This window comes from Salarias fasciatus, chromosome 5 (genome assembly GCF_902148845.1).
Source record: "Salarias fasciatus chromosome 5, fSalaFa1.1, whole genome shotgun sequence".
Classification (NCBI taxonomy): domain Eukaryota; kingdom Metazoa; phylum Chordata; class Actinopteri; order Blenniiformes; family Blenniidae; genus Salarias; species Salarias fasciatus.
In genome coordinates, this window is record NC_043749.1 from 10827678 (window position 1) to 10971129 (window position 143452).

Consider the following 143452-nt stretch of genomic DNA (forward strand, 5'->3'; position numbering starts at 1 on the left):
ACGCTGGCCTTTGTATAGATTAATCAAACAACACATGATGTGTAAATTAGTGAGCTTTACTGGTGCCTCTTCAAAGCACTTCGCAAATGTGGGAGTAAAATCCAGATTTATAATCAATCTCTTAAATGTCCATTATAATTCAGTCCAGCAGAGCGATTATAATAGTGCAGAGATAGACGTTCAGTATGTATTTATATGATTACAGTATATATATCTTTCTATGTGTGTGTATCTGGCTGTGGACATTCATTGTGTGTATGTATAAATTTATATTTATCATATATCAAAACGTCGATCTCCACAAAACTTGAATGCCTTTTGGCACAATGACAAATAAAAAACAACTTATATTAATGATCACAACCTCGATGCATTTATGCAAACCAAACCATATTGTTTTTGCTTCAAAGCCGAGTTATCAAGTTATTGACATCTGCCACCAAATCAAAGGCTATTTAGTATTCAGATCATTAACCCAGAGCTCGGGTGTTGAAAGTCCCTGCGGCCACATGTGGACCCCAGCTTGTCCCAGACCGACCTGCAAAGGACTAATGAAACGTTATGAATCAAAGGAATTTGGTGTGGATACAAGGCGTTGGCTCTGTCTATCGATTTATTGATTCATTGATTCAAACTTTAACACACCTCCAATCCTGCTACTTTTGGGGAAAATAGAATAAAGCTAAATTAGGTTCACATGAGGTCTCTGCCCTCCTCAGCAGTCCTGGTTTTCTGTGTGGCGCCTGGGAAAGTTAATTGCCCACTCCAGAATTAGACCTTGAAGTTCAGAAGTGCATATACTCTTTCAGAATGGCATGCAAATATTTGAAGAAAAACTAAACACTCTCACTGATACAGCAAAGAGATATTATGAGTCACGCTGAACATTCTGAAGCGTCAACTTAACAAGGAAAATCAGGTGAACATTTATGTGAATACAGCGAAATGCATTGAGTTAGATGTGTGTGAAGTGTATACTCAAGAAAAGCACATTTTAAACAACCATGTTAAATTACAAATCAATTAATGATTTCACAGAAAGCTTAGTTTGTCATCTTTACTGTTTTTATTCTATGATTTCACAAAATGTTTATACATGTTTGATTTTACAATGCGATCATTTTCTATGTGAAGCCAAGTTTGAAAATTGAAGGAAGGATAACATGAGGAGAATTTATCAGATTTAGATATAGAATCTTTAAAATGTGTAGTCTGTTTTACTCTGAAGAACACGTTCACGCTACAACTTGTTCAGAGAACTGAATAGAGGTCAAACTAAATTCAGTTTCATAACCTCATATAAAAGAGAAAAAAACACAAAAGTAAATCAGATCCCCGTTTATTAGAAAATCATAATGTTCTAATATTATGAATCAGTTCTTTTCATCGGAGGCTTGAATAATTATAAACCATAAAATCTAATCTGACCTGTAAACAAACGCGCTATTTTAGTTCCTGGAAAAGTTTTTTGTGTTATTTCACCAGGCAGGTTCCCTCCTACTATCATGCCCCTGGTGCTGGTAACTGTGTTCAGTCGTCAGTGAAGCATAAACATTAACGCAGTGCGGAACGACAAACGATTGAATTATTGATGCCAAGCTGATGGACTACAGTGTTTTTTTTTTTCTTTTTTTTTTTTTCCGCCTGGTTCAGTTTGTGTGTACGAGTGGCTGATGCAGAGCGGGATCGTCACGTGTGCTCCTGCGGGAAATTCTCCTTGCCTCTCTTCAGTAGGTCAGCGTGCTTCCTGTCAGCAGCAGACGGAAACTGGCGCTCCACACTCTGCCATGGAAAAAAAAAAAAAAAAAAAAAAAAAAAAAACTCTTAGGACAACAATCCACCCAGCAGCTGCTGCAGAGGAGACGGGGATGGACGTGAGAAGGAGAGCACCGAGGCTAACAGCTCCCCCCCACCCCCCACCCCCGCCGCGCACACAAACACATAAACATGTTCATAAAAACCCTCTGTGCACACAACTGGTGCCGCCCTGTCCTGTAAATGAGGAGCTTAATACCTTGAGGGAACGTCTGAGTGCAACTTTTATCTCCTGCAACAAAGTGATGCAGTGTGTGACCTGCAGACCTGATTTACCCTAACCAGCGCTGAATTGACTTACAGAGGCGCTGCTGAGGGGCAATTACAGGCCCTCATAGGAACATTGGAAGAACAGGCCTGACTAAAGCATGCTGAGATGTTGTATTGTTGATCTACAGCGGAACAACGTGGCCCTTTCCTAGAATTCTTTAATCTCATTGACCAACACTGGAATGCATTGATTCTGACACTCGGGCAAGGAGTTGCAGCGGCGGCACAAACAAGCTGAAGCATGTGACGGAAACTGATGACCGTGTGTGTTTACAGTCGCAAACACAGACGCAGCACATGAGCTTGTGTCATATACATACACACACACACACACACACACACACACACACACACACACACACACGGAGGAGCGGTCGTCCAAGCATTCTTTCTGCTTTACTAGTGCAATCGTGCCGAATACAAAAACAATCAAACTAGGTCAGTGAACCTGAGAGTGAGCGCTGAAGCTTTCTAAAGGGATTTCAGGGAGTCTCCCCAAACTCCAAAGATTCCCAGCTAAAGGTTGTCCTGTCTTTTCCCGGGAAACCCGAAACCCACCGTAAATATCCCACTCACCCAGCAACAGAAAGGATGCGACGACACCTTCCAGACTGCCGGGCTCTCACCAGAAAATAGAGGTCTGCAGTTTTACCACAGGTTATTAATAGAAGACCACAGATTAGAAAGATTTAAAAGAATTAGAAGTGTTTTTTGTCTCTGTGTTGATGCCAATCTGATTACTAACCTGCCTGCTTTTGTCTTTTTTGAACTTCTCCTGAAGACTTGAATTTCCCTCAGGATGAATAAAGCACCTCCATCTATCTACAGACCCTCGACTGGAGTGAGATTCGGTCCTTGAAGTGATGATTCGCAGCACTAAATGGACACCTTTCAACCTCACTTTGCTCGTCTGAGCGCCATGCGGGTGTTTAAGTGTGTGAGGATAACTTGTAGAAGGAGAGAAAGCTTGAAGAGGCGACGGCTCAGTGTCATGTATGGAGTCTTTTGAGGACAACTTGGCAGCAGTGAGCGAAGCCACTGTTTACTGCCTCAAATGACAATGATGTGCATATAAGGTCACATCTTCTATGTCTGTTTCATCTTCATTATATAGTCTGAAAGGGTCCGCTTCGTGGGGATAACCCTATAATACAGACAGCGCCAGACACAGTCCCCTAATTATGGTTTATGTCTACATCCGAGCCTAAACCTTTTGGATATACTGTCACCCCTGTTATACAACATGTGGGTCTAGACAGTCTCATCAGCTTCTGCAGTGTATTTTTGAAGCAGCTTAAGTGTAATTAATTATAATCAGCTTGTATATATGTATATATATGATTTTTAGAAATCACTTTGTGTCATTAATTTCTGTGCTATGATAATAAATGATCTTCTTATTCTGATTCTTTCTTGTTTTTCATGAATCTCATGCGAATCCTTTGTTATTGAAACACACATTGCAAATGAACTGTGCCCTCTTCTGTAATCGTCACAAAAACAACAACTCCCCGGACCACCTGGTCATAATAAATATATTATACTGCATCATTTATACAGCTGAGCAGGGTCAGGCCGTGAAAATTAATCTCCGCAGAGCTTTTGAGTGGGTGGGTTTTAAGACATTGCAAAACGACTGCTACTGCTTTGATGTGGCCCTGGGGTGTTGCTATGCAGATCTGCTACCTTAAGGCTATACGAGAGAAAACATTCAAACTTACACACACACACACACACACAAACACACACACAGACACACACATATAGAGTGAGGGAGACTCAGACACACAGTCGGATTCATCTCTCTAGACAGCGGGATGACTCATCCTCTATTCCAGTGCTGAGAGTGACCCAGCCGGGTCGTGTAAACAAGACGAGGAAACTGAAAACCTAAATACGAGGGATGCATATGCAGGCAGCGAACACACCGCCCTGTGAGAGCAACGAAGGAAGCGGTTCAACCACTAACGAGTCGGGAGGGAAAAAAAAAAAAGGAGAGGAAAAGGGAAAAAGCACCCGGCTCCTCTGCCCTCCAGTCTGTGTGGAATGTAGATTGGTGGGTGACTGTTCCTGGATCGTTACCCCACCTCTCCAAACGATCTGCATCTGTTCAGCCTGTACAGACATGTGCTCAGCTGTGTGTGTGCGTGAGTGCGCGCGCGCGCGCGCGTGTGTGACTCGTGCGAGCTCAGCTGTGCGTTTGTCATTGTGCGCCTATGAGTAAAAAACAGAGGGCCGCAGCAGCCTGCCTTTGTGCGTGCGGGGGCATGTGTTGTGTTTGTGTTTGTGTGTGTGTGCGTGTGTGTGTACCGCTGCAACAGGAGGGGGGTTAATGTGGCATTCTGCTGCTGCTTCCAACGCCTGGTTCGTACCTCAGCTGTCCCGGTGGAGCCGGGCCAGACGACACTCCTGGCTCTGGTGTGTGTCTGCACTCTGTGACCTGGGACTCTGTGCGTGTGTGTGTGTGTGGGTGTGTGTGTGTATCCGTGACTGTATTGTCCATTTCAGCGTCAAACAAAAAAAGACTTGTGTAACTGGAGAGATTAAGTGCAGCGTATCCTGGATGAACTGGTGACTCATCATTCTTGATGAAACTTCAGACCAGATAACACAAGTTTGACACCTGTGGCATCAAGCAGGCCTCATGAGGAGTTTTTTTTTTACTGCTGGTACACCTGTTCATTAACGCCAGTCAACCTCTCAGTCAATCGCACTGCAGCAACCAGGTGTTGTTAAAGCTCTGCGTCTGTGGCCTGTTTTTCAAGCGACTCGCTCGTCTTGTCAAGCAAAAATTGACACTTCAGCTGCGATACAATCGATGTAAAGCATGTACTCGACCTGCAGCTAGAAAACACACCAACTCTCAGCAAAAATACAGAAGAAGCAAACAGACAAAAACACAGCAGGCAGGTGACGTATCCGGGCGGTGCTGGACACTCTGCTCGGCGGTCATGCTGGGATCAGTGCTGGGAGCAGCTCCGCCGCTGAAGCAGGATATAGGATGGGAGTTAAATGAGGCTGCCTCAGAGAATCTGTGAGGATAATGACTTTGTTTTTTGAAGTGCACGTTTTAGACCTCGCAACGGATCCAAGAGGATTAAGAGAGCCTAAAGTCTCAAAGCCTGTGCTTGATTGTGCTTCCAACAAAATAAAAAAAACTCCAAATTTAAAATGTTTATGTGCAGAGTGACTCTGCTGGACTGAATCCTGCTCTGGGCTCGTGATTTTATTTTAAGAATCCTGTCTGGACAAACGAGAAATATTCATGAATAGTTAAAACAACAACAACAACAACAACAAAATGAATAAAAAGGAGAGACACATTAGGACACACTGACGCATGTTTACACTCAGAACCAGACATGTAGCAACAGACAGGCCAAGATTTCTCAACCTGCGCGGTAACGAGAAACCTGTCACCGCTCCGTGTCCTCGTCCATTCTCAGGACTCCAAATCCTCGTGCAGCTCCATATGGCGCCGAGGCTTAGGATCAATGTGGGAGTTCCTCGTATTTATTAGAGAGGAGAGGAGAGGAGAGGAGGGTGGAGCCATGAGAAGTGTGTGTGGTCAGAAACATGTAAATCAGTGTGTCAGAGCAGAGATGAACGAGCTCCTGGCCATATGGTCAGAAGGTGACTGGGTTGGGGTGTAATGGGATTGGTCTAATCTGCTTTCACAATTATAGAAAGACAAGAAGAAGAAAAGATCAAATAATTTGGAGTGTGATACTGGCAATGAAATTAGAGACGCAGGTAATTTTATTGTGAAAGTAAACAAACCCCTCGGTTTATTTCGAATATGAACGTTCTGTCTGTGTTAAACAAACATCTCCATGGATTAGCTCCGCCACAGGTAACACGACATCTCCACCCCACTCCCACCGTTTGGTTCATCTTGACCTCACGTTCGAGGAAACTTGTTGGTGAAGGCCCGGCGACTTGCAGAACCACACCCCAGGACCGTGAAAAATAATGACACACACGTCATTTTAACCAAGAAGCTTCCTTCATACCGTCCCAGTCAGCTGGCAGCGAACACCTGGTTTCAATTCTTACGCACGCTCCATCAGCCACTCAACGCCGCGGCGCCCGGCAATGTTGCTCAACCGGTTTCTGCGCCGGCTCCTCTTACGTGGAGACTTTTCCTTCCCTTGGGGCATCAGCCTGCTATCATAAACAACAGTGACTCATGGGCGTCAATGATCGGTCTTTCATAATAATTACCAAAGAGCCAGCTTTGGATTTTGTTGAGTGTGTGTGTGTGAGTGTGTGCCACTCTACGTTCACAGGTAGTTTTGGATTTAAAAAAGAAAAAAACAAAAAAAACCACTGTTCTTCCAAATAGTTTATGACTGATGAGAAAATACGTTAAAGGCATCAGTCATTTTCAAAAAGGTCACGTGTGGGAGTCGCATGATGCCGCTGTCGCTTTCAGCTTTAGTCATAGATCTTTGAGTGTTTGTGAAAATTTTTGAAGAAAATTTCAAGGAAAAACAGAAGAACAAGCATTCCGCCTCAGGCCACGGCCTTCCAATCACATTCACGGTTCTAAAAAGACTCCACACCGATACGGATTAATAAGAGAAATTCTTTGAATGAGGATCAGCAGCGTGATTAACCCAGACACACTTTGCTTCTCTATTGTTTTCAAATGTATATTGTTTAAAGGAATTCAGCAACAATCATACAATTTGTCTCAGAAGGATTGGCAGAAAAAAAACAGATTTTCTAAAAACTTCGACCAACGTTTGTGACTTGTGTAACTTGCATGAACCTAAGATCTTAGTTGAGATAGTGCTACTAAATATAAGCCGGTCTGATATTCCAGCAGAGGAAAGACTCCATGAAAAATATTCTCTGAATGTGGACGATCAGCATAACAGCTCCGAGCCTCATAACTATTTCAAACAGCACAACAGATAACCCTCGCTGGTATGTGATCCCAGGCAGGGAGCTAACGACACTGACGCTTTTCTGGTTCAACATGAGATTGAAATATACAAAAGAAGAGCATAATTTACAGCAGGAGTCATCACAACAATTAGAAAGATGAAACTGCTGTTTTAAGTATCATTAACGACACCGTGCTAAGACTAAAACATCTGTAATGTAACTGTTTTATCAGAACATTTCACAGCTGAAATTGTGATTTTTGGGATGATCTTCGGTCACAAACAGGTCATGGGCTCTCTAAACCAACCTGCTCTCATCGTCTGCATCATGTTCTGCATTTGGATTCGACTGACACAAACTGACGTATTTACTCCAGCTACGTCCCCTCGCTGTAAAGAAGTGCTACGTCAGTGAAAAAAAAAAAAAAAAAAAAGCCTTGCTGAGGTCCGGGTATCTGAATCATCCTCAGACACATGTGAAGTTCTCTCTTCTATCCGGGCTTCAGTTTTTATGACTTTAATCGAAGGCTGTAATAAGCACTCGGCGTCAGTATCGCAGGGCCCTGACTCATCCGCTGAGCCAGACTGTAACCTAATAACTGCCTGAAATCCAATTCACTTCATAGTGATTCATTATCCTGACAGAACCCGAGGCCATTTTGTTTCTCGACACAGGCCCCAGGTGTCCGATAACAAAATCAACACTGGTAACCATCGGATACACCCATCCTTTAAAGCAGCACTTCATTTTGTCCTTTGTGTTTCTGAAAATCTCCCAGGAGACCAGAGGTTTTAAAAGCCGTCTGATCTTCCTGATGAAATCACCCCAGAGCAGCAGATTTCACTTAATAACAATTTTTATTTTTTTTTAGAAAAAGAAACTATCACAAGTTCATTTGGTTACTGTACAGTTTCTCTTCTCATTGTCACTCGGTCTTGATAACAGGTTTCATGCTGAACACCAAACACCCTCCTACAAACTCACACCACTAGTACAACATGACAGTATACAACTTTCTCTTTTTCCACATCTGCATTTAACATCCGCTGATATTCTGGAGTGAAAAGCAATAGAAACCACTTCTATAAAAAAAAAAAAAAAAAAAAAAAAAACGGAGACAGAGTAGAAATCCCTGACAGTTCCATTTAGAAAACGAGGGACAAGAGAAAGAACTCTTTGAGTGGTGTGGTCCATAACAACATGCACCTAGCGTGTTTCCGTGTCTGTGTCTGTGTGTGTATGCGTGTCTGTGTGTGTGTGTGCTCGCTTTGGACAGCACCGTAGTTCACAAGATATTATGCGAGTGTTGAAGAGGTTCCCTGTCCTACATGAGACGGTGGAGGAAGAGAGGCATGGTGGGAGGAAGGGGGAGGAAATGTAGGTCAGATGGTGGAGCGTGCAGAGACCACCCCCCCTTTTTTTTCGCAGACACACTCATAAACGCGATCTCCGGCTCACGGCGAACACAAGTGCATGCGTGTTCATTCATTCACGTGTTGGGACAACATGACTCTTAACATGGGCAGACGTGTGATTGAGGGATGTACAGAGTATGTCTCCCTGAGAGATACTTTTCTTCAGTACCGTAAAAGTCCTCCTGTCACTGGCCCTTCTTCTGCACCCATCCCAGAGGCATCAACAAAGAAAAGAAAAGAAAAGAAAAAAAAAAAAAACAACCTGATCTTGGCTCATATTAGACATTCTGAGCTTCCTATTAATTTTCCTGTGATCTTTCTCATATTCGCGACATTTGAATTACCGCTGGCAGCTTCAAACAGAAGCCAGAGAGGGACGCAGGCGGGGGAGCATTCACGCAAGACTTCAACTTTCCAACTGCGACTCTCCTGGCGATCGCTCCGCAGGTGCACCGGTGCAACGACTCGCAGCTCTCCTCTCTTTTTCTCTCCCTCTCACTACAGATATTTATATTCGTTTACGTGAGCTAGCCTCACATGGCGCTCTCCCGCAAACCGTCGGTGAAGTACTGAGAGCGACGGTGACACCTCTGTGACAGAGTTTGAGTGGCTCTACAGCCCCCCCCCCCCCCCCCCCCAACACCCCCCCCATTTTTCACTTACATGGTGAAACTCGGAGGGGGGAGGAGGAGGTCTGTAAATAGGCTGTCCTGTGCCCTCTTGATGTCTCCTGCAGTAGCACCGCACAGCTAAAGCGCGCACATATTAGCATCACATATTGAGCTGACAAGCAAGCACCGGGGATCAGGAAAGGCAGGGGGGAGCAAGATACAAAAAAATGAAGAAGAAGAAGAGAAAACTTATTGCTGAATTCCCTAAAGCCGAATCCTGCTGAACCTGTATCAAGGCATTTAGGCTGTTTGTATAGGACAACTGTGTCAGTGTTTGCAGGTCTCAAATACGACTAATAAACGATCCTGGGTGAGCGCACAGATGTTCTTTGCTACCTTTAACCTGATGAGTCAAAAATCTCTGTAGCCCTTTTCAAGTGTCAGCCGTAGAAACGTTTGCTCAGAATAGGGTGACGACCTTCGAGTGCTCCGAGTGCGAAGCGAGGCAAGTGACAGTGCAGGTGTGCTTGAGTGTGTCGTACTTAAAAACGCTTGCGTGAGATCAACACACAAACACACACACACTCAGGTTTAAAAACATCATCTCCAAGCTGTCCACTCACACCAGGAAAAAGTTCTGAAAAAAGCATCAACTAAAATCAAACCTCATCAACTGGCTGCGTACGCAAATTCCACAGCCGCTCAAGGAAATCCTCTGTAGAAAATTGTTTTTAAAATCAGGATCATCTCTCTCTCTCTCCCTCTCTCCATTCATCTAATATTAAAAACCAACAACTGGAGGTGTCGACACCTCGCAGTAGAAAACAAATATAAGAACAACCAAACGAGTTTTAAAAACACTTCCTGCTTTATCGGGACTCCTCCTGAGGAGTGCATAAAGGAGGAAGTGGAGAGAGAGAGAGGAGAGCAGCGATATCTCTTCCTCTCTCTCCCTATGAGACCAGTTTGGGGAGGACTGTGCGCAGAGGTATGGCTTCCCCTGAATCCCCCATCATGTTGCTCCTCAGTTTGTTGTTGGCAGCTGTGGTGCCTAGGCTCGGCCCCCCCTTGGCCAGGATGGAGGGGAAGGAGGTGCTGTGGTGCTCGGGGAGTCGTTTCACAGGGGGGCCCTGGCTCTTCTCGGCCCCGGGGAGGGGCTTGGGGAGCCTGCGGTACAACCAGGGGTGTCTGAGGGCCTGGCCCGGCGTGAGGCGGGAGGAGGGGTCCCAGTCCAAACACTTCTTTATGAAGTCAGTAAAGGTGGGGTCCTCGCAGCCCTTTAGCGCGGCGCTCCACTCCTTGCTTCCGGGGGGGCCTCTCATCTTGCCGCGGCGGGAGCGGGAGCCCGTCAGCACGGTGGCGCCGGTGGGCAGGGTGTTGGCGCCGCAGTAGCGGGGGTGGCCCTTGGAGTTGATGAAGTTCTTTGCCCTCTTGGCCTGCTCCAGGACCTTCTGCGGGGGCATGCCGAGCAGCTCCATGACGCAGGCCAGCTGGTCGCCCTCGTCCTCGCCGGGGAACAGAGGGTAGCCGGTCAGCAGCTCGGCCAGGATGCAGCCGAAGCTCCACATGTCGATGGGGAGGCCGTACCGGGAGCCCAGGATCACCTCGGGCGCTCGGTAGAAACGGGACTGGATGTAGGTGTACACCCGCTGGTGCTCGAAACAGCTGGAGCCGAAGTCGATGACCTGGAAGAGACGGGCGTTTCAAGACGTGAACATCAAGGCGTGCACGGAGGCGAGCCGCTTCCCAGACCGCGACTGGAGCGTTACCTTGATGCCGCTGCGGCCCTGCTGCTTCAGGAGGATGTTCTCCGGCTTCAGGTCGCAGTGGATGATCCGGTGCCGGCTCAGCGCCTCCAGGCACTGCAGGATGGAGTGTGCGAACTTCCTGACCAGCGGCAGGCTGAAGCCCTGGAACTTGTTGCGCTTGATGAGCTCGTACAGGTTCATGCTCAGCAGCTCGAAGGTCATGCAGATGTGGTTGCGGAAGGTGAAGTTCTCCAGCATGTGCACCACGTTCATGGTGCCGTTGCGGTCGTGCTTGCGCAGGTGCTCCAGGATGCGGATTTCCTCCTGGGCCTGTCGGTGGAACCGCTTCTCGTTCCGCACCATCTTCAGGGCCAGGTGCTGCTGGAGCTTGTGGTCGTACACCTTCGCCACCTGGCCGAAGCTCCCCTTACCGATGATCTGCAGAGAGCGAGAGAAGCGTGTCAGTGTGGGTTTATAGATACTCAACAAACACTACAAACATCACAGCTAACATGTCTGACCTTGAGGAACTCGTAGCGGTAAGCTAGGTGGTCGTGAGGGACGTGGATGTAGCCGCCCTGCTCGTCGTCGTAGCCGCAGTTGTTGTTGCCCCCGGCGACGGCAGGCCTCTTCTTGGCTTTGGGTCCAACAAAGTAGATGTCTGGATATGAGTGGATCTCCGTCTGCTCCAGGCCGGTGAGCTGAGGCCGGTACAGCCTCAGGGCCTGGTCGGGCGTGAGCGGGCCGCAGACCTTGGCGGAGTTGCCAACGTTCTCGGCTCCGAGCGTGCCCGACGAGTCGCTGGAGCCCTTCGTGGAGTCAGTGCTGTGTCAAAAGAGCGGGACGGAAAAAGCAGAGATCAGCGACTGTCGAATTTCATTCACGTGTTTGAGTCTTTAGCACACTGACTAATGTGCGGGGCTTCTCACCTGTCAACGCTGTGCTCCTTGGATCCGCTGGAGACTGAGGTGGGCTTACTGGGGGTCTGGCTGGTGGTCCCACTGTTCTGAGTGGTCGCTGTGGTTATGGCATTAATCTTGCGGTTGTTGGTCGAGTCTTCATAAAGATACTTGACCTTCAGCTGGCCGCCTCGCACAGTCACCTGATCCCTCATGACAGTCTTGTTACTGACAACCTAGTGGAGAAAATCAGATTGTGGAGATGAGAGGTTTGCAGTCGCACTACGCAATTGCATTTAAATGAAGACAGGTTTTGAGTGCCCAGTAGTCCACAGATAACACAGAAGAAAGAAAAATAACATGAAATGTCTCAAAGGTTTTTTTTTTTTAAAAGGGTAAGTCTTGATTAACCCCACATGGATGCAGCTGACTGAGCAGTCTAGGTCGAGCTCCGCTTGGCTCAAACTTTAATTCCAAAGACAAACTTCACAGCCACAGACAGATCAGAGTTATCAGAGATGTGGCTTGCAGTTGGTGAACCAGCACAACTGGCTCTACATCCAGTCAGGCAGTAAATGCTACGGAATGACAGACCCACCCCCAACTCAAATACATGCAAAACATCCCATGGCTCTTCCCGTGCTTCACCGCTAGCTGCTCGCAGTTAGCTGCGATGTTTAAGGACGCCTTCAAAAAAAAGCCGTTAACCTGTCGAGCAGCTACCTTCTTGAAATTATTCAAATACTTTGATCAGCTTTAGGCTGCTAACGGAGGCTGCCCACTGTCACACTGCTGTTGCAGATTACTACAAGGGCTAAAAAAAACAACAAGCTTAAACCGAGCAACAGTGAGGAGCTGTGTATGTTTACGATTCCTCCAGGAGATCTCTGATCTCAGACTCTTAAAAACAGGCAGATCCATCTTTGCTTGGAAGGACCTGTGAGGTTACGAGAGTTTAAGGAAAGGTCTTCAGTCTCGCCAGTAAACAGTTTCATTTCATCAACCCCAGGAATTCATTCCTCCTCACTCTGCTCCTCTCTCACCAGCAGAAACAGCCCTCCGCAAGATGATGGAGCACAAGGGAAATGACGGTCATGAAAGTTAGATTATACTCTTAAACTATAGAAGCGGCGTGGCTGCTAAGACACGCTGACATTAACTCGGCACGGCCTTCAAATACAGACTGGCGCTGAGGAGGCATTAATTCTCTCTCTGGCCGGCTTTCTTTTGAACCAACACTTCTTTTTTCCAGTGGTTCAAGAGTGCAGAGACCAGTCGGTTCTCATGTTGTCTTTTCACCGCACGCCAGCTACTTCAAGCCGTATTCTGGGATCGATGGCTGAAACCAAGTCGACTCATGAAGACAACACAACTGGGGAAACACACAATTTTAAAGTGGGTGCTGACATCTTCCACTGAGGGAGCACTCAGCTGGAAGCGTGTTTGTGTTGTAGGTTTGCGTCTTAAAATAGAGCAGGAATGCAGGATTGGTTTCCATGCATGTAACCATATAGTCTTCACTTATTACAACAGCGCTGCTGCTGACCCAGGGTCCCATGCAGCTGTTGTCCCGAAGCTGTGCTGCAACCACAGTGAATGTCATTGATCGAGTCCCCCCCGCCTCACCCACCCACCACAAACGCCGACACAAAAATCAAAGCTTTCTGCATGTGCCGAACAAACGGCGAAGTGCTGCAAACTGGCGGGGCGAAGGCGGTTGTGTTTTAATGAAATATTTAAAAAGACAAGAGGTAGGAAGCCGAGAGTGTGAATCTGCGCTCACAAAAGTGTAACAGCGGGTGGAGTGTCGTCTGAGTGCAAATCTGGACGGCGCAACAGATGGAGAAGAGCTAATCTCTCTGCTGTCAGAGAAACACCTAAGCATGCCTAGCTCCTTCTTCTCAGGCACAAATGGGGTTGCACAACTTAACACATGGAGCGGCCACGCAGACGGTGTCGTCACAGCCGAAACAGACACTGCGAAAAGCTGGGTCACCGTCAGAGCAAAACCAATATCTGCTCCGGCTTCAAACGCCCTTCCTCCCTTTGTCGCTCCGTTCTATACGCTGAAGCTGAACTACATTTTTCCGGTGCGATTTCTCTGAAAAGTTGCTCCTCTCTTCCTCCAGCGAGCGGGGATGACACTAGTTTATCGCTTTTAATGGAGCATGAGGCATCACAGGGTACTGAACATGCTGAACTGGGGCGAGCCGCTGTCAGTCACATTCAGCAGAGGACAGTACCTCTGTGAGCGTGACAGAAAATACAAAGGAAGAAGGACAGGACTAGAATAGAAAACTAGGCCTAACCTCGGTGCGAGCCCACTAGCGGAGGATTATACGTGATCCAAGAAAGGGAGGAGGGGGAGAATGTTGATTGGTGATTTTGTTTGTGGGTCACATTTTCAAGCCCAATAAATCTTTACAATGTATCAAACCAGCCTCTTTTCTTTTGACTCCTGTAGGAGGATGGTGTATCATTGTCTGTGTGTGTGTGCATTTTCTGCCGAAGGGCCTCTCAGAGAGGCAGGCAAGAAATGGAGATCTTTGACTTTAGATTATTTGATAACTAACACTCTTTTGTTGAAAGGGAATCTCATAGTGATGGTTTATAGATATCATAATAGGGTCTGATTACTGCAAATCATATTATTTAGTGATACATACAGAAATAAATTAAAGCTAGGAGTGTTTCCATAATGGCTGGGATGTATAATTGTGTCAGAAATTGGAAGAACACAACAAATGTCAATTCAATTTAAAAAAAAACAGGGACAGAGCTCAAACAAGGAGGGACAGAGCTCAAACAAGGAAATGGGACTTCAGGATTTGATGACCTTATTTTGAAACAAGCACGTGTCTGATTGCTAATGTACTTTGTTCACCACCTCAGCATTACAACTGTGTACTCTTGATAGCTGCGACTGTCAATAGCAGCTGAGGTTGTGCCAACAAGTCTAATCTGCTTTATTGTTTAGCAAACCAATACTTCAAAAAGTACCCGAGGCTGTAAAACTATAATTCAGACAAGTAGGTTAAACTTTGCCTATATTTTATTGATCACGTGCGAACTGAATTGTGGGGAAAGCAATTCAGCCCTTCCTTGAAAAACAAATCCATGATTGCATGCAATAAATCAGCCAGATTAGAAATTTAGTCATCCTTCATAAAAGATGAGAGAAGTTGTGTTCTAACACAGCAGTTTACTGTTCGCTGTTCTGCACATGAGAAAGGCGTGAGCACACTGTAAACACAAAATGGTCTCTTTCCTTCAGGAAAGCTCCTCCATGAAACAGGCTATCTTGTTCATCCCCGGTACATTGATCACTGCTGCTCACGCGAACACGCCATCTTCACTGAAGGGGCTAAAATGTGGCTGAACTTCCCACGTCAGAGACCTATAACCCACCCAGCGCAGGAAAGGCCGAGGAAAGAAGGAAGGCCAAAAACGTGATGAATAGGATGAGGAGTGAGCGGGGAATATCTCTCCTGAGGAACAGGATGTCTGGACACAGTGCATGCTTCAGCACAGGAAATGGAGCTTAATCTAGCTCTGTGCGCATGTGTGTGCGTGCGTGCTGGCTTGCGCGTTTGCTTACCGTGTGTTTGGGCATCGGGGGCAGCCCGGATGGACTGTTTGTGTCAGTGTCTTCTTTAAGAATGTGGTCTGTCCTCATGTACGAGTCGTAGAGACCATCGCCGTGGCGTGCTGAGGGGGCGAAATAGGAAAAAAAGGGACAATAAGTCAGTGGAAGAACACTGCTCCATTAATTCTACAGCACAGAAAAACTCGGGGAGAAAAGCTGCAGATGACATCTGAAGGCAACGTCCACAGGACAGAATTTAATCTACCCCACAGAGACACACAATCACTAGTTTGCTTAAAACAGGCAGAGTCTCATTGATTATCTCATCAATCAAACTACCAATTCCAATAACTACCCTGAGAACACAAATGGCACAGTCAGACCGATCCCTCAGGCCGACCTCAGCAGGCATGCCTCATTATCCTGATCTGTGTTGACCAGTGCAGATGATTATTGTCTGCCTCAACACACCTAGTGCACATTTACTTTGAAAAGGCCATTATTTGCAGTGATACAATTGCATCTATTGTTTTGAATACATTGTATCCAAGGCCAGGACTCCGACCTGACCAGCTTAGATAGGGCTTAGGGTCCCAGATCGCTAGCGCTGCAAGTGGTATTATTGGCCTAATGGGGGTAACAGATGCCTCTGTGACGACAGCATCTTTCCGTCTGTCCATCTGCCCATTCAGGCCAAGTCAAGTAGTGCGCACACCAGGTGTGCACAGAACTAGATCTCATATAGAGGGATGTGGGCGCCTGTCATTCAGTGGTGCCGTGTTTCACGCTCACCTCTGTGGCATCATGCCAAACACCTCCTGTGAGGAGATACGGACATGAGTAGAGGGATGAAAGGATCATTTGGAACAGTAGGCAAATGACTGTTACTAAAATGAGAACCCCCCCCGCCCCCCCACCACCACCATCAGCTGGCTGTTTACCCCACCTGTCCTCTACCCCGCAAGGAAAAAAAAAACAAAAGGAAAAAGGCTGAAGGAATAATCTACAGTGGTCTGAAACTCGAATGAGAAGCTTGTTAGTGTGCGTAATTTAAAAAGCTATTGTGTTGCTTAGCTCATTAACAAAACCATGTGGTGTGTCTGGCATTGTCTGGGACTAGTCCCTGAGAGTGTTGTAACCATGTGCAGGTGCGTCAGAGCCCGTGTCCCCAATGCTAGCTCCTAAACAGACCAGCTCCGGGACAGATTAGACCTGCTGCTTGGATACAGACGCATTAAACCTGCAGAGCACAGCAAACAGCGGCATTAGGGCTCCAAACACACAACATTAGGCACAAGAACAGACCCCATTAGGCCTCTGCAGACTCCTCATCAGTCAGTGGGGGCTCCGCACTTTCTGTACCGAGTTTGACTCTGTTGTCCAAGCAAACTTTCTCAGGGTAAAAACATTAAACAGAGCTCAAACCTCAGTGTAACCAAACATCCAGACTTCATGTCCAGCTGGCCCTCTCTCTGTGAAACCCCCACTCCTCTTCACACAGCAAAGAGCAGAGAACAAGGTTCAAACAAACAAGCGCACAGCAGATCACGTATCATAAAACGTGAGTGGGACCAGGTTGGAGCAAAGTCACTGTATTCTGTCCTCCTCTTCCTGGTGTCTCCTCGAGGATAGCACACCCAATGAAAACCACAGAGTGCGTATCTTCCTCTTTTTCTTCCTGGAATACATGCTCGTTAAAAAAAAAGGTGACAGTTCAATCGGACTGGAGCTGAAACTCGTGCACGTGCACAATGACAACCGTGATAATCAAATTCTACGACAGTAGTCAAACAACTCTGCTTACAAAGAGATCACGGCTGGTTAAAGTTTGACAAGACGGGCCGTAGAAAGCACCGGGACTCCAGCACATGATGTGGCCTCAAATCGAAAGAAAACACTCGTCTAACCTGCCTCCTGTGTGTCGGAAGCTACATGCGCACAGCTCACGTCCACACTCCAGGAAACAAACCAAAACCACACTGTGGAGCACTGTCTGTAACACGGCATAATACTTTTGGTTTTCAGTTCACGTCTTTGTTTTGATCACATTTGACAACAGAGATGAAAACACATGAGATTAAAAAAAAAAAAAGTTTCTTTGTTGTGGTTACCTGTTGCTATTGGGCCCTCTGGTTTCCTGCTTATTATCATCATGATTGCAATTTATAAGTGATGCCAGCATCCGAAGTGAAGAGGAATCCCAAAGTGACAAAAACTAAAAACGAAAGTTCAAACTAGCACACGAAGCTAAAAGCAACAAAGTTTTTTTTCCGCGGCAGTGTTTTGTTTATGAGCTCAGTCCAAGCGTTTCGTTCGGACTAAAACTCAAGCTGTTTCCGACTAGCTCACTGCTTTTTGGCTTTGACAGTATTTTCTTCTTCTTTTTTTGCTCTTTTCGTATTAAAATCACAGTGTTGTGAGGCTGCCTCGCTGCTCCGGCTGCAGTTTGAAAAACCTGAACAGGCGGTGGGGGTCGTCTCTCTCGGCTAGCTAGCCCGCTAGCTCGTCCTGCCACAGACCGCTGGTCCTCCGGAGAGCGGAGCCGCTCCCTCTCTTAAAAATAGTCCCGATATTACCGCTGGGTGGTCTGAGCCGGGTGCCCCTCGCCTCTCTCTGTCGGTACAGTGAGTCGGTCCAGAGCACCATTCCCGTGCTTATTCCTGGTTAGCTGGCTCCGCAGTTAGCGATGCTACCGCTCTCGTCGAGCCCCCGGGATTTGTCCTCCTTCGGGACGGCTGTTGGGGGGCTGCCTCGCTCGCCTTCGGGGCAGATGGCTAGCCGGATAAGGCTAGCTGTATTCAAGCCCCATGTTCCGGGTGCAGAACCAGCCGGGGGATCCCCTTCGAGCAGCAGCCTCGCTGGAAGTCCGCGCGGTAAAAGCTGCACGAGTGTTAAATCCTTCTCCGGAGCGCTGCGACTATCTTATTCGACGCGGCTGTGTGTTGTTGCTAAGGGCGTCTTCACCGAGCTCCGAGTCAGCAGCGGCCGGAGGGAGGGACGGAGGCAGCGGGGCGGGGCTTCCCCCGGCGTCCGGGAGACGCGCGCCCCCCAGCGGCCGCCCGCAGCTCTGCAGGGGAGCCCGGGCTAATGTGTTCAAGATGTGCTCAGCAGGCTGGCCGTCCTCTCACTGCTGCATCCAGTCTGCTCACCAGGCCAGTCTGGAGAAGCTCTACCCCCAATCTGGGATGATTTGTCCCACACAGAGTAGTATTTTACGTTTGAAGGCCGGATTTCAAAGTTTAGAAGAAGCAACAAGCCTCAACTTTACATTTGTCTTGTTTTTTTTTTTTTTTTCTGTTTGGACTGCAGGAGGAAACCAGAGAAAGTCCATGCATGCACAGGAAGAACATGCAATCTTGGTGCACAAAGTCAAACATAAGTCAAACCAGCAATATTCTGAATGTGCTGTGCGAGTAATCACCACTATACTACAGTATGGCTCTATCAGTAATAAGTATATTATCTTGCTACCTTTCCACATAGTAGAAGAGGCATTGAAGCATTCAAGTGATATAACATTATATACATGATACCTTATGTTTTAGAAGTAAGCTGCATTTTTTGGAGGGTTCACAGTCTTTTCAAAAGAAAAAAAAACTAATCAGAGGCAAAAGGAGGAACATTCTCATCACATCAGCTGAAAGATATGCTCTGTGTCATTCATAAGGACAAGAAATGCCACACACAGCCTCACCACCACAAGGTTTCTATTAGTAAAGCGTTGACAAATGGTGTGTTGTCACTATAAATCTCCTTCTCTGATTGCAATTTATGGCTTTTTAACCTGGTTACCTTTATAATAACACAGGATTTAACAAAACATGTCCAATAATCAAGGCTGCTACTTTGTTTTTTCTGACATAACTCATTTAAAACTTTTTAAAAATAAATTATGTTAATCATTTTCCTCCACTTTCTGACATGTTTTCCTCAAGGAGTCATCTGATTAATAGATCAAAACAATCATCAGTGGTGGCACTGATACACATGACCCCTCCTGGAGCCCACACAGTGCTATTGGTCATACCCTATGAGGAAAACTGTGGATTGAAACTGGAGAGGGTATGGATATGGATATCTATACAGGGCTGGTTATAGTTAGAGGCAGGGCAGAGGACAGACGGAGTGAGACCGGGCTGGCATGAGAGGGGGAGCAGGCTAAATTCAGACAGTGATACATGCTGGTCAGAGGGTGATGCTAATCTTAGCTCTTTCTCAGAGGTGAGAAGAGGGGTCTGTCTATATTTACCGCCATAAATACGCAGACTGACACAGTTTCAAGCAGCCCCCTGGTCAGCGGCCAGCCCTTAAGCCGGTTTGGCCATGCTGATTATTCTTAGATGGTGGTGTATAGACTGAGTAGGGTGCTTATTGCATTTCCCTTTCAGAAGGGTTCAAGGTGTAAGTGTGTGGAGCAAGCGACATTTTAATCACTGCCAAATGAATTTACAACTACAGCACTGGATGGGACCAGGTGCGAAGCTACCTATAGGTCCTGGCGTGGGAGACCTGGCTGTATTTGGTCCCTGAGCCTGTGACGGACACAGACACCTGTGGGGTTTTATTGGTACCAATACCGTGTTTTGTGTGACCTTTGACGACAAAAATCCAGCAAAACACAGAACAAGCATTGTGGAACGGCGACTGTCAGCACAAAAAAAACTAAATATGTGGATGTTTGAAGCATATGAGAAATGAAAACAAAACTGCAAAAAACATGCTTGTGCAGGAGCACATGCACAAGGTTTACCCTGCATGTGCAGAGAGGTCTTTCAATTTAAATGAGGTCTCGCCACCTGCTGGTGATTTGCAGGTAATACAAGGAGGATTATGATTCTGACTACTTTGAAATGCTGGAAAGTAAACACTAAAATCCCAATATTAGAGGTCTGCTCCCATTAATCAAAACAAGAAATGAAAACGTTTCAATCAGGTAATTGCCTTTTTTTTAATTTCATTTAGATATTCTGTACATTTCTACTCATATAGTTATACACACTTTTTTTTCAATAAAACAAAATAAATTGCAAAAAAAGAAAAATAAAGCATTAAGTCTCAACACCCTTGACATAATATCAGGTGGATGGCGTGAACCATAAAATAAATAACACACACACAAACTCGCGCAGACACACTCCCACAGAGCATGGTTTCTAAAGACATGAACGTTTAGGGGGTTTGGGACCCAGGAAAGAAACGTAACACATACAATACCACCCGAGAAGATTCGCACACATGCCAAAGCACCCATACATATACTCAGGCACCTGTGTGTTGAAAAACACACCTTACGCAGATACACAGGGGCACATGAAACAAAAGGCACTGCCAGCAGGAACAGCTTGGGCTTTGGGTGGTCGGGGGGGTAAAAACTGAACATGTGCTCATGGACCGGGCTCAGTTATCAGCGCTGCAGTGTAATATGGAGAAAAGATTGTGTGATTTACTTTCATTCTTCAGTTATATTCTTAAAACACCACCTTCATTTGATGTTCTTTATCTTTGCGATGGAGTTTCTTGGCTCTTCTTCCTATTACACTGACGTTAAATCTCCAGATAAGTGAGGCCCGATGAGGGAGCGCCGGTGACACGCACACACTCATTTAAAAACACTATTCACATTATCCTTACTGCCCTAAATGTTCACACAAATACACACGCGCGCACACACACACACACACACAGTCCAGTAGGAATGATACCAAAAAATATTCATATTCATAATAACAACAAAGTCAACCCTTGTTACTGTTTCTCCAGTGTCTACAGAGCACATCTGTATTGCAAACACATCATTGGTACATCATAGCCATTATCATGAATTTTATATATTTTTGTTTATTTTCTGGATGGAAGGTGAGGAGATGAAGGGGGGATAAAAAAAAATAATAAAAAGGAGAGAAAATTTAAATGCAGCCCTACTGTCGTGGGTTATTCAGTGACCTGCAGCTTAATGCGCAGCGGTTGTTCTAATTTTAATAACAAAGTCAGTATTCCCTTTAAAATCCTCTCAGCAGATCTGTCCCTGTAAGCTTTGGTGTTGGAGCGCCCCTGACATTCATGTTCAAGCCAGATACAGTCCCAGTGCGTGTGTCAGTGTGTGGACTGCTTCTTTTGGAAGCTTCATTTACAGGTGGAGTTCATCCAGGGTGGGCGAGATCAGGATTCAGGCAGAGGCTGAGGGAAAAGGACACCACAGTTATCGTGTGAGAAGACGTGTGGGTATTTCTGGAGGAGCGAGGGGGGGGGGGAGGTGATAACGGGGTGTGACTGATGACAAAGCATCGGACAGCATCTTCGTTTCTTCGAGTCTTTTCGCGTTTCAAATAAAGAACAGAAGCGCGTGCCAGAACAGGGTGGCGTGAGGTGAAAGTGGGGGGAAGGAATCTTTGCACCCTCAAGTTTTTGCTCGACACACGTGCTCCCTGAGAAAAAAATCAGATGGTTCAGAGTTTCTTTTGCCCCCCCCCCACCCCCACGTCTTCCTGCCTCAAGAGCCGAGGGGCAAACGCCGCCTCCTGCTTCGAACTCTCACTCGAGTGAAAAGCACCCAAACTCCAAGCCTGACCTTAAAAACACCCACCAAATTAATCCACCTCCGATGGCGCGCTGAGGCAGAAAGGAAATTCAACATTTCCTGTTTGAGAAAGCCCCACTTGAGAGTTGAGAGTGTTTGGATGAACTCAACAAGTTGAAACATGGCTGCCCAATAATCAACTGCAGATAAATTTAACAAAAATAAGTTGTTTTCAAACTAAGAGGAAAACACATGAGGGAATAAACTTTGGCAGGTCAAGTTCATCAATGCATTTCACCTCCACACATTGTGACTGGCTGCTGTTTTTAAAGCTGGTAAAGTCTGAGTATTTTCACCCTAACATTGACAAGGTGGGTTTTAACAGAGTGCATCAGAATGAGCTTCTATTTCATAATTTCACTGTCTTCATGCACATTTTTACCAAACAGAAGGCCAAACTTTCCCAGATACTCTTATATTCCAGCAGTGTAAAGATAATACATTTGGTGAAAGAAATCAACACTTCACTTTCCCCCCTTAAAAAAAAAACCCAAAACAAAACAAAAATCATAGGAGAAACACACAGTTGTGATTGTCCTTCCATCCTGATGAGATGCAGAAAAAAAACCAATCATGCCTTCTGTTTTCATCCTAGCTCTATGTGCAGGGAGATGAGCTGAGAGACTCATGCATAAGTAACACTTGCAGTAGAAGCAGCAGCAGTAGCAGAATAAGAGGGAATCTTTAAAAACACCACTGATTCAGATCAGTCCGGGGTGAGCAGTGCAGATCGTCCTGTGCATGTCCTTGGCACTGAAAACACAACTTGTCCAGAATCTGCACCCAGACCACACACACACACACACACACACACACACACACACACACACACACAAACACACCCTGCGGTCCTTCACTTTGCCTTCAGTTCCTGATCCTGTCTGCAGGGAGCAGATGTGTGGAGAGTGGTGGGTGGGCAGGAGGAGAGGGGGAGGAGGGGGGGGGGGGGATACTGAATGCGTCCTGAGAAACAATATGAATCTGTGTACATATGTTGAGCGCAGAGATGCGTTCGGCTTGAGGGGGGGAGTGGGGTTCCTTGGGTGGTCAGCGTTCAAAAGGCCAGTCCGTCCCTGGGTTAGAGTCATAAGGTAATAGGTGTGGGGTCGTGTTGTCGTAGGGCCTGCTGGAGTTTCTGTCGGTAAACAGCGTATTTCTGCTCCACCGCTCGAACGCGCTCCGCCTCCTCCTTCTCCAGGATTACCAGGAAGTTTTGAAGTTCCGGGACAGAGAAGGCATGCCACTGTGAGACGAGGAGAGGAAAGAACATGATCGTTATCACGTATTCGTGCAGATTCTTCCTGCTGATTACCTGATGTAGGTCAACGTCAGTCTAAACTGTATAAACTGAACCTTAATTAGTTCTAAAATACTTTGGAGAAAAAGTTTGCCTGCTAATTGAAATTACAGGCTTGAAATCATAGAAATGTGGTCGTGATTGTTTTAAAGCATCTTTTGCTGAAAAAATATGTAATCATCACAAATTTAGAGCGTCGCAAACAATACAAATGCAATTTATTATAAGTGAAGTGCAGGAAATTTTTGGGTAAGGGTACATGATGATGCACATTTCTCAGCTGCCCCTCTATGATTATCATCACTCCTGCTGCGCTTCAATCAACTCAACAGCCTCTACTTTACAAAAGGAGCTAATAAAGTATGCTAAATGTAAAAATGATTTATTTTTTTTTTTCTTTTAGAAATGAAATTGAGACTCCACTGTTTCTCACCTCGACCTCTCCCGTCTCATTTTCCTTCAGGACAAAACTGAGTTTCTCTGCGTCTGGACCTGCGATCAGCCTCAGCAGAAGAGGACGCTCACACAGAGGAAGCTTCTGGAACAAGTCTGCAAAAACGAAAGCACCTGTTTAGTTGTGTGTTTTAAAAAAGAAAAAGTGAGCCAGAGGACTGGTTGTGTCGGCCTCACCTTGTCCGTCACGGTGTGTCTGTCTGTACAGCGCGAATTTCCGGGGATTGTCCAGCACCATGAACTTCTTCAGCAAGCCCTGGATGACCTCCCTGGTGGTGGTCAGGGAGCTGATGTGGAGCTGCTTCACACAGTCACATGGTAGGTAAAAAGACGTTCTCTTCTCCGCCTGCCCGCAGTCCAGCTCCTCCTGCCCGCCCGCCTGCCGGGACACGGCGTCCGAGCCGGCCGCCTCCACGGTGGGGACGGTGACGGGTCTGCTGAGCCTGAGGTGGACTTTGATGAAACCTGTGTAAGCGCCATCTGAACCCTGGAACGAGAGAAGGCGGAGATAGTTTGGTGTCACAGTGGAACATTTACAGAAAAAAACAGAATGAATGACTGTTCCAAAAGTCAGAAAATCCAACTGCCAACATGTTTAATCAGTACAAAAAGTAACATCTAAAACATAAATAAAGTGAGTGCCGTACTCCTCATTACTTCCTGCTATCCTCGTGGGGTTGCCAGGCAACCGGGAGATTTCCCGGAGTCCATGCCAGGACAGATGTTTCTACAAATTATGCTGTTTCTGCTTTCTATTCAGTGAAGATTTGAGAAGTGTAATGACATGACACACTGCTAAATGTTCAATGAAAGAGAATAAAGCAGAAAAATAAAAGTCCCAAACATCAGTCGGGAGTTCTTCAAAACTTTTCCCTTTGTCAGTTGTTGCATAAATACAGTTTATTTATAAATGAAGTGAAACACAAAAGGATTTTATGACGTTACCCATTAATGATGTGCATCTTTAATAGTTACTTTAGATCACTTGGTGAAGGGAAATGTAGAAATATCAACTGTGGTGTGGCTATTCTTTTACAGCATAACAAATCAACTTTGCCTTTTTTTTTATTACTGCAGACATTTCTGTTAATTAAGGCTGGAAGCTCAGTTTCACATCAGTTTGACATCTGACATTCTAACGCAATGACTGGATTTAAAGACTCACCAGCTTCATGCCATTTTCAGACACTTGAGTGTTATACTCTTCTATCCTGGCCCGCACCTCTTCCTCCGACAGATCGGTCGTCCCTCCCTCCTCCTCCTCCTTTGTCTCATTCTGCTGCAAAGTGGGGAAAAAAAAAAGAAAGAAAGAAATTGGAAAGGATCAGCGTGGAGGTGTCAGTAGAGTGCTTCAATGTAACCAGCAGGTGGTGCCGATGCAACCCGTCCTGTGGGAATCTGAACTGCCAACTTGAAATGAGCTCAAGAGGAGGAATCCCACCAAAATCGGGAGAAACCCTCCAACTCAGCACCTTTGAAGTTGGCCAACTTTACGGTACAGTGGAGGTTGAAAACAGGCCAGCTCCAGCAGGTGGTCTCTCTTGATCTCATCTCCCCCCCTCTTCTACGCTAGTTCTCCCATTTTTTTGCCATGCTCACACACCCAAAAAAATCTGAGATGAAAGACTATCCCACTGCAGACGAGGACGACTGACACACAAACGCTAAACTGCTTCCTGCTCCTCTGTGGGGTTTTACAACACTGCAGCTCAACGTCGGGACGAGAAACGTTGTGAATGGAAGTAATAATAACACATCGGGCATCACGGCGCAAGAATATTGACAGCTCTGCCTCCTTCTCACTCTCTTACTCACTTCCCGTCTGCGAGTAGGACTGAACCTGAGAGGAAGAGGATGAGGAGGAAGAGGAGGAGGAGTTGGAGAGAGAGGGAGGGAGTGAGAGGAGCCAGTTAAGGGGTAAGGGAATGATGAGAGAGCGGCTGCTGAGCCAGCCTTAGCAACACAGAGTTTGACTGGGTTATTTATAGTACAGTGGGACGCATCCTCTCTATCTCACAATAGCTTTTTTTTTTTTTTTTTCCTCCTTCTACCGTTCGTTTGCATTTCTGGGGCAGGAGGAGAGACGTCGCATGTGAGAGAGAGAGAGAGAGAGGGAGAGAGAGAGAGAGAGAGAGAGAGAGAGAGAGAGAGAGAGAGAGAGAGAGAGAGAGAGAGAGAGAGAGAGAGAGAGAGAGAGAAGATGAGGCAGGAACTGTTTCTGGAGGGGAGTCCTGAGATTCTGTGAGAGGAAGTCACAACATCTTTCACTACAGATGAAGATTTGAATAGAGCATGCATTGTATATGTATGCATGTCTATATATGTACATGCTTAAAACACTACATGCACACGCACACGCACACGCACACACACAAACCATCTAGAATGAGCAAACTGAGGTAGTACTTGGATTACGTTAGTATTTCAGGCCTGTTTTCAGTGAGACTTGTCTGTGTGTGAATAGAAGTACTTGTGATTTTGTCTCATAGTTCATTCCCTCTGTTGCTACTTTTGTCTCAGACTCTCCTCAATGTCATGAAGTTGCTCCTGTTAAATTGAGGAAAAAAACATGTAGAAAATACAATCCTTTATAATTAAGACACACATCCTAAATCTATGTCAGTCAAGGAGTTTAATGGCCTCAAAACATCTATGAAATGGTCAACAAGATGGAAAACACTTAGCGAAACTCAGCTGGAGTCAAACGCGTTGTGCAATCTGGGGTTAGCACAAAGGCTTGAAAGGGCAGGGAGGAGGTGACCTGTATCCAGAAATCCTCCCAGTCCACTGCTACAAAAAAGTGAAAAGAACCTCGCAGGAATTCCTGTGTTTGTATGCAAGTTTCTAAATGTATCGGAGGCAGTGCCCTGCCCAGACTCCCTCCCTGCATACCAGCGAGAGTGATCAGAGGACAATAGAGCGGGACAATGGTGTGATTTTTGTCCCTGAGAACTGACCGAGTCGCAGAGGAGCGAACGACCGACTGGACACAGAAACAGAAACAGAAATGTGCAGTTTGCACGAAGGCCGTTCTGGGACTGCACATTAATAAACTATTTACAAAAACAAATAAAAACACTGATCATCTATTACCTTTTTGTATATCAAATAAAGCATGCAAGCTTGAAACATACTGACTATTTTGTTATCTATACTAGTGGACGGCCAGCAGAGGTCCAGGACTCACTGGGACTGGCGCCACAGATCAGGGAGTCTGAGACTTTGCTGTTTGAAGGTTTTTAAAAAATACCTCTGCACATTCATTTTGAAGGCTCCTGCTTTTTGCGACCATGGTCTAAACAGCTGAATTTTAAAAAGAGATTCTAATTTAACATGTTAGAAAGTGTTCCATAGCATCAAGTAAGAAAACACAAATGCACAAATAACTTCTCCTTCGATCAGAGGCAGCCTTCAATGAAGCCAAAAATGAGAATCTTCAGGCGATGTCGAGAACATGTTGGAGAGTGTCTTCATATTTTCTACTGTTCAGAAAGATGCAGCACAGCTTAAATGTGCAGCATCCTATAGTGTTATGTAACGGTGGCACGCGCATCTGTGCAGAAGCCACACACACACACACACACACACACACACACACACACACACACACACACACACACACACACACACACCCTCAAGCTGACACGAGTAAGTGTTGATGCTCTCAGTCTGATGAGGGAAGACAGGAGAGGTCGTATGGCTGCCTCAAATGTCACTTCAAAGTGGACTGGATCAAACCTTTTTAACTTTTAACCTTGCTAAATTTCATAAAGTGTGCATTTGTTCACATGCAACAAGCTTTGTTCAAGCTCTATCCGATAATACTCCCACTAGCAGCAGTAACGCACAATTACACACAGTATGCATTCACACAACACTGTGTGCTCGCACAGAGCCTTTACTGGGTCAAGTGACGAGGAGGAGACGCACGGCAGAGAACACACATGCTGATTCTATTTCACAGTCCACGGACTGCTGCGTGTGTGTGTGTGTGTTATCTCTGCCATCACTGTGGAAACTTGCACGGACACACCACTCACACACCTACACACACACCGAAGCACCATCATTGGCATAATCGTCCGCAGCACAAGTAAATGTCACCATTATGTTGACAAATGTGTATGTGTGTGTGTGTGTGGGGGGGGCATATTTCTGTTGTGTGTGTGATTTATGTGGCGATCGCAATTCGAGCAATGTATATCTATGCTTTGTGCATAAATGCTGGAGACGACTAATCAATCCACCTTCTGTGTTCCTTCTTAGAGCGAAGGGATGCTGGAGCCAATCGCAGCTGACCCTGTGTGAAGGCAAAAGTCCCAACTGTCCCTGAACGTCTCATGGAGGTAATGACAGGCAGAAACGTGAGGCGTGCCTGTGAAGCTGCATTTCATGAAGGATGAAAAAAACACACACACACACACACACACACACAAAGGGACACACATTCAAGCTGGCAGGCAAATCTGGAGCAAAAGGCTCAGCTGTGGAAATAATTCATAAAGAAAAGAGGATCTGAAGTCTTTTCTACTGCGATGACAAATGAGTTTTGTTATAATTTCTGTCTTCTGGGTTCGGGCACATCAGGAGTTGACACAGTGGCACACATCAAAATGCCTTATAACCAAAATATTGGATGACGGCTGCCACTTGGATCTTTGCATACCTCTTTTCCATATTCAAACACAGAGAACTTTGCTCTGCAAAGGACGAGCAAAACACCACTTTCCATACCAGAGAAGACAATTGCTGTCAAGTCTTATGGTAGACATACAGTTCTATACGCGCCAGCTAACAATGCTCCGGGATTATATTTCACACGTCGTCTTCTTTGGCCGCCAGTCGGCCTCTGTAAGCCAGCAGCTTCTGTGTGGGCCGGCCAGACATGCTAACCTTAATACCCTTCTGTGTCATGGCAGCAACCCTAACTCCACACACTGACAACACAGCTGGTCAATTATTCAGAGATTATACCCTCTCCAAGTCAGACACCAAAGGCAGTGCAGGACAAGCACGGCAAGAGGAGGACTGAGCACGTTTTACATGAATGCAACTGCGCTTGCAGGCTTCTTTGGCAATTTGCCTCATTTTTAATACTTATTTTTTTCTTGCTCTCATTTTGCTGTATAAAAATCAATCTACCGCCTGCTGTGCACTAAACCCAAAATGCAAGCAAACCCCACAGAGCGTAAAAAAACAGCGAGCAAGTGCCAGCGTACAGTGGAGCAAAGCATAATCTCAGGAAGCAAGAATTTTGCCAACAAAACCATGAGTTGCTATGGTAACTACAAAGTACCGTTAAGTAGTTTGCCCCCAGCCCACATGCACCAACACGTTGATTTGCTCTGGAGCAAAAGTATCAGCTCTGTTTCTAAGGAAACCTCTTCTACACGCAGTACAAAGATAGTCTGTTTGAAATGTGTAGGTTAGGATAATTAACACTGAATCTCTGGAAGAAAAAAAAAAAACAAAAAACAAAACATCAAACATATTATTTCTGTCAACTGGTCTTAGAAGTTGAAGATAAAAGTACCAAACAGCAGGTCTTCATCCCCAAACTGGGTTTTCAGGCTGTGCTGAATCTATACAAACCCTCCGTTTGATCAATGAGCTGCCCAGAGGCGCTGAGAGCGACGAGGAAGGCTGCAGATCAATGTTACACAATGGAGATGTATGACGGTAACCCCTTTCTACACTCTCACATATGTTCACACACACACACCCACACACACGCACACACACACACACATCTAGAGGCCTGGTTGAACAGGCACAAACACCACTTCCTCCCCCCGACTTCTGCATTTCAGCTGCACCTTTTTGCTAAGAACGTAATTTGTTCCCAGCCTCAACGAAGCACCAACCAGCACATCCACCCGAGACTCATCTGAAATCATAACTCCATACATGAAAGTGACCATTGCTGCGGTTTTATACCTTGGGTGCGTGCTTGGGTTTGCGGAAGAACGAGGTCTTGGCTGTGAAGAAGGTGAAGTCCTCGCTCTCATCGTCCAGGCTGCAGTACCCGCTGCTCATGCTGTTACTGCTGGTCATGGAGGGGGTCAGCACCGTACTGACGGTCATGGAGAGGTCTCGGGGCAGCCTCTGGCGCCGGGCCAGCACCAGAGCGACACGCCGACGACTTGAGGAAGTGCTGGATTGTCTTGAAAAACGCTGTGACGCTCAGCCACAGTCAGCGCTCACACACATCCAACTGTCCTTGAGTCATCCGGGAAAAGTCCTCCGCCGTCCTCCGCCGCCGCATCCAGAGAGTTCGGGTCCTCACTTCGCAGGGCGAGACAGGTGAACCCGGCTCAGGTTCGGCACTTCGGGCGCTACCGGAGAGGGGACCAGGAAACACGAGAGCGAGGACAGACGAGTCACTTCCTCCTGGTGCGTGCGCGAGAATGCTTTGACGCCGGTGTCACCAACACGCGCAGACCGCACCGCACACGCACCTGGCAGTTTTCAGCTCAATATCACGGGTTCATAAGTAGCTCACACACACATATATAGGCACACAGTGGTGTCAGGGAGTCGGCTTACAGGCTGGTTTCAAGTTAACCCGGCTCACCTGAGAGCACCTGTTATACCCGAAAACAAACACTCATCAGGGTAGAACCACATCCTGCTCTGGTCCTGCTCTGCGGCTTTGTTGAAAACCTGCTGCGAGCGAACGAAGACCGAATCCCGGTTGTAGAAGCTGCTCAATAAACGCCGGCGTTTATTCGTTCAAGCATCCATCCGTGCCTGGAGTCGAGGGTAAACAGCGACGAGGGATCTCCCGGCTGCAGCCAGAAGACATGGACGGATCCTGTTCGGGCTCCTCTTTCCGCTTCTCTCCGTGGCTCATAAATACTATGACCGATTCCTCCCACTCAGCCTCTTTTCCTTTACTCTCTCCCCTTTCCTCCCTTCCCTTCTCCTCCCCGCCTGCCTTCACTCCCTCACTCCCGTGCAACCTTGCTCAACCATCTGTGGTTGAGTGTGTTATCAGCCTGTGAGCACCCTCCCCCTTCTCCCTCCACTCTCTCTCTCTCTTCCTGCAAGCGGCTGCACCCTGCAGAGCACGGCCACTTCCTCTCTCAGAAGACGAGCGAGAGCGAGAGAGAGAGAGAGAGAGAGTAAACAGAAAAAAAAATGGAGATGAGCGAGATATGAAGCCTCACAGCTACTGTACTACACGCACAAAATCATCGGCGACAGGAAGCTGAAAAGAGGCTGGCAAGATGGCTGCTGCTGACATTCTGCAGCAGTTTTCAACGGTTGACTGGAAACCATCACACAGCTTTTATGGAAGGCCCAGTCAGTCATAACGAGGACCACAACGTCAGGCGCAAAAACCAAGCAAGATCTGTCAGTGACGTGAAGGTGCAGCTGCATACGTCGAGAAAAGGACATTGATGAATGACCGTCCTCAGCACGGAGATAACAGTGACCCCTAACCTCACACTGACCCCTCAATCTGCCCTCTGACTCCAGAAGCTGCCCCCTTCCTCATTAAAAGCAGCAAAAGCACCTGTCATCGGTGAAATTGATTGTGTTTTGTGCATCTGTTCACACATGCTGCTTCTGGCTGTGTGTTGTGGTTTCATAGAAACGCTCCGATGCCGTGTTGGTGAGCTGCAGCAGCAGCGGCGGCCGTCCGTCCAGCTTTCATCGGGTGCCTTCCTGTCAGGTTTGATCCGGCTGAAGACTGATCACCAGTGGCTCGGCTCCTCGCTTCCATCAGTGTAATCACTACGGGAGAATACAGCGAGCAGGGGGTAGGATGCTACACACACACACACACACGCACACCCTGCTGGCTTTAAGTCGATGGAAGTCGGTCAGTATGCGGAGCGTGTGTACGGCTGCAGTCCGTGCACTATGAGGCGAAAGGGGATCAATTTCTGCTGATGCACACACTCTGAGGATCGTAACAATACGGGGGAAAAAAATTCAACCACACAAACACACCATGCAGGCGCGCACACACACACAGAAATACAGCACAGAGAGCTGCAGCTATAAACCAGAGCGAGGGGACAAAAGGGACTGCAGGAAATAAACTGTCATGTCTTCTCAAGTCTGCGGCGGCGATGCCCTGCATGAACCAGACCCAGAGTGAGTACAGAGACAAGCTGAGTTCACAAACCTCCAACACAGATTTCATCATCTCCCACTTAATTCTAGCTTGGAGCTCATCATCTCCCACAACACAGCCTTTAACCTCAGAGAGTCCAGCGAGCAGCAGCGCAGTGATTAACACTCTCGCCTCATCGTGAGGAGGCAGCAGGGTGGAGAAGGTCGGGCGTCTCCATTTGGAGTTTGCATGTTCTCCCTCAGTGTGCATGGGCTTTCTAGGTTCTTCACACGATTCAAAAATAAGCATTTGAGGCTAATTGGTGAGTCTGTCTTGATGGAAATGGAAATTGAAGGGTGGAGCCAGAGATCAGCTGAGGCAAAGACAGAATGACTTCAACTCATAATCTCCCCTTCTCGTGTTTCTGTGGTTTTGGGATCTTGAAAGAATCAAACATGTCTTTGAAATGTGTGTCCGTACGTGTGTGTGTCCGTGCCCTCTAAAAGCGTAGTGCCTGGCACTCTACCAGGGTCTAATTTTGCATTATCTACCCCCGGGAGCAGACAGAAGCTGCCAACATTTAGTTGCAGGCTAGCGCGGTTGTCCAGTTCGAGGTGTGTATTTGTGTGCGGATGCACCACATTGCGTGGGCGACCGCGGCCGGGATGATGCCAAGAGCGGTACGCAGACTCACTCCCCGTACACAAGCCTGCGCTTACACAAAGAGTGAGTGAGGCAGACGACTATTTTCAGAATAAACTTTACATAATGGCTGTATCCTGTGGCGTGTACTGTACAAGATCATAGAACATGAATATAAGGTGAGAGAAATGAAACAAAATGTTTAATGAATTACCCATCAACTAAAACTGTGTATTTTTCAACTATTTAAACCAGAAAAAGCTTGATTTTTAGATTTGTCAGGGCCGCAGGCCATGTGGGACCCTCTGGTAACCGGTTGACCACGTCTGATAAAACAAATAGTTTTCCACAAAGATACAAAACGTGAGATCAGAGTTCCTAGGGATCTACTGATTGCAGATGTAGTTGTAAATTCAGCTATATCTTGTGGATTTTGTATGGTTTGACACTGAACAGAGGCTGCTGGCTGTGGAGCTGGAAGGCAGGAGGAGCCGTGGAGACGGAGGATGGGGGAGAGAGATGGGGGAAGACGACTCCTGGAGGAACCACCCAAGATGAAGAAGATTAACTCAGATTAGACTCATTTCCTTCAAGAAACATGGCTAAAAACTGTCCAGTACCAAACAAGTTGATCGCCGTCTCCCGGGAGGAGAGGTGCAGGGGAGCAGGACAAGCTTCGCTCATGGAGTAAATATGGACAGAGCTCTCTACTGGCTGCACTGGCCACTATCACTGAGGATTCTGCTGAGAGTTGCTTTTTTTCTTTTAGCTTTGTGCTTGTATTTCAGCTGCCTCAGCTCTTTCAGTTTATTCGGTTTTGTCATTAATTTATGTAGAGGTTTTAATAAGAGAATATGGAAATTTCAGATTAAACTACTGACTGTTAGAGGATTGCTGTAACATAACCATCGAGTAATTAGACTTCATATTTTGAATAATGTCTTTCCAGAAGAATGAATATCAAAATGTTAATAATCTAACATACATATAATATAATATACATCATTATATTATATTATATTATATTATATTATATTATATTATATTATATTATATTATATTATATTATATTATATTATATTGATTAATGTTGATGTATATCATGTTTAGATGGCTTATTATTGAGTGAGAGCATCCATTCATTCTCAATACAATCAACACCTGTGTTTGCATAAAGCATAACATTAAATTCCACTGCCTTATAAAATTAAAATATCTGTAACATAAATTCACAAAGTTCAGTTATTTTTGTGGTTTTCTGTGTAAAATTTCATCATATGCCTTTTGTGAGTTGGTAGTTTTTCATGTTAAACACATTTCATCAAAAGCTACAATAATAAAAATAAAGGCAATATGAATGAATACTTTTTGTATCTCTCGATGCCGGAGATACCAAAACAGGAGTGCGAGGGCAACCGGAGGAATCCAGGCAGCGGAGCAGGCAGATGCTGATGTGACGTAGCACTCTCTGTTCTGAGAACATTCTGTGAGCTAAAAAAGCAAATGAGCGCATAAATAAATTCATAAGTGGGCTGCCAAGGAGGGACGGCGTGCTGTGAAGGTGGAGGCCGGTTACGTAAAAGTGTAGGCAAAGAGCCGCTGCAGGATGGAGCCTGACATTACGGCGCCCTGACTCACGAACACCTCTGCGTCAAAAGTGTGCTTTTCCTCCGACCGCCTACATGTGGCTCAGATAGTACTCCGCTCACTCCTCTGGATGTGATGATATCCAACCTTAAGCTGTAATGTCAGCACCATGTGTTGATCATGCTGAATCTGCATTGTGTGACGCAGCATTAACAGGTGTGTGTGTGTTTGTTTGGTCGTGTGACGGACTGGCCACCCGTGATGAATGGTACCTTGTGTTGAGGAGCAGCAGGGAAGCAGTGACTTCTGGGAGACAGGGAGGGTTCTTTGGGCGCTCTGTCCCTCTGGTTGCAGTCGAGCTGGACCTCCCTCTCGCACTCCAGGTGACAGGTGTAGCTGCAGTCTGGAAGGAAACGAAAGCAGGCCAGTCAGATGCGAGAGCGAGCGGGCGGATCGATCCGGTCATGAATGAAGTCACACAGTGATCCCACTCAGCTGAGCGGCTTCCTGTAGTGAAGATTAGTCACCCAGAAGTGTGTCAGCAAGACAGAGAGAAGGAAACCCAGCTCTGATTTCATCCAAGTAAGGATGTGCAGAAGCATGTAGAGTTAGCTCCACCTAGTGGGCAAAGTCATACTTACAGCTGAGGATTCATTAACAAATAGAAAAAAAAGGAAAAGAACAAAAACAAAAACGAAATGTTTCTATGTAGTGAAGTATCTGCTGCACACACTCACGATCAAACAACATTTAGGATCTACTTATGCCATCAGATCTGTCATATTCAGACTTTTTCCATTTCATCGTACACACAAAGCTATTCTACTGCAGTTCATGAATGACACGCACAAGACAGCACAGAACAAATACATTGTGAAATGGACGTCTGCTGTATCTCATAGGAACAACACATGAAATGAAAAGATTTTTCGTTTTCAGGTCAAACCACCAGCACAGCGGCCTGACGTTCGGCTCTCATCCACCGCTCTGCTGGAACTGAATAAATTTGACCACTTCGCCTGAAACTTCCCCAAAATAGTCATCCATATCCCTTGTTCTTTAATTTGTAGTTGGTTTCACATATGTCAGCGTCTGTGATTTTATGCCTCGCAGACTTTGTTGTGGTCGGAGGCTTTCTTAGGGAGACACGAGGCCTCAGATCTTCATTTCTCCCTCCGCCGGCAACACAATCCACAGTAAAGAGAAGGGACCTCTTTAAAACTGGAGGAAAGTCTGAGTCAAAGGGAACTTCGTAAAATAAAACACACTGGGCTGCAAGCCATCGTCAAGACACTTTAAAAGCTGAAATTATTCCAGCAATGCTCATTTTAGAAACACCTGAGAAACAATAACAAGGTTTTCTGTCTTTGCTGTAACCAGCGGAGCAGATACGATGTGATCAGCCTCGATCTCTCTGTCTGCTGGTATTAACGTCTGCTAAGAGGGACCAACCTCTGCATCCCTCACACTCAGCATCAGCACTGTCACCATGGCAACAGGATCACTGATGACCATCGGCGAGAGAGAGAAACTCTGCTTGCATAAGATTCACTGGGTCACTGAGACACATCGGTTAGTCAAGATACTTTTAAACGGTTGACTGTAAACTTTACAAAAATAAGGCTTAACTGCTTTTTCTTACTTTGGAGAATAAAACGTTCTGAAAGGAATGAAGCCTTCAGGCTCCAGCTGGGTCAGGTGGGGCAGGTTGTGTTTACGAAATGCAAACAGAAGAGAATATCTGGCTGGAAGCAGCTTTGAGGTCAAATCGGAGAGGAAGGCGGCGAGGAGAATTTGTGTGTGTGTGTGTGTGTGTGTGTGTGTGTGTGTGTGTGTGTGTGTGTGTGTGTGTCTGTGTCTGTGTCTGTGTGTGACCGGCTGGCAGAGATAGGCTGAGAGGGAAAGGCTCCTGTGGCTCGCTGACAGCAGGGATGTGTCGAGGAAAGACAGGAGTTCAGATAAGGGATGCTCTCCTCATGGCAGCTTAGAGGTCGGAGCAGCGAGGAGGAAAGAAAGGACACACCACGGAAAGGAAAAGAGGAACTCCTTTCCTGCCCTGTTTTCCTTCATTCGCTCCCTCCGCCATGCTTCCAGCGGTAACTCTGCCTCTCTGGATGTTATTCCTCCAGGCAAAAAGATTTTTGTTGGTTTTGGAAAACATTCCAGCGATGACTCGCAGCGGGGTCCTGCCCAGTTTTACAGATAATAAACAGACAGGCTGGAAAGAGCATCTCTCACAAGTGGAAAGATTTCCCCGTCTACATGATATCCATAGATTTCAAAAAGTCATGGTTCACACAGGATCCTGATTATTCCCACACTGATAAGGTACACTGTCGCCTCCTCACATATCAACACCCAACCCACACACACACACACACACATAAAGTGACACTTCAGCATATTTTAATGAACGCTCGCTGTTTTGATATCTTCCAAAATCCTGTTTTTAACTGTATTCTTAATATAAAACTTGATCGATTGCACCTCCTTTAAGCAGTCTAAAGCTGCTTGACTCACACGATTTCGTGCCTCTTCTTGTACATACGAGCGCTTACGGGCGCCTCCTCCAGATGCAGCAAACTGCATGCATGAGTGCTAATGAGCAGGTGGAGGAACTGCAGCGGTTGATCCACTGACCCTCGAGGATTTCTGAAGGTCGGGCGGCCGTGCTGACGCAGCACCGTCACGCAGGAGAAAAATGAAGGAGGAGAGTAAAAGAGAAACAGAGAGAGGAGGGGGAAGTCAGCAAAAAAAAAAAAAAAAATCAAAGTGAAACCAGCGTTTCTTTTTTTGATGCGAAATTGTGCGGCTGAATGCAAATAGAGACGAATCCCCCTCAGGACAGAGACGGGGCTTCCCCATTTCTGTGCAGTGGAAAGTCCAGAGTTACACAGTCTCTGGATGGAGAAGTTCCTCCACTTTAAAGCCATTCAAACCCAATCCTCTGCTGGTGCTCCAGGTGATTTTTGTCCTTGGACTAAAAAGTCCCTCTTTATTCCTCAAATATGTTTGTTTTGTTTATTGAAACTGAACTGATTCTAGGAAATGACATTTCCTCAAAATATAAAATACTTCAGTGACACATTAAAGCTGAGCAGTTGTTCTCATCTGACTCATTATTTATGAGGATTTATGATCTGAGAACAAGGTAATCCAGCTGTCAGCCATGTAATCTGATTTGCCTTTTACTGTGGTGAACAGCAGAGCCGTGGTCCTTCAGATCCTCTCAGTTTTAACTTATAAACCAGAGTTATTCACAGGTGAGGAATTTATACACCTGATGACCGAAAGCCTTCCCACAATGCAGGTAGAGAAGTTGTGCTGTAAACACTCATTAGTATTTGCTCCCGCTCAGAGCCGGAGTGTCTGGAGTGTGTGTGTTGTTTCAACATGAGGAGAGGCCGTGGTGTTATGTGTCACCCTGGCAAGACACTCTCCTCCTCGTACTCCGGCGTCGTCTCCCATCATTCCGGTCTGACGGCTTTTTCCTCCCGCGCCGCCTTGTTGGAGATCCAGGACGACGATTAGGAGAGGAGGGGGGGTTGAACGGACAGTATGTAAAGATCTATATGTGGCGGCTGTGTTAACTTCCACTGCTGCAGCTGGGTCGATAGCATCCCATCCGGCGCGAGGAGACGGCGGTGAAAGGAGGAGCTTCGATTGCGGCGTGTTTAATGGAGACAATTTTGTCCTCAAAAGAGGAGGTTCAGATTGTCTCATATCAGGCTGCTTCAGGAGCATTGATTCGCGCTCATGTTACCCCTTTTTATCTTCCAAAATCTTTATTCTTTTGTGCTTTTTTTTCCCCCTCTCCACCTCCCGTCATTGTTAGAAGCTGAAAGAGCCAGAAAATTGTCCCATTTGAGTTCTGGCTCATGAAACCTGAGAAGTTTCTGTATGTAATCAAAAACTGAACTAAGACAGGGGCCGGGCAATAGGGGATGTGGGCGCTTGTTTTTTTTCTTCTTGTTCATCTGAGACGGGTGGGTGTGGGACAGACAGATTAGCAGTGTCTCTCAGGTCAAAAAGGATGTCTGTACGGGACCAGATAGAGCCGCAGACTGGAGACAGAGGGAGGGATGTATTTACCGCTCGTCTGGGTGAGGATAGAGCACACAGGGGTCGGAGGCTATATAACAGGAGCAGGGATATTAACACAGTTGCTAATGAACCTAAAGGGGGTTCTGCAGGTCTTACAGGGGATTTGGGAGCAGCTTTGGGGTCTTTAGCTAGTCTGATCCCATCATAGCTGATTTGGAGCAGTTATCATGTTCTCCTATTGAGCGGCTCTTACACACAAATAACCAATCCAAAGCACGAGCAAAGAAAGGAGAAACAGATCTAGGAACAATGTTGCATTTTGGTATCCAAAGCCTCTTTTGTTTCTTAATTTGCATAAATGTATTTCAATGTAAAACCTGTCATATGCTGACCTGGCAGACATGACCAAGCAAATCTCTTCTAATCCGGAAGCGGAATAAGGTCTGACCTCCTTCACCTTGACATCTGTGTTCATTTGTGCAAACATTCATTTCATATTTGGTTCTGACATTCTTACCCATCAGCCCGCAGCCTATCTTCTTCTCTTCCCCTCTACATACAGAGCTCCCATCTGTGTTGCTGCAGATGCTCTCTGAATTAACCAAACAAACAAGAGCGGAAGCAGGCTGTAATTTGTTTTTAAAAGCTTATTGGGTTCAGGAGGGAAGCAAATAAATGCAGCTGAATGCTTTAAGGGGGATTTTCTTCTTGTTTTTGTGGATATGCTGCCAATCATTTCAGAGAACTGTCACTGTATTCTGCAGCTGATCTACATCAGTCAACCACTGGGAGGTGAACTGAATACGAATGGATGAATGTCTTTACCCCTGTTAAAAAAAAAAAGAAAAAAAAAAAAGCTTTCCCAGCCTACAGCAGCCGCTTGATCAAAAACAGTTTAAAGAACTTCAAGCGGCGAGCCAATGACGGGGCCACGGCCAGCCGAGGCATGTGACCGATAGACTTGAGGGATCCGCTGCCAACAGCTCCAGGAGTGATCATGGCGACGTCCAGAGAAGTACACTGACTTCCAGTCTGACACATCTTTTTAATGTGCATAACGAAACCTTTTATGATCCACTTATGCTTTTAATAGTTCTGTCTTCAATAACTGAGTGACTTAGCGCCGTTTCTGTTTTCCATTATGTTGTAAATCAGAGTGCCTGCTAATAACGGCATTACTTCCTATGTTTAGTAAATGTCTTTTAACCTCCACGGCCACAGGCTTTCTCTTTTAGTCTCTAAGCCCGACCAGAGGAAACCTTGATGCGATCACAGGGATTACTTTCCAACACTTGAGGGCCTGTGACTTTCTTTACATGCTGGGTGGTACTCCTCGCTCCTCGCTCCTTCTCATGAACAAACTTCACTGTTTGCACCGAAAAAAACCCCAGTGAATTCATTAATACTGATCCAGTCCGCAAACACAGCAGCAACAGCTGAGAAATGAGTCAAAAGCAACACATCATCATTGTCTTTCAACCTGTAGCCAGTTAACAACTCTCTCCTAATACCCATAATCCCCTCCGAAACAAACTGAAGCCTGAGCTCTCTACATTACTATATTCCTAGCAGTTTATACCATCAAAGAAGAAGTCTGAGACAGATGGCTTCATTCATGATGATAAAACACTTTGGACTGAAAATAAATACAGTTTGAAGATACAGAGGAAGAGGAACCCGGCGATCGGTCTGCTCCAGATCACTCTTCAAAGGATTAATTGGGCTTCCTTACAGGGAACACCATCTAAAAATAGCCGACGTCTGGCTGCAGTGGCTTGTGCTGTGGATGCTGTTTTCGAAGCGTCTTGAGGCTGCAGCATGACGTCACTCAGGTGGAGCGACGGGCCGTCAATGAAGTGATGTTCGGTCGGGGTCTTATCGGGATCAAGCAGGAGGACGGACACCCTGAAACAGGCTGCAGCGGCGCCGTTTTAACTCGGCTGTCAGTCATCTGCAGCGAGTGAATCAATGATCCGGCAGCACGCAGCCACGCTTTGTGCTAATATTACATTATGCATTCATCACTACCATCCAAAAATCAAGACATTAGCAGACCTTCTATTTAGAGAAAACGGGGGGAAATCAATGGCCTGCAGCCTCCAGCAGGCTCACTCATCTCAAATGTCTGCTACAAATATAAAAGTCAATATGATAACTCGGTTACGCAGGAGTTTCTAGGCGGTTTGTTGCAGATGTGTGGGCTTTCTGTGTCAAACAGCGGAACGCTTTGATCTGACCCGTTTACTGGACCGTTCTGCTGTTTACAACCGACGGGCAGGCTGTGTGTAACGGTTCACACACGGTCTCACACACACGGACGCCATGGGCTCCCATACAAAAGAGGTGGATCAGCCGATAGCAGATACAAACAAAGAGTAACAGAGCTTGAGGGCATTGCGGTTCAAAGATAGACCAGTCGGCACAATACAGAGATATTTTGGCCTCCGGCCGGCTTTTGGAGACCACCTGGTTCAGCATGTCCACTCATCCTCTTTCCATCACCCCAAATTGATTGATTGCTTTGTTTCATCGTGCTGCAACTGCAGATTCCTGGTCATCTCCATACCTGAGGTGGGAAGCAGAGATCCATTGGAGGAGGACCGCCGGAGGATCCGCAGGCTGTCGCTCCAGGAGCGAGACTTGGGCAGCCTCTTCAGCAGCCGGCCCAGCCGCCGCGACACCTGCCCGAAGCAGGCGCTGCCGGCGTCCCCGTCCGAGTCGCCCCTCACCTCGTCCAGACACAGCGACACCTGACCCAGGAAGGTCCGGCCCACTCCCACGCGTTCAACTACCCCCGACCGGACCCCAACCCCTGATTCCTTCTTCACCGCCGCCGCCACCTCCTCCTCCTCTCTCCGCCCCGGGACGAGCGGTGCTATCTGTGCCATGGACGGAGCATGGTGGCACCACCCGGCGGGCACCGTGCTGTGGCCGCAACTGTCGCTGGCCCTCCGGTCCTGCTGCTGGCCGCCCCTGTCCCTCTGAGGACTCCCCCAGCGCCAGCCCCCCCAGTGCCCCCCTCTGCCATCCCAGCGCAGCCACTCTGCCACCGGTGCCACGCTCCGAATCAACAGCCCCCTCTCCGCACGCTCTGCCACCCCCTCCACCTGTCCTCCTCACAAACCCCTGGATGCTCTCGCCTCTGGACTGGCCTCACTCTCCTCCCGCACCCTTAAGCGGCTCGCCTGGCGCGGCGGCGTGCGGACATGAGCGCCGGATCTCTGTCGTACAACTTGTTCCCCTCTGGTCCCGCCGTGTCTCTCTTATCACTGCTCCCTCATCCTCTCTTCCTCTCTCCCCTCTTTCTCTCTCTCTCTCTCTCCCTCTCTCTGTCTCCACTGCAGCACCCACACACTCTGCAGTAACAAACATCCAGCTTAAAGAGACAGAGACCCCCAAATACATTCACTGTCCTCTTTTCCTCTCTCTCTCTCTCTCTCTCTCTCCAGCAACAGGAGTGTTTCACTTTTCTCCCTCAGAATTTGACTTTGACATCTTCCGACGACGGACGTCATACACACACACACACACACACACACACACACACACACACACACACACACACACACACACACACACACACACACACACACACACACACACACACACACACCACTGCAGAGTTGTCTCCACAGCTCTCTCCCCTGCCGTCTCTTTGACGTGGACGTCCACAGTCTGGATGGAGGGAAGTGAGTCAGCCATGCAGTCTGACCCCACAACAGTACACAAATCCGGTCAGCGTGAGAGACGCGCATCACCTCAACTTTCTCTGTGTGTTTGTTTGTGTGTGTGTGTGTGTGTGTGTGTGTGTGTGTGTGTGTGTGTGTGTGTGTGTGTGTGGGTCGAAGTGATGCGCAGTCCGCCGGTTATTAAAATGCAGTGTGAAGATGACACAGAGAGAACCACCGGGAGGTTCCTTCCTGTCCTACTTTTAGAACTAAAGACTTTGGAGGAAGATGCTGTACGCACGAGTTTCACTCAGAAGATTTAATCAAAGGCAAGATGATTTCACCGTAACGTCACCTTCTGCCTCACTCTGCTGTTTCTCCTGCATATTTTTTATATTAGACAAACTCTCCAAATCATCCTAAACTAGCCAATCAGCTCCAGAAAGTACTTTGCCATGTTCTCTTTGCCCTAAACCACTTCTTCCTCTGCAGTTCTCCTATCAGGACCCACCAAGGGCAACCTAAATATAGCCTGCTTGAAAATCCCCACTGTTCTGCCATACATACGGCGGAGCAGTGATGCCCAGTGAAGGAGAGCTCCAAACACCATGCAGGTCCTTCTGCAGAAAAAAAAAAAAAGAAAAAAACCTAAAACCTAATTTACATGCCCTATATTTCTCGTTTTATCAGGACAAGATCATAATAAGCTGCCTGACTGCTGAACGCTCGCCTTAAACCCTCTGATAACTGTGATGAATGAGGAATTATACAACATAATAAAAGTTTTGTGGGATTGTTTTAGGAAAATTAGATGTTCTTTTTTTCCAGTTTCCATTTGATTTAAATTTAATTCATATGAGCTCTGAAGGAATGTTTTGGTTGGAGTCTGGCTGAAGCTATAGGCATGGCAGGTCTGGCAGGGCTGCAGCAGTGGTATGCTGGAGGAACAAGAAGGTTATGACCCGTTTAATATTTTCTTCCTTTACTATTTGAAGGAGCTTTGAGAGGGACCGAGCGAAGCAGCTGAGAGGGCTCCAGACACAAGGCCCGCTCTGTGTGGACCGGGACGAGGAAAAGACGGAGTTTAGGGAAATAATCCCGTCCCTGGAGAGGCATCAGTAATGCCACGGGTTTAAAGAAGGGAAGGGAACGGTGGAGGTCTGAAACACATGTGTGGCCGAAACCTTGCTCACATCCACGGCTCCTGAATGCTGTTTCTCATTGGGAAATCTGGAGGGGCGCTGACCTCCCGGCCGTTCACCCTGTCATACAGAGCGCTGACATGAGGGCCAGAGACTAACAGGCTCGGACTGATCACAAACAAAGAGGGAACGCTGGCGTCAGGGTTAACTGAATTAGAGTGGATTGTGGGCAAAATGAGCAATCTGTATTTCATCGCAGTACCTGAGATAAACAAACCTTAGTTTACCTTAATAATAATGCTTTGAGTTATTTGCAGTAACTAATGAGGCAACTCCACTCCAAAACTGAATACGATGGATACTGTGTGCAATCCTTTGCAACACATTTTTAGGATTTATCAGCAGTGTGTGAAAACCTACTGGAGGGTGTTTATGCCGCACAGTGAACTGGTTCAGCATATGGCCGATGAATATAAAGACATTTCCGCATTTATAATGACGGCTCTCTTATTGTTTGGACAATAAATAATGATATTCCATGAAACGTAACAAATCCTTAATGACTGCGATCAGGCAGCATTTGAAACACAAATCTGCTTATGGACCCATTAACTGTTCATCTGCTGCTGAGGGGTTAAGTGCCACTCCGATGAAGTCTGAGAGGCAGCCGTTGGAGTATTATCTGTGTTACTGCAGCCACCACATCATGCTTTATGGGGATTGAAGTGAGGAGAGGGCCAAATCCAGTATATATGGGGGCCCCGGTTCCACAAACAGCACGGCTCCCTGAGCGCTTTAATTAAATATTAATCTGACATCTGACTCTGTCTGTCTGTAATCCCAACAGCTCCACTACTGAGATATAATCCTGCGCTGGAGACACCCAGTGCTGGGATTAAAGAGGCCTCTGTTCCCTCCCTCCTTCCTTCATTCCTTCGCCGATGAAAAACACGGAAAAATAGGAAATCAAATCATGAGGGTTAAACAGGACAGGGTTCAGATACAGTGCTTACAGATTTATGAATCTCCTGCATATTTGACTTCTCCGCTATTGCACAGAGTATTTTTTATCTTTATTTGGGCTTATATTTTTCTCAATTAGCTTTATTTCTGCATGTTTGACATCATCGGTCAGTAAATACGGAGGACAAACTGTGTAAAAGCTTCTGCCTTCACGGCTCATATAGAACACGCACATTACATGTTCATGTATGTGGAGAGAGGTTTCTGCACCACAAATCACACACATCAAACTCCCCAGGCTGGTCATAATGAGGGGGGAAAAAACAACCATCAGAACAGATAAAAGGTAACAATAAAGCAACAGAAGACGAGCTGCAGACTGGGAGCTGTGGCTCGATTGACAGATTTCACTGTAGGGCAAGACCACGATGGTTCCCAGGGGAGCCGCTGCATAGCTGTGTCTACAGCCTCCATATGCAACAAGCCGAGAGAGCGAGAGAGAGGGCGATAAATTAAAGAAGGGCTGAGGGAGCAGAGCAACCAGACAAAGGCGCAGAATGATGGTTGTTTATGGTTGCGAGGCCTCTGTCGTTCCCTCCCTGTCATTTGTTGGGTGTAGTTGAAACAGTGTGCGTATGTTTGTGTGCTGGTTCTATTTTGGCAGAGACATCTTTAAATTCCTTTATTGGTGATTCTGGGTGATCCCTACGGCTGCTGGCCACACTCACCTCTGATGGTTCTGCTTTTAAAAAGAGGGAAGGAGCAGAAAAACTGCTGCTGGCAGTGAAGTGCAGGGAGTCAGCCCCATCCACAGAGAGAAACTTGGTGAAGTTGTTGGACTGTAAAGACGCTGCTTGCTGCATGTGTGTGTGTGCTCCTCTGGGTTTGTGTGTGTGTGTGTGTGTGTGTGTGTGTGAATGGTGCTTCGGTAATCTCTCTTCTCGCTCCACTGAGCGCTTGCTGATAGCACACTAAATCAGACAGCTCTGCAGTGCTGGACAAAGTTGTGCTCTTTTCCTCCATCCCTCCCTCGCGCTGGCTCTCCTTCCTCCCTCTGAGCTCTTTGTCTCGCCTCATTCCTGTCACCCTGCTTACGCTGCTCCCTGCACTCCCTCCGACATTCCCGTCACTCTTTGCTTTTCTTCTTCCCCCCTTGGTTTTGGACGCCGCTTTTGGGAACCCGGTGTTTCATCTGTCCCTCTTTTCTTCAGTCGCTGTGTGTCTCACGGCGCTCTGCAGCCGCAGCCTCCCCGTGACAGAGCACTGCTGACACCATGCCAAGTCAGCAGCCGCATCCACACACCAAACACACACTTTCCCACTGCATGCAACACACACTCCAGCTTCAGGTGGACTGTTATTCTCGATGAGAATGTGTCATTCAGCCAGACTCTCAGGTCAAATCAGACTCTCTGCGTCTGAGAACTGAGCCGGTGGGATAAGATCATGAGAGTGTAAACAGAGTGCCAAGTATGTGACCGAGACGTAAATCCAGTTATCCATCCTGCCTCTGTGTGAGCAGGGTCACGGAGTAAGGCGAAGACTCGGTCAAACCAGAAGGATAAATATTAAAAACCCATCAAGAAGTATTTTTTTTTCTCACTGAAAGCATTCTTACACCCTATAAATTTTAAAATGTGGACTTATTTACTCACTACACATCACAGTTTGTTCCTATTAACTGCAGCTCTGCAGACATTCCCTTTGAGATTCCGGATTTTGCTAATGCTCTGCTGTCATTTCTGCTATCTCTCCTCTCTTTGAACCCAGCTTGCAGTTCACAGAGTGGGAACACTGGGAGGCAAAGCTGGGAGGACGAGATAATGGGCTTTCCATGGAGGGATTTGGGCTGGCTATGAGCTGGGAAGTTGCTTTTAGACGTGTCATCATCACTATCACAAAAAAAGACTGGTGCTTCTAGCTCTGGCACAAGGAGACAGAAGATGCACATGATTTTGCACCAAGAGAGGTGTGTCCCTTACAAAACATATCAACCCGCCCGCTTGTACATCATGATGGAAAAAAGACGCACAAAGCAGTCAAACTGTATTAAAGTGAATGTTTCTGATAAATCTGAGAGGAATCATGTTGAAAAACTAAAAAACTCAATTCTCACAGATTTTTTTGAAGCACTTACTCTGACACTTGAGTGCCTGCGCGGTGACCTGCCGTCTGCATGCGTCGCACCAGTCCTGCGTAACGGGCTTCCTGAGGAAGCGGTGGCCCTCGCCGGTCTCGGTCCTCACCCGGGGGTCCATCCCCCGGGGGAAGATGGTCCAGGCCTCCCTGCGGTGCGGCTCTGCCCGGGCCAGCTTCACCACCCCGCTCCTGCCCTGCGTGAGTCGCTCCAGCGGCAGCCCGCCGCCCGCCTCCTGCGCCGACACGGACGCGGAGATGCCCCGCTGCGCGCCGTCGCCCCGCCGGGAGTCGCGTCTCCGGTGCGGCGCGTCCCGGTGCGCTCTGCGATGTCCGTTCACGGCAGACGTCCCGCTCGGCATGACATTGGCGGCGACCGGCCCAATGAGCGAGTTCCCCCTCCGGCCGGCCGCGTGACGGTCTGAGTCGCCGCCGCCGCCGTCGCAGTCATCGGCGGTGATCCGTGCCCGTGTGGCCGCGGTGCCCGCGTCGCCCTCCTCCGGGCTACGTGGCGCCCCGCATCCCTCACCGGGCATCCCTCCTCCTCCTCCTCCTCCTCCGGGAGCCACGGCGTGGCCCCCCGGCTCGGAGCTCCTCCTGAACGTCACCTTGTCCCAGGACGCCCTCCTGGGCAGCGGGATCTTCTTCCTGGCTCCGGACAGTTTGAGCAGCAGCAGCTGCGGCGGCTCCGCGTCCAGCCGGTGCGGACCCGGGTGCTGCCCCACCACGCTCACCGACGCCATGACTCCGTTCCTCTGTCGCGCTCGTGTGTGTGTGTGTGTGTGAAGTGTGTGTTGTTGGAGTGTGTTGTCGCTCCGTGCTCTGAATGTAAACTCAGGTCTCCCCCCGACAGGCGTGTAGTAGTGACGCGAGACGCCCGACAGATTAGAGAAAAAAAACACTCCACAGCGCGCGCTCCCTGCGCCGTGCCGGGAGCGCGCGTTAATCCCATCTTCTCACTGTTTGTTTAGATTCAGATTGCTTCACGAGTAATTCAATCAGTAAATCCATCAAGATAAACTTGAAAAAACAAACCGAAACATAAAACTTCCTGAACGAAGCAGAGCAGATTAATGAAAGCACTTGGATTTCTAAAAGTTGTCTGAAGAAACACAAATTTACAAAAAAAAAAAAAAAACAAAAAACAAAAAAAAAACACAAAATCTGATCAGAGGTCTGTGGGAGTTACCAGAAACTACTTTATCAATGATGAGTCTATGCAGAACAGAGATTATTACAATATGTATCTCCCACAAGCGAGATTTTCCTGTCAATGATGTAGTCTTGATTTAAACAAGCAGTGACCTTTCACCTTTTGTGTTTTTAAAAAGTGTGATAATACTGATGTGAAGCACTTTAAGGCAATTTCTGTGATTGTACTGCACAGATTATGGACCCATTATTGGTCAAAGATCTGTATATTCCCATGCACATTCTACCCATCAACCAAAAGTACCAGACATCACAGCTCTGATCTCCACCATTGGTTGTAGCTTCAGTCACTCTTCACCACTCACAGAATACACTCATGTATTAAGTATTAATCAATTATTGTATGCAGTGTATTTATTTATTTAAAAAAAATCATGATTAACTTAAAAAAATTAAAACTTCATTGCTGAGAAAAGGTATTCTAACCTTCAGGCTTCAGCCCACACCTTAAAAAACACCTAGCTTCAATGTTATTGACTGTTTTTCTGGAGATCTGAAACAGACCCACCACTGTTCACATAACCAAATCAATAATATAGCATTAACTATATTTCAAAATAACTACCGTAAGCAAGTGTGGCATGATGGGCCTTCAGTTTGAATCTTGCTCTGATGCAGAACAGGAGTAAAGTCTCACTGATGTAACAATGTCACATGCGAGCAACCAACTTTCCACTTTGCCAAAAGCACGTCATATGAGCCGAAGAAGAGAAGACAACAACCCACAAAGACAGTTGAACTAATTCCCCCTTTTGAATGTGAGAATGTTGAAAAGATCAACACGCCTCCAGCTGGGGGAAGAAACTTTCCGTTTCGTTCTGTCTCGACGCTGTTTCTACATGTTTGGCACAACATACGTCAGTCAGGAAGGTAAGAATCGCTCTGTCAGAGACTGAAGAGTGACACCAAGGAACTTTCACTTTTACTTTCCAGCCTGAAAACGTAGTGGACACAGATTATGTCTTAATTCTGACTGTAATATCGGCTGAATATGAGGTGTGTGGCAGGGATACACGTGAAAACATTTCTCAAAACTTTTCTTTTGACCTTTCACTAAGACATAAACAAGCCTGGGAATCCCCCTGGGCGCTGACCACACTGGGTTATTTCACTTTAAGCTATAATTCATCAAACAGTCCCTGAATCATCATCACGCCGTAATTCCCTCAAATTCACTGTGGCGAGAGATGAGATGAAATACTTCTCTTTTACTGTGAACGTGATACAGTAATAACCTTTTTCTCTTCCACTTAAACACAAACAGGAACATGAACAAACTGGTACTACATGGGTGTTTTCCCATCGATGGTGCTGCCGTTTTTTTATTAAATCTACAAATAAAGTCAGGTTGAGCAGTCTGAGTGATCCACTAGTAGACAGAACAGGATGAATGGAGCTCTTCTTCCATCAAAAACAGACAGGAAGAGAAAGTTTGACATTCACACTATTATTCATCAAGATTGTGTTTTTTTGGAGCTTTAAATAAAAATCAGATGATCGGTGGGCGGAGCTGCTGAGTCCTTCTGTCACACGGGTGCAGGTTTTGTTTTGTTTTACAGCCAAGATATTCTCGGTTAATCTCAACGTTCTGGTGACACTGAACTGCTCTCAGAGAAAAGAAAACTGTACTTGTAAACTGTCCAGGGTGTACCCTTTATTTAGTCCTGTGTCAGTTGGGACTAAAAGTGAGTAGCAGATGGAAGGATGAAAACAGACACGTACACCAATGTGTTCTCTGTACAGGACGTATCCAAAACATCATCACAGGAAGGCTTTCTGACTTAATCGGGTTACATTCAGACCAATGCAGAGCTTTTTCCTCTGTGACACACGGCTTACCGCCGGCTCGGCTTTTTCCTGACGGCCTATCATAATGGCAGTCTATTAAAAATACAATAAGACTAAATGCATTAACGAGGTTTGTATTGAAGTGCTGTACTCAGTCTCCACACACACGCACGCACACACCCACACACACACACACACGCTCAGTCTCGTATTTCTATCCTTGTGGGGACCTTCCATTGACTCCCATTCATGTCTAGCCCCTAACCCTGACCCTTACCCTAACCCTAACCCACACCACAATAAAGCCTAACCCTAAAGAAATGTTTTTGCACTTTTACTTTTTTCAGTAACAACAACATGGTCAAGAAAACACTGTTTCTCCTACTTAGGACCGGAAAAAGGTCCCCACAAGGCACGTCGTTCCACGTTTTGCTATCCTTGTGGGGACATTTGGCCCCAACAAGGATAGAAATACGAGAACACACACACACACACACACACACACACACACACACACACACACACACACACACACACTGACGACAAATCCAGTTGGACCTCTCCTCTTCTGTCTCTGCATCTTATCTCTAAATTGACTTTCACATCCTATTGATTGTCTTGAACGGCTTCCTCTGCCTGCTGCTGCTCCTGGATTCACTCCTCTGCATTAGTGGCAGATAAAATGAGCAGACCGTCAGCGTGCACATGAATTTACATCTGAAGATCCGACGATGCTGCGCGTCTTTCACAGAGTGGAGGGTCTGGTGAGGCTGGGATCCAGAGCGCCTGCGGAGTTGACAGCTCCCAGCCTACAAGAGGCAAAACAAGACCGTAAACTTCAGGCTTCATACGAGGCTTCACAGCTGAGTCATGAATAATTTCTCACCTCTCAATGATGTTGTTGTTGTACTGTAGCTCCCGAACCAACATTTCCATTTCATCTCTTAAATGGTGCATCCTGCGAGCAAAGCAACATGGAGAATCAAACATCTTACACACTTTAATATGCGCTCATGGACACACACACACACACACACACCTGGAGACCATCTGGTCTTTGTCCCTGGGTGTGACTCCAGGCTGCTGCCCTGGTCTCTCCGACTGAAGACTGAAAAGGATTCTGTCGATAGCCTGAAGAGAACAGGAGAGACTTGACAAAAAACATCCAACCAATGCAAATAAATCCCAAAACAACTCGACACAAATACCAGTTCATCTGCATGTTAGTGAGCAGAGTGAGGAGGCAGAGGCCTGCTGTCCACCAGTTTGAAGTCAGGAATGAAAAGTGAGATACTGACCTTATTCTGGCACTGCTCGCTCATCTCCAGGTCTGCCAGTAAGCCTGTGGAGAAAGAACTGAAGTCCACCAGTCTGGTCTGCATCTCCTGCAGAACACTGCAAACACAAGAAGAGGAAGTCAGGTCAAATAAAGCTGCTATCAGAACATCGATTCATCTGAGTTCGAATAACACAGAACTAATGGGAACAAGCATTAAAAAAAAATACAAATTTTAAGTTTCTTATGGTATTGGCAATATATTATAAGCTGTGGTTTCAATTCAGTTGTTATTTTTCAAGTCAAAATCACACAAATGATTGTGTCAGTGTATTAATGTTGGAATAATGTTGCCCGTCTGAACGGTTCCATCCCTGTGCCCTGTGGTAATCTTCTTCATATCAGCTTCAACCATCTGAACGAGCTGTAATAATGCTGCAAAATTATTTTGCAACAACGCTGCAGGTGTGAAGTTTGCTCAGTTTCCTGTTTGAGACCACAGCTCGAGCGCTGACCTGCTCCACGTCCTTGCCGAGGCCAAAAGCTCTTTGTATCTCTGCACGCAGTCCTCTCTGAAGAGAGATTTCACTCGCTTAATGTGGGATGACAGGTGGATTCTGGGAAGTGAGAGTTACAAGCAGATTACAGAAGAGCTCAGATAGTTGACGGGCTGGGACACCGGCTGCGCGGACGCACAAATCCGCGATGGCAGACACACACACACACACACACTCACTCACTTCTCAAACTTGTGAATTTGCTCGTCATTATATGCCAGCTCTGTGACAAAAAGAGGGCATCCGTCATTTAAAACGTTGCACAAACAGGAAATACAAAACACACAGTTAAAGGAGGTGAGCTTACTGCCGGTCATCCTGTCTTTACGATAATGCTGGTGGATCGTCAGGATCTTCTGCAGCAGCATCTCCATCTTCTGGCAGCTGTGGAGGACATCCTTTAAACGCCATTTAAACGCCAGGAAGCTGCGTGCACGCCTCTGTGTACCTCTTGTCGTTGCTCAGAGTTTCCGCCAGCTTGGCCTGTTCGATCTGAAGCTGATCCAGGCGGTTCTGAAACTGATGGATCCCAGCGGTGTAGATGGGCAAGTTCTCATGGACCTGCAGACGGCAGCCACACAGCGGGGAGTTCAGAATCACACACAATCGGCTTTTCACGCTTAAAACATTGTTCCTGATCCAAACTCTGTGAAACACAGATTGATCTGATATGTTTACAGCAGAAGACCTGCAGAAAAACAAACTAGTCTAGTTGGATAAGCCATCAACATCACTTAAGAAAAAAAAAAAATCTCCTGTTGTTATGTAAGAAGTTTACTCTTTAAAGTGTAAAGTTCTGGCAGCGTGCACACAGGAATCAGGCAACAGGTGGAAGAACAGGTACGACAACATGTTGTGCGGTGGGTTTTCTACGGGTATTCTGGTTTCTTCACACGGCTCAGAGCTGTGAATTTGAGGCTCATTGGTGACTCTATAGTAGATAAGTGTGAATTCTTTTGCCTCCAAGCTGTTGAGCGTCACCAGAAGTCCCCCCAGGTGTTAAATCTTGTCTGTCTCTCTGCACATGTTTTTTTTTCTCTTGGTCACCATTCCTCTTGATTCAACTGTTCTTTTAATGCAAAATGCTACATGTGGGACACACGTCTTTAATTGCGACTCAACTCAACTGCAACAGCTTTCAAAAAACAATCCTCCAGTATTATTAAAGATCTTTAAGCCTGATGTTACTTCTTAACTCACCAGTTTGAGTTTTTGGCTGTTATCAGCTGGGCTATGGTTTTGTGAAGTGTGAGGCCCTCTGAGAAACACAACGAGTTGATACAAGAGGAGAAGAGGGTTAGTCCTGATCTGCATACCTTAATAAATCATAGCAAAGTGACACATTTCCTAAGATAAGAATGCAAGTGAGTCAATGCACAGCTTACTTCATCCAACTGTATAAAGCGTGTAATCCATCAGTGTGATTTTCTCCACTCACAGAGTATGAATCCTGTGCTCCACACTGAGGCAGGACTGCAGTCTGATGGTGATCAGCGCGATACTGTGCAGGGCCTCTCCACACTCACTGCGCAACTTCATCCTGAGAGCCAATCGGAGGGGGAAGGAAAGCATCAAGCAGAGAGTCTCTGATTCACTGCACACGTCTGGAAGAGCGTCAGTCAACAGCGCCGCGGCCGCCTCACATGTAGCTGTAGTATCCCTGCAGCAGCAGCTCGCGGTGTGAGTGCAGCAGCCGCACCGTCCTCAGATACTGGTGGACCACTCCCACGATTACCTGCACATAAACGGGGATCAGAGACGATAACGATGAGCTCCAGGTTTATGATGCATGAAACTCACATCGAGTAGAATAACGGCCTCGAGGCTCAGCGGATCCACCAACCAGACAGACTTTGACGGATCGCTTCAAACACAGACGCTGGGGCACAGAGGCTACAAATTATAAAATGTGGATGCTTCATAGAGAAGATTTATACAAACGCTCCAGTTTTATTGGGGATGTGATGCAAACCACGGCCTCCCTTTGCTCCGAATTTATGGAGCTGAATGACAGCTGGAGATATGTTTTCACAGTAAAGTCATGCTTCTGAATATAAAATGTCGTCGTTTGCCATTTGATATTTTTATATATTTGTGTTGCATTTTGCCGTTACTGGCAGCTGCGCCATTGAATTTGTGCTTTCTGAGGTCACAGCAGCCACAGCTTCTGACCACCAAAATGCTGCATGTTTCTTTCCTGAGCCGATATTCATGCCAGATGTGTTGGAAAAAATAGGGAAAAAAGAAAAAGAAACGAGCTGAAGTACCTTGGAGAAGCTGTAGTCTGCCAGGACGTCAAACCGTGACGGAATGATGGGAGTCTCTGCTACAAACACGAGAACATCAGGATTTAGATGAAGTTTAGATGCCAAAGGATCGTCTGTATCTGAAATTCTGCTCCCAGAAGGCTGCAGTCCTACATATTTTTAATGTCTTCTTGCTGCAACAAACCTGAATGTGTGGATTATTCAGGTTTCTACAGAGCCTAATATTGATGTATTTATTAAATTCATGTATTCTTACGTTCCCTGAAGGGCAAGCTGCTGTTGGGCTGAGATGAGCCGCTGAGGAGAATGAGGGGTCGGGAAGGCGAGGTGTGAGGAAGGTTGACCACTTTCATGCTGCCCTCCAGGGGGAGGTCATGTCCCAGGTACAGGAGGCGCTGCTGCTGTCCGTCTGTACCCGTCTGTGATGCCACCTCTTCGAAGAACATCGATACTCTGGTTGAAATGACGGACATGTTTTTGAAATTTAATTTGCACCTTGACAACATTGAAAAGTTAAGGTGAAGATTTGGGTCAGTGTTGTTGTTGTTTTTTTTAAAAGAAAGCAACTGCTACATGGCAGTCCAGGAAGGGAAAATATACTAGAATGTTGAATAAAATGAGGGATTAAAACAAAGCTAAAACCTACAGAATAGAATGAAAGGAAAACACATTCAAGCTGTAATAGAAGCAACACAATTATAGATGAAGATGGGATCATTTGACTGGACAGATATTAAGGAATAAATTATGGGCTTATCAACTGCAAAGCCCTCCATAAAAGCCAGACTAAGGAGGTGAAACTGACCTGTAATTAACATGATCAGCTTGTCTGTGATCCGCGGTTTGGATGATAGAGACTGAAAGCAGCACCATCAAATGTTTTTGTTCTGCTTTTAGGAGCAACTAAAACTGAGGAGTCAGACAATGTGAAATTTAAAAAGCACAACAAATACTCTGGTGGAAAACTAGGTCGTGCTTTGTAAACGGATAAAAGAATTTTGAAATCAAGATGAAAGCTAAACGTGAGCTAGCAGACAGTCTACACACTCTAAGTTCTGCTGCAAGGATTCAATTAACTGAGAGGGAAAGTCTTTACACAAGCACCTGGGATTAGAGATATAATCTAGATCTTAGCTGAGACTCGGGGGGTATTATCACACACGATTTGCATTTGCTGCACATTTCTGAACTGCATGCATTAGAGTGCCAGGTGGAAGATTCAGACATCTAATAAGTCAATTCCATTCAATTTGAACAGCTCTCCTCAGTATGAATAACGATAAATGAGGCACGAGAAAAAATAGAATAAATATTAGGTTGTGGCATCTAATTCACCTGACTCTTAAAATCTTCTGTCTCTCTTAGAGCTCATGCACTTCTGCACTGATCAGCCGTGCAGACTTACGTGTTGTAGTGATGTATGTAGACACAATGCGCTGCAGCCTGCTGCAGAGAGAAGAGGTGAACCGGCTGCCGCTGCAGTACGTCAGTTGTGGCTGTGAAGAACTGGTCGAAACCCCAACACCTTTCCTGGTCCGCCTCCAGTATGCCTGCCAGCACTGGAACCAGCTGCACCCTCAGACCCCTGCAGCCAGAGAAAACAGTGCAGACACGGACAGTTAATGAATTTCGTGCTCTCATCTAATGACATTTTTTTATTTTTATAGGGGGACGTACTGTGATAGCTGGCAGTTATGAGGGAGGTGGTAGCTCCACTCTATCGGTCCGCCCTCAGCTCGCTGGATTCCGGCTATGGCCCCCATCGGCTTCTCTGCAGTTATTTTGTACCTACACAACAAATACATACAAGTTAGACCGACAGATGTTTAAACAATAATGAAACATGTGCATATCCTCTGAGAAACACAACACTTTTATATTTTTTGCATGTATTTCCAATAGATCTGTGATGACTGAAACGCCACACGCGAGTGTATCACCACTTACATGGTGGGTTTGTTCCTACGAGGTCCTTCGTACGGTGCGAAGGGAAGATTCCCGGTGGCCGTGTGATATAAGGTCACGCCGATGCTCCACAGGTCAACGCTGACTCCATACGACTTCTGGTGGTGCTTACGCAGCACGGCGCGCTCATACATGTCGGGGTGCTGAATCATGAAGAGAGCAGAGCGAGAGAAGCGAGAGCAGGCATGACTTTACAGAGGTTAAGGTTGACTGTACTGTGTTTCTGTGACTCTGTTTATACATTTCCACCGTTTGGCCACTAGAGGGAAACCCAAGTCTCACTAAACACGCCTGGTACTTTTATATTAATTCACAACGACGTAACAATGGGATACAAAATCCACACACTGTGTTGACAGTGAGTACAAAAGATGTTGAAAGACATCTTAGTGATCACATATCTTCAGTATCAGTTATATCTCGGTAAGTGTTCTCAATCCCAAGTTTTGACAGATCAAAAGGGAGTGCTTAGAGCTCCACTGATGGGATGCGATGTATGCTGATTGATCTCTTTATCTAGCACATTCAAGATTTGTAACTAATTTTAGTTTCAAAGTATAAGGAGACATTATTTTGCTTCACAAATGGTACATTCAGACAGAAGTTTAAAGACTTTATTGAATTATTTGACATCTATTTCTGGCCAGTTCACCAAGAGGTCAATGAGAAGAGTTGATTCAGAGTAAATATTCTTTTGTGCAGTTTTGATTTCTGAATTTAAATCTTTTTTTGGTTTCTGCCAAAACAGCCTATTTCAGTTCTTCGGGCCATAATAAAAACACAGTATATTGAGTACATTTTCAGACAAGCAGACTAAATGTATTCATAAGTTGCTTATCTTACCAAATACTCTTCAGTCCCATAAATGGACATAAACTTCTCGTCATCCTCCAGCTCTCTTGCGGCGCCAAAGTCCGTCAGCTTGTACACAGACTTGCCGTCGTCTCCAACCTGACGCATGATGTTGCCTGGCTTAATGTCCCGGTGCACCACTCCGTTCTCCCGCAGGTGGTTCATGCCCTGCACTGGAGAGAGGAGACAGTGCCTGTTTAGGAAAAGACAAAGCGTGCAATAAGAGAATAATACACGTACACACCTACCGATGCACTGCAACACGGTGAGGAACTCTGTTTCTGACAGCCCGAAGGCGTTTTCAGGCTCTTCGAGCAGGTTGAGCAGACTTCCTCCTGAACAGTACTCCATCACGAGCACCTTCTGCTTCGAGGGCAGCTGGTAACACAAACAGCAGACCGTGGGCTGCACTGCTCCTCGACACAGTCAGCTGCTACAAATATTTTCACACCAAGTTATCAAAAAAAAAAAAAATATAACAAAGAAATGAAAGTTTTTTTGACAATCTGCAAATGAAACATTTCAATATTTGCTTTTTGGAGTGGGGATTACACCAGCTGCTAACAATTTAGTCACTACTATTATCACGGCATCTGAGGTCCTCAGGAAGAGAGAGGTCTACTCAGTGTTTCAGAGTCAGAGGCAAACAAGGTGAAGCAGCTTCTAGTTTCTATGCTGTGGAACAAACTTCCTGCTGACACACTTCTGTTAAATCAAGTCATGAAACATTACCTTTTCCTCAATCTTTTCATTAAACAACAGATTTTGACTTAATTTTATGGCCTCTATCTTTATAAATCTTTTGCTTCATTTATTCTCCTTTTAATGCCTTTCCTAATCACTTTGCTTTAATGTTTACATGCATAATTGCGAAAGATTGAGATTCTTCATGGCCTTGTTCAAATGAGTTTCCTTTATTTCCTTGTGAAGCACCATGAATTATGTCTGAATAGTGCTATACACATACATTTTGCCTTACAGTTGTTCACAAAATAGGAAAGAGGTTTTCAAAACATGTTGGAAAAAGGAACACTGATTTTCTGTGTACATATAAGCTTGATGAAACCATTGTTTCTTCCACTAACTCTGCAAATCCTGCACAATGCCCTGTCTAGACCTGGCAGATGCTTTTTTTTTTTAATTCATCCAGTGAACGAGATCTACATCCTTTCTTTGCCCCTGCTGCTGTATTTCCTTCGTTACCTCTTCCACAGTGAACAGGCGGACGATGTTGCTGTGGCTGAGCTTCCTCAGCATCTCGAACTCTCTCATCTGGACGTCCTGGGGCCGGTTGTAGCTGACCGCGTTGAACACCTTCACAGCCACCAGCTCACCTGTCCTCTACATGCGTGCACACGAACACACGCACAGGTTAATCAGCCTGACACATCACGGCAGCGCACCATGAGAGCGTCAGCAAAGACGCCCACATCACTGCGACCACAACCTTTCATTAACATCCTGTCGCAGCCGACGAGCCAAAAACGCTGAAAACATCTGAGACAGATAGCGCACGTTGATGTCAGCAAGTTTCCAATCGAGTCAGTCTTTCACGACGATCGCCAGTGTGTTATTACCTTATTGCGAGCCTTGTACACGCTGGCCGTCGCTCCTTGACCGAGGACATCTTGTAAAGACCACAGATAATTTGGTGTGCTTGCCGTCATCCCAGACATTCTGTGGGGAAGAGGCAGAGAGACGAAACAGACAGGATCAAAACATGACATGTTTTAAGTGAGCCGAGTGTGAAACCTGTGAAATTTCAAGTTTCATGCAGATCTGTCGCAACTCTTTACAGATTCTGCCAAAATCACCTGTAAATAAACAACTGTTCTTATGTTATTTTTGTTGCACAGCAGATGATATATTAATGTATCTATATTGCTGTTTAAGTTGAAGCCTGTAACCATTGGTCATATGATGACGCATAGACTGGTGGATGTGAGTGTCTGACTCAGTATTTCATCCTGTGAGGGAACCTAAGGTGGATAAAGATGGACGAATGCATGCAGCAGAAATTACACAACTGGTCATAGAGATGTCAGACTTCATTATTATGTAAAAAGGTAAAATATGGAAACATGAGCATGTTAAGGGTTGATCAATGATGCAAAAATGGAGAGTAAATGAAATTTTAAGCACAGATATGCAAATGTAAATGTCCGGCGCTTTAGGGTGATGGACAGTGAAGCCAAAAATAACAACGGGGAGATCAACGGATCTTTGGGCAAATATCAGATCCTTTATTTGTGCAGCGCAATAACTCACAATCGCTCTACATACAAATGTATTCAAAATACAGTGAACATTCAGGTAACCTGCCTCTCTCCTGTAGCCCCCCAACCCCCTGGAAAGCTTTTCCTTTCCAGAGTAGCTTGTGCTTACTTCTGTGGAACTGTTGGTTTTTTAATAGTGATGTCAATCGATTAAATTTTTTTAACCAATTAATCGCAACAATAACCAAAATTAGTTGCATCATTTGTTAACTTGACATCAACACACACACTCACACAAGACTGGCTTTACCTGAATGTTTTAACTTTTGGAGCAGATTCACATCAGAAAACATTCACAAATGTGGAATTTTAACCATGTAACATTTTAAAGTTGAGATGCTCAAGGAAAGGCCAATCTCTTTTGGTGTTGAACAGTCCAAAGCATAGATGGCCACGGTAGGATATTGGTAACATTTTCAAGCTTGAAATGGAGAATCTAACCATCATAATTCACCTGTACCTCACAGGGATGAAAAAACAATGCCTCAGTGACAGTAAAATATTTCTTTTCTTTGGGCCAATTGCTCACCCTAACCCTAATTCTGCAATTAATTGCAATTTTGAAAAAAATAATCGTTGATAGCCCTCTATTAATTAATCATGGTTAATGTGGTTGAAACTGACAGCACTAGTTTTAAACTGTATGAGGCTGAATTGAGTTGCATGGTGAGTTGTGCCATACAAACGACAATGTCATAATAATTCAAATGAAAGTGCATAATGTGAAATAATGTTATTTACATTAAATGCTTGATAATAAAATTACATATGATGCACTTTTGTGTCTAGTTAAAAACAATGTTGCTTTGAAAACGATACACCGTTGCCAACCCCTCAGTCAGGAATGTTCTACATGATGTGATCATCTAATGTACATAGCTGCTCATTTGCATATCCAAGTTCGATGATGATGTCATTAAAAAGATACATTGTTGCCAATTTCTTAGCCAGCAAAGTTCTAAATTACATCAGCATCTATTTAAACACCCTTTTAAAGTAACGCAATAGTTACTATATCTAATAATCAGTTGCTTTTAAAATATTGCAACTCAGTTACTTTTTTAAGCAGTAACTAGTAACTATAATTAATTACTTTTTAAAAGCAACTTGCCAAACACTGGGTACAGACATCTGAAACTATACTCAAGTACAGCAAAGGTGTTTGTACTTACTTTGTTGCTACGTCCGAGTTCGTTATTTCGCTGAAAACTAACTTTAGTTGGTGAGTTTGACCCAATTAAACATGTTAGCTGCGGTGTTAGCTTAAACCCCGCGATTAAACTGGAGTTAAGAAGATTTCTTCAGCATTATAACTCTGGTTTCTCAGCGAAATGAAGCGATGTCTGTTTTTACCCTGAGCAGCTCCAAGTAATCAGGAGTTTTGGAGGGTTAGTGTGTCCTGAGAACAGATATTACACTTAACAGACGGTGAGTAAATTGAAGCCTACCTGAAGAGCGGCGGCTCTGACAGAAGAACCCGTCAGTAAAATAACACAGAAAATAAATAAAAAATGACGTTTGTTTTCTTTATTAATCCCAAAACTTGGCAAATCGAGTGGAGGGCAGCGGCCGCCGGCTGCACAGTGTTTGCATTGCGGTAACTGATGTAGGAAGTTTGGGAGAAAACTGCAGTATGTGTCTGAAGGCGGAAATGGTGCGTTTAAGAAGATCCACCGGCACGTCCCGGTCTCAACTTCCCTCTGCGCGACAGAGAGACAACACCGAGCCGCACAGAGCCGGCGGAGACAGACGAGACATTTATATTATAAACATTGCGGAGCAGAGGACACGCCGAGTCCACTGACTGAGACCGAGTCCAGCAGATGCGGACTGAGAAGGTGGCAAGAGCCCCCTTCTTCCCTTCTCCCATCTGGACACGTGCTGCCTTCACGAGTCACTGGGAAGTTGGAAATTCCACCAGTTTTTTTTTTCACTGACACACACACACACACACTTCCTCATGACACAATGTGAGGGGCCGCTTCGGGCTTAACATACTGTGGTATTAAAGAAAAAAATATGAACGCTTTATGATTTTCTATTGTTGGAAATGGAATCTGGTCTTATTTGCATGCTGCATGTTTATTTGCACATTCAGTCCCTGGAACTACAGTGTATAACAGCAAAAAAACAAATCAAGACCCAATATAGCAAGCACTGTTTATTAAAAAACAGATCAACTACAAGAACTACACATAGAATTATATAAGGCCTATTTGATTAAACTACTATTGCTATTACTGTACAATATTGTACCAAAAAAAGAGTGTACCTCTGTAATGTACAACATTGTATATACAAAGTACATCTGAACACAGGATTCTCCAGTAATACAGAGACAACTATAAATAGATTTGACATTACAGTCATTTTTTTTTTTTAGTTCAGCTGTTTTCAAATGGACACAAAAATGCATATTTAACAATATTCAACTCAAACATATCATCCCCACACAGTTAGTCCACATGCAAGCCAAGTTGTTCAAGTGCACGATGATTGATTTGAAATCGAAGAGGGTCCCAGCTCCCCAAGACAGCACAACCGGGAAACAATGACCCAACCACCCACACGCCTGTCTGTGTGAGCGCTTGCTCTGCACCACAAACACACACAGGTACAGTCCCCCTCCAGTTGGAACGATGAGGTAAGAGCAACACGAATACACCAGGTATTACACCAACAGTATACAGAGAAATCTTTAATAAAACCCTTAATTACAATTCATTACCTGGATGAGAGCATACAGGAACGCAGTATGTGTTGCATTTTTAGGGAGATCAAGCAGAAGGCTAAAAGACACATGTATAAAGCCAGTTCATCACTTTTTTTTTTCCTTTAAAAACAGGTTAAAAAATAAAAAAAGCCTCTCGTTGAGTTGAACCTCAATCACACATCATTTTAGTTTGCGTTTATAAAATTGTCCACTTATTACATTTTTTGTTAAATTCACCACCAAATCTAACTTTGCAAAAACTAAATATTAAAGAATCTCAGACCAGGAAAAGTTGAAGTCATTTGATTTGGGTTTGCTCATCTTATTTCTAGTCGATGCTGGTCTGCTGCAACACTCACTGAGGACAAGACATTTCAGGAATCCCTGCAGGCTTTTTCATATGGTCACATGTGTACAGTGCATATACTTCTCAGCACTAAGGCTGCTGGTACTCAGGAGCACGGGAAAAGTGTTTTTCCTTCCAGCCTCCAGATGGCTGCTGTCGGGTGGCTTCCGCTTAAAAGACGATGTCAGTTTGGGAGAGTTGCATTCATACTCCTTTATCCATGCATGCTCACACAGGCGCACACACATGCATACACACAGAGGGTTACAAAACTCCATATATACACACCATAACAGATTTTGAGCATTAACTGGGAAAAAGAACACAAAGTAAAAACATAGTTTGCTTGAGAACGCATCAGATGAGGTGGTTGGTTGTGCTTTTATCGAAACACAGGAGAATCCTCAGCTCCATGCTTCCAGTTATCATCATGGTTATTAAATATACATAACACAGTATTAGAAGAATCAAACCCCTTTATTTACTGTTAAGTCTGAAGTATATAGTGTATAGGAGCAATACATAACTTTTTACTTTGTTTTTTTAGGAAGCTGACCGATAGCTGGTACTGCAGATAGAGGAAGTGATGCAATCAGCCAGTTTGTCTATTGTAGCTGCTGTCAAAGGCCCCAGCATGCAAGGAAAACCTGAAAGACGTTTAGCTGCCACAAAACACCGCCGACACACACATTTAAAGAAAATGTGTGCGTGTGTGTGCACGCGCAGTCCAACATTACACGTGAGAATGCTGGGCTTCAGTGGTCTCCCATAGGAGGAGAGGAGAAAAGCCGAATAATGCCACAAACTGCCAGCTTTCCTTATTTGTATTGCTTTGAGATCAGTGGTTTTCTAAGTATGGGATGGTCCCCTGATCCCCCAATAGGAGAAGTGCCCCACGCTTTGAAAACCAAACGATTCAGATGAATTTCTGCCTTTTGTTGGCCGAGTCAGGCATGTGTTGTTTGCTGCTCCTATCGTGGTGCTAGTACTAAATGGCAATTTAAAAAAAAATAATCACAAAACATATCAAACACTGGAGGAAGAGATAAAGTAAAGCTCTTGATCACATGACTGACACTGATATTTGGCCCAGTTTTCTTTTATCATCACAAAAGTCCACCTTTGACTCCTCTGAAGCAGCAAGTCAGTGTGTTTTATTCCTACAGAGTGAGAGTTTAGCATTTCACAGTCTATTCTCAGAAACCAAACACTCCCACCTGGTCTGCTAGTCATGGGGTCATTTAAAAAAAAAAAGATAAAAAAAAAAACAACTGTCATGTCTACTATACAAAACCAAACAGTGCTTTTTGTTCCTCACAAAGCTTTGTGTATAAAGGCAAGTAACACTCTTGCACACCCACTGAAAATTCATACATCACAAGCTAGTATTATGTTCGCTCCAGGCGCTGCAGACCTGTCAGTGTCCGTCCTGAGTCCTGTTCCCTTCTCAAAAGATTGGAAAATCCAGCGATCTCTTGAATCTCTGTGACGGCAAGAAGAAAGAAGAGGTGTTTGCCCTTTGATAGTTGACCTATATTAAAGCAGAGCTGCCGGGAAAGGGCAGTAAAAAAAAAAAAAAAAAAAAAACACACACCGGACACTAAAAGGGAAAACGTCTTGTGTGAAGAAGTTGCCCGCACACCAGTGAGTGGATGCTACAGGTGAGTCGTGTGTTAGCAGGTTTCCCGTGTGAAACAAAGCAGGTGCTTGTGGCACCTGGTGAAAGAGCTGTGAGGATGTAGAGTCTGAAGGGATCTGTGCTGCAGGGCGGACTGAGGAGAACTAGGCTGGGCAGGACTTGTCGTTAGACTGGGGCGGTGGTGGAGGAGGAGGGGTGTGAGGGAGCGAGTGCGTGTAGCCTGCTGGCGGAGGCGGGGGCGTCGGGGGGACGGTGGAGGTCGGAGAGCCCATGGCCGGACTCCCGCTCCCTCCTCCGCTCTTTGGGAACACCACGGGCTTGGGCCTCGTCGCCGGAGGGCGCAGCTCTCTGAAAGACGGTACGGACGAGGAGAGGGAGGAGGAGGACAGGGAGGGGGAGGTGGCGGAGGGCAGCGGGCTCCGCGGCTGGCTCTTGGCGGGGCGGAAGGACGAGGGCACGTCGCTGGCGGAGGAGGCGCTGCGCTGCAGCGGATGGGCGTGCGAGGAGCCCCCCTCGCTGTCCCGCAACAGGCGGGAGTGAAGGGGACTGGAGGGCTCTGAGGCCCCGCCCCCTCCCCCTCCTCCTCCGCCGCCGCCGCCACACACACCTTTCAGCTGCTCCAGCGTGTCCAGGACCACGTCAGGCGTGTGCGTGTGTTTGGGCGTGCCCTGCAGCTCCAGCTTGCTGAGCTCGCTCCTGGACGTGTCGATGTCCTGCAACACGAGAGGCGGACATGATGAGAGACGAGCACGTCCCTGAAATGTGACCAGCAGCTCTGAGCGGCGCCTCACCTGGGCGATCACCTCGGGGTCCAGCGGTCGGTGGTTGCTGAAGCTCTTGGAGCGTCCTGCTGGAGTCGACTTTCGGAGCTGTGGACTTTCCACCTGAATGATAAAAGTAGCTTTAATTAGACACTGACCAAAAAAAAAAAAAAAAACAACAACTGGTGGATCCAGGATGAAATTGTTACCTTGGCCTTGAGCGAGGAGTGGCGAGTGACTGAGTTGAGGATGCTGTGTGCGCTGACTGGTCGTTTGTCTCCTGCCTCTTTGACCAGCGCCCCGCCGACAGGAAGTGACGCCGTCCTCACGCCTCCTCCGCTGGTTCCTGGACTCGTGCTGTCGCTCTCCGAACGGAAGGCTCTGCGGATGCTGCCGGACTCGGGCCGCTTCCTCAGCCTGAGGAAACAAATATTTCATTTATTTTAGGTAATGGGACCAGTTTGTCATAGGGCTTATGGTTTTGACTGATTTCACATTTCATCATGACAACTGCACTGTTTGATGGTCGCACACAATCGTATTAGTTAACTTATATGACTGGACTGACAAGATTTTATTTTATTTTTCATAAAAACTTGAAGAGATTTAGTTTTTACAGGTACACATGCCAAATCCTGTCAGCGGCCACAGGACAGGAGTGAAAGGGTTGATTAACAACTTCCTCGGCTTCCTGTCCTGATTTCTATCACACTGCTTTAAACACACCATTTAAGATTTCAGCTGAAAAAAAGGCAAATTCTCTGTAAAATAAATCACACGCTTCTATTTTCTTCCCATTTTCTACTACAATGTTGCAAAATCCTAAAACTGCGACAAAATCATTTCTGTGACATGTTGAAATTGAAGAACACACTTGTTCAGGTTGGCCAGATAGATGTCGGCCACGTGGGCCCCGGTGGGGGAGGCGGCGCTGCCTCTGGTGGACACCCGCTCCTCCAGCAGATCCCTGCTGTCCACGTCGGGCTTCGGACTTCCCCGTCCCACGTCAGGCCTGCGACAGTCCAACCGAAACGCGAGTCATTGTTTTGATGTGGTTGCTCTGTTCTAGCTGCACGCTGCAGATCTTGGGAGTGGAAAACTGCAAAAGCAAAAAACCTGAGAGGCTTCAGCAGCGCTGCAGTTTTATTTTTTCCAGCTGTGAAATTTGCGGAACCGAACTATCTTCTTTTATTCTCCGGTATAAAAATAATCCTCACGCCTAAGAGAAGCCACTCTATCATCTCGACTATAAAAGCTCAGTAAGGAAATTGATGTGTTATGATATGCTGATTGTATCAACTTCCTTAGCAACGGGGATTTCCACAAGATTGCCTTTTGTTTTTTACTTTTGCTCAGCGGCAAAATGCTTCAGATCTTTACAGCATGGACTGAAACACATCTTACGTGTCTGGGATGACAATATACTGGTGCGGCACCAGTCCGTCCGCTCCATTGTGCCGCCCCTCCCACCAGTCGTCGGACGCTCGCTGGTACAGAAGCAGCGACGCGCCCTTCTTGAACGACAGCTCCCTGCTGGTGCGGCCGGTGTAGTCGAACCGGGCGATGGCCTCTATGGGGTCGCACTCTGAAACAGCCAAGGAGCCTGGAATTCAGAGGACGGCGTGGGGAGAGAGGCGGGAAGCGACAGGACGGCAGGGGAGAGGTGGAGGAGGAGAGGGAGGGGGGGGCTCGATTAGTGCCTAGCAGATTAGTGCTGCTGCATTCAGTGTCAAAACGGCGTGATTAAAAGGTTGACAGGCGAAGGCGTGAGCCGGCGTGTGACGTTAAGGCTGGAACTCGTGGGAAAAGCGGCGTGACGTTTCAAAAAAACCAGCTACAGGTGGAGAGAATGAAGCACATACAAAGCTCAGAGCCGCACAATCTTCACGTACCGTCTTCACTGTTGTGGCTGACGGAGATGGTGTCAGGTGCCGGCTCCTCCACAAGGGGGGGCTCACAGTGCGGACTGTCGCTGCAGCAGAGGACGGAGAGGGCAGGAGAGGTTAGACTAGAGGATGTAAAAGCTTCAGCCTGAGATCACGAGCTAATGACTCACAGCCTGTATTCAGTCCTCCACACAGTTACATAAGCTCATAATGTACACAGAGCAGCGCTGAGCTCATACCTCTGCTGTGTACTTCAAGCAAGAAAGACGCTTCAGCACGGCCAATTATATGGTTTAATGTGTTTGCAAGGACTTTAAGAGCATCATACCTGGACAGAAAACTAATAGCAGGGCAGGGATCCATGTAGCATGCAGTGTCTGGTGTACACTGTGTCACATTACAGTTTCTAACAATGCAGACACATTAAATTGGATTCCAGGAGAGTGTCGTCACCCTTAACCACCGCATGTTTTCAGGTTTTTTCACAAAACAGCAAAAGATATAACAGAGTATAGAGTATTTTCAACAAAATAATGTCCTGTCGTTTATGCTAAATGAGACATAAAGACTGTTACTCTACTGGAGCAAGAACATTATCTGTTCAACTAAGGATGGAAGCTATTCTACAGAAGGAGGATGAGGAAAAAATGCTTTTTGGACGTGTTGATAATGATATGCTTTCTCAAATTCTGACTTGTGAAAAAAATGGATTTAAATAATAAAAAAAGGGTCCTAAAAAGATGAGCTGTGCCAGTGTGATGATGTTTTTGTTAACACTTCTACAGCAAGTAATGAAAGCCGCTGACCTACAGTCTGTACAGCGGCACTGACCGGCAGTAATCACCACGACTGGGGTCGAGGTTTGTCATTCTAGTAAAACTGAAAGTTAGCCATTGTGTGTGTGTGTGTGCTGCGCTCTGCTGGGCCCACGTCGTCAGGCGGTACAGAGGGTAAGCTGATCCTCACGGCCCCCCGGTCCAGAGTGGGAGAGACGAGACAAGCCGGGCCTCCCCTCCTCGCCGCCGCCGCCGCCATCACTCTTCATCAACCTAAATCAACCATCTGTCCCACCTCCCCATTTCTGGCCTCCTAATCGTCCCAAAATTCACACACGCTCTCACCAGAACTCCTCTCCCGCTCCGGGGACGGTGTAGACGGGGCCCGGCAGGTCCTGCGGCCCCGGAAAGATGGCGTCGTGGTGGATGATGATGGTCTTGATCAGCTCGTTGACGTGGGCCTGGCAGGAGACCTGGTCGTGGCCCTCGGGCACAGACATCAGGGTGGGGCCGAAGCAGATGGCCAGGTTGTAGGGGTCCATCATGTTCTCCTCGCTGTACTGAGACAGGCTGGGTGGAAGATGAAGATGAAGAAGAGAAAAGGCGATAAATCACACGTCTGTTTAAAGCCAGCGATACACACAACCGAGGCATTTCATTCAGAACTGTGAAGGTGTGTGTTGCTCAGAGAGAAGAGGCAGGAGCTTCGGGGTGACTGTAAATCATTCAAGAAGGAGAAGACGCTCCCTCATGTCTGGGACCACTTGCTTTACCCAGGAGTCTCAAATGTCAGGTCTCCCACATCCAATCGCCTCTCCTCCTTCACTCCCTTTTGTTGCCTCCCTTCACTGAAGGCTTTTTTGTCACGGACCAAACGGGCTGGAATGTGTTTTTCCGACTGTGTGCATCCATGTGCGACTGTTTTGAGTTTAACATTTCTGCCGACTGCTCTGAGGCGAGTCCACCTTCAGCAACCTTTCGCAAAGTTTGTGTGTTTTTTTTTTCAGAGGGAGAAGGTCGATGGTGGTACGGAGGTGCAGTGGTTGGCCTTTCAGGGAGTTTTCAAGTTCTCACTGTGCCGGTTTTGCTTCTGTTTCCTCCATTTTCTTTTCCTTTTTTCACTGCTTCAGTAGAATCAAAGCGCTCTACATGATCAATCACATTCACCCATTTACTCACACAGTCTCACACACACACACACACACACACACATTGTTACGGCTGCCACGGAATGCACACACACATACGCCGTCAGGAGAAATTCAGGGCTCAGTATCTTTCTCAAAGATATTTTAACATCAACACTGCAAGATGGAAAAAGAACTTTCAATTGAGATTGGAGGATGGGTTACTCTGCCAACCGAGCCGCGGCCAGGGACTCCCAATTGTCTACAGGTGTGTGTGTGTGTGTGTGTGTGTGTGTGTGTGTGTGTGAGAGACTGTGATTGAGTGTGTGTGTGTTCCCTAGCATGGATGAAGCTGATTTTCTGATGTGCTATGGAGGCTGCTGGGACTTCATATGAAAATACTGGGAAAACAAAAATAAACATGACTTTAAGGAGGAAATTAAACTATTTCCCAAAGAGCTAAGCGTCCAATTCAGAGTGATGAAGGTCAAATTATATTGTTTGAACTCTGACCCTTTCATTACGTCCTGTACTTGACTCCTTGCAAAGCTCAGAGGATGTTTGGACTCGGACTGAGAGGCCAGAAATATGTACTGTTTACTGGAACCGCTGAGTGTGTCTGGACAGAGTGGCCATTTTTTTTTTATTAACATTACTTGGTTAAGTTTTCTATTTTCTTTACCATCAACCTAGAATTAGTGTCATCTTTTGCAATTTTGGCTTGCTTGCCACATAGATTGGTTAAATTGATCTTCCCTCGCTTGTGGTTTTCTTGTAGCAGAAAACGATTTTCTCCATCTGTGTCGCACCGATTGCTGCTGAAGGTCTGGGAGTGGTATCTTGTTGTGACGCATAATAACATGCTTTATAAAGGAGCAACAAACAGGCTGTCATCGCTAACAATATACTGTTTTGACATGAGGTCGTGATTTTGCTACTTCTCAGTAGGGCAGTACCTGGATTTCACTTCAGAACTTGCTTTTATGAACAAGTTTCCATATGCTTTGTAAATTATAATACAAGTTAATTCACTTTTTACTCTTTTTGCCTTTAAAAAAAAAACACTAAAAATAAATGTTCAGTTTGCATTTGGAGGCCCTGGTACTCACTGGTTGAGGAAGGCAAACAGGTATCTCATGATGATGAGAGTTTTACTTTGCAGGGACTGCAGGATTTTCTTGATGTGGACCGCCCGTTCCTGCAGGCTCTCCATGGCTGGGAAAAAAAAAAAATAGAACACAGCCACGACACCCGGGGGATTACTCACACAGGCCCGAGCCATAAACACACAAACAAAACGAAAGGAAGCCACGCTTACAGACGCAGGATATGAGGTCATGGAAGACTTCCTTTGGGAAGAGCGCGTGGTCCAGCCCTCTGAAATACAGCTTCAGCACGCCGGCGATGGAGTCCATGTCGTGGTCGTTCTGGTCCCCTGCCAGAGGGTCCTCACCTACATCCGGAGGACAGAGAGGATGAGGGAGGCAAGCGATAATAAACCACCAGAAAAAAAAACACATTTTATGAAACTTCCTCGTGTTTCCTGCTGGACTGTAGCTTCACCTCTCTCAAAGGCGTTCTTAATGTCGTTGACTTCCACTTTAGAGCCCGACACTCTGAAGATCCCTTCGTGCTGCAGACCTACACACACAAACACACCCCAGGATTAAAACCAATACTTTTTCTTAATGCTTACTGCTATCTTTGCTTTTTTAAAAGGCAACACTTTCTGTTTTTGCTTTAGATCGCAGTTTAAAATGATCTAGAAACAGCAAAAAAAATGAATTAAGACACCAAAGGAATGAGTCTGACGCCTAAACTCAGGGGAACTGGATCTCGGGAGGATTTCCTCACCGTGGCGGCTGATGAAGCGGATGCAGCTCTCCACCATGAGGGGAATGGCTTCACCCGAGTCCTGAAAAAACAGACGGGGGGAATTACTCCGTTTAGAAGGAGACATGATAGGGTGTTGGTGTAGTGAGAGGGGGAAAAAAACATACACGCTCCGTTCATCACACGCGTCTGCACACGCACTGGCACACACAATTAGGATGAATGGGCATCAGGCGTCGGAGGGGGGGGGGGAAGAGAGTCGGTGGGTGCAGCACCCAGCTGTTGCTAGGATACAGCACCTTTTCTTTTTCCCTTTGTTTGTTTGGGGTTTTTAGAAATCTGAGAGGTGAAGCTGTGAAACGCGTGCTCGACTGAACACGCAGCCACCGTTTTGGTCATGCATGTCGGTCGTTAATGATAAAACTGCAATCCCGAAACAATTCTTGTTTATTTTTGGTTTTATTTGTCTGCTGAATGAGATTTAAAAATTAAAGAATACAAGCTACACCAGCAGGGGGAGCTACAAACATGAGCTTCCCCAGTGGACTGGTTACCTTTTGATCATGAGGCACTGATTCACTGCTAGAAACATGCAGATATGTGTTTTTATCCATCATTATGAGAAGTGTGATAATAACCAAAGTACTGTCATCATCTCTGTGCCACTTCACGCTGTGGACAGACGACAGTGTGAGAAAACATGTGGCTCGAGTTGTGAAAAAAAAAAACAAGCCCGCAGTGGCTCTGACTGAGAATCTCCAGCCTCACAGAAACAAATATACACACAGATAATTACCTGTTTCCGTACTGAAGAGTTTCTCCTTCCACTACAGAGAGAGAGAGAGAGAGAGAGAGAGACTGAGTCAGGGATGTCATTATTTCTCCAGAAAATCCTATTTATACACACAACTCTGGTAACGCTCTATTTGGACTATTTGTACACACACACACACACGCTCACATGGTAATTGTGAGAGAGTAAAATGACTGTATGGCCCTGAGCTCATGTACACACTTACTTTCAGGGGATTTGTTTGAAATACTGGGAGTAAATCTAATCCTGAGCACAACAGTCATTACAGTTAAAGGAAGAGCTGTTTTAATATCACACTACTGAGATTAATTTCAGGTTAGGCAATTAGTGGTTATTGCTAAAGAGTAAGTCTGCAGGAAAGTACAAAGCCCACTCTTGTTTAAAATACAGCCCCAGGTGTACAGATGTGTCCATGCAGAAGAGTGTGTGTATCAGAGATGAGGGGATTTAAATATTTACAGAAGCCATGTTCAAATTAAAGTCTTCATCTGGGAAATCAATAATTTTAGCTTTAAGACATGAAATAACGATAGAATAAGTATATATGTCCACATTGAGTCTCAGGAAGAGATGGAAACGCAGCTGTTTGCTCCATATGTGGATGCATTTTGTGTGTGTGTGTGTGTGTGTGTGTGTGTGTGTGTGTGTGTGTGTGTGTGTGTGTGTGTGTGTGTGTGTGTGTGTGTGTGTGTGTGTGTGTGTGTGTGTGTGTGTGTGTGTGTTTCCTTGATTCACCACACCTACCTGGCAAGGCAACAGTCGGTCTTCTGACCTAAAGGAGAAAGAAACAGGAAGTGGGGGTGGAGGGGGGAGGGGAAGGCAGAGAGGCAGGAGGAAGAGAGTTATGACAGAAGGCACGCACACACACAGACACACGGACAGGTTTTCCTGTAAAGTTGTGGAAACGGCAATGCATTCGGCCCAGAGGAACATCCCCCCTTCACACACACACACACAGCTGCATCCACATATGGCCACTGTCACTGTGACCTACTCCAACGCTCTCTCTCACACACACACACACACACACACACACGCACACACAGCCTGTGATTATTAGATATATTAAAGTCATTCTGCGTCCCTGCATGGCACTCGGTGCGTCCCACTGCATCACTCATCCCTCTTTAGCTGCTCCCTGCTTAGCCTGGAGGCAGCAGACCATCCCCGAGTCCATCTCTATCCCACTGTGAGGGGGCGGGGGGCTACCACTCCAGCGCGCGCGCACACACACACACACACACACACACACACACACACACACACACACACACTCACACACACTCACACAGATGGGAAACTAGGACAAAGTGTAAAAGGTGTGAAGGACGCCGGGGCACTCACTCTCTCCCAGGGTCTTGTCGATGAGGTCGTGCTTGGCTTCCAGCTTGGTGATCAGGTTCCTGCCTTCCAGAAACTCCTTGAGCTTCTACAACACACACACACACCAAAGACGTGTACAGTGAGAGGCTTGTTCTCACACTCTCCCCTGTTCGTCTGTGATCCGGGACTCACTGTGAAGTAAAACTGCTCCGTCTCCTGCTGATTGGCCCGCCGCTTGGCCAGGCTGGGCTTGCTGAGATAGGACTCACTGAAGGTGGACTTGACCGACTCCATGCTGTTGCTGTGATGGAAGCACTCGGAGACGTCGTAGTCCTCCACCGTCACCATGTCCTGGATGGTGGACAGAGTGGCCTCCATGGTTTTCTTCACCTGTCGGGCCGAGAGGAAGATAAAACTAGCTCTAAAACCGTCATTATAGACGAACAGACGCGAAACGAACGGAGGCAGACAGACGCCCGACCTCTTCGTTCTCGATCTTGAGCGTGGAGAGGCGGGACTGCAGCTGCTGGCACCTCTGGAGCAGCTCGCTTTCCAGCGGCTGCTGTGCACACACCACCCCCACCTGCGGAAACAGACGCAGCGTCATGAGTTTTAGCTTCAATCGAAGTCCTGCACCGACCCACACAAGCACCGCGTTCGCACCGTGTCTCCCATGTGGGACTGGAAGTCGAAGCGAGCCGGCGGGCAGAAGACGTTGTTGTAGGTCTCCATCAGTTTCTGCTTGTCGCCGTTGGGCTCCAGACTCTCCGCCGCCCCCTCCAGCGTCTCCAGGCCAGTGTGTTTGGACGTCTCCACGTTCTGCTCCGCAGACAGGTAGGTCCTCAGGGCGCGGTGCAGGCTGGCGTGGTATCCCAGGTCGCAGCACTGGCAAGAAGACAACCACGCAAAGGGGGTAATATGGGGAATCAGATCAGTTGGTGCATTCTCACACTGCAGAACTCCAGGATGCATAAAAATGAAAGCCTCTAATCAAAATGAAAGACACACGCTGGAGCTTCTTCGGTGTCCATCTCAGCGGAGAACAATCACACGCCTCCTCGTCTGATGAATTATTATATCACTAACACTTTGTTAATTACATTCACAGTCAGTATAGCAGCACCGGGTCCAGCTGGTATCTGCTAAAGCCAAGTGTTGGAGCTTTCAATCTGAAAAACTACTGCGCAAGAAAACATCAAACATCAAAACCTGACTGAAAAACAACACGTCGTGTCCCTCTGTTAATCAACCACATTAACATCTACAGGGCGGCTGGAGCTGCAGGTTCACTAAATAAAGCCTACATTATTAAAAATATGAGAAATGAAGTGGCTCGGTGCACACCACTGAACATCCAGCTCAGCCTGGAAGTGACAGTGTCACGACAAATAAGCACCTGCTGCTGTCTGGGTTTATCTCTCCAGCTGGCACTCAACACGCAGAGTCAAGCGGAAAATAGGCCGTATCCAGGCTGGGTTCACACGTTTCAGGTCCGGCGCAAGAAAAACAACCTGCTGCAATCGGTGTGTTGGTGCGGTTTGTTTGTAAAAGTGTGAGGCCGGTGCCTGATGGGAAGGTTAGGCCTGCCAGCTGAAGTAGAATGAGTGCAGAACGTAACAAAGGGTGGAGGGTTATGACGGAATAAATACACAGATTCGTGGTTTTTGCTCCAATGATAAGATGCTAAAATTGTGAGTTTGAGTGCAATGAAATCACTTTATTTCAAGCTTACTATAAATCTTCATCAGTCTTTTGATCAGGACCAAATAAGTTTCACAAGACAGATTATGAGAGCATGTTCATTTCAAGTCCCCTCCTTACCGCTTCCTGTAAAATGGTATTCATGCCTGATGACTCATTCTGCTCTGAGAGTTATTTCAAACTCTCCATTCAATGGAAACACGTATGTCGCGTGTCTTCACCAGGGAACTTCGGCACCGGGTTTAGAAATCAACTCAAAACTAGCTTTTAGTTACTGGAAACATTGATCAAATCTGAGACACGCTCCATCTATTTTTATGTTTTTAAGAAGAAAATATAAATATTCCAAAGTGAAATATCGCAGACATATTTCACTGAAATGAAACTCATCGTGATCGGGGGAGCCACCACACACACACCTGACGATAACGATACACCTTAGTGTGTGTTTCTACTCACGTCGATGATGTCGGAAAGGTCGTGGATGTAATATTTGAAGACGCAGCTGTTGGTGGCCTCCAGCGCCAGCAGGTACTCGTTCCTGGCCTTTATGGCTTTCAGCTTGTTCTCCGTGTACTTTGCTTGTCTCTGATGAGGAGAGATTCAAAAAGGGCAGAATTGAAGAAGCGGAAAAAGAGTGATGAGAGACAGAAGGGAGGGAGGCGGAGAGGTGAGAGGCGTTGGAATCAGGCGCCTCGGTATTGATTAGGGATAATAAGAAGTGTTGAACCGTGTTGCTGTGACAAGTAGACAAGGTTAGCAATAAGCCAGACGCGCAGCTATAAATCATTCATGACACACACACACACACACACCTGAGGATGTGTGACAATAGGTAAGGCATTGAAAGTGCCCGTTTGTTGCCCTCCATTTCCATCCTCCACCCACCTTCTCCTTCATCTTCTCGATCTTTTTGACGCTGGAGCGCCGGACGGGTTTCTCGTCGGTCTTGATGCTGGCCAGCGTGTCGGGGGAGCGCGGCGTCTGACGGTCGTCCTGCCGACTGGAGCGCCCCATCTGCTTCTCCTCCTGCTTCTCCGCCTCCTTCAGCTTGGACTCGGCGTTGATGCTGTCGGTGTTGTACATGTGGTACGTCTTCATCACCTGGGAATGAGAGATGAGCTCATGAAATGTGTGTGTTGTTTTGTTTTTTTTTCCTCCCAGTTTAGCTGACAATTCCTCCGGTTTTGGCTCCGGATCAGAAGGAGGGATTTTGCCAGTCAGCATCGTGGCGAGACGTGAAGGTCAGCACACAGAAAGCACATCACACGGACGGTCTCTTTCTTGGCAAGAACATCCAGCAACGTCATTCCAAAACACTGCAGAGAATGACTCACATGAGCAGCCTCCAATAAAACCGCTCTGATCTGGAGCAGACGTTCTCCGTGAGGAGTTAAACACACTGTGTGCGCACGTGTGTGTGTGTGTGTGTGTGTGTGTCGGCTGTATTCCACCGACCACCACCAGAGCCATCATTATACCGTTCTGCTTCACTCCTCCCACAACGCCGCAGTCAGACTCGCTGGTCTGCCCATGAGCAAGCATGAGAGCGTCACTCCAGCCAGATCTATTTCTATCTCTTACTATAGACTTTAATTACAGTGTAGGCTTGCTTTCATGGGCCTTGGCTCAGCTGAGGCTCTGCGCTTATTTTCTGTAGTAGAAAACCCACACACACTCACACACACACACACACACACACACACACACACACACACACACACACACACAGTCTGACCGGGCCCAGACGTTACAGTTCGTCAAAACAGGGTAACACTAAACACTAAAACAACACACACATACACACTATGGTGTTATTAGTTTTGCAGGTTTGTTGCCATAAATTCTAAACTGATAAAGTTAATAAAAGCTCAACCAAACCATCTAATTTCATCTGTTCTCATGAAATAATTGTGTTTCTGACAGGATCTGATCAGGCTCACTAAAGTCAATGTAGCTAAATTGTCTTTGTCTTTTAAGAATTGTCTTTCTTAAAAGAACAAAAATCTCTTGATGGTTCAAAACATCCTATCTTTGTTGTTTGTGTCTCATAGCCACTCTTTGTGAAGTTTGCATGTTCTCTCTATGTGTGGACAGGTTTGATTTAGGCGCTCCAGTTTCCTCCAAGAGTCTAAAAACATGTATTTGAGGCTTTGTGTTGATTCTTAATTGATCCGAAGTGGGAATGAGAGTGTGTGTGACTGCCGGTCTCTTCCTTACCGTATAGAGCTCATTGAGAACTTTCATCAGGTCCTCTTGCAGCTGGACGCCAACCTCTTTGCTCTGAAGAGACACAAACAAGACAGACTGATGTCAATAATCAGCGACAATGGAACTTAGTTTTCAACCATCTTTTTTCTGACGTGACAGGAAATCTATACACACTCATTCATTTTCTCAAATGACTTTCTTCCCATAAATCAAGTATAGATTCTATGTTAAAAAAAAAAAAAAAAACTGGAGAAGAGAAGCTTCTAATCTGGATAAATGAGCACAGCAGTGAAGACCTTGATGGATGTGGAGGGAGGTTATAGATACTGATCTCTACATGATGGCCGTGGCAGAAGGATAAAAGAGCCAAAGACTGAGGGCGAGATGGAAAAGGCAGCAACAGATAAACAGAAAAAAGAAAGAAAGGAGACAAGAGAGGGAGACCAGAGCGTGATACAGGCACCACCGTCCTCCAGACATTAACCACCAGGAGCCACAAGAAGAACTTATTTGTGAATCAGTATGAACACATTTAAACTGCTCGTTCTGTTCCCTTTTCCTTGCCAACCATCTTCTGTTTTTACCCAACGGAGAGCTGCAGAAGGAAAGTGGAATGACAACAAAAGCAGATTTCACACGGCACATGTTCCACATCTGTCAGCTCCTGGAGGAGGGCACAGGAGAGGAGGAAGAGGACTGGACACGGATAAAAAGAAAAGTGAAATGTGGCAGGGTGAAGGTGCAGATCGGATAAAGACGATGTTAACATGATGAGAGGGAGCGATAGGCGGTCGGGTCAGAAACAGGATTAAATCAGAGAGAAAAGCTGGAGATTTACTGTGACGCAGCAGACGACAGCGGTAACAAGATAACCGAGGCTCATATTAGGTGACAACGCCCTGACCACGGACAGTCAAAAGGCAATCGGCCGCGGCTGCGCCCTCACATCCATCACCTCTGGACGCTGACCTTTGGACACTTCTTTCTCCATGCGGTTGTCTATCCGGGCACAATAGGAACAAAACAGACAAATGGGGACCAGCATGTTCTGTCAGGTCTCAGGTCCAGGTGTCGTCTGTGTGCTCAGAGCTCCAGCATCATCCTGCACCACTTCGCTTACTGGACAGAAGCCTCTGTCCTCTCATATGGACTGTGAAGTGTGTGTGTGTGTGTGTGTGTGTGTGTGTGTGTGTGTGTGTGTGTGTGTGTGTGTGTCTGTGAGTGATGAGTGTGTGAGTGCGGTGTGCGTCACGGCCCCCGGCATTACTGCTATTCATACCACTGACTGGAAATGCTACAAATGAAATAATGATTCTTGAAATTGTCCGTGTGAGCATTGGCTGTCTGCAGCATGTTAATAACCCCGACACGATGGAGCGAGTCTGCTGCCAAACAACAAACAGTATTAAGGCATTAAGAGACGGGGAGAAGCAGAGAAAGCGTCTTCTGTGAGGATCAGATGGGCAGGGAAACGAGGGCGGAGGTTTCCCATCGCTTGTATTCTCACTGTAAACGTAGTTCAAAGGCAGCCTATCGGGGGGGAAATCAGCAGCAGCCTCAGCCATGACATTCCACACACGCACACGCACACGCACACACACACACACACACACACACACACACACACACACACACACACACACACACACACACACACACACACACACACACACACACACACACACACACACACACACACACACACGCAGACACACACGGCTTCGTTCTGTTATCCACAAACACACGTTCATCCCTGGAAGGTGTCTTTTGGCTTCCCCCATCCCTGGTTTCTTACTTTACCCTCAACTCCCAATATCAGAACTTGGAAATTAATTTGAGCAGAAGATCAGGACCAAAGCTCGCTGCTTTCGTCCTTTGAAGTGCCAGTAAAAATTGCGCCGGCTTGCAGAAACGCTCACCGTCTCCAGCTTGTGCAAAGCGGTGGGGGCGCATGCGATTTGAAAGAGGTTGAATTAACAGAATTATCTTTGCATAATTGCCCCTCAAAGATTGCATATTTACTCTAATATCTCCTTCCTGATGATGAAGGACTCTCTCCCAGAGGAAAAGCCTCCTGCGGTATTTGTTCCAACATGTGAAGCCCGTGCTCTCTATCCCTGTTCCTTTGTGATTCTGCTCTTCCTGCACGTCTCTTTCGTCTTGCCTCTTTAATCTCACAGACTTGAGAGGAGCAGATCTGAGGAGACGAGAATAAGGCTTCTGTATGAAACACAGACAGCATCAACTCTCCCGGCTCGAAGCTCAGCTGACTCGCTGTCAGTCGATAAATCAGCCGCGACAGAAAACAGACGCGGGAGGAGGAGGACATGGATTTAGTCGCTGAGTTTACCTTCATTGTTCGAGAGAGCAGAGTTAGTATAGACCATTACTGTGTCGACACCCGGCACAAACGACGGGAACCTCAACAGCGCATGAAATTAAACCGCACTGCGAGAACAATCGCAATAAAGCTTCGCGGCGTCTGCGCGCGCGCGCCTCACTGCGCCCACCTTCTTGAAGAGGCGTCCCGAATCCTCGCTGATCTGTGCAAACCGGGGGATGATGTTGTTGAGGTAAAGGTCGGACAGCGTGGCGCGGTCCCGGCTCTCCCTCTTCACCTGCAGCAGGAGCAGGTTCCAGCAGTTCACCGGAGACAGGATGCTCTGCTCCTTCCTGCAAACACACACACACACACATAGAAACCCTTAAAACACGACAGCTGGTTTATTTATTCATTTATTTTAGACAAATAACCATCATTAAGTCTTTTTAAACTTATTCTGACAATTGCTTAAACAAAACCAGGGCAAAAACACATGAAATGAAGGATGCGCACATCAAGGGAAGTCAAGCGAATATCAGCCATCCTTTCTCACACCCAGATGGACTGATACACACTGACACACACCCAAAGTGTAAGCCAGCCCAAACATGGGATTCAGCCAGGGTACAAAAACCAGCAGGAAGTAGGTAGGGCTACCCCACAAGCGCAGCTGCTGTCGAACCAAAAGAGCACAAGCAGAAACTGACTGAAAAAGCAATCCGAAGGCTGCAATTATTTTACTAACGGCAGGATATTTCCAGAGCGTTGCGCTGTCTTTGTTTCAAGTGCCCGCAAAGCCATTAGGGGTGTTCGTTCCCTGCTTACACGACCACACAACCACTTTTACAGGGCGTTCGCTCAGTGTGTGTGTGTGTGTGTGTGTGTGTGTGTGTGTGTGTGGGGAGTGTAAGTTATGGATGATCCATGGATGATCTAGTGGGTAAAATGGATTATGAGTGAGTGTAAGTGGATGAAAGAAGGTCTTTGTGTCGTTAAGAGGAGCTTTAACTGGATAGAGGGAGCAAAGAGCTGCAGGGCAATTTACATCACACACACACACACACACACACACACACACACACAGGCACACACGCATGCACACGCACACGCACACAGGGGTCAGGGAAAGTGGAGCAGTGACCCGAGCATACACAATGTCAGACTGACAGAGAACGTCTTTGATTTGACTGAGGGTTAGAGAGTGTGTGTGTGTGTGTGTGTGTGTGTGTGTGTGTGACCTGAGATGAGTCAATGACAGTGATGTGATAAGCTGGTACAGGCCGCCACTGGTCAGATGGTCAAATGACTAAACCGGCAGAGTGAAACAGTAATGCTTTAAAAAAAAAAAAAAAAAGGGAAGCAGAAAATCCACCTGCACAGCAGCCGACTGACCAGCGACGGCCTGTTTACTGGCACATGTGTCTCCACAACACTTTCTCACCAGCTTTTCCCTGCTGTCTGTGTCTTTTCCGGTGTGTGTGTGTGTGTGTGTGTGTGTGTCTTCACTGGTTGCACAATGCAAAAAAGAAGCCTGCAGTTCCTCTGTTGGCTAACGAAGTCAGTCTCGTTGCGTTCATGTGACGTGTCACCCTCCAGCCAGCGGTCAGAACCACGGCGGCCGATCACCTCGCCCTCCCTGACCCCTCTGCTCGCAGACAAATGTCACTGGATGCTCGAAGGTCACACTGAGCTCTCGTCCACATTATCACACTGATTTTAAAATTGCCTGTTGGAGAGTGTGGAGTGTGTACCTTTTGAAAAAAGGTTTTTAAAAAGAACAGGAAAAGTTGAAATACTGAATCAACCTTTTTTACTTGATGTAAAAAGTCAATAAATTCGCCAAGCTGTGAAATGAACTGTGCCACAGAGTAAGAAGAATCAGTTTGAAGAACTTTGGCTAATACTGTGATTCAGCCAAGCGTCTCTTCAGCTGCTTCCTGTTTCAGGGTCTCCAGTCAGTCACTGCACCTTGCACTGCACACTTCAGGCTACTTTCTTTCACCTGATGACGATCTTTCTGCTGCAGAGGGATTCAAACACAGCTTCCTGGTAATCAAAGTCATGACTTGACGAGGTGCATCACCGAGACAAAAGAAAGAAACCCACTCTTGCACACAACTTGCAAATGCCACATAAAAAGGCCTGGTCAGTAATTGAACCCGTGACTTTCTTGCTATCAGGTGAAAATACTAATCCCTGCATCCCCATGTGGTCTTAGACATAAGTCACTGTATTTATAATGCAAAAAAGGTAAATATAGCTGATATATACATTTCATTTTCATTCAAAACCAATGAGTCCTAAACGGTTCAATGAAAAAGTACTTAGAAGTTTGAATTCTGAGATTTTTGACTCTGTCAGTTTTCTTTAAGTGCAATTCTTTAAATTCTGCAGCTTCAGAGAAAAAAAAAAGGAACGCTTTGAGTGATTGTCTGACTTGTGAGGGCTTCTCCGTGTGACCAATCAGCCTGTCAGCCTCAGGGCGCACACGCACGCACACGCACACGCACACGCACACACAAGCACACACACAGAAAATACAGTTAAACCATGCAAACCCCCTCCATAACTGCTGCATGCATTCTGCCAAATAGCGCGAATACCAGGGGTCTCTACGGGATCAACACACTCGCAAGCCTCACACCACACACTGCTTGGAGCGCCATCAACGCTTAGCTGTACAGAGAAACAGCCACAGGCACCACACACACACACACACACACACACACCTACATTCAGACACACACAAATATACACACACATAACCGGAAAATAGCTGAAATTCCAGCGTGGCACCCAGACAGAGCAGCAGCAGATGCAGGGCGACGGCTACACACAGATGTTGGAAGAAAAGGGAAGAAAGACAGAGAGGGGCAGAAAATTTGATTTTTAAAACACTGAGACTGATACAGTCGGTGGATTTTCTCTCTGTGAAGTTAACCGACTGTGTGCAGCAGCTGACGTGTATTTTCTGTATGTTGCCCACTTTTTCCCTCCAGTTTCTTTCCCTCCCCCCCACACACACACACACACTGTCTCAGTATTGATCTGAGCTGGAGGGTGTGTGTGTGTGTGTGTGTGTGTGTGTGTGTGTGTGTGTGTGCGCTCGGGGGGGAATGTCCTCACAGTTGGAATTGGGTTTCGTTTAGAGGACCTATTGATCCCTTTCAGTCTGTGTCTCGGTGTGAGCGTCCGTGAGCGTGAACGTGAGGTGGCACGGAGCGGATAAATTGTTGTTTCTAGAAGGGGGCATTATATGAAAAAAAACAGAGGGCGAGAAGAGAGCAGGGGGGAGGAAAAAAGAGGAAGGAGGCTGTAGACGAGGCCAAAGTTGACAGGAAGTGAAACAAGACCAGAGCAGGCGAGCGCTTCAGTCTCAACAGTTTATAAAGCCAACAAAATAGCCACAAAACATTTATGTAAATTACTTGAAAAACAATAAGAAAGCCTAGATTGTGCAGATCAATGCAAACAGAATTGGATGGCCTGCTTTAACATGTACTCAAGCATAAATAGTTGCTTTTGATAAGATTAGTCAAGAAAAAGTGAAGAAAAAGCATCAAAGAAATGACTTGAGGGAGACCATTGGTTTGTTGAAGACCGAGAGGCCTCTGAATATTGATTTTTTTTTTTTTTTTTGCACTTGGCTCTGTTCATTGGGTCTCTGCTCTTGTAGCATCTGCAGAAGCCTCGGTTTTCGCCACCGGCATAAATTTGATGGAATCAGCAATTACTGACGACACGCAGCTGTCCAGCAAACTATGCAGCTATTTATGTCCGGATGGATTGTTTAATGATGCATTAATGATACGGCCGTAATGACCCCGGAGTCCTACGGCTCACAGAAATCAGCAGCTGTGATCAGTGTTTTATTATACACGTCCGTATGGATGTCAAACACGTGGCCCGCGGGCCAAAACTGGCACGACCTGCAGGGGCGACCGAGACAAGCGTCACATTTACTTCATGACTTCCTGGTTTATTTAGTTGGAGGAACTGATTGAGGGCGAAGCATGGAGATAACTATCATTTAAAGGAGTGAAGGAGAATGTTTTAGACATGTTAAATCTCAGAAGATATTTTCTGGTACCTGTCCTTCATCGCTGTGAAGCAAAAAGGAAACCCGGCGTCCACAGCGAGGACGGATCTCGGTTTCAACGTCGCAGGATAAAAGATGCAGAACCGTGATGCAAAGAGGTGCAATTATCTTAATGGAAGGAGCCCTTTACCTCCATTTAGCTGCGGCGGCTCCGCTGAGTGTGTGCGTACGTGCGCGCGCACGTGCGTGCGTGTGTGCGCTTGTGCGTTATGATTAGTAAGCAGTTGGGTGAATCTCTCCCTGCGGGGGGAACCGAAACGCTCTCCCCTCCAAAACTGTGTCAGTTAAATTATACAGGAGCGCATTACGCCGCTGGAGCCGGCGAGCCGCAGATTGCAACTGGATCAATGATGGGGCAAGAGGGAAACGTGAGCGCATGAGACGGGGGAGAGGGGGTGACCTTAGAGGGGAGAGAATCCCCGTTCGGGCAGAGCTCCACAGAATAGTTAGAGCACAAAATCACCACCTGGCCGTTTCTGGATAAAGTTCTGCTTATACACACACACACATTTAAACACATACAGCGATATTTCAGATCAGAGGCATGAGCACCCTGACGAAATGCACATAAATCACTCGCTATTCCAACAAGATGAAAGTGAGAAGCAGCGAGCGACGCGCATGACCTTCCTCCTGTTTCATCCCGCTGCCTTCCTCCACTTCTCCTCTCTAATGAAGGAAGTTGCCAGTCTCTGTGGTTAAAAGCGTTATTTAAAGACATCAGGAGGGTTTTTTTTTTTTTTTTGTTGAAGAATTTGAAAAGGAGCTGCACAGTCTGGGTAAAAAAATTCCGATGTGAGATGTTTGCAATCCAGCTGTTGCTCTTCATCATTTCCATGACGATCCTCTCGCTGCTCAACAGTCACGGATAATAATAACCTGGCAGACGCAGCGACGTGACATCAATTAATCTGAGCTATTCTCTGTTTTTTTGAAAAACCTGTAGCGCAGTGTGGTAATGTTGAATGTGTGTGTGCGTGTGCGTACTTTAGCAGGTGGTCTTTGGTGCTGCGGGTCTTGGTGAGGAACCTCTCGGACAGCTTCTCCAGGTTGCGGCTGTAGTCCATCTCGATCTCGGCCTTCTTCCTGAAGAAGTCCTGCAGGTCCTGCAGCAGCTGCACCCTCAGCTCGCACTGCTGGTCCAGACACTTGAGCTGCTCCACCAGCTGGGCACGGATCTCTGCCAGAGGGGAAGGAAGAGACACAAAAGGAGTTCAGGATGAGCTTCATTTTGGTTGTTGTTGTTGTTGTTGCTTTGGCGTTCGCCTGAGAGGAGTCGACACGGCTTAAGCAATGCGCTGATTATACAAATTGGTTGCTTTTCTGCATTTCTGGACCTGCAGGTCTGTTTTCTGTAAAGACGTTTAAATGCATGCAATTATCCATACAGCCAGTAAACATCCTGCATGCATTACTGCTGGCAGAGCAGCACTATCATTAAGGTCTGTGTCACAGAAACGTGGAGGATGTTAAAAACTAAAGCCTTCTGCATGTTATGTATGACGATCCAGTCACACACCTGGCGGCGCCTTCAGTCTTGGACAAAATCCACAGCCATCCCACCGGCTCCTAAAGCACAGACTGCTGAGCTTGTGTGTGTGTTCAGCGTCATATTTATATACTCAATTGTGCACATGCGAGTGTGCGCTTTGTGCATGCAATCAGATATCATCTTCCACCGAGAGAGATCTCCAGAGGCAGTCATTTATCCAAGCTTATCACTTTTCATTTTCCTCCCGCCTCCTTCCCCTCGCCCTCCAGACCGGCCCTCAAATTAATAGAGAGCACTCGCTGCAGACACGCTCAGCAACCATATTCAATCACTGGCTACAAAAAAAAAAAAAAAAAAAAAAGTCCTCGGGAGAATCTGGCCAGCTGTAGCCACAAACAGACACAAGGACACACACAAACACACACACACACACACACACACACAAAAAGGTGATAAGCTGGATCAGCGCTGACAGCTGACAGATTAATGCTATGCTCTCATAGCTGCCTGCCAGTGCTGAGTAAGCCGCATATGTATCGAGAGTTAACAACACACACACGTCTTCAAATACGAGCTTCATCGCTGCCCGGCAGACGCAGCCGTCCTACCTTTACATCGCTGGCTGTAGAGAAAACGGACCGTTTTGGCCTCCATCCCGACTTCAGTCACTCAGTCACTCACTCAGACAGACAGAGCGGCAGGCGGGCAGAGACTCGGCCGCCCGTCCGGCCAGCAGCGGCTGTTGATGCTGCCTTTGTCTCCTAACAGCTGAGGGTGCAGTTTCTCATCACCACAAAGAGAAGTGGGATCTCTAAATGTGTCCACGAACGCTCCACTCCTCCCACTTCCATAAACACAGACCTAAACATTGTGCTCGACTCGGCGGCGGCCCGTTGCGTTCACACTCATTCCTCGCTGATTAAAAGGCCGGGACGGAGGAGGTTTTTTTTGGGAGGGAGGCATTACGGCAAATAAATGTACACACACACACACACACACACACACACACACACACACACACACACACACACACACACACACAGTCTGCGCTTGTGTTGATGACCTGATGTGAAAATCTGCTTTGACGACATGTGTTGTTGTCTCGTGGTCTGCATGTGTGCGTCTGTGTATAATTTCTTCTTTGCAGAGTGTCGTCCGGGACGGAGGAAAGTGAGTCACAGTTCCACCTCCGAGGACGGCAACACAAGACCTCAAGATGCGACTGACGCAACTGCGATTAGACGCTCCAAGTCAACGGCACCTCCAGCGACGAGTGGTGGATTATGCTGAGAGAAACCCGGTGAGAGCACTCCCACCAGCTGTTGGGTCTGAGGCCTTAAAGTCTTTTTTTGGTCTGTAATATTCATATTTGGATGAACAGTGAGTTCGACGCTCCGTTGCTGCATGAGACGGCTAACCTGGAGCTTTTCACACTAATACACTCTGTCGGTGCTGGATGTTACACACACCAGTCAGAGAGAACTCGAGAAGGGATGATGTCAAATCAGATGACTGCAGATCTTTCCCATCGCTCTCTGCAACGGTCATCATATCGAGTGAGTAAAGAGAAAGTGGGATGTGATCCGGAATGTCACGCCTCCACCCCCTCCAGACGGCGCGCTCATATTTTCCAGGCAGATGAGAACAGGTCTTGTAATCATTCTCTGGGATTCTACTTTACTGATGATCTCCTCGCTCTACCTCCTCCCCCCTCTCCTCCGGCGTTCTGGTCCGCCTCCACTGTCTGCAGTGCTGAGGGCCGTCTGGCTCCGTCTGCAGGAGACTGGTCCGTTTCCCTCCGCAGCACAACACAGGCCAGGAGAAATTCAGCAAAAGACGACGGCAGCGAGCTTTGAAGTGACTCTGAAGTTTCCCCAATGCTGCCATTTTCCTTTTCCTGTTTAGCTTAAATTTACACTGATCAGCCAAAACATTACGACCACCTGTCTGATATCTTTCGGCTGCCCGATGAACCGCAAACTGGAGTGCACGATGCATTCTGACACTGTGCTGCAGCACTTCTTTACAAAATCCCATCAATACACACTCACAAAACAGACAAACGCCATCTGTAGAAAGACAGACTGCTACTTGTTCTGCTTGGCCCGGTACAGCAGCGGTGACAAAATCCTGTCGTCCTGCCAGTGCGCTGGATGACTGTTGGCTGAGCGCCACCGATTCAGCCCTGAAAACAATCCAGTGGTGTAAAAAGTGATTGCATTTTGCAAGCAAGCAGTGAAGGGTTCAGTGATCTACCCTTCCTTCAACCAAATAAATACTGACCACAACTAGAAACTATCAAAGAGCTGCAGGTTTGGAGATATTCCGATCCATCCGATCTAAACCTGCCACTTTTAATCATTCATTTATCACATCCACCTTTTTTGCGACCCTTAGAAATGACAGCAAAAATAGCAGGATGATGGATGGAGATAGGATGACCACAGCGGACTGGCACCACCACCATGGTCAGTGGCTGCTGTTGACTTTGCAGCAGTCTGAGGCTGAAGGCAGCCGGTCTGGTTTGCCTCACGTCAAGTCGGATGTGTTGCTGCATACAAATACATGGACGGATGCTAAAGGGATTCTCAATGAGGAAAAAAAAAAAAAATATGCAGCAAAAGCCAATATAAGCAGCGACATGAAACTCATTCCACTCTGGAAAGAACAATATGAGAGCTAAATATAGTTTCCCTGCAGCATTACCTTTTAGAGCTAAAGTCGGAGAATTCGCCGGCTCCTCCAGGCTGCTGTGCTGGTAGCTGACAGAAGTGATGGCTGCCCTGGATGCTGCTGTGGCCTAGATACCACGCGCAGCGCTGCGAGGACTCATTATACCTGAAAACACCGTGGGCTACGGGTACAGTACACACGCCAATGTGACGCTGTAAGCCCAAGCTGTCACTTGAAGCTGTGGTGACAGCGACTATCCAACCCAGCGAGCTCATGGACGCCCCAGCCCGGATCTGTCCGTCTCTACAACACTAAAACTATACTGAACATTCACAAAGATACAAACCGACATCAACAACAGCAACAATCAATCTGGCTCCATCATTGAGGGGACAAGTCATTGTCAAAATCTGTAACACGAACATTTAGCTGAACGTTAACCATCAGAAATAAATCCGGAAGCCAAACTTGGGCGAATGATGTGGACACTTGTGCATAACGAACTCTGGCACTGGGTAGGAGTCAGTAGTCTGTCTGTGTTATTACAACATCCTCCTACAGCATCTTGTGGTCTAAACCAATATTGCAAGAGTAAACGGACTGCAGAACGTTGGAGAGCTCGATGCCTTTAGTTTATATAAAAACTGCACTTATGAGAAGCTGAATGAATCAGTATTACTGAAGGTAATTTTGATTCAGATGAAACCAAAGTTTTGTATATTGTACTTTCAAAAAATGGCCAAAGTCTGTAATAAAATAGGAAATGTCCTCCTCCATCACAGTTAAAGCAGGTTTTTTTTTCTTTAAGGTACAGAAACAGTGTGAGTTTCGCTGCTTCACACAGGAAGTGTATTCATGGCCAGTTCAGAACACAAGAATGAATCACCCTGGTTGCTGAAACTACATCTTCACTTTATTGTTTTACAGACCAACCACAGAAGTTGTTTGATTTGTTTAAAAGCTTTTTATTCTTTAATAATCATAAAAATCATCACTTGGGAAAAAAGGTGTTATGAGATATACAGTATGTCAGAATTACAGAAATTTAGCTGAACAAATCTTTCCCCATAATAAAGTGACGACGCATTAAAGTCATAAATCACAACACAAGGTGCTTTATTTTATAAACAACTGAAACTACAAGTGGTTTGGAAATAAGCTCATCCATGAATTCACATTGTACAGATAAAGTGATTCAGATAAAGTGATTCAGAGACTTTATAAACTCTTGTTTGTAGCCTTTACGTGTGTCTGACCACTTGTATTCTTGATCCTGTTCGGTGTTTCTTTATCACGTTCCACGGCTCCTAAACGTCAACACTTGTGGCAAATATATGTTATTACTATCTAAAGAAACCAAACTGTATAACACCAGCGTAATCCTCTAAACACCCGTCTGTCTGCCAGCTCTGGGTGTACCGACCTGTGTCAGGTAATCAGTAATCACAGCAGGAACACAGAGACACACACCAACACACAACAGCTAACTAGTTCTGCAGAAAACAACAAATCAAGAGGTGCAGCTTGCAGTGAGGTTTTGTTTGTGTTCATGTGTGTGTGAGCATGCAAATGCATTGTGTTTATGCAGTGAGGCCTGGTCTTTGTTGCTCCGGGGGCTGATACTGCAGTACAGTCTACAGTGTAGGAAGGGAGGGAGGGGGGGGCGGACAGGGGGCTGGTAATGGTTTAGAGTTGTACCACTGTGAGCTCATACTATTGTCCTCAAAAGAATGAAAGAAGCAGTAAGAACAGAGGAGAAAGAAACACAAAGTAGTGTAAAGGGTGAGTAAGAGGGCGGGCACTGCGTCAGTGTGAATAATATGTCCATTCATCCCTGAACACACAGGAAGAGCGGACGGAGAGACGGGAAGTCAGGCGGACTCGTTCGCTGCCAGTGGGGAGCACACGGGAGGGGGGGGGGGGGGGGGGGGGCACTAAAACAACTACAGGAAGCGTGTGTGCATGTGTGTGTATGATCGAGTGCTGCAGGATGGAGGCGGGGGGGCGGAATAAGGTGTATGACAGTGTGTGTGTGTGTGTGTGTGTGTGTGTGTGTCTACCAATGAAAGGGGCTGAAGAAAAACAGGCAGCTGTGGAGATCAGCAATATCACCCTGCGAACCTGAAACCAGGCAGGAAAAGAGGGGAGAGAGACTCATGGACAGAAACTGGGCCATAGGTTTGCAGAATTGAAGGGGGTGTGTGTATAAAGTGTGTGTCTGCGTGTGTGTGTGTGTGTGCATGTGAGGGGGCATGGTTCGTTTTTTTTTTTTTTTTTTTTCCCGTCAGCTGGACGAGTAGGTCGACCGAAGCCTCGGGTTGCAGGTAGTATTTTCTAATAAGATTCTTCAGCAGGGTGGACTCTATTAGTTCCAGACGTGTCTGCACGGTTCCGCCGAAACGCGCACAGACGCACATGCATGTGCACACGTACACATTCACGGGCGAGTCGGTAAAAAAAAAAAAAGGGGAGTAGAGGAAAAGATAGAGTTTCAGTACAGTAAGTGTTGGAGGGAAAACTATTGCAGGAATGGAAAGAGTCCAGCCAGTGTCTTTTTCTTGGGCCCTGACATTTCCTCCAAAAACAAACACACACACACACACACACGGACACACACTTTAGAACCCATGCATGCAATTTCCCCTCTCACCAAGAGCTTTAAACTTTTAGGAAAAGTAGTGTCGTCTTAATGAGGCAAGCTAACAAGCTTGTGACTTTCAGACATGGAAAACGCCGCCGAGGCCAAACCTCAGTAAATGTACTGTGAAGCGGCAGAGAGACGAAAGACAGACGAAAATAAAAGCGGCTCCGATTCATGGTAGGCCATAAATAAGTGAAAGACATTAGACTGGGGTAAATGTAGATGTGATTGTAGTTTTCAGCTGTTTTGCAGCTTCACTTCACAAAGCAGCGTCATAATGGAGAACAGTCGTGGTCGATGCTCTCAGAAGTAAGCCAGGAAGCCAGACCCTGACCTCTCAGTTTCACGTGCACAGACCACACATCCTGCAAATAATATTTACACTTCGAATACAAACATACAATCAAGCATACTCATATAGCTTAAGTTACTGACATACAAGGGAACAATCAGGCTTTAAAGGCGATTTCCTGTAATCATCAGTAAGCAGCTCACTGCCTGTGTGATGCACTCTTAAAGGCATAAGAAATACAGTATTTGAATAAGTAAGGATAAAGAAACATCTCTGTTATTGTACACAGATAAATGCTTGAAACTTGATGCAGTCCGAAATACCGCGTTTGCACTAAGACAATAATTTGGGTGGGTAAACAGACACGGGACTCATTTGATGCAGGAACAGTTCTGTTGTTCCTCACAGGCGAACGCCACAGGTGTCGAAGCTCGTCTACGAGACAAGGTCATGTTTTCGTGTCCACTTGGTGTTTTGATCACGTCCTCCCTCCCTGGCTGCGTCCACCTGGGCCTCGTTTCATTTCCCCTTCCCTCTTGTAAGTCGGTGGAATGCTCTGTGTTCATCTTCTTGTTTTGTCAAAATGTTTCGGGCTTCCTCTCAGACTTAATACTCTGGGCTCAGGCTTCTGACCTCTTCTGAACTGTATATCATCAAGCCCCTTTGTTACAGCCACACATTTGTGGAATAAACCGCATGCTGTTAGATTAGATATCCAGCAAGGATACCTTCAAGTTCGATTTCAGTGCATTAGTGTATTTTCTTTCAGTACTTGAGTTTCCTGCTACAGTCCAAGTTATCACTGAATTAACCAGAAGTAATGCACTTGTTTGACTTGTTGACACCAAAACGTGACAGCCCATTCTATATAAAGCCTCATTTGAGGCTGATGCAGTAAATGTTGAGCTTTATGATTGAAGATGCACCACACTCCCAGGATTGTGTTTGTGAGGGGGAAGGGAGAGAAGGAGGAGGCTGGGAGAGAGGAACGTGAAAAGGAGGTGACAAGGGGTGACAGGGGGAGTTATTGTGGGGGGTTAGGACTCAGCGGGGGCAAATTCCTCTGCACTCTGACACTAATCTACACCTCTGTGGACGGTGTGAGTCATCAACAGTTTCCAAACTCTGAGCGCTGTCGAATCCGGCGGAAGAACGGAGGGAAATGGCAGAAATCCCGAGGCGAGCGTTGTGTGTTCATGACGCTAAAGCTGTGCTGTTTCTGAATCTGTGAATCTCCGTTTCAGTTTCCGTCAGGGCTCCTTGCACCCTGTGAGCTGGGAGCAGAGGTCATAGGTCAAAAGGTTGCACAGCTACTGAAGGAGGGTGATCTGTCTCCCGTGTCAACCAAGAAGTCCAACACACCTACAATGACGCTGCTTTGAATTTCAGCACTGCTTGTTTCCCTGCAGTTTTCTGTGTAAATCTCTCAAATCGTTTTCTTCTTCGACATCAGCGGACGATGCTCCACCTCTGCGTCTCGACACGTTTCCCCCTTTCCTGACAACAGCAGCTCATCTCAGTCACGCCATGCTCTGATTTTCTCTCGCACGGCGGCAGCCAGCGCCGCAGACCGGTCCCCGCTGGGCTTTCTATGCATAATGAAAAACACTGCTTATCAAAAGTTAACTAGCTCCTCACCCACTTACCAAACCTCCCGCCTGCTCTACTAACCCAGACTTGATGAGACGTCGGGGGAGGGGAGCGTCGTGCCAAAGCAGGAACTGGAAATGCGAAACTTCAAAGATTTGAAATGGCATGACGAATTATTTTAGTTAATCCTGAGCTGCATTGTTCTATCTGACAACTGTTTAGTCTGTGAAATGTCAAATGTGTGGGGAAAACCATCTATTATAAAAGCAAACAACTTAGCATATCAAAGCACAAATAGATATTTTTCCTTTTTAGTTGAATGACTCAAAAATTAATGAATTCTCTCGGCTAATAACTGGCTGCATATCATTTTTACAATTAAATGAGATGACATGTGTCCACATCACTTCAGCCATCCTTAATTCTAGGCCTGTAGGCTGTGTGTGTGTGTGTGTGTGTGCTGTGTGTGTCATCCTCAAGGGTACCATCCACCTGGTGTCACTTCTATTTCCTGTCTCTGCTGGACACGGCCATCTGGGCCTCAGTCTGTTCCAACAGGCTTCATCTATGTCTCTTTCCCTCCATCTTACTTGGTCTCTGGCACTGAAACACACACACACACACACACACATACACACACACATACACACGCGGTTTGCCGTAGGGAGGCAAATCATGACTGTACAGCGATCTCTGCCATCTGTCTGCGGCGGTATGAAAAGGTATCAGACAAAACCAACACAAACCCGAGCACACAAGACACAAATCGTGCCATGCTGGGCTAATGTGAGAAGCAACGCTTAGCTGAGCTGTCCCACTGTCTGCATGTGTGCTTGTGTGTGTGTGTGTGTGTATGTGTGTATGTGTGTATGTGTGTGTCTTTTCCAGTCTTTCGAAATGGCCAGTGCATAACACCCCCTTTAATCAGCTTAGGAGCCAGTCAGGGGATTTGACTAATCCAAAACACAACTATAAGAAGAAGCCCACTGTGTCTGTGTGTGTGTCTGTGTGTGTGTGTGTGTGTGTGTGTGTGTGTGTGTGTGTGTGTGTGTGTGTGTGTGTGTGTGTGTGTGTGTGTGTTTGGTCTGTCTCAGAGTGTGAAGTACACTGAATCAACCTCGACAGTTGCGGATAGCGCATCCTCGAAGCACCAGTCATTACCAGAATCCTCCTCCCGGATCGGCCCTCTGGGTAGAGGTCTGCCTCCGTTTCATCTGCAGGTTAACACCTGTCATGATTCTGGAGGGTGACTGACGGCGTGGAACGACTCTCCAGTTCTAGATTAAACAGTTGTGAATCGTTCAGTCATCCCTTCTTTCTTCCGCTCTGGTCATCACCAGTGATTCACGGGAACCTCCAGGGCCGCGGAGGCATGCGCACGTGCGCGTAGAACCCCCTCCCTCGGGGAAGTATCAACGCTTTGAAGCCTAACGCAGTGTGTAATGGGCTCACTCTGTCATCCAACCGTTGTCCATCACCGCCTCCGTTACGCACCGAACGGTAAATACACACACACGCACACGCCCTCATGGGAACAAAGACGCGTGGTGCAAAACAAGTGTACGTGACGGGTATGGAAGTCCTTACGCAGCAAAGCCTTATCGCCAGCATTCCGCCAGATATCAGCCGCATTCCGAAAATGGCTGCATGAAAATTGCAGAGATGGAGATAGGGGATACAGTGGGAGCGGAGAGCGGAGGGTGGGTAGGAACACGCGAGCTGAGGACGGTATCTGCTGATGGCCGCCGATCCTTATCCGAGAGCGAGTGAAAAGCAGGAGGGCACGAGGAGGAGAGCAAAGAGGATATGTTCCATCACACAAGCACTGAGAACCAAAACAAAAGTCGATGAGTTGAGATGCTATCGGCGCATTCACCTTGAGGTCATTACATCGCTGCGAGTTCTCCGAGACGGGGAGGGAGGAGGCTTCACTGGGCACGTGCACGAGATGAGGTGATGCAGTGTAAAGAGTCCTGCGCACATGCAGAGGAAACACACCGCTGCACGGACAAGCATGCATGACTTAATGTTGTTATATATCACAAATGAATTATTCATTCGATGAGAATGAACTATCAACTATTTTTCGCCATCAATTCAAGTCATTCAGTTCATATGGATCGAGATCTGCCTCACACACCGAGACAGACTTTAAAACCCTGTCTGCGGACGTGAGGAAAGTGCAGCCCGCACTTTATAACAAGGCTGTAAAAGTAAAGGTTATTGTGGAGGTAAAATGCGGAGGTCATGATTGGACAACAGGGTGTGAGTCAGAGGGATACAGCCTGTGCAGCCTCTGCGACGACCCCTCCTCCCCCCTCTCTCCCTTTAACCCGCCGCTCCGGAGATATAACTCATTCTCACGCCGGCCGATGTGTGTAACCGTGCATGTACGTGTGTGTGTGTTTGCACACGACAGAAGTGGCCTTGCAGCGTAATGACTGCAGCAGAGGGACCGGCTCCCAGGACCCGAGGTTGGCCAGTGAAATATGGCCTCCATTTCAAACAGGCGACAGTATGTCACAACAGGCCCGGCAGACGCCGGCGCGCCAAACGCACAAGAAACAAGCCACCGCGCGCACGTGTGAACGTCGACGGAGCGCTGCCTCTTTTTCTCGTCAACCCTCAAACAAAGCAAAATGATTTACTGTGAAATGAAGAGCTTAGAAAAAGCATGACTTTTAGAGTCAGTCTATCCGTTTTGACGGGGTGACAATTACTTTCTGTAGCATCCATCGTGTTCGCACCTGCTCGCACCGGCGTGCGTCTGAACGCTGCAGGGACATTCGGAGGCAGAAAGAGAGAGAGAAGACAACGCCACACCTTCACCACCACAAACCCCCCCCCCCACCCCACCACCAGCAACGCTTTTATAAACAGCACAAGAAGGACATGAGGGAATCAACTCTTTTTCACTTGTTTCCTTCTGTTTCTCTGCAGCGTTATTCCCTCTCCGCTGGTTTTGCATCGAGTTGCTTTCATGGAGATGTGGAGTAACTCTGCTCTCGAGAGGGAGGCGGACCAGTGGATGCTTGGTAAAAAAAAAAAAAAAAAAAGAAAAAGGAATGAATGAAAATTCAGGTCATTGTTCACTTTAGAAATCTCCTGGGTTAAAACCCACTCTGTACTTCAACTTTCTCATTAGAGATGAGCGCCTTAATTAATATTTGGGAGCTTCTTCACAGGACTGCAGGAAAATGAGATTACTGAAAATACACAAGTTCTTCGTTTCAGCAGGCGAAACAGATTACACTAATCAGTGTCTACAGTCTGCCTGGACAAACACAGCTTATGATTTACTGTAATGCTTCTGAAGAACAGAAAATTATATTTCATTACAAAATGTACACCACAGCAAAGACTGTCAGAATTAAGAGGAGGGTTCATGTTGCATAACTTCAGCATTGAGATGGATGCAACCGTGGAAGCCGGATGAGCGAAGCAGGGTTTAGAATTATAGTACAGTAGAGTTTTCTAATGCCTCTAACGGGAAGAACTGAGAGCACGAGTACAGTAAAATAAGTCAAAAGCCCAAGGACAGGAACTTACAGCCCTGGCTAGCATGATAAAAACTCTTTTCACCTCTCTCTCTGGCCTGGTGCTCTCTGACTATCCAAAGCAAGTTAAGAAAAAATACGAACAAACGGTCTCAATTTCAATTTCTCCTCTAAATTATTCAGTTAGAGCTGCTTGAGCATTATCGTTTCTCATTGAAATAATGGGACTGATACAGACCGTTTCACACAGAGCGCTCCCCCAAAAGAGAGGGGTGAGATTTGGTGTGCGGTTAGAATATATCAGACTAAATGATCCTCCCAGCAGCAGAGCCGTCCTGGGTCAGTCTGCCGGAGAAACGTCGCTCAGTCCTCGTACGGCTCAGAGCTACAGGCGGCGTGTATTCACAGCAGACTCAAATACAGCCTTCAGCAAACTCTCACAACTAAACTAAAAAAGAGTGATATGGGGGAGGGGGTGAATCAAAATGACTCTCTTTTCTCTGAGATGATGAGAGAGAAGAGTGTGAGACTGTAAACCACTAGAGGGGAAGAAACGCTCACCTGAGGTCAGCCTGAGGACACCTCAATACACAGTGAAACCACTCTTTGTGCACGTCAAACACAGAAAAAAACACACACACACACTCTGCTGTTCCACTTTCTGGCACATTCTTAGCTATTAGCAAGCGTGATGTATCATCCACATGATTGTTCCCATGGCTCAAATGTCAGCGTGTCACTAATGGTCACCAGTCAGCTAGAAACTGATTCTCACCCATAAAAGGAACACCTTCTTAAACTTTTTTTTTTTTTTTTGTTTTTGTGGCAATATCAAGTTTGAGGTTGAAGAAGACGCTACCGGTAAATCCAGAAGAACTGTCCAAAAGCACGAGGTGAGATTCGATTTTCAGCAGCCGGCTAATCAGATGCACATGCTGTTTTACAGTATTTATTCTGCTTCGTGCGTCTCTGAGAGCCAGACAGAAAAGAAAACGATTGTACTGTGATACACCCCGAGAGCTGGAAAATTCCACATAAAAGAAACACAACATGCTCAGCAGCGTTTTTGGCACCAGATGAAGTGTCAAACCTCATGGATGTGTTACTGAAACTACACTTCCTGACTAATATATATATATATATATATATATATATATATATATATATCTCAGCGGTGCCTGCAACAACATGTTCACACACAATGCTGCACGCAGTTGGAACACAGCCTAATGAATAAGGATACACGTGTAGCTTTGAAAGTCTGAAGAAAGTAAGAAATGTATCTTCATTGAGAGGGAAGATGTTTATCAGAGAGTGGGTTTTCAGGTTTTGACCTTCATGACGATAAGACAAACTTCTAGAAGTATTACACTCTAAGTTGAAAACAGTTACTGCTCTCACGCCTTCCTTTCTCAGGCTTTCTGCCCTCTGACACCATGAGAGCCTGCTGCCCGGCGAGCTTTAAACGCGTGATAAAAAAAACAAAGCTATCTGCTCTCAGGAGTAGACAGCCCTGATACCGAACGGAAAAGCCCTTCCAAAGATCAGAGACAGGAACAAGAGGTCGGAGACTTCATGGTGCGCGTCGTACAGAAAGAGGACATCAAGACGAAATCGGCACAACACAATGGAGTGCTGCAGTGTGGGTGGCCACACCCTTTCCTCCAGGCTCCCCTCTACAGCATCCCCTCAAGCCCCTGCACAAAAAAAACACAACAAAAAAACACACCCTGACAACATTTAAAAGGAAAGGCACTGAGGTGGGAGAAGGCAGGGAATGGACACACTAGTGAAAGAGACCCACGTGGGAGGGGAAGGGGAAAAACAAAGTGAGAGGAGGTTTGACAGATTATCGGCTTCAGTGGAAACATGACAGCGGAGAGAGACGGAGCGAGCACAGCCGAGTCCGCCGGGAAGGGGAAGGAGGGCGTAAGAGAGGGGGCAGAGGAGCCGTACGAAGGCGGGCAGATAAATACAGAGGAATTTGAGGAGAGGAAGAAGGGAGAAGGCGCAGTGCTGTGTGTTGCATTGTGTACTGCAATGTGTGGCTGAATTATTGATGCTGCCTCTGAGTTAAAGGGTGAGAAGAGGGAGCACGTTCACACACTGTAATCCCTGCATCACAAACATGCCCGCTCACATGCGCAGGGCGGGCAGAGGACCGTGTACAATAGCAGGGCTCCCTCTCTTTCTCAGGGAGTCCGAGGCTGCCGGGAGCGGGGGGAAGCGGTGAGGTCAAGGGTCACGGCAGACCAGAGGGAGACATGTGGCTCACACCTGTTCCGAACTTGCCTGAGTGAACTCCGGCAGACGGATCATCAGGAGTCCCAACACAAAGTACATCAGACAAGCAAGACGGTCATTAGCGCTGTTTATTGTTTGCCAGTTCTCACCAATTTAAGAAGACTACAAAGAGCTCCGTTCTTGCCTTTTCTTTATCCCTTCCCTGCTCGTGTTTTTCTCTCTCCCTGCCTGGCTCTCGCTCTTATCCGCAGAGGAAGCCTGTTTGATCTAGCAGAGTCCTGCTGTTCCTATTCTCCAGCTCCCAGACATCAGGCGTACACTCCTCTCTCACTCGCTGAAGAGGAGAGCTCCCTCCTTTCTCTCTTTTTTTTTTCCACAAAAAAAAAAGAAAGGAATCACAGGCTCTCCCTCTCCCTTTCCTCTTCTTCAAAATCAGACACATTCTCCCTCTTGTACCAGAGACAACAAAATAATTCATGGATTCAAAATGGATGCAATAGAAGCGTTAGCGAGGCCAGCTGTGCAGTGTGCGTATGGTCCATGCAGAATGCGAGCTATGTCAGCGATGCGTTTGGTCCGGAGGACAGTGGCTGTCATTGTCATCACCGGCAAAGCAGGACACAATGGAGAGGGACACAGCCAGGGACCTGACTCACTCATACTGTAAGCTGTCCTGGCCGCTGTCGCTCACAAAGACCCCGAAAACAATGGGCAGAGAGTGTCAACATGTTGGGTGGTGACACAATAGGCGATTTACACAAAAACATCTCTCCCAGCTGGGCTTTTACGTGTTCTCACTGGATTCCTGTGTGTTTTCCCACTGTCTCAGGGTCTATCGCTATAGATCTGTTAGACGCCGAAACGTGAACAACAAATACATCCTCGACAAAGAGGGTGAGTTTGATTTGTTCTTCTTCCAGTGACGTTATCTCACACATCATCTTAATGCCGCGCCAACATTCAGTGTGACTGTGTTTGTTAATTGCATTTCTACACAGTAGTTTCCATGGTTACAACAGAAATCTGCCTCCTTCACGCGAGAGTCAAAAGGTGTCAGAAGGAATCAGGGAACACCGCAAACACACAAGTTAGAAAGCTTTCTATAAGTTCAGTCCATATTGAAAATATGTTGAATTTGTTTCAGGTAAAGATGTTTTCCATTAACATATCACGTTTCACTGTGGTGTCTTACTGACAAGCGCAAAAAATACAATCTGTACACATGGCGCACACGAGAAAGATACATTATATGGAAATGAAAAAATACTGCAACAAAGAGCTGTTCTGCATTGCCTCGGTGGTTTAGTGTTGGCAGTATTTGTCAGCTTACACACAAAAAAAAAGAAAATAGGTTAAAGAACTAAATGAACAGATATTACCTTCTTCCATTAAACAGCATTGGAGTGACTTGTATACTAAAGGCTGTGCCACTAGCGGAGACCAACACAGCTGTGATTATCTTAGAATAAAAATCAGATAGATTATTCTCCCCTCTTGTGTGATAATGCCCAAATATTGTGCAGTTTTATTTAAAAAAAAAAAAAAAGTGAGAAAACACAAATCTTGTCTGCAAACTGCTCAACTCAGCTGTTAAAGCAGTTCTCACTTCCAGAGGAACTCTTGAACCTAAAAAAAACTGCTTTCATTACCAACAGTAACGTACTTACATGTAGTGCTCAGAAACACTGGCAATTTCAAGACAGGACTTTATATTAAAAGCATAAAGCAAAGAGAATGACAATGCCTGGCGAGGGTTTCCATTCACGGCAGGAATTCACCCTGGCAGACTGGGAAAGTCTCTCCTTCACATTCCTCAGAGGGAATACCACCAGCACATGACAAGAGCCCCACTCACTCACACTCGGCCACTTAGCCCGCCGACTCCCACTGCAACCTCTGCACAGACAGAACGCCTGTGTGTGTGTGTGTGTATGTGTGTGTGTGTGCAGAAGTGTCATGGACGGCCACCTTTAACATGCATCGCTGCCCTCAGACAGAAAGAAATCAGTGAGAAGCGCACGATTCTGAGAAAAATGGATGAGAGAAAAACAGTGACGGGGTCAAAAGGAACATGCTTGTGTCAGACAGCTATGCCACCAATGAGATGAAGTGATTGATGGGGAAGCTCTTTGTGCTGAGGAACGCCCGTTTCTCCTTGTCTTTTTTTTTTTTTTTTTCCAAACTCTCCATCACCCCAATGCTCAGGGCTCGTCTTCGCCCGTTTCTGAGAAAAAAGCTTTTCGTCCCGGCGCAGTACAGGTCCGGGCAGAAACCTCCTTCCTACTTTTCTCGCCTTAAAGAAACAGTGTGTTATCTTTACAGACAACATCCAGCAGCCTCCCTGAAACCCCTTTGTCCCATATGGACCAGTGCACAGCAGGAATGAGCATGTGTGTGTGCATGTATGAGGGGTGGGATGTTCCCATTTCCACTCTGTTTGAAGCACATGGACTGAGTCGGAATGCGGGGGGGGGGCGGGAGGGAGGGAGAGTCAGGGGATGGACCAAGGTGGTAATCTGAGAGGGGTATCCCACAGCGCGGGCAAGCACATGGTCTCCACAGTCCCCCGTGGGCCCGTGGTGGAGAGGAGAGGGGACACTGACAGAAAAGACAGTTAAACCTTAAACACTTCAGTCCCCCCCCCCCCCCCCCCCCCCGTTCCCCCCCCCCCCCCCCCCCCCCCCCAAAATCAACCACAGGATGACCAGCCTGGGCGTTTTAAAGCCCGAATTCAACACGCAAATGAATTGTGCATGAAAACATTAATTTGCTCCTGGTGCTGCTGGGCTGTAATTAAAGCATTTCTCAACCCCTCTCCGCCGTCCTGTCTGTGTCGGTACATGCTCGGCAACAACACACTCCGGTATTCTCTCATTAAGCAAATAATGTGCAGATGCATCACCGCAGCTTGCAAACACATTGGACTGCATGTAGCTCACTGATGCATGTAGCTCCTCATGCAAACAAATAATGTAAACTGATTGGCATTTTTTTTTTTTTCAAAAACACATCAAGGACACTGTTGACACCAGCAGACTACTTAGATGATTTACTATCAGAGTTTTACGGTTCAACATGCTGTACAATCAATTATTCCATATGTATGACGACTGTCACTATCTGTAGTTCTGTTAATCGTGATTTAGCCCATGCTCAAGAGATCAGTAGGAGATTACACGGGATCATGTAAGATATATCTTCCATTTATTGTGTTTGCAGATGACATGTTTAGAAACCATGACTACACACATCCCACAGCCTGGGGACACACTTAAACATGCATGAGCGAGAGCACACAGAAGCGCGTTCCTCTTCCTTCCACTTGCCCTCAGCCACGCGCAGCGACAGACGCATCGGGGGCGATTTAGCCAACAGGTTCCTGTAATGGAGCAAATCTAAAGCCTCAGATATGTTTGTGCCCGCAGCATCTCAGCAGCAGGAGCATGCCACAGGCTGCAGGTAAAACCACATTTTCTGATTGGGTTCACTCACACCGAGCATGACACCGGCACCAACATGTTGCCCGATTCATTCAGGGCGCCGCCGAACAATCAGACACGCTCATACTCCTCAACCACGGCCTCGAATACACACAGCGCTTGTGTGCAGTCGCTGGTCAACCCTCTGACACACGCTTCCTCCAGTTGGTGGTTTGTCTCTCTATCCATGCACGTCTTCTTCAGATTCTTGAGTTTCACAAGCTCATCTCTTGAAAAACCAGCAAACGCAGACCTCCCTATATGACCTCCCTACTAAGGTCAAAGCGGCAGCAGTGCACACACACACACACACCCAAACACCAGCCGTGCATCCACCATGCTGGTAATGTAATGTGTGAGTGAAGCTGAGGCTGAGCGTGAAGCGATAAGAATTAAGAGATTAAAGGCGGCGAAGAAGGGTCGACACTTTGAGGAGCAAAGATCAGGAGATGCTCCACTTTATGGCAGAGACCCAGCCAAGAGAGCAAGTATTGTTTTTTTTTTTTTTTTTTTTTTAAAGGATGCTATGCAAAAAGAGGGCATGCGGGTTAACCGTGGGAAAGAAAACTGCGCTACTCTCATATTTAAAGTAGATTTAAAACAAAGCTAGGGACTCAGCACTTTAAACAAGCCTCTCTAAGCCGACGAGAAACGCTGGGAGAAGGCGGGAAAAAAAACGGTCTACCGGAGAGGCTCTGATGCTGGGAACAACGAAAATAGAACTGGTACACTCTCCCAGCAAACCGGGGGGGAAGAACACAGTGTTCTCACACTCATTGACATACGCTGCAAGAGGACGGAGAACGTGAAAGGATGCAGGCATGCATGTGTGTGTGTGTGTGTGTGTGTGTGTGTGTAAGTGAGGCAGATTCAGCTGAGAAGAGGTGATGAATGGCTTCATTAAAACAGCATTAGAGGTGTTTGAACCCGATTGGCGAGAGCCAGTGTGCCATGATTGAAACTTGTTACGATACCGAGATTCTCTGCTTGGTAGCCGCCCGAGCCGCAGTTACTCGTTTAAGGCATTTGATCTAAAGGAGGGATTGAAACGTCACTTTGGGTTTTTCATAAAAATCAGGCGAAAACCTTCAATTACAGACTAGATTTTTTTTTTCATGAAGCAACAGCAACAATTCCAGATTTCCAAGTTATCAAACAGTAATTCACTCAATCTCAGTCACTCTCTCTCACACACACATCATGAATGAGATGGACAAACAGTAACGACACCATGGAGAAAGAAAGTGATGAAAAGACGGAACAGAGAGGGCGGAAGAGAGCAAATATGAAGAACTGGAATGTAAAAGCAACACAACTAAAGACAAAACCAACGTGTGAAGGTTCAAAACGAGAGTGAAGAGTGTGTATGTGTGTGTGTGTGTGTGTGTTGTGGCAACCTGATTAGCCAGACCCTACAGGGGAGGCAAATCTACATTATTCTTTCTCATTTTCCCTCTTCTCCTCACAAACCCAGAAAAATGGGGGCAATTCAGTAACCCTAGCAACCAACTCTGCCTACGTGCCGGGAGAAGCTGCTGATGGAGGGGGAAGGAGAGAGGAAGAGAGACAGCGAGACGGAGATAGGGAGTGAAAAGGCTAATACAAGTACACCCTCCACGCAGACGCAGCCTGAGCCGAGCAGATGAATCGTACAGTCTGGTAGAAGTGGGGTTTCTTTACACCTTTCACACCTCCTCAAAACCCTCTCGTATTCAGACCTCCCCTTGCATGATTCCAGATCCCTCCTCCTCTTTCTACACCCCCCCCCCCCCCCCCCCCCCCCCCCCTCCCTGCTCATTTTCCCTCCTTGCTGAGACCCCTCGCTTTTCACCTCCAGCCCTTCAACCAGTGTGGAGGCTGTTCAAACACAACCTGTTTCCTCTGACCTCCCTCGGGAGCATTATCCAACCTTTCTGCTGTTATGCTTTCTCTCCTTTCTTTCTGTCTCACTTCCATTTATTTACAGCTGGACGTTTCTTCTATTGATTGTTTCACAGAGGATATGAGGGGGCTTTGTCTTTGGCCCCCTTAGCTTTTTATAGATCCCTCTGTTCTTAAAGATATTCTAACCAACACACACACACACACACACACACGCACACACAGATCATCTCTCTCAGCTGGTTGTGAGTCAGTGTCCGGTGGAGGAGATCCTGTGTGTGTGTGTGTGTGTGTGTGTGTCACATATGTTGTAATCATAAAGTGAAGATTATTGGTTTAAGTTGCCATGGGAGGTGAGTCGAAAATGAGTGTGTCGCATTTCATCAGAACTGACAAACATCATGAGAGACAGAGACGGGGGGGGGGGGGGGGGGGGGGGGGGGGGGGGGTAGATTAGTATAGAATTTGAGTTGAAGACCAGCAGTGTTCACAATAGTCTGATTGTTCGTTGAATGTAGGCTGGGAGGAAGAATAGGACCGGGGGGAGAGAAAGGGAAGGCCAGAGGCCAGATCATGGCAATACTTCGACATATTTTTCGTACTGGCACTGGTTGATGAGTTGAGGCCTTGTGTGTGTGTGTGTGTGTCGGATCAAGGTGGTGAAATATAAATAAGACACCCATACAGAAGTCATGGTCTCCGAACCATAATCAACCACACTTCAGCTGAATCAGTTTTCGAAACAAGAATCTTACAATTTGCAAAACTTCACAGGCCAGTTGTGGTAACATTGGGACAAACATTACAGCCATATAAAAAATGTGGGCAAACTGTGTATACACCCACATGGATTAGGGGATGATTTTACAGTTAAAGCATTTTGACCTCCATCCAACTCAATTCAACTGGTGTTGGATTCAGTTCTGTTGACCTACTGGAGAATACTTAATATCAAAATATACAATCACACCTTACCGTAATGCTTACACACACAAAAACAGGCCTTATCTAACACAAAGCTGTCAAACTTCATCGGATCACAAAACCCAATAATCTAAGAGGAATGTTACAGTTGACTTCCAGCAAAAGAAAAAAAAAAACATAACAAGTCACAACAAAGTCTATCAGACATTAGGCCCGAGTGTGTGTGTGTGTGTGTGTGTGTGTGTGTGTGTGTGTGTGTGTGTGTGTGGAAGCAGGTATCAGTATCAGAGACTACCCTCGGATACACTGGCACTCTAAAGACACACTTTTTCTAGATCAAAGCCAAAGAGTACCTGAAAAAGAGGGAGGTGCCGTTTCAACCAATCCCAACATGCCTCAGCGCTGTCGGCCCAGTGGAGGGGTGGCAGCCAAAGTGTCAAGGATTAGCCAACCAGGGCAGACAGAACATCTGTTGCCCAACAAAGCATCGAGAACATCTGGCTCCAATGACCAGGAGTCAACTAAGCAGATGAACTCTGACCTTACCTACTTGGCTCCACCGGCTGCTCCTTTCTTCTGCTCACGCTTATTTCATATTCCTTTCATTTTGCATCCTGACATTGAGCATTCCATTGAGTTTGAATGCTGAAAGCCATAAGTTGTTGTTGCCTCCAATAGTGGTTCATCTGCATAATCAAATGTGTCGCTTTGATTGATAAGACAAATCAGTGCGGGCTGCGAAAACACAAACGCCGGCCTGTCCGAACACTGAAGACAGCCAGCTCAGCACTTGCGAAGTCAGTAAATTCAGCGCTGTGTGTTTTCTCTCCGGTGCCACCGCAGTCCTGGAGTAAATCATCAAATCGAATAGTGAAGAATGAAGAGGCAGATAGGTAAAAACCCAGCAGAAAATCAATGAGTGTTTTCAGCCATGTCGTCTGTGCTGCTGACGCAGCAAGAAGCAACTGCTATGGCGCACGCACGCACACACACGCACGCAAATACCTGATTTGGAACACATTGTTCTCTTCTGAATGGAGGATTTTTTTTCTAAATAAAGAAAAAATGTTTTGATCTCTCTGTTCATTTGTATTTTGAGAGACAAGTGTGTTAATTGTAGAGCAAAAAAAGCCTCATGAAACAGATGTACTTGTGTGTATCCTGTGTTTGTGTGTGTGTGATGTGGATCACACACAGCTGATTTCTTTCCCTGACCATAAAGCTATGAGCCCAAACAGGATGCCTCACACACTCCTGGCCGATCCATCCACGCTTCAGCCTCCTGAGCCTCAGTTTCACACAAGCATCCTTCCTGAGTGATTATTTTAAGCTCAGTCAGCATTTCTATTCAGCTCACAATGCCACATTCAGGACCACCCTCCACATGCGCACACACACACACACACACACAGAAACACTCACATGCCACTGCAGCCACCACACACTGATAGACGTCAACACACTCACACAGGGTGCAGCCAGTAAACGTTACCATTCAGGGCGGTGTGATTGACTGGTGGTTGATAATTGCGTCACAAACTTAAAGCTGTTTAGCTCTAACTAACCAGAGGTTGTTAAAAAGATCACACACACACACACACACACAAAGCCCTAAAAGGGTCCCTAATTGATCCCTTACAACTTTATAGCCATTATATCTTAAATAAACATGATTCAGTGGTAAAAACACACACAAACTAAAGTACAGGAAAAGCAAAAGCTACACAAAAAGCAAACACACAAACCTGCAATCCTGCTGAGTCACCACTTTTCCTATTGTGTGCCAGTGAAAGCGCTCATTTACTCTCAATCACATGTTTCTCCAGCTGCTTTGTGAACCTGTACCTTAACGATTTACACATAGTATGAGTGTGTAGCCACAGCCAATCATTCCTCTTCAGGGAAAGAGCTCAACATGACATTGTTTTATGATCACACCCTGGATAATCAACGCTCCTTCTTCATCCCCATCTCATCGTCAGTGTTCAGCACAAAGATCAATACCAGTTTCTGAGTCCCTCATCAGACTGAAAGGCCCATTTGTTGACACTTTGTATTTCTCCAGCAGACTGTGAAAAAACATTAATCAATAGAGTTTATCGGTGGCAAGAAAGACATTCTGGCATTAAAGGTCCCAGATGTGTGAAGCTCTGGCAGATGCTGAGGTGCGGAGCCAAAATGTACATGAAGAATGAAACATCTGTCGAATTACTTTAAATACTCCTCAGTGCTCTTCAGTTTTCCGCTGAAATGTTTTTCCAATGCCTAAATTAAAGCTTTCCACTCTGAAGTCGAATGAGAAGAAGGCAGAAGTGAGGGATGCTGTAGTCAAGAGAGGAGTTTCATCTAGGTTTCTTCTGCATGCTTTCATTATCATTTCATCAACGCTGCTTGTTTTGACCGTCCTTCATTTAGCAAGCTTCTACGAATCTGGCTTTGATTTGGGGCTCTGAAAGAAATGTTAACGGTGTTTTACCGGGAAGATCAACAACTCCTTGAGCACATAAATAATAGGTGATAAGCTTATTGCTGAACTATGAAAAAGCAATGTATATAACCATGTTAAGTTTTGTGACAGCATTTCTGCACAAAGTTAAATATTCCTCATTTCTCCCCCTCTTTCAGTAACCTTTCTCTCCATGTTTTCATACACACCCTTTTTCCTATCAAGTAGGAACATTCCTCATATCAGCCAGGATCCCACATTACAGGAGAACTGTGTGAAAAAAAGAGACTGAGAGAAAGAGGCTGTGATGTTCATGCACTTCAGCAAGAAACTTTCTTCAACCCCAGAGTTGAAAGACAAAGTGATCGTCTGCCGACGCCGAGAGCATCACTTCATATATCCTTTGAAGTTTTGTTCGTTGCATGAAAAACATCAGGCAATATTAGGCTGAATCGATAACAGACGTGTTTTACAGATGTCAAGCAATCACCACTTAGTTTTTGAATTTTCAAAACTTTTTGAACAGGCAAATGGTCTCAGAGCCAGCGTTTCCCACAGGTACTCTGGGAACCTATGATGGTTTGGCCCTTTCTGGAGAGGTTTACGATTTACATCTATTTCCCTCAAACTACTGCACTACATAGCTGCAAAGCTCCTACTGCTTGATTGTAAAGGAGACAAGCAGGTAGGTATAAACCCAGACGGATACCGACAGAGGATGACATGTATCGCAGCTTCATGTATGGCTGCTTGAGACCCTATATTACAGAATCTTAAAGAGCAGTGCACCGGGTAATAACAGATTGTCTGTGCCTCCTGGAGAGGGCAGATTGCTGGGAATGGCGCACACACAGCATCTGGAGACGTCCCCACACAAACACACACACACACACCTCAAACAGCTATGTGGATGCACAGGTTTAGCCTTTCATCTCTTCATTCCATATAGGGAGGACGATAAGCGGAAAACCACGTGGGCCCAGCGAGGACAGAAGAGGGAACACAACACAGCTGTTGACTGGGGAGCAGTGAAGTAACTGACAGGAGAAATCAATGCAGAGGGTCGATGGACAAACATTAAGTCCATGGTCTGACAAACACAGCTGACAGTGCCCACAATGCGGCATGAGCGCAAGGTCTTTACATGGGATGCCAAGCATAAACAGCAGCCTCCCAACACTAATGTCTCTGTAGCGACAAACAAAGGGGTTCTCAAATAGACAGGTCGACAAAAGGAAGCTGTTAATGAAAGGTGGTTAATGGTGACGGCAGTCCTGTTACCCTGGATTACTTCGTCTGCCAGTTTGACTGACAGGCCTTCCTGTTAGAAACACAGAATCAATCCCTGCTTAGTGGAGGCGCAAAGGAACCCGAGTTTATGGGAGAGAAATAAGGGCATGGAGGTGTGACAGTGAGGTATGACAGTGTGTGACCAGGTGGCACAGTGATCCAGTAATTAACACCGTAATCTTACAAGAAAACAGTCTGAATCCCGCTAGCTGATCCATGATTGTGGAATAGGAATGTCTGCCTTGTGACTGGAACAGTTCTCCCCAGGTAGTCCAGTTTCCTCCCTTAATACAAAGACATCTCTCTGCATTATTCCTGCAGTACACTGGCGAGCTACCCAGGATGTATGCTGCATTTTCCCAGAGCCAAGTGGGATCAGCTCCAGCCCCCTGCGAACTTAAGTTGGATAAAGCAGTATGGAAGATTGATGGAAGAGCGGCTGTGTGGCATTTACATGCTCCCCCATGCCTGGTTTTGATTTCCTCTCAATTTTTCAACTTCCTCCCTTGATGCAGAGACATTATCCCATGCTATGGACTGTCATGCTGTCCCATACATTTCTCCTAGTGTTGGCTGGAAGAGGCTTCAGTACCCTGCGATCCAAATCCAGGATAAAGTGGATGGATGGTTTTCTAAAGTTATCAATGATCTTGGAAGAGTGGTTCTTAACCCTGCTACTTGTTGATCTCAATCAAAACACTACAGCTGAAATTTGGCCCTGTCACACATTATAAACTCAATAGCAGGTTTCTATTCTGTGCGTTGACACCAGAAATTCCAAACTGATCACTTTTGCCAGCTTAAGTGTAATAGGGTCAACAACAACTGATACAAGGCAAGAGATAAGAGTGGGGTCTCGCTCATGAATGAACATGAGGGATGATAAGGAAAGCAGTTGTCCATCTCATCGAGTAATCTGGCACTGCAGTAAGCTGCAAACATGCCGCTCAGGAGGAGGATCACATCCTAACTTCTTCAACCCTCCCTCTCCTGCTTTTCAGTGTGCATATCGTAATGTGAAAAGCACTCCCTGTCACCGGGACTGACGGCTATTAAGCCTCCACAGCAATCAGCCAGTAAACAGTTAACATCTCAACGCCCCTTTCCAGCAACTAACAATCTGTCCTGGCACCCCCCGCTGCTCCCATGTCCTTGATCATCATCATCATCATCATCATCAGCGGAGGCGGCGGCCCCGACGAGCTGATCAATGGACGAGGCTTCGCACGAATTGATCATTTAATTGCAATCCGCGTCTGATTCATACCGGAGCCGTCAGTGCGGAGCAGACAGGCGGGAGACGGAGAGGGGGGAGAAAACGCCCTGCCTCGCCTGGTTCAGTGTCGAAACATCCACCCCGTGGGCAGTCTGCACAAAGTACACAAATCACCTTCACATGCGTCTTTTAGAGGCTGTGCTCGGGGCACATCTGGACACCACCGCGGATTTCTGAGCGTTTTCTCTTTTTTTTTTTTCTTTTCCCACCAGCCTTTGTTGACCATGTGTGCAGCGCTGCCGCTGCTTCACGCGCCTGGAGACACGCTGATCATGATGTTCTATTCATGACTGCAATTATTTATATATTACTGATCTGCCACGTCCGCATAATGACCGATATCCTTCACAATTTACGAGAAAATGAAAAAGGTACGCCTTCCCTTTACGGGGAAAAGAGGTAAGGCTTCAGAGGAAGGAAAAAAAATCATGCAACTGGCCAAGTCTGGAAAAAAAACAGCATATTGCTAGGAATCATATATTGGATCCATTATTGATAATCCCGGTGTCCACCAACACGTAATACGCCTGGAAAAAAGTTTTACCTTTAACTTGAGTTTCATATTCGGCCACGATCTCCTTGTCCTTTCGGAATTTGGCTGGAGACGTCATGGCTGAGTTTGGGGATCAAACCACTTGTCCTCGTAGTGAAGTCAGTTTCTTTTCTCTCTCTCAGTCAAATGAATAGATGAGCCGTAAAGCGGAGAAAAGCCACTCCGGAGCGCGTTTGTTGGAGTTTCACAGAAAGCGGAGCCCAGATGAGAGGTCGCAGCTCCTCAGTGAGCCCGGGGATCTGTGTGTATTGTCTCCCTGCCTCTGCTCTGCTCACTCAGGGCGCATTGTGAGTTTGGCGCTGCTGCCGCCGCCGCTGCTGCTGCTGTGTGCTCCTCTCCACCGCCGCGCCTCACCGCCTCCTCAAAACCGGTTATGGTGCAAACAACTTCAAGTGAAATGTGATTCATTCCCTTTCTTATAAAAAAAAAAGTGAGGAAGTTGGGGTTTTTTTTTTTCCTTTTCCCTTTGCCCTGAGCGGGGCTCGAGCTTGCTGCTGCCAGTCCAAAACTAAACTGCCCTCTTCTTGTTCCTCCTCCTGAAGTGAGAGAGAGGAAGGAGAGCGGGGATGGAGGGGCTGGATGGCTGCTGGGCAGCCCTCAGTGCGCAGGACAGGCACGGTTCATCGGGATTCCCAAATGCAGAGAGCGTGCTTTCCACTCTCATCCACATGTTGTATCTGATCAGGTGAGTTTGGTTGAAATATTTGTCCGAAACTGCGTCACGAAAGGCCAAAGTTTAAATTTAAGGCAGACGCACTCGTCCTGATGCGAGTGAAGAGGGCTTAATTGGTTCATCAGACATTTTTTTCAATTGAACTCACTGTCTGTAGTCTTTATATTCAGTTAACATATCTGAAAAAATGCGTAGTTATCAATCAAAATCTCCCCATTTTAAATTATGTGGGAAATTAACTGGCCAATGTCAACGCAAACTCGTGACACAGCTTACCCGTGATGATGGGCATGCAGAATTATTTTAGTATTTTTCTTTGAAGAAAATTAACTCCACAAGAATAACTTTTTTGTGTCACACAATGCCCCGCCTAACTTTATTTGACCACTGAAATAAGACAATGATTAGATTTGAACGACATTTGATTCCACCAATCGCCTCGCGCAAAGCTTTGAATAGTGGGAGGGCTCAAGCCAAATTTTTATCCAATCAAATTCAGACTTTCTCATGAAGCTGACCAATGAGGATGCGCCGCTGTGGGGAACATCCAATCAGAGTAAGCTTTGGGGTCTTTTAAAGGTAGTTTCAGGAAGTGCGGTTAAATACCAGGAAGTTGTAAACAAAGCTGACAGCTAGTTAGTTAGCTGTAAACTAACATCCGAATGGATGCGCAGCCAGCTGTGTGATACAGGCCAGTCGTTTACCGACACCGTGTGTTTATTTATATTACATTGGCCGGTTTTCATACACATATACTGCGTCGCGGCGGTTTATACTTCGCTGTGTGTTTGTAGGACGTGCTAACATTAGCTTGCCTTCCGTTTCTTCGTTAGGAGGAGGCTAGGCGTCTGCACAAGGACGTTATAGCTAGCGCCGTCGTCAATAATCTACATCTACATCTAATTATTAAACCAGGCGGACTGGATAGCAACAGACGTCCTCCTCCCTCGGTTGTTATCTGTTGGGTTTGCTGCCCGGAGGCAGGAGAAGTGAGATCGTTCGTCCGTTTTCTCCTTTAATTTGTCAGCACAACAACGATGTCTACATCCAACGCCAATTTCAAAAACAAGTGTGTTGCTCAAGTGAACTGCATCTTCTGCGAGAGTATGCTCTGCACAAGAGGCATGAAGGCAGTACTTCTGGCAGACACCGAGGTCGAGCTTTTTTCCACGGATATACCTCCCAATAGGTAAGTGCTAATACTGTTAGCAGCGCTGCTAACCTTTGTTTACGTCTGATGGGGCTAAAGAGAGAGTGGTGCATAACACCGAGAAGACGCCTGCTCACATGGCTTTACATCTAAACGTTTTAAAGCAATGCTTTATTTCTTATTACTAGTAAATATTTAATTGGCAAATTGATGTAGAGGTCCAGTTTCTTCTATATTTTTCATTAGCCAAGTCTAAATCAAGTTTTCCTCTAATGCATGTGAAGCTGTTTGTATATCTCTCAATTTTATTTATAAAGTTGTGACTGTCTTTGTTTTCAGTTGCTATTGTGTTTAAATATCAGATCTGTGAGCCACTCAACTGCTTTGAATTTGTTATTTGAATCCATTAGCATCGAATTACCCCCTTGCCTTAGTGGGGATCAAAATAAACAAATATATAGCCAAACTGTGATTAACAGCTTGTACTGTATGCATAGGTGATGTTATTGATGTGACTTGTATCCTTTTTTATGGCTATGTCTGTTTCTCTTTGCATATACCCTCCCTCCCCCCAAAGAACTGTTGACTTTGTGGCCAGCTGCTACTCCACTGAAAGCTGTAAATGCAAACTGAGAGACATTGCATGTCTCAAATGGTACGTAACTCTCTCTCCTTTTACCTTGCAGTGTTTGCCTTTGAAAAACCATCTGCTCATGCAATATGCTAATAAAAAGAACTCCCACCAACAGTTAGCCCAGTAAACAGTTTTCCTTTAATGCCCAGCTATTATAGCACAAGTTACTGATCATTTGATTATGCAGATTTTGAAAGGCATGCAGCCACTTTGATCCATAGATGTCCAATATCATTTTATATTTATTTTTGCAGTCATGTAACTACTCCTGTTTTTTTGTTATCATCTAGAACAGAAGTATGTTTACGATCAACTTTTTCTAAAATCATGGTTTACAAATATATTTTTCACTTATTTCTTTGTCAGCCATTCACAATGATGCAATAATTGTTGGTATTTAAAATGATGTCATGATTTTACCTTAAAGCACAGATCAGTGCTGGAGAGGTGCTTTATGGAGCCTCTTTTGTTGTCCAGGCTTTTGTTGTTTTTATACAGGGCAAAAACAAACATCAGTGAGATAATAGACCCCCTCTGGTGGAGTTAGCACTTTTCAGAAGTGCCCCCCACTGAAATGCTGACTAATGTTTCTTCTTTATTCTCTCCCTCTCCCAGCGGTAATGTTGTGGGATATCATGTCGTGGCCCCCTGTAAACCCTGCCTGCTCTCCTGTAATAACGGACATTTCTGGATGTTCAACAGTGAGGCTGTGTCGACCCTCAACAGACTGGATGCGACAGGTCAGTTTTTAGAAGCCTTCTGATTCCCCGCAGTTTCTCTCTGAGATTGAGAGAGTCCTCACAAATCCCCCCCCCCCCCCCCCATATGTACCTGCAGGTCTGAATCTGCTCCTGTGGGGAGACCTTCCCGAACTCGACGACAGTGAGAATGAAGAGTCACTAAACGCCTCAGAGGAGGAGTGTATCAGGTAGATGCACCAGGTCGCAGTGAGAGACCCGAAGCGCCGACAGTTTAGAGGCGGACCTGAAAAAGTGTACAAACCACGCTGGGATTAGACTGAAAAGATGAGCCTTAAAGGGTAATCGAACACTGACTTTCTCCCTCTGTCGTCATCAAATATTAGACCAGAGTGTTTGTGGCTGTGGTGTCACAGCAGGTGGCCGCCGTTTGACCGCTGGTGCGACATCATTAATTGAGGTGCAGCCAATCCTGCTTCAGTGTCTCAACCTGCTAATCATCACAGAGGGAACATTTCAGTTGTCATAACGTAGTGTTGAATTACCCTTTGACCTGTGACCACTCTCCACTGTTAAAAAGCACAGACACACATTCACACAAACCCCTTTCACTTCTTTTGTACATTCGTGTGGGCTTGGACAACTAGAACATTTAATCTAGTGCTTTCTGCTTTCCTGTGGTCGTAGTTTGGACCACTCTCATGAGAAGTTGACTGGGTTGATAAGTCACTGGGACTTTGAGTAAATGCTGTGCTTTTTTTTTTTTTTTTTTTTTCAAGCTGGTTACGCGACACTTATTTCCAGATAACTTCAGTTTTGCCTTTTATCCTTTTTAACGGCAGTTGAGTTTAACTGCCCGTTGAGTATGCTGTAATAGGACAAACTCCCATTAACGGTCATGTCTTGAAGACATACGCTCGCTGTGTGGCTGGGTACAAATGAAAAGTTGATTGTAACTGAGTGCTTTTTGAACCCCGCATATTGGAGTAACAGCACAAAATACTGAATGATTCCGTTGCTTTTATAGGACACATTTATTTTGCCGTTTCTTTTGACCTGACATTCTATCCGAGAGAGTTTTTGATATGCTAGCACAGTGTTTGGTAAACGTCTAACAGCAGTATGTGTTTAATCCTCAGAAGAATCTGACTGTAGCATTATCCAAGACTAACATACTAACTATGAATGGATGTGCTTCCACAAACGCCTGGAGGATAACAACTACTTATATATGAATACTACAAGGAAGCCAGAAATCATGATAGACGGCGCCACTGATCCCTCTCAACTTTTAAACGTGGACCATAAAGCAGAATTATCGAAACATGAGCTCTAAATGGATGTCATTGTCTGCGGTCTGTTTTTCCCCCCCCACCGCTGTGGGGTTTTATGTAGCAGCGTACCTGTAGCACCGAGAGAGTGGCGAGGAGTCCGCTCCAAAGAACCACCAGACATATCAGTATTTCACCTGTCCAAAAATATTGATCTGTTATTCTGGCGCCAGTTTCTTAAATAGCATTTCAACTTTTCCAAGCAATCAGTTTTTTTTCTCTTAAGTCTGGCTTGAGACCGTGTAGCTAAATAACGAACCTCAATTCATTTAGCTTTACTCATCAATAGCTCGTGGACAATTAAACACATCTAACACTGTAGACTGTGAGTTAATGCTACTTTTTAGCTTTCAGCTGATGGTCATCAACTAACCAGAGACTCTTCAGCCCCTCTCGTCGTATTGGAGCAACCTAAAATGAGCGGTTTCTGGCAGCGCCATCCCTGAGCTCGTGTTGTTTCACTGCAGCGACCTGCTGACAAGACGATCCCGTCTTAAAGTAACAGTTTTAGTGGGATTTTCCTGCACCGCTGGCCAACGTTGAACGTTGAATGTCACTCATCTTTCTTGAAGGAACAGGATAAAGGAAGAAGCTTTCCCCTCCACGTTGATTGGCCTCTGTGTATCTATGCTACAACCTCCAGCTGTGGGTTAAAAACCAGAGTTTTTCCCCACACCATCCGCCAGTAATGTTACAACTGACAGTCTGTTACTCTTTCACACCAAAAAATGTCTGTGTGGATAGGATAAAGTGCATCTGCTCGGTATTTATTAAATCCACAAACCAAAAAATGTATAACCACATACTTTTCATTTTGTTTACAAGCCTTGTTTACAAACGCTTTGGTTTGTGTTGTGTGATAGTACTTCTGTTTTTTTTGTTCATGTATTTAATATTTAATTGTGTAGTGCTTTGTTTTGTACGTTAAAGATTAGGTGTGTACAGTTTTACCTCCAGAAGGTATCACTCGTGAGCTTCCTCTGGCTAGGACAATTGTCAAATATGATAATCAGAAGAACTATTTAAGTGGCCGTTTCTGACGTGATTAACTTTGATTAACATGCCCTGCTGAAAATGTATATTTTGAAATTGCACTGAAATCGCATCGGATGTTTAAAAAGATGATTTGTTGTTTTGTATGCTTGTTAAATTAATAATAAACTTTTTTTTTTCCAAAATATCTTGGCTGTCTCGAAGGTCTCCTGTCATATTTACCCTTTTTTTTTCCTCTCATCATCTGTATAGATGAGTTTTATAAATGTTTGCTGTATTCATGCAGCAGATTTTGTTTTGGGTAGATTTAAATAGGAAATTTGAATTAAATCATTCCATATTTGTCTTTTATAAACAAGACATTGGTTTGGTGTGTCAAGTGTTCACCGATCAGTGTGATTTCCAGCTCGCACTGTGTGGTCGTCACGCTCCACACGCACAACTCCAGTCCTTTCCCCAGCCTGACCTGACTGAAGTCTGGGAATTTGTTTTTGCACGCCTCTGTATGAAGCATTCTCTGTTGCTGTTGGGACATGTACAAAGTAATTTGGGTGGTGCGAGGAAATCAAATTGTTATCCTGAGCCTTGTTTTCACATGTTTTTTACGGCATCTGTGCAAATAGATTTTCATGCCTACACAACATCAGATTTTTTTTTTTTTTTTTTTTTTTTGTAAATCTTGCATTGTTCCTCAAAATATACTGGACTCCTGATTTAAGTTTACATTTTACCAGAGGTTACAGGGAAGGCAGCTTTTCAGTGCAGATGAGGAAAAAATAAAACCAAAATCTGAATTATTTTTAACAAGGTCATCCACAGACATTTGAGAAAATAAGTTTTCATTCTGGATTTAAAAACACATTTGGGGCTGATTTAAGTTCCGCTGGCAGTTTGTTTCCGTTTCTGTCTATTGTCAATGATACAATTCGAAAGAGGTAGAAACGGTTAAGTTGATGATCCCGTTCAGTTGGTTCTTGCAGCATAAACATACATGTGCTACTTGTTGGCAATGAAAAATGAAAATCTGCACGTTTGCCTTAAAACATTTTATTTGTTTTTTTTTTACTGTGGGAGAAACAAACACATGCATGCTCACCCCAAAGCAACAAGGTCGCAGGGTGAGCTTTGACATTTACATTGTCAAGAACCTAAATTAATGACAGTAATGTAGTGCACTTAAATGTTGAACTGGAACCAGAATGAATTGTTTTCATTGTAGGCCTGCCTGTGCTTTTTTCCTGCTATGACATGACTGTCAAAAAAATTCTTCCGCTCGGTTACTCAGCGCCTCAGGTAAAAGCACAACAAAGAAGGCATGTTACTCGAATGTAAAAACAAGCAGTGGTGTAATTAAATACCTAATTCAGGACTTCTTGACATAGAAATACAGTAAGTGGATAATAGGAGAAGAACTTTAAATGACCCATCAGGTGAAAGTAAAAACAGGCCTCAGAAGAAAATCAGGTTTAAACTGAAAACATATTCTAAAGTGCGCTGCGTGTCTGCCACAGGTGTTTCCAATACTGCCTGATTAGAGTCTCCTCTGGCTGAAGTTACATGGAGTTAGACTGAAATTCCATCACGTGGAGTGTTTAAAGAAAGCTGGAGGTTTGAGTTGTATTGAAGTGAAGGTGATCGAGCAGAGCGTGCACAATCGCTCACTTGTCTCATCTGGCAAAAAAAAATAAAAACGTAAAATGTGTATGGTTTCATCCTTTATATGCAGTCGCTTGTATCTGGAGTCAGATTGATGACACATTTTGGCCTGCAGCTCTGACTACTGTGTGAAATAAGTCGATGGCAGATATTACCCAGAGCGCTGTGGCGCCATCTGGTGGAGATCAAGTGCAACAACTTGCACAAAAATCTCAATGAAATGTTTAAATGTTGATTTCTCATTTCTGATACTGTACATAACATTACAAAGAAAGTGGTTTGTAGGTAAATAAAGATGCTTTCTCTTATATTCCAACTAATGAGGAATGGATGTTTCACCATGTGGATAATGGCCTCCGAAAAAACTCCATCTGTCTCTCTTGTGCAGTTTCGGCCCTGGACTGCTGGAGCATTTCATGGCTCAATATTGGAAAAGCCAGCAGTTCAGTCACCGATTAACCACATTACTCTGTGCCACAGAAGAAAATATTGTCTTCAGTGAACTCAGGCATTGAACATTCACAGTGCTGCAGCGAAAAAGGGAACATTTCGGCGAATGACGCCAAAAGGCTTTTGCGTCCAGAGTTGGCAAACCTGACTTTCTCATCAGTGGAACCAGATGTGAGCCAGGTGTGGGGCTGCCGCGGCCCGTAAAGCACACAAAACAGGCACTCAATGGAGCCTGTTAATGTGAATTACTTTCTACAAATACGACAAATATCTCTGTCCCAATCTTGTGAATTAGCTTGAGAGAGTGAGGGCTGACCAAGTCATCTTGGAGAGCGATGCATCGCTAAACTGCCCACAACTGGAGATGATTTAGCACTTTGGCTTCATTCTAATTGGGCGTCCAACCAAGCTGCCTACAAAGGCGTGTTGCCAAGTCCTTAGTGTGGTTGAAAAGAAAGCTAGAATCGCAGTCAATGACTTGAAAGAATCATGGGAACATGCTGGCCTCTGTGATCACGGAGAAGCGAAGAAATAATGAATGAAAAGGAAGAAGAAAGGAGCCGGAAATGAAAGAAAGATGTAAGAAAAGAGAAATAACAGAGGTAGAATAGACGAGTTAATGAAATCTGTGTAATATGTGTAAAGTGAGAATATGACATTCATCTATTTGACTTCGATGCACTTGGATACAGATGCATGAAGCTCACACCGGTTTTAGCAGCTTTCTGTTGTTTGGTCATGTTAAAATGTTTCTTTTGGTGATCTGAATTAAAAAAAACAGTTTTGAGTCACAATATAAAATTGATTCAACACCGAAGAGGAATTAAACAATGGAGGAGAGACTGTAGCTAAACCATCTCTTTAAAACAAAACAAAAAAAAAACTTTGGCAGAAAACCAATTTTCATTTTTTCTTTGGATTTATTGACAGTAAATCATCTTCATCCAACACCTTCCGTCTCCGCTCACACCGATCACCTGCATCATGAACCTCATCACTGTTTGTTTTCTCGTCTTTTCTCGCCCTCCATCCTCAGCATCCTCTCAAAATTCAAGAAATCCTCTATGTCCAAATAAGTGAGTGATGCACATTAAACACTAGATGGTGCAGTTGTATTAATAATGGAGACGGTCAGAAGAGGGTGAAGGAACAGTGAGCCACAACCCTCCAGTGTGCAGAGAACCTGGATTAAAGTCAGGTAATTATCCATATTAAATATATATATATTAAAAGCAATCTGCTGTATCATTATTAAATTATTTCTGAGCTGATGAAAAGTCCAAACAGCTTATTTTAGCTCCAGGTCTCCTGAACAACATCAACATCGCTGAATTGTGTTTGACAAGATTTTTCTATTTTATAGAAAAGACAAAATTCCAGTTTAGTTTCCAGAGCGATCATCTACACGACTGAACTCTTGCACTTTTTCCATACGAAAATAAATAACTTTACGTTTAAAAGGCTCGAGTAAATGTCATTATTGTACTTGGGAGGACAGTTGAAGACGACTGCCATCAAATTAGCGGTCACCTTCATCATCAGACAGAGCAGAATATTTGATAAGAAATATAAGGGGGTTCATAAAAGCTGTGCAGTCCGTCATGGTCATCTCCTGATAATAGACCTAAAAGGCTGGACTAATGTCCAGCTTTGCTTGATTATGCATATTAATGACACCTCAAGAATTCATCACAAAAATCTTCTTTTCTTTTTTTTTTTCCCCCAATGGGTGAGGAGGGCAAATGGTAATAAATGGTTGAATTTATTCACTTTAGGAATAATCCCTTTAATCAGGGGATGGAATTTCCAGGGGACCGGCAGGCCGGGCTGCTTGGATTTTTAAATAATTTAACATCATCGATTTTATATGTAATGTGATCACTTATCTGTAATAACTGAATTAGAGACAATTTTTTTTTAAAATAGTGAGGGATAACAAAAACAATTGCTTTTCTGTGCTCAGGCAGGGGAAAAGGAACTGCAGGTGGCATCTCGCAACAGTGCAGGTTTTCAACAACTGGGCTGCCGACTGGCCCAGCAGTATACTCTGAGGCGAGCTGCACTGGGCTTTTGTCGAAGTGCTCGAGATAACACAAAGAGAACTTCAAACGGGCTTCTTATTGTGTTCTATTCTTCTGGGCAAGCTGATTACAGTTAAGGATAAAAGTTGTTCCTATACAGTAAACTAATGCGGGGAATCAGAGAGCACTAATTAAGTCATGGGGGATCTGAGGCGGCTTGGCTTGGATGTGTTCCCCAACACCCAGACCGTGGGGGTTTAGTGGGAACTTTACAGCCCAACAGCAGTCAGCATCAAAGGTGTTTATTGTCAGCTGAATGTCCGGTAGAGGCATGAACCGCTGGATCTTCAAAGCCACCTGGGAAAAGGAAAAAAAAAAAAAAGAAAAAGCAGAAACTACAGCTTCTTAGCCTCGCTTGTCTATTCTGCTCTTGTCTTTTCTCCATTTCACTGCCTGGGCTCACAGCTTTACCAAGTTTCCGAAATAGCGTTTTCAGAAAGTCACTATATAAAATCTAAAATACACATTAGCATTATAAAACAAAAGCCTTTGATTTAGCTTTAATTTCGATGGCCACTGTGTAAAATAAATCTAATTTAATTGGTTTTCATTCGCCTCGCTGCAATGGAAATTATGCAGTTAGAAAGGAGCTTTAGATTTACATTCCTGTAAAATCACACAAATTGTGAATATTTGAACTCATCTTGCAGGTCAGTGTCAGCATGTTACATCTAATTTTCAAATTTAGTTTCAATAGAATGGATATTACTATGTTTAAGTGGAGATGCTGCATGCTTCATGATCACGGCTCTGAATAGCTGCAGCTGAAGCGTCACTGCTGTTTGTTCTATGACCTCGGCAGACACTGAATAGACTGAACCTGTGAAACTCGGCGTAGGGTTTTGTATTTGTCTGTGTACTCTGAGGTTTGAGCATTCTGTTGTGTGAGTGTGTGTGTGTGTGTGTGTGTGTGTGAATTTTTTGCATTCATTCCTCTCACTACACATTTGCACGTGGCATCAGTCGATGGGAAGTTAAGCCCCAGACAACAGTATTGACCATTTCAGATTCTGCGGCCCTAACCTCTTTTGGATTCTGCTTTTGTGTGGCCTGTTTTGTAACTTGTCCTTGTGTTAGAGGTGTGCCTCTGTGCATGTTTCAATTATTCGCATACATCCTTTTTTGACTATTTCTTACTGTTTTTTTTCAGTGTTTTTTCACATCTACTTATTTTCTTCTTTTAAATCCTCTGCGTGGTCTCACCTGTTGCCCAATCCAGGATCAGCCTCTGTGTGATCTGATATTTTTAAACACATTTGACCACTTGCAATTTCTCAGGAGCTTGTCCCACAGCTCTGCTCCTGAGTTTGGAATTTTTCAGCTACAGGTGGAGAGGTTTTTTTTTTTTTTACATGTATGTCACAATCTATGGTCGCCAGTCACCTGGAAACATTCAGAACGTTAACGTAAATTGTCTGTCTGTTGTTTTTTGTTTTATTGGCGTAGCAATGTCTTGACTGTCCAAACATGATGAGGGGACACACATTTCCTCACCCCCTTTCTTATTATTAAGGCTGTAGCCTTCTGCAAATTACAATTTAGTATTCTAAGAGTTAAGTGTGTGTGTTGTGTGTGTTGTGTGTGTGTTGTGTGTGTGTGTGTGTGTGTCGGGGGAGGGGTAGAGAGTGTCTGGTAGAAAACCTTTAATCCGGGTGCTGTCAGGCCCAAACCCGGCTTGACGTCCCATTGATGTGGAACAGAACAAAACACAGGGCCCCTTGCTAAGCTCCCACTGGCTCACACACACACACACACACACGCACACACGCACGCACGCACTGTGGGCCCCTCTCTCAACCCCCCAGCCTGGGCCCCCACTCTCTAACTGGGCAGGGCATTCCTCAGCCTGTACACATGCATGTGCAAACACAAACTCACTCAACATCATGCACACGCACGTGCACTTACATCAGCACACACACACACACACACAAACTGTGTTGGAAAAAAATACAGCTTTAACTCTTTGGGTACTGATTTGTGGTTTGCAGGTGGTAACAGCTTGAAGAACTCATATAGGATGTGTGTGTGTGTGTGTGTGTGTGGGGCTATGAGGTCCAAGAGTGTCACCTATCTACTTGATTTGTTGGCAACTAAGCGCACACACACACACACACACATACACACTCATACATGTTTGCGAGATGCTGGGATTCAGTTAACAGAAGCCAGATGCCGGAGTGTGTGCAGGCAGTAATGAAAGTGTGTATCCGTGGTGACAACAAACAGTTATTATTGTACTGCTGTTTGGACAGCTCCCAGCCCGCAGCATCTCTGTTTACTATTAGCTTAAAGAAAGAGAAACAGCGAGTGGGGAGACACAGAGCAGAGACAAAGAAAGTGAAAGGCAGACGCATGACCGAGCGGATGCAAAGATGACTTATGCTGGAATAAACACGTGTTTTAGGTAATGGTCTGGAACCGCTGACGCTCATCGGGCTGTGGTTCTCTGGCTGACCAGAAGGTGGGGGTGTGGGCAGCGAGCAGTGCCGGTTCTGGAGCGAGGTGCTCCAACTTTGACCCGTATGTTGGCCTGGAGACTGAAGTGCTTCAGTTCATCAGCTCTCTTTCAGTCCCGAGGCGGCGGTGGTCCCGGTTCATCCACGAGGACATCAGGAAGCCACACACCTTCTGTTTGGGAAAACTTTCCAGTTTTTTTTCCCCGTGATACACACCCACGTGTCTCTCTCCCCCCCAACATATCCCACCACCGCCTTCTCCAGGACTAATCTCACCTTTCATTTCCGCTGTTAAATTGCAAAAAAAAATCTTTATTCGCAGGTGCCAGATTTCTCCTGCTTCCGTTCTGGAATGTCAGAACTCCGAGCGAAGCCATTTGTTTGGGCCGGGCTGCGGTCCAAAGAGGCTCGAGCCGTCCCAACCCAAATGTTTTTATTGACGGGTGAAAGCAGTTAGACCGACAGCCCCGATTGGTCGTAATTGGTCGGCAAGTCAGTGGCGTGTTTGAAATACCCTATGTAAAGTGGCAGTCTTTAGGAGTACACGCACACACACACACACATACACACACACACGCTTGCCCCTGTTTCTCCCCTCCAGTCGCCTTAAGAGAAGCCAGATGGGCCACGGGGAAGCAATCGCCTCTCTATTTGTCTTGGTGCTGATCAGGTTAGTGAAGTGTTCTCAGGCCCGGCCAGCGGTGCACACACTGCTGTCTGTTGTCTCAGCTACTCGCTACAGCTAAACTCCTGCCAGCCGGCTGGGTCGTGCTGTCGGACTGTCTAAACAGCAGCGCGGAGGAAACGCTTTCACACCCGTACAGTCCGGAGGCAGCAGTGATGGTTTTTTTTTTTTTTTTGAGAAGAACCCGAATAGTTGACGGTCTGCGTACAAATGCGAGCCGGGAAGGTAGCTGGTAGCTAACGTCTTTCATCTGCTGATATGGACACCGCCGTTTAGCACCGGGTCAGTGGATGGGAGGTGTTCAGGCGGCAGCGTGTGTGTGTGGAGAAACATTCCACCCGTTGAATACACAGATGGTTTGGTTTAGAGCAATGAAATGAGCACCAGACACAGAGCAGTGACAGTGAACCCAAGCCTCAGTGATGCACACACACACACACACACACATATGCATGTAGCGCTGACTGCTCGGGTTAATGGAGTGACGGAATCCAAAAGGAATTCAGTCAAGGACTCGGGGAGTGAACTATTAGGTAGCCCTCAAACTGTCCGAGAGCCCCCCGTTTCTCCTCCATGGCATCCAGGAAGTGGTTGAAAGACGCCTTTTCAGGAAAATTAATAAAATAAAGATCCGTGTGATCGAACAAAAAAAAAACAAGTAGAGGAAGCTGCGAAGGGGCAGTCCAGAGTTTCCAGGGCCGCACCTTGGCAGTGAAACCCGATCCCTCCCAGACCGGCCCACCTCCTGATTGGCTGGCCCTCCCATGAACCCTGACCCTTGACTTTGTCTGGGGCTTGTGACCTTGAGTGAAGTACAGGCCGAGCGTTGCGTCTCCTCCCAGACTCTCATCTGCGCTCTTTCTCCCCTCTCTCTCCCCTCTCTCTCTCTCTCTCTGGCTTTTCCTCTCCGCTCATTTGTCTCTGGCGAGAGAGGGTTGGCGGGGAGGAGACGGAGAGCAGAAATGTCAGCGAGACATTAAACAGAGTACGTCTGTGTGTGCTCTCATAGTCCAACCTGTCTGATTTCCCCCTCCTCCGCCCCCCCCACCCCCCTTCTTCCTCCTCCTCCTTGCGTCTCGTCCGTGCGCGCCTCTCCACAGAGCAATAAATTCATCCTCTTCTCCTCAAATCTCTCAATTTCTTCTTGCTCCATCAACACCCTTATCACTTTTAGTGCCGTCCGTTTTACCTCCCTTTGCCCTTGAATGCTTTATTATAGCGAGGTGTCAGGGTCAGGGCCATCAGTCATGCAAATAAAACAGTTGTATTTTAGCATTATTTAGCAAAAAGCTTCATGACTTTAAAGAGGAAAAAAAAAAAAAAAACAACACAGACATTTATCGAAGTCCATATTCTTCGTCTGGGCTGGATCAACATGATTAAGTTCGCAGTTTTAATCATAACAGTACTTACATTTCAACCAATCTTTTTTACTTTTTTTCATCATTCTTATCTACCGTCCATATTTCTCCTGCTGGGATGAAGCTAAAGCGCGTTGCACTGGCACTGACATATTTATTGTCCAGATAAATTGTGAAATTCAAATAGAGCAAAATAGTTATTTTAATCTACCAACAATAAAGGTTTATTACTATTTCAAATCTACACTTCTTGTGTATGTGTTTCCCACATTTTACTTTTTCATCTTGGTCTCATTTCTTTATGTTTGAAGTGCTTTTTGATATACATTTTATTTTAGTCAGAAAGTCGGAAAAAAGATGGTATAAAAACTAAAACAGACTGTTTACAGTAGTCTAATCAAATCAACAAGTGCAGCTGATATATATTAACAATCATTTCTTTATATAAACTTGCTCAATGAATCAAAAAAAATTATATTTATTGTGTTGAAGCAAATTAACTGGCATTTTATACTGATATCATTTAAAAAATAGATATCAGGCAGAAGAGAAAGACGTGAACATATAAAACATTAAAATAAATAAATTCTGATCAAGCAGCCTCCTCACTTCTGCACATGGAAGAAACTTCACCTGTTAGATAAAAATAATATTTCTTGAATATATACATACATATCACTGGATCTTGTTCTTTAGCAGCTTTGAACACGTCGGGCTGGAAGGAAAAATCAAACTCAGTGAGCTTATTAAAAAAAAACAAAAAAACAAATGTGGGCCACTTTTCACAACATCAAACACATTTTTGAAATATTCCCGAGAATACATTGACAAAATAGTTTCCGTTTTACGGCAAATAATAAGTATAATGATGTAATACTGACTCATTTGAATAAACTGTGTTCATGTCCCTTCACTCACATCAGTAAATCATTCGTTCTACTAAACTGTCAATGGGGTCAGGAGGTCAATCAAGCTGAAGTCAGGTGACTTACCTGACATACTTTTATCAAAATACCTTCAAGTCGTTTTGACTTTGTTGTCTTATTACCTGATTTTCAATACAGATTTAACCATTTTATGATTTTTAATCATTCACTTTCTCTTGATTTGTTCTGTCTTAGGCTGAAACAACTGACCAGCTCACTGGGAGACGACGAGAGTAAAAACTACAGATCCTTCTGCCAGCAGTGGCGTTTTATTTCACTTACTAACATCAAACTTGAACGTGTCGTCCGGTTTGTTCTGTACTTTCTGAAATATTTCCTCTTTTCTCCTTTCACACCTGTGGACGCACACACAGGCGTCTCTGTCCACCGTCCCGGGATGGAGCGCGGCAGCAGAGTGCAGCAGAGCGCAGCGGAGCCCTGTTTATTTTACTGGATGTTTATTTCACTCTGTAAAACATGCCACTCAGGGACGTCGCGAAGCCGTGTACTCGAACCCCTTTGCTCGCTCTCGTCTCTCCCACTCCCAGTGTAAACAGTGTGTGCATCGGGAGTGTTTCCTCCACTAGTCTGTGTAGATGTGTAATCCATCCAGTCAGACGCTGTAAACAACATCTCCGCGTGTTTATAAATACTGCCCAGCCATTCTAATGAATTTATGGTAATGCCTTGTTCTACTGCTTCTGCTGTGCGCGCGGGCTTTTTGTGTGCATGCATTTCTCTTCTGTTTAGGAGCGCGGCACACTTTTTTTTTTTTTTTTTTTTTTTTTTTTACTGGTTTGTGATGTTTCTGGAAGGGGGGCTTTATTTTGTGGAGCGCGGAGCCTGGTTAAAAGCTTAAAACCTGTGACAGCATCAAACACTGAATGACTGTTATGAACCGATGTGCCACAGTACGAAGTCCATTAGCAAACCAAGTCTGTTTTATTCCATTTACTTGCCTTCAACTAACCACAGCAAGGTCTGATCTTTTAATAATGTGTTGTATTTCATTTTTTTTTTTTTTTTTTTTTTTTTTTTTTTAGAAGTTTGTACCATTGATTTTTGACTTTGACGACATGGCAGGGACAGCTCATGCCAGAGGGAACGCGTGTGCATTATTAAACCGTTATTCCGCCGCATTTCTGCGTTTGATTAAAACGTTGATAGATTATCAAAAAGTCCTGCGCGGATTGAAACGCAGACTCGAATTGTTCCACTTGGCCGCGCCGTCCACGACAAAGGCTGAAGAAAATATGCACAAAAAAAACCCCACCATAACTGTCCAAAACAAGGGCTCCTGATGCGAGACCGGGTTAGACTTCCATGACTGAGAAATTGTTTTAGAATGTGTGACATGTGAAAGTGAAGACCTCCTCGTGCGATTACTGTTTCTCCCTAAACCCCTGAAACAACCTGTCCCAATCAGACATGACACTGTGCAGCTCACTCCCGGCTCCGCACAGCGCTGCAGCCACCATTAGATTCCAGTTCTCGTTTGGCCTCTCTTGATTTCTTTTGTTCGAATAAAAAAACACCTGCAACGTGTTAAAAGCTTGAAAATTGACTCCGCAATAGAATTCATCGGACATGCATCGCATATTAATCGTCACGTACAGACACAAATTGAAAAGTCATGAATTTGAGAACCTGAAGACAAAATAATTTTTTCAAATCCTGGTTTGTACGCAGCTAAACGTCTGCACTGTTTCCAAATGTGCACCAACAGACTCATTTAAACGCTATTTGAAGTACGGAAGCACCCATGGGTCACACTGCGTTTGAGCCGTTAACATTTCTGATCACCACATGACCGTGTCAGTCACATATCTGTCTCTGAACATGAGGGGATCTGTGCACACACTCCACTTAAAATGCAGTTATTTGACTTTTTCTTTTAAGTACTTTCCTCTCGCGCTGTGTTTCCGGAGGAGCAATTAGCAGAGGCCATTAAAGAATGCGGTCTGTGATCGGTCTGTGACGAACACTCAGTGCCCACATTGTTTAAATAACAAAGGGAGTCACTCACACACAGGTGAGCCATAACATGAACACACACACACACACACACACCTGATATTGTGCTGGTCATCCATTTGCATCCATAATAAGGCGTGGACTCCTCCACTACCTCACATCTCTCAAACATTTCACAAAACTTTTTTTCATTTTTGCAGATCTTTCTCCTCTTGTTTGCTCTTATTTTCTGTTTCCAGTCAGTCATCTTCTTGTTTTGTGACGACGATGCACTGCTGTAAACTCATACTGCAGCTTTAATGAAGAGAACGTTGCTGTGGAGTGTCTGTTTTACAGCCGAGCAGAGAGTAATTGTGTTAAGAAGCATTATAATGATCTTTACAGCTTCTCGACGCCTTTTTGTTTTTGCAGTTGTCAGACTTCAAAAAGAACACACGACACAGAGGACTCACTGACACAGAGGATTTGCCTGATTCTAATCACCGCAGACTTGAGGATTTAACCACAAAAGAGAGCGACGGCGCTCGCTCGCCCTCGGTTAATCTAATGAGCGCCGGCCCCAGTGTGCAGGTAGTAAATACGCCTCAACACAAACGGCAGATTTGCTGTTCGCTGGTTCCCACAGTGTGCTACATGTGTTTTGTTGATTTGATTATTTTCCCGGCGTGTGTATTCACACGTGCGTCAGCAGGTGTATGGGTGTGTGTGTGTACGCGGCCAGACAGAGCCATCATGGGCTCCCTCTCATCAGGCCTGACAGGTGTTATTACATTGAAATGAGAGCAGTGATGTATGCATCTGTAATGTGGACCTGTCCTCTTCTGCTTGATGGAACCTGGCGCTTCTCATTATCGTGACACATCTGAGGGAAGAACAAAGTGCCGACACTTCGCCTGAAGTGCGGCTCATAAGGCAACGCGGAGCATCATAAGCGCATCTCATGAGGACACTGACATAAAGTGACACGTCACTTTTTAAAACGCTTTCAAAGTACTAACAAATCTGTTGTCAGTTCCATTTAGCGCAGATAAATGAGGTTTTCTGCTGTGCTTTTCGCTGTTGGGATTTTAAATGGATGTTAAAGCACTTAAAGTAGAAAAGAAGCGTTTGGCTGGATTTGACCTTGAAAACTGTTTTCGGCGAGCTAATAACATTCATAAACAACAGTCGCTTCATTAGCAAATTAGTATGTAATGACGGTTTTATTCAAGCAGGAATAAAATACACAAAATGCTTTCAGAAAACAATGGCAGCGCCTCTCCCCGCTGCTATTCTGCCTCTAAACCTCAGAGAAATGTGTCACAAACACATCCCGGCCAAGGTGATATTTGTCATATTGTTTACCAGACCCGCTCGGAAGCGTCTTTCCTTTGTACACACCCTTAAAGGCGATGTTTTATTCAGCTCACACGCTGATTGACTTGCGTGGTGAGAGGATACAACGCTCCCCTGTGTTATTTGTTGTTCATTAGTTAAACTTTCACACTGTTTCGTCTCAACCGGAGTTGACGGTCGTACCGCGGAGACTCCAGTTTGTGTTTTGTCTTCTGCTTTTAACGTGCTGCCGCTGTCAATGTGTTTGCTGCGCTGCCGCGATCGTAACGCGCAGCAACAAAAACGGACAAAGATAATGGCAAAAGTGATGAGCATGATAAAAAAAAAAAAAACAGTCTGCCAGCCTTCACTGTGCTCCTCTGAGCTTTTCCTGCTTTTTGAAATGAATGTACTGTTTCTATTTGGTGGTTATTTATTCTGTCTGTAAATGTTCATTGTTATGTTTTAACTTGTCTCTCGAGTTTCTTTTGTGCAAAAACAAATGCTGCCATGGTACCTAAGAGGATCTCGGGCGTCTTCTGAAACATGCCGAATGCCGCCCTGATCATTCACAAAGCCTGCAAAGTAATCAACAGATCATAATCGGAGCATATGATTTACTTCCGTTTGTATTCATGCATTTTCTTAGTAATTGCGGTATTTACCCCTCTAGTGTTATCCTGCCTGAAATGATCCACTGCTTCAAGCCAACAGGATTACCCAACGAAGAGAACGCATCATTTAAGACATGCTTACTAGGATTTGTGAATGTGTCTCGTGAAAAATGTGTAATTTCCGTGTTTTTCAGCGGATCTGAAAGAGACGTGTCGAGCGAGGCATTTGTATGGAGCCCCAGCTAATGTGACTGCTCAGGTGGGACCTGTCGTGATAAGCAGGCACACCACGGGGATGTGCTCCCTCTCTATCTTGCTCTCCCATTATACCTATTCATCCCGCCGCTGTCAGGTTTAGACTGAACGTCCCCGCAGAGAGAGACGCCGGTTTGCTCCACATCTTTCAGTCAAACATGAAGAGATGAACCTGCTGGCCATCGGAAGAGACGCTTCTCGCCTCTTTCTTCTTGAAGAAACGGTAAAAGTTGTGTTATTGTGCTTGTATCAGGCTCTGTGATGAGTTCCAGTGGTGGCTCATTGGGTCGGTCTTGAACGGGACTGTGGGGAATCGGGGTTCCAGTTGTTTTCCTTTAAATGCCCCGGCTGTCAGTAAAATCTTTGACATTGCATATTTGCTGATATGGATGTTTTAGGGAGAGAAAAACACGTACATTTTAATTTTGAATATATATTTACTCGGGTGTTCTCCTAAACCAAGCCGAGCTGTGAGTGTTAACAAAACACATTGTGATTTTCTTGACAAAGTGTGTATTTTCTCACCCTTGCAGGTCCGGCGCTGTGAGTGCCAGTGCCGAGAAATGTTTATTGTACAATATCATAAAATCAGAGAGAAAAAAGCTGCATGTTTTTGTAGAAATATCCAATGCCAACGCTTTTTTTTTTTTTTCCTCCGTTGTTTGAAAACCTCTGATTTATGAAGTGAGTCCAGCAGAGAAATCTACTTAAGGCTGTGCACACCTCCTTTACACTAAAAAACTATCTTGACCTTTATGGCGCTGTAGTTGCTCCAGAAGAGCAACCTCACACCGCTTTGCAATCTGCACGACAGCAGGCTCCGCCGCCCGAGCCTCATCACTATATATCCCATAATTCTCATAACAATTTACACTCATGCTCGTGCACACTCTCCTCCGAGCGCCCTGCTTATTTTCCACGGCTAAATCTGAATAGTGTTTTTTTACGCGCTCAGGACATTTTGGAACACGGAACATTTACGAGATAGTGACGATGTTCTTCAACTTGAGAAACCCGAGTGGCCTGTTTTGATGAAGCAGAAGATGTCTTTTATGGATAAATAATGGCAGCGCCGCGAATAAACAGTCTGAGGAAAGTTTGTTCATTGTATTTAGGCCTTCTGATTGATCATTCATTATGCGCTGGAGCATGTTGCTGGTTCCCTCAGACCTGGACGGCCCGAGGTGAATAGCTTGAAAGGACAGCCCGAGTGCTCTGAGCGAATAAAGTATACAGGTTTTATTACCCTTCATCCCTTTATCTGCGGACGTGAAAGGGTCTATTCACTTGGCCGGGCTGATGCGGCGCACGAACAGGCAGCCCGGTCCCACGTGTGTCGGCCGAGTTTGTCCACGTTCGCTCCGACAATTGAAAGGGACAAAGGTGAACCGACTGATTTGTTGCAGTCGCTAAAATAATAGAGCAATTTCTTTCCTTAATGCTCATGGTCTGCTGTTGACACACACACACACACACACACACATATACACACACACTCGCACGCACGCAGGCACGCAGGCAGCCAGGTCTGCAGAGAACAGGCTGTTCGCTCAAATCGTCCCCAAACAATGAAGTGCTGAACAGATCACATCAATCTCTCTCAAGAGAAATATTAGTTCTCCCCCCGCCCAGAGGAGGCCGGGGTTGCGTTTAAGTTTTTTCTTTTTTTTTTTTTTTTTTTCAACACTAACCATGGGTCTGTGTGGCAGGGAGCTCAGACAGTGGAAAAAAGATCCGTTTCAGTCTTGTCTGAAACGTTGAGGAATCCCACCCGAGAGGCTTACACAAGTGGAGGATCCAGCCGGCGAGGGTCTGCCGCCACGAGCGTCCTGCCCCGACATAAAACAACCTCTCACTGGCAACTCACTGCACATCAATTACACCTTTATTTGTTGGCTCGTGCGAGGCAGGGCGAACCGGGCCCTTTTTTTCACGGTGTCTTAAAAAAAAAAAGGATTTTTACAGCAACGGCGGAGCGATGATTTATACTTTAGCCCGGTTTAATAGCAGCGGCGTGATCCTAAAATAAACTCAGGTAAATCAAATGTTTCCACAGTTAAATACCTTTTTAACACTCAGCATGTTTCAAGGAAAATTAGTTTTTCAAAATTTGAATAAGAAGAGAAGGAATGTGAACTGATAAGACAGGTTTAGGATTTAGAAAGAAGTTTCCCTTTTTATGCAGTTTTAAGATTCTTTCTCTCTCTCTCTCTCTTTTTTTTTTTTTAAGAAAGTCATTCTCCCTCCATCTTTTTCTCCCACCCCCCACTAATCTCTGTATATTAGCTCTCAGGAAGGGAAAGCTCCCTCCATGTGTTCTGGCTGTTTTAATATCTGTCATCTTCATCCTGTACTCCATCCCTCTGCTTCCTCCTCTCTTATTTTGGCCCTCGGTTTCCTCCTGTCCTCATATTTCACTCCTTTGTTTGACTCCTCCGTCCTCATCTCCGTTCACTCCATCGGTCCTCGTCGGGGGGCCGGCGGTGGTCAGCAACATGTGTGTGTGTGTGTGTGTGTGTGAATAGTTTTGGAGGCCGTCGATGAGATCGCCTCCATTTAGCGCGTTGTCTTGTCGTTCTTCATTTTGCACGGTGCCTTTTTTGTCAGGGCTGCCCGGCTTTCTTGACACCCCGTGTAAACACGCTGATTAGAGCTGTGGGACGTATGTGTGTGTGTGTGTGTGTGTGTGTGTGCGAACGGTGCCAAACGCACACCTGTGTTTGAGCGTTGCCTCCGCAGCGGCGTCTTTCAGCAGATCATCTATTCCATTACATCTTGCTTGCAAACTGTTAATGCACAGAGACGCAGCTTTTTTTTTTTTTTTTCCTCCCAGTAATGTCTAATTAACTTTAAAACTGCATAAAATACACCTACCAGTCTCACACACTTTGATATTCATTATTGTCAAGATTGAATTGACAGCACGCCCTTGGGGAATGAAACTTTTTTTTTTCTTTCCCAGATGAATAAAGGCTGTTAAATCGAGTGTTTTCCCCCAGAAAACGAATGTTGAACCACGCTGAGGATTTAGTTTCAACATCGTATATTTGACATGAAGCTGTTTGGGCAGTTTATGCTGTAATCTGTGGAGACTGTGGTGGCAAAGCACACTGTCTTTTCTGTGGATCAGATTAATCAGATTAATCAGGCAAAGGTTCTCAGATTCGATCCTTGGCGTCGTCAGTGTAGCTTGGTAAATAGTTATTTCTTCATAAAGATGCTCCCCTGATCGAGGTTTTCTTCATGTTGAACTGTCCTTCTGGTCAATAACACATTTAATAAGTTCTTTAAATGCATTTCATTATTGCAGAACTAAGCTGTGTGTTGAAAAAAAAAAGCTCTCTAGAGGCTGAAAACCTGAAGGATTTGTCTTCGGATATAAAAGCACATTTAATCCTTGGAGTTTATTGAAAACATCAGCATCGCCATACTTGGAGAGATCTGAAACACGCTGCATGGTGATAATACCAGGAGTTTAATGAGGTAATTGCCATCTTTCCTAAACTGAGTCAAAGCCAGTGTAACGTCGCATCTGTTTGTCCTGGACGGGGTGTAATCTGACCCTCAATATGAATCCAGCCGCTTTTCCTTTTTCTAACTCATAGAGCAGAAAGCAAGAGGTTATTATCACTGCATCTCTTCTAGATTTCCTATTCAATTCAGCTATTTAGCTATTTACATATTTACACAAACATGGCTTTCATGATCACATCAACTCTGTTTTCTTCATTTAATGTGTGATTTCAAGTCAAGAATTAATTCCTGTTTCTTTTAGAGATTCATCTGAACCTTTTCATAAAATTTTAAAGACTTTAACCTTCAGCTTTTTGTTTTCTCATCTGTCTGATCTTTTGTCCCGCTTACCTGCGCTGATCGGTGACTTTTATCCAGATTGCTGAAGTTGATGTGAACAAACTGAGTAGAAAAACTCACACACGTCACGTGTAAACCTTTCCAGGGATCCAGTTCATGCACACACTAGCAGGTGTTAAAAAAAAAAAATTAAAGTTTGGGGAAATAACTTAGATTTTATGTATCTTTTAATGTTGAATCTGCACTTTAACACTTTCGCCCTAAAGAAAAAAAAGCTTTTTATTCTCTTAACTTTCATTTAAAGACCTTTTTCATGTAAACATGACACACGTGTCCATGTTTTCCATTCTAATCTCCTATCTTTCACTTGTTTCTTTCATCAGCTTTATTTAATTCCACTTCCTAATGATCTTTATTCTATTGATCTAATTAATCGAGTCTATTGATTATGTTCTTTTCTGCACACACTTTCTCAATAAACAATAATCTGAGCTCACTCCATATTCAGACGGGTACATTAGTAGTGGGTTTAGGTTTTAAAGCTGTGTGTTGAGTCACACTGGGAGAGTTTTACCTTCAGGCAGCCAGGAAAGCACACAGAACAACAGCAGGGCCGCTTAAATTTGTCGACCATCACCCATTTTGCATATCTGCGCTGGATGTTGTACCCATATTGAAATTCAGAAGGTATTTCATGTTCTGAATGTAAAACCTGAAAAGCCAAGGTAGAACTAATTCTCTCAGCCCTTAGTGAAGGCTGTCACACTTTGTTTGCTTGCTTCAGAAATATGTCTCTGCCTTCCAAAGCTTGCCCATTCTCATTTTTTTTCTATTTGCTTTTATGTCTCAAGTACATTATTTTGTTATTATTATTAACCAAAAAGCCGGGCTCTCTCGCCTGCTCTCCCTCACTTCCAGGAGTGCGAGAATTGAATATTGCATTTAAAAGTCAATTTCCACGATGGGATTACGCAAATCAGCCTCTCCCTGTTTCACCCTGTCGCTTCCATTCATCTCTCATTCATCCTCCTCCACCTTGATGCATCTCTTCATTTGCTGTGGTTTACTCTATTCATTTGAAGACATCTTTTTTTTTCTCCACGCTCAACAGCCAGACTCATGTTTTTCCACTTTGCATTGTTACGTTGCCCCTGGCCAGTCTGCGTGTGTGTGTGTGTGTGTCTGTGTGTGCATGCGTTTGTGTGCATATACAAATATCCTGTCCAGGCCATTTCTACTGTAAAGGAGAGGGAAAAAAAAGAAAGAAAAGAAAACAACCCTAAAAGCAATTACTCCTTTAAAATGTAATGCTTTTGGTCAATGCAATTCCGCGGATAGAAGTGGGAGTTATTTATTAATCTTTCTATCTATTCATTTGTATATATCACCTTGAAAGAGGGGGAATTGGTGAAATTGCACCAGTGAAATGAATTAGGGTAAGGAGACTTGGGCGAACAAAAGCACACATTATTATCCCACAATCCCACCGTACCCTGAGTCAACCTCTCTCCCTCTCCGCACAGGCGGAGACCAGACTCAGAGCGCCGATGCTACATTTCTCATCTCGGTTCTTTCTGCCATCGTACGCGAGACGTGAGAGACGTCCAAGCAGCACAAAGAGGAGACTGCAGCAATGTGACTTTTGATGGAGCATCTAAATGCGCTTGTCAAATGTAAATTGTAAATATATACGTGAGGCATTAAAGCATCGAGGTTCAAAACATTTTCATGGAAAACTGTGAGCTAGCTGTGCGATTGGCAAGAAACGGAAAGCAAATGTCTTTGTTGTAGTCATTTTTTTTTAAATATTTTGTCATGCGGGTGATGAAATGCTGCAGCGGTTATCAATGTTTGACAAAAGACTGTATTTAGAAAAGATATATATCTTACTTCTCCAATAGTGTACTCTTAAATTCTTTATTGCGATAACAAAAAGTCACATCGTGGCAAGAAAACACAGCAGAATCCCAAACAGACATAACTTCATGTGCAAATATTAAATATAATAACATATAATATCATAAACCGTCATTTTGTTCACTTTGCAGGTTTTGAATATTTTTTATTGACATCATGATAATGTGTGTGATCAAACTTTTCAAAATTCAGCAAATAAATAAAAAAATGAACAGTTGGTAAAAACATGATTGTCTATGATCACTGTGGTTTGGAAGACAGAATAAGGCAGTGTATTAAACACCGGCCTCCTCCTACCTCTGATCTCTCTACCTCTCCTCCTCCTTTCCCTGATTCCTCCTTCATTTTCTGCACCTCTCCAGAAGGCATCTCTCGCCCGCTCCGCTCTCCTCTCTGCTTGTTTACAGTAAGCAGGTCCGAGCGGGACGGTTTTACCTTTTATGGACATTCTTCATCCACGGTAAAAGTGCACTAATACAGCGGCATGTTACCCAACTCCCCCGCCTTATTCTGACCTTCCTGGTGGGTTACCAGGGATTGGCGGACGGACTATGTGTGTGTGTGTGTGTGTATGTGTGTGTGTGTGTGTGTGTGTGTGTGTGTTTGTGTGCACAGACTAGATCACCAAGTCTTTAAGGCATTCAGCTTGTGATGTGCCGTAAAAGCACCTTTTAAAAATGCCTCACTCATCTACATAGACAGATAGTGGCTGCGGCTGAGGTTTGTTTTGAATGTCTGGCTGTATAAAAAGCTCCTCTCAGAAGTGTTTAGGTTAGACTGGGGGTTCCTGTGTCCGACGCGTACGAATACACACACACACGGGCGCATTCACACAGGCACGGCTCACAAAGCCAGGCAGGTGCTATTGAGTAAAACCTGCTGTGAACACGTACAAATATTCAGCGGAGGAGCGAGCGCGAGAAAGGGATGGCATGCGGCATTGTGCAGACGGAGTGGGCATGCACGGGAAATGTCATGTTTCAAAGCGGCGTTAATTAATATGTGAAGACAGCATTAACTCCTTTCCTTACTTAAGCTCTGTAATTCCACCATACACAGCGCAGCATCAATTAAAACCCTTCAGACCTTCTCCACCGATGCTCTTTGCTGCATGTCAAGGGCAGGATCCGATTCTGTAATTTCCCTCTGTCACTGTGAGCTGCAGACGCCTGGAGTAACAGCAATTCAAGAAAAAAAAAAGGAAAAGAAAGGACTTATATGCATGTGTGTGCCTCTGAGAGTTTGTGTTTTATTGATATATTTGCATCCCTGTTTGTGCAGCAGTTTGGAGATTTAGTCGGGTAAAGAAGTGGAATCTGACCTCCACTGGCTATGAAATGCCGATGTGTGTGTGTGTGTGTGTGTGTGTGTGTGTGCGTGCATGCATGTGTGTATGTGCACACATGTGTGTGCGTCTGGAATGCCAGTGTCAAGGGCCTGAGAAACAGTCATCTACAAACAAACACGGGCTCGTCTTTCCCTGTTGCCCTCCTCTGGTCCCTATCACTCACATGAAGAAACAGACACACACACACACACTGTGTGGTTGCATGGGAGCGGTGTTTATTGTCTCAGTGTTAACTAACATTGATGCCATATCTGCCCTCTGTAATTAGATTTACCTTTCGCTGTTTTTCTTTCCTTTCAGTCGACCCTTTTCTGCCTGTTGCTTTCTCTTTCTCCCCCAAAGTTGTTTTTCTTTCATGCCTGCACAGAGGGAACGGTTAAAGGGAAGGAGAAGATTTGAGTTCCTGCACTTCCCCCCTTCTTGAGTCTTATTTTTTTCTTCTTTCCCTCTCTGCTACCTGTCCTGCGCCTCCTTGATTTCCATGGGAATAGCAGCACCCTGTGGTTCCTCCCAGAGCGTCGCCGGCGGGGTCCTTCCTCTCCCGGTGTCCCTCAGCACTTGCAACACCCTCACCCCACCCGAGGGGTGTGTCACCCTCACCTGCAGGGGTGGTAAACCTTGCTGTGGGGCATACATACACAAATCCCCTCCCTAAACAACACCGAATCCCCGCTGAGTGCAGCGTCTCTGCTGAAAAACGGCGTCGGTGTGTTTTCTCCACAGAGCTGCAGGTTGCAGCCGGCTGTCAGGGGATATGTTGTGATCTCCCCATTTTTGGTTTGCCTTTTATGTGTTTCTTCCTCGTCTCATCTCTCTTCTCCTATAACCAACTGGTCCTGTATGCTTTCTGTTTCTCAGACAAAAAAAAAACAAAAAAAACTGAGAAACATCAACACTTGTGTGAAGTATACTCACAGAAACACGCCACAAAGTTTATTTTAATTCTCATTATCTTATGACACAGGCTCAAAGGGATTACTTTCACAAGGTTTTGTTTAAAGTAAAGGGTAGTGTCTGCGTGGGTTTTCCTGTTTGTGTGTCGACAGCTGATTTTAGCAACACCGGTTTTTAGCGACACACTCTGTGATTCTGCTTTGGAAAGAAAAACTAAAAATGTCCCAGCGCTGCTTGGAGTGACCCAACATGCCAGCCGTAAACTCCTCTTATGGTAGTGTTATGGCCGTGTGTACAGTACAGTGTGTGTACATGTACAAGCGCTCCATGTCACTTTGTTTTCCCCTCTAGATTTAAAGCCTTACATGGAGACAAACAGACACCAGAAGCTGCATGGAAGTTCCCCAGACAGGTTTTTGTTGTGTGTGCATATATGTGTGTGTGTCACTCTGTGCCATAGTGTACACAAACCTCAGAGGCCCATGGGTGAGGGCTACCATATCAAAGGTTCAGTGAGCAGGATTAAGTATCACTCCTCTGCTAGAGGAGGTTTGCTCTTGTTTGGGAGTGACAACAATAGATTGCAGAACATTACTAGAGGGGCGAAACCCAGTCCGCATGCCCCCAAGTACAGGTGCGTTAATCTGTCTTGTTTAAATTTGATGAGCTCGGCGCTCCCTAAAAAAGAACATCTGACACATCTAACCACCCTCAGTACGCTTCTTTTTTTTTTTTTTTCCAGCGGCTGTCACCTGGACTGCTCTTGTTTTTAATCTGTCTTTGAGTCCTCAGACACATGTCTGGAAATGAAAGACTGGAGAGTTGAATGCAAGAGGGAATAGGAATGAGAGCTGACCCCCCCCTACCACCCCTCCATCTCTCTCTCTCTCTCTCTCTCTTGCTCACTCTCGCTCTCACCTCCTCCTCTCCAGGGAATGTTTTGGGGCCCAGCTCATATTTTGTTTGCACAATGCATTCCTGCAGGCTCTTTATTTATGTCAATCTTCCTTTTGATCAGAGTCCGGTTACCACCGGTTACCCACTCGCTGCTCCTGTGAGTGAAGGAACCCACCTGTGATGCAGACTGTGTCTGTTTGTGTGTGTGTGTGTGTGTGTGTGTGTGCGTGTGTGTGCTTGCATGTGTGTGTCTGCAGGAGTCTGGGGCCTTCATTCCAGGGCAAGTTTACCATCAATTAATATGGCTAAATGATTCCCTCACATGGTAAAGTATTTATGTAAGGTGATCTGGCTGGTGGCGGAGCCGCGGACATCTGGCAGTGATCTACATCACAGATGGCTCTACCTGCACGCACTCGAGTTCCACACACACACACACACACACACACACACACACACGCACGGACTCTGGAGGTGGAGAGGTGGGGTGGATGCTTTTGTGTGCGAGGTTACGCGATCTGTGTGTATGCGCTGTACATTTCAGGCATTAGTGCCGCTGCTTAAAAGGAAACGGTGAAGTCAGGTCTTTCAGTGGGCTGCATGGACAAACCGCTGGGGGCAGAGGTCAGGCAGGCTTGATTTCCAGGCCTGGTTAGGAGATTCGCTTAACAAGTGGGGGGAAAAAAAAGCATGTGACAAAATCACCCAGAATAAGAAGTAATATGCCTGTTTTGGTCCCAAGACCCTCTTGGTTCTCATGTTAGTATGTGGAGGATGATTTTTATGGTGTGGACATAACCTGGTTCAGCCCCCCCCAGCCGCATGCCATTACTGATGCATTAATCAGCATCATTTGCTCCTGGTGTTTGCTGGGAATCTTTAAGTCATCCCCTTTAGCTCACAACATACCATATCCAGCTTCTTTGTGAGCTATAATGTATAGATCCGTTTGCATTAATTCAAAATCACTATTTAAAGGAGTTTGATCATATTTGAAGGATCAACTGAAAAGCTTCAGATTCAGAAGGCTGCTTGTGTGACTCTCAGTGATGTTAGACACATAACTTAACAATTAGTATTGGTTTCGGATTCCGGTATTAAAAAAGTCACTGTTTAAAAATTCATTTTAATCTAAAACATTTGCCGATTGGTTTTCAAACAAACTTCTATAAACAAAATATTAAAAGGAATATTGATTCTATTAGAAAGCATATGTTTTACATGAGCAATTTAACTTCTGCACTTTGTTTTATTGTTTAGTTTAGTTTTTTCACAGGTTTATTCGAAGATGGTTCGAAATCTTAGTCATTTGTTGCTCCACATCCAGGTTACATGAAACAATGTTCTCCTGGATTCTCGGTCCCGGAAACACTTACCTGCACATTCATGTTCTGATAATGAGGCTTATCTCATGTGGCATTTACCGAACACTGAACAGTAACCTTTCAGTTTCTGCATAGATTGAAACAGTTTAATGTACCATCTCATCAGGAGAATAATTAAAGTTTGCAAATGATGTGTATGTACTCGTCTAACAATCTTGCGAGGTAAAATGAACGCTAAGTGTTTGAGTATAACGCAAAGGTTGAGCCCTTGTAGCTGCAGACTGCGGTTAATAACACTGATTCCTGAACAGTTTGAACTAAATGTAATGTCTGTAGCTTCAAATACACGTTTTATTCAGAGTTCATGGAATTTACTGGATATCGGTCATAAAAAAAAAAGAGAGAGATAAAAATAGAAATCAAAAAGCTATTCCCTCTAAAAAGCTCAAATGAATGTGTATTTTTGTTGAGTTTCCTTATTTGAATGATAAGCATAGAGATGAACTGACCTTGCACCGATTCTGAAAACTGCTATCATTAAAGTCCACTTAAGGAAAAATACATCACGGTTACTTTGCTAAACTTATTTCGGTTGCTCTTTGCCTCACGTTCACGTTCAGTCAGAATATTGAACCTGGTTGATGGATTTTCGTAGCGGTTTCAAGCAGTTTCCTGTCGGGTTAATGCGATGCGCTGGAGATCCTTCAGCTGAAAGTTTTCAGGGGTTCCGAATGTGTTCAGATGTGAGACGGGGTGGTGCTGGGATCGTACTCACACAGAGTTATTTAAGACGAAAACACCGAAGTAAACATGAGTTAATTTTGATTGGCCGCCCCGTTCCTCCCTCCTGGGTTGTGTTCGCGCTGGTGCAAAAGACCGTTTCTTGGCTTGAAGAGAGACGAATCCCAGGAAAGGTTTTCCTTGAAACCAGCCCTTTCTCTCCTCCCCTCTTCCTCCCCCTCCTCTCCTTCCCTCCATCCTGAAAGAGCCCTCAAGAGATGTGTGTACCCTCTCGCCGTCCGTATCCAAATAATTAATCCAAAGCAATTACTCTCCTCCTTCATCTGTCCGTCGGCCCGCTAACAAAACATTTCGACACGTGTCCTCATCACTCCCCTTTAATTAAGGCAGAACTATTTATCACTCCCCTTTAATTATCCTAGCCTGTTTATCAGTCTGCCTTTAATGGAATAGGCACCAGAGAGATACTCGTACAAAACACACCCGCTACGCTTTCCTCGCTTCTGCCAGTTTTGAACTCGGGAAGGGGGGGAAAAAAAAAACAACAGAAAACAATTAGTGAAGGGAAGACAGGAAGAAAACAGAGAATTAAAAAAAAAAGAAAGTGAGAGAAACTCTGAGAGCTCAAGGAGATACAAGTTGTTGTTTTGCTTTCTCTGCTGGCAATCAGGGTGATGGCCACACTCACACACTCTGCTGCGCTTTTGTTCCCCTCGCAGAAAGCTTCCGCAGACGCCATGCAGTTCACACCGAGTTCAAACACACACACACATGCGCGCGCGCGCACACACACACACACACGCACACACAAACGGAGATCAAACGCACCTCCACAATAGTTCTTTTGTGTTCAGTAACCATGGTTTCTGTCAGGTTTAATGCCTAGCAACATGTGTCACGGGGCAACCACTCACTGAGAAAGGGAGGGCCTCCGATACACTTCATAACAGCACAAGTGTTTGACCATGAAACACATTTTACTATCGTGGCACTAGCTTAGAGGAGCCGAGTTTAAGCCTGGCGGACGGAGTTTTGGAGCCGCTGCCTTCCTGCACGTGGCGGTTCGGTGTGTTCGCGCTGCGTCCATATGTGTGGAAACGTGCAGCCGATCTGTATCGCAGACTTGTTTTGCCTCTCCTCCCGAGCTGTACATTAACAGAGTTGTCCGTCAGTCTTTAAGCGGCTCAGACAAGTGGAGAAACCCACAAGAGAAAGGAGGCAGCTCCTGAATCGCACCCGGGGAGAGCGGGCCGCCCCTGGATCCCGGACTCGCAGCTAGGCCTCACTCTGCCTGCCAGCAATTTGGTGAATGTAAATTGGAACCACGCATGGGTTGGAAAACTAGCAGGGGTATCACACCACGTACACACGCGGACAAACACACACATGCACACACACAAACAAGCTGCGTAGGGTCAGAAGTCTGGGTGTCACACCCTGTCATTGCAGATTAAGTTATGCAAAGTGAGGTGGTCAGGCAGCCAACCCCTAGGGCTTAACAAGCAGGAAACACTAATTGGGTCGGCTTGCTGATTGCTATAATTGCTACTGTGTGTGTGTGTGTGTGGGGATGTGTGTGTGCGTGCACACATGATTGACTGTGAGTGGAGGACTGAACAACCTGCTGGGTAACATAGTAGCAGTCAGCCTGGACTCCCCTCATAGGAGGAGAGAGAGAAGAGGAGGAGAGAGGACAGGAGGAGAGGTGCCTGGGAAAGGACGGAACACAAACACACAGAAAATACCCTGAGATTGTTTTATCTGTGTTAAAATTCTAATTGGAGAGGCATCTTGCCTGTCTATCTTTAGCTCTAATGCTTTTAAATTTAAGGGATGATTTATAAATGCATCACTTTCATTTTTATTTTTTATGATGTTGTGAGCAGACTGTCCTCACAGATTTTGGACGATTGCTGCATGTTTGTATAGTCTGCATGAAAATAAACTTTTATCCTCATCACACTAACCACAAATTCAGTTTTTTCCATTTAAAAGATTCTTTTTTGCATGAACTCTCTCTCTCTATACATATAGATATATAAGTTCCTCAAGCCTTGTGGCACTCCCCAGGGAAGGATTGCCCCAAATCACTCTGTTTCCAATATATCGAAATTGCATCGCAGCTTTTTTCAGGCTTGACTCTTTATGCGTCCCTGGAAATTCGATTATTTCATCGCAACCATGCAGTCCTTGGAACCACGTGAAAAAAAGCTATTCATTTACTCATTGACAGGAGTTATTAACGTGTGTAAGGTAGCATTTCAAAAGATCTTCTTTTCAAACCATTAACACGTCCTTCTGTTGAAGGAATGTAACTCATAGCCGATGCAATTATCACAATCTGGACCGAGGAAACGGTCTGAAAGGGACACGCGGTTTCATTTGGACAGGAGGAGTTATGAGGATTCAAAGAAAAATGTAAACATAACAATAACATTGTCAGCCACACATTAACTTTATTAAAGCCCGAGGCAAACTCGCTTATCAATTTGAAATAGGCAGAGTCAACTTGCTGGCTACAGCAAAGTCATTTTTGTTGTTTGTATCACAGAGTTTTTCTCAACTGATGCAATTAAGTATTAATGAAAACAGCTTTTGTGTGCTGACAGGTTCAGCATCCCGCCGCCCCCGCCCCTCCTGCTTCGTGCTGGATGTAAAGTAGAAATGCCGGGCATTGCAGGAGCCTTGATAAGCTTGTGTGTGGTTCTAAATGTGTGGCCTACAAGCTCAGTGACCAGAAAACCCCTCCAATCGGATCAGGCAGGACGGAAAATGACCCTCAGATGATACAAAATGTCATTTTTTTGTATCTTTCACAGAGGAAGAGGCTTCCCTCCGCTGGTCTAATCACAATTCTTAAAGTTTTGTCGATGAACCCACGTTAACGGTCCCCAGCATCTCCATCCCATTCATCCCATCCTGCATCTTCTCTTTCTTTGCTTCATTTTACTACAGATATGCTTTTTTTCTTACTTTCTCCACTGTCCTCTTTTCCAGCAAACCAATACACACACTGACAAAGAAAAATCCTATCCTACACTAACTTCCTTATTTAATGTGCTTTGGATGGTTCCACTTGTGAAGCTGAATGAACCAGCACACACTCCTCTGGTCCTAATTGCCTGCTTTCGTCAGCCCCTCTCTGACACACACACACACACACATACACACACACACACACACACACACTGGGGCACTTGCGCGCTCCTTATGAGGTGCTAGCGCCCAGTGTGGCTAACGATGCACGGCTACAAAGGCAGCGTCGGGCCCCGCTCCTCAGTTAGCCAGTCTCTGGGCAAGTGCTCCCCAGCAAGCGCGCTGGATTTTAGGGTTTAGTGTCCCACTGAGACAGAATAATAAGTGTATGTTTCTAATCTGTGTGCACGACTGTGTGAGTGTGCGCATGAGTGTTTGTGTGCAACAGCAACGCTGGAGAATAATGAGTGTGTGTTGCTAATCTGGGCCCTAGGAGACTGCCTCTCTTTGCTCCTCGCTCGCGCACTGTCTCAAATCAGCGGCCTCTCTCTCACTCCGTCTCCTCTCCCTTTCCTCCTGCTCTCTGTATGTAGGCTAATTTAGCGCTGGCTTTGATGCGTTCTCCTGCGGGCCCGCGTTTCTCATATCCAAATGCAGGGATTAGCCGGCTTTTATTCTCCAAAGCCCATCTCATCCTGTTCTCCCTCTCTCTGTCTGCTTGCCATCTCCCCGACCCTCAGAAACAGTGGCAGGGACTTAACAACCTGACAACAACTGCTTTGTTGTTGTGTTTTTGTGTATCGGTTGTTAGCTCAGGCACTTAGCCCTTTGTGGGCCCGGTATTTACCAGAGCGTTCTGGGGATACGTGTCAGTGGGGAGCGGGATGGAGGGGAGATTTGCCGGGGATGACAGGAAATAAAGATGAGCAGAGGTGAAGAGAAACGAGTAATTTAACAGCCGCTATCTTGTTTTAAGATTCATTAGGAGGAATAATGGGAAATTATGTGGAACTAAGTTACGTCTCTGGGTGACATCATGAATTTCTTTGTAGTGAGCTTTGTGAGGGTACTTCTGCATGTTTGTGTGTGTGTGTGTGTGTGTGTGTGTGTGTGTGTGAGAAAGGGAAAGAGATGGCAGGTCTCTTGGTGATATTCTAAATCCCTTTGTAGAGACAGGGACTGTCACTTCTGAGCGTGTGCGTGATGAAAGTGAGTGTTAAGCAGCAGACGCAGCCAGCATGCTCCCACAGAGACAACACACGCACACACACACACACACACACACACACACACACACACACACACACACACACACACACACACACACACACACACACACACACACACGCACTTAGATTGAGAAAAAAAGTCTCTTGATGATCTTTCAGCGGATCTGCAGAAGTGGCTTAGGCAGTCAGGGCACCTCTGGGACTCTTCACAGACTGAGACACACACACTCATGTACACCACACACACATACACACACCTTAAAAACTTGCACTATACTCCAGCGGGCTTAATTTGGGTATGATGATACCAGAGATCAGGATGTAGAACTCAGTCCAAAGAATCATAATCAAAATGGGATGTAAAACTTGTGACCGTGAAGCGTAAGTAGAGTTCCTGGACTTCATGAGATTGAGTGATAACAAAGCAAATTAAAAGAAGAGTATCTAATCAAATGGATTAAGATTTCAGGACAAAAAGCATTGTTAATAATGTAGATTATTTAGTTCCGTTTATTACTGCAGGATTTTGAAGGGTTTTTCTTGCAGTCTAATCCACCTGCAGACTCTTTGTGGCAACTTAGATGAAAGATTGAATAAAGCTCTTTATCACACCCACTTACACACAACCCAACAAAATCCAGCCAAGTATTCTGGAAAGAAAAAAGTGACATAACGAGTTTTGTGGAAAACAAATTAAAATGTCAACTGTAATGTTGTGAGCTCTGAAAACTTGAACTTGTGTTTTACAACTTTGTTCAGAAAGCTTGTATTGATGAATTTATCCTTCGATATCAGTTTACTCATTGATTGTTGAAATTGAAAAAGACACTATTTACAATGCTTTTTCTTTCTTTTCTTTTTTTTTTTTTAAACTTTAGACACTTGTACTTCTAAAATAGTGGACCCAATATTGAAAAATTCTAAACAGCGATTCAGTTTCTTGACTCAAGTGATGTTAAAGTAAAAAGTTGAAGCTCTGAACTCCTCACAAAGTGTGACATGACTTCAAAATGACATTTCCACCACTTTTTGTTTGAGTCTGAATCTTTAAACTTTCTCCTCACATGAAGCCATCGAAAGAGCAAATCCAGCTGCTCTGAGTCTCAGCTGTTGCTGTTTATGAAGACACCTCTTTAGCATTGTTTTTATCTTTTTCATTTCTAATACGGGGAAGCTTACACATTGTTTTGTTTAATAATTGTAAAAGAAGAAGAAGAAGAAGAA

At 45.6% G+C, this 143452-nt stretch overlaps 5 protein-coding genes across 11 annotated transcripts; 1 reads left to right on the forward strand and 4 right to left on the reverse strand.

Annotated features, from left to right (window-relative positions):
- Window positions 1-9746: 9746 nt before the first annotated feature.
- Window positions 9747-18213, reverse strand: dyrk3 (dual specificity tyrosine phosphorylation regulated kinase 3). 2 transcript variants are annotated; one of them, XM_030092010.1, is made up of 7 exons: window positions 17349-18213; window positions 15250-15359; window positions 11682-11887; window positions 11274-11577; window positions 10774-11190; window positions 9966-10689; window positions 9747-9924 (listed from the first exon to the last, which is right to left on the reverse strand). In XM_030092010.1, the coding sequence occupies exons 1-7, from the start codon at window positions 17389-17391 to the stop codon at window positions 9776-9778; spliced, it is 1953 nt and encodes a 650-aa protein (XP_029947870.1). In that variant the 5' UTR covers window positions 17392-18213; the 3' UTR covers window positions 9747-9775. The 2 variants fall into 2 exon arrangements, with proteins under 2 accessions (XP_029947870.1, XP_029947871.1); XM_030092011.1 differs by having other exon boundaries at window positions 9823-10689.
- Window positions 18214-20166: 1953 nt separating this feature from the next.
- Window positions 20167-46638, reverse strand: rassf5 (Ras association domain family member 5). Of its 3 annotated transcripts, none has more exons than XM_030092509.1 (6): window positions 45813-46638; window positions 34131-34261; window positions 24730-24843; window positions 23742-24051; window positions 23545-23660; window positions 20167-23057 (listed from the first exon to the last, which is right to left on the reverse strand). In XM_030092509.1, the coding sequence occupies exons 1-6, from the start codon at window positions 46552-46554 to the stop codon at window positions 22899-22901; spliced, it is 1572 nt and encodes a 523-aa protein (XP_029948369.1). In that variant the 5' UTR covers window positions 46555-46638; the 3' UTR covers window positions 20167-22898. The 3 variants fall into 3 exon arrangements, with proteins under 3 accessions (XP_029948369.1, XP_029948371.1, XP_029948372.1); XM_030092511.1 differs by lacking the exon at window positions 45813-46638 and adding an exon at window positions 40469-40867; XM_030092512.1 differs by lacking the exons at window positions 34131-34261; window positions 45813-46638 and adding an exon at window positions 29502-30609.
- A 2626-nt stretch (window positions 46639-49264) lies between these two features.
- ikbke (inhibitor of nuclear factor kappa B kinase subunit epsilon) lies at window positions 49265-59618 on the reverse strand. The gene is made up of 21 exons (XM_030092508.1): window positions 59453-59618; window positions 57306-57405; window positions 56932-57069; window positions 55977-56106; window positions 55720-55901; window positions 54859-55019; window positions 54589-54699; window positions 54317-54496; window positions 53168-53364; window positions 52912-52970; window positions 52288-52379; window positions 52083-52184; window positions 51845-51902; window positions 51093-51205; window positions 50952-51028; window positions 50828-50867; window positions 50603-50704; window positions 50110-50206; window positions 49851-49942; window positions 49698-49769; window positions 49265-49620 (listed from the first exon to the last, which is right to left on the reverse strand). Exons 2-21 carry the CDS (start codon window positions 57402-57404, stop codon window positions 49557-49559), a joined length of 2166 nt encoding a protein of 721 aa, XP_029948368.1. The 5' UTR covers window position 57405; window positions 59453-59618; the 3' UTR covers window positions 49265-49556.
- A 714-nt stretch (window positions 59619-60332) lies between these two features.
- Window positions 60333-108391, reverse strand: srgap2 (SLIT-ROBO Rho GTPase activating protein 2). Of its 4 annotated transcripts, none has more exons than XM_030092507.1 (23): window positions 107826-108390; window positions 82544-82736; window positions 77645-77807; window positions 75144-75206; window positions 73812-74027; window positions 73383-73511; window positions 71886-72107; window positions 71704-71805; window positions 71415-71612; window positions 71244-71328; window positions 70644-70671; window positions 69882-69912; window positions 69107-69167; window positions 68816-68893; window positions 68571-68705; window positions 68362-68467; window positions 66471-66695; window positions 65356-65435; window positions 64868-65048; window positions 64338-64475; window positions 63673-63880; window positions 63494-63586; window positions 60333-63415 (listed from the first exon to the last, which is right to left on the reverse strand). In XM_030092507.1, the coding sequence occupies exons 1-23, from the start codon at window positions 107890-107892 to the stop codon at window positions 62846-62848; spliced, it is 3372 nt and encodes a 1123-aa protein (XP_029948367.1). In that variant the 5' UTR covers window positions 107893-108390; the 3' UTR covers window positions 60333-62845. The 4 variants fall into 4 exon arrangements, with proteins under 4 accessions (XP_029948367.1, XP_029948366.1, XP_029948364.1 ...); XM_030092506.1 differs by having other exon boundaries at window positions 64868-65066; XM_030092504.1 differs by having other exon boundaries at window positions 60333-63586; window positions 64868-65066; window positions 107826-108391.
- Window positions 108392-108911: 520 nt separating this feature from the next.
- LOC115389108 (protein FAM72A) lies at window positions 108912-111745 on the forward strand. Its single transcript, XM_030092513.1, has 4 exons — window positions 108912-109696; window positions 110235-110312; window positions 110907-111031; window positions 111129-111745. Exons 1-4 carry the CDS (start codon window positions 109545-109547, stop codon window positions 111221-111223), a joined length of 450 nt encoding a protein of 149 aa, XP_029948373.1. The 5' UTR covers window positions 108912-109544; the 3' UTR covers window positions 111224-111745.
- The last annotated feature ends 31707 nt before the right edge of the window (window positions 111746-143452 follow it).

Coding starts and splice junctions, on each gene's coding strand:
- dyrk3 (XM_030092010.1), bottom strand. CDS start 17,391: ATGATGATAATAAGCAGGAAACCAGAGGGCCCAATAGCAACAG. Junction 15,360..17,348: donor AGAGGGCCCAATAGCAACAG/GTAACCACAACA, acceptor TCGCCCCCTCAG/CACGCCACGGCGATGGTCTC. Junction 10,690..10,773: donor AGGGCCGCAGCGGCATCAAG/GTAACGCTCCAG, acceptor CGTCTCTTCCAG/GTCATCGACTTCGGCTCCAG.
- LOC115389108 (XM_030092513.1), top strand. CDS start 109,545: ATGTCTACATCCAACGCCAATTTCAAAAACAAGTGTGTTGCTCAAGTG. Junction 110,313..110,906: donor GACATTGCATGTCTCAAATG/GTACGTAACTCT, acceptor TCCCTCTCCCAG/CGGTAATGTTGTGGGATATC. Junction 111,032..111,128: donor CAACAGACTGGATGCGACAG/GTCAGTTTTTAG, acceptor ATGTACCTGCAG/GTCTGAATCTGCTCCTGTGG.
- rassf5 (XM_030092509.1), bottom strand. CDS start 46,554: ATGGCGTCGGTGAGCGTGGTGGGGCAGCACCCGGGTCCGCACCGGCTG. Junction 34,262..45,812: donor GCAGGCACTCAAGTGTCAGA/GTAAGTGCTTCA, acceptor GTTTCCTTCCAG/ACTGCAGCTACACCTGTCAC. Junction 24,844..34,130: donor CTGCTGCTCCTCAACACAAG/GTACCATTCATC, acceptor CCCACTTTGCAG/CAGAATGAGACAAAGGAGGA.
- ikbke (XM_030092508.1), bottom strand. CDS start 57,404: ATGTCTGGGATGACGGCAAGCACACCAAATTATCTGTGGTCTTTACAA. Junction 52,380..52,911: donor CAGACTACAGCTTCTCCAAG/GTACTTCAGCTC, acceptor GTTTATGTGCAG/GTAATCGTGGGAGTGGTCCA. Junction 49,621..49,697: donor AACAACAACATCATTGAGAG/GTGAGAAATTAT, acceptor TGCCTCTTGTAG/GCTGGGAGCTGTCAACTCCG.
- srgap2 (XM_030092504.1), bottom strand. CDS start 107,892: ATGACGTCTCCAGCCAAATTCCGAAAGGACAAGGAGATCGTGGCCGAA. Junction 71,806..71,885: donor AGTCCCACATGGGAGACACG/GTGCGAACGCGG, acceptor CTGTTTCCGCAG/GTGGGGGTGGTGTGTGCACA. Junction 65,436..66,470: donor GGAGCGGGAGAGGAGTTCTG/GTGAGAGCGTGT, acceptor CCTCTGCTGCAG/CGACAGTCCGCACTGTGAGC.